This window comes from Amblyomma maculatum, chromosome 3 (assembly GCF_055883805.1).
Source record: "Amblyomma maculatum isolate TAMU_Amacu chromosome 3, ASM5588380v1, whole genome shotgun sequence".
Classification (NCBI taxonomy): Eukaryota; Metazoa; Arthropoda; class Arachnida; order Ixodida; family Ixodidae; genus Amblyomma; species Amblyomma maculatum.
In genome coordinates this window covers 108,083,597-108,227,775 of record NC_139346.1, presented here as the reverse complement: position 1 = coordinate 108,227,775, position 144,179 = coordinate 108,083,597, and the positions used below count along the sequence as shown (strand labels likewise).

At 45.6% G+C, this 144,179-nt stretch overlaps 2 protein-coding genes across 4 annotated transcripts; both read right to left on the bottom strand.

The window, feature by feature from the left end:
* Window positions 1-33,648: 33,648 nt before the first annotated feature.
* LOC146195517 (pancreatic alpha-amylase-like) lies at window positions 33,649-60,774 on the bottom strand. Its single transcript, XM_084596824.1, has 6 exons — window positions 60,735-60,774; window positions 59,225-59,409; window positions 44,571-44,728; window positions 38,168-38,357; window positions 36,924-37,245; window positions 33,649-34,028 (listed from the first exon to the last, which is right to left on the bottom strand). Exons 1-6 carry the CDS (start codon window positions 60,772-60,774, stop codon window positions 33,649-33,651), a joined length of 1,275 nt encoding a protein of 424 aa, XP_084452950.1.
* Window positions 60,775-90,922: 30,148 nt separating this feature from the next.
* On the bottom strand, window positions 90,923-126,302 carry LOC146195516 (alpha-amylase-like). Of its 3 annotated transcripts, none has more exons than XM_084597853.1 (8): window positions 126,165-126,302; window positions 114,048-114,272; window positions 113,740-113,897; window positions 112,490-112,679; window positions 107,523-107,844; window positions 106,120-106,495; window positions 103,003-103,321; window positions 90,923-91,027 (listed from the first exon to the last, which is right to left on the bottom strand). In XM_084597853.1, the coding sequence occupies exons 2-8, from the start codon at window positions 114,234-114,236 to the stop codon at window positions 91,016-91,018; spliced, it is 1,566 nt and encodes a 521-aa protein (XP_084453979.1). In that variant the 5' UTR covers window positions 114,237-114,272; window positions 126,165-126,302; the 3' UTR covers window positions 90,923-91,015. The 3 variants fall into 3 exon arrangements, with proteins under 3 accessions (XP_084453979.1, XP_084453978.1, XP_084453980.1); XM_084597852.1 differs by lacking the exon at window positions 126,165-126,302 and adding an exon at window positions 114,358-114,486; XM_084597854.1 differs by lacking the exon at window positions 126,165-126,302 and adding an exon at window positions 114,358-114,486 and having other exon boundaries at window positions 103,003-103,158.
* Between the last annotated feature and the right edge of the window lie 17,877 nt (window positions 126,303-144,179).

Sequence of the window (144,179 nt, the reverse complement as noted above, 5' to 3'; positions counted from 1 at the left end):
GCGTCTTGCGTCGTTGGCACTCAGGACACGTCTTCACGTAGTGGGCAACTTCGGCAGGCAGTCGCGGTCAGTAATACTTCTGGATTCGACGCAACGTGCGCGCAAATTCGAGGTGGCCTGCTGTGGGCTCATCGTGCAACGCCTGCTGAATTTCTTGCCGAAGGGTTTTAGGCACTACGAGAAGTTGCGCGGTTTTGTTGGGTGCGAAGTTCTTCACGAGAAGGCCATTGCTTAACGTGAAGGATGATAAATGTCGCCTGAACACCCCAGGAGGGGAAGCGGTCTTTCCTTCCGAGTAATCGGCTAGCGCTTTCAGCTCAGGGTCTGATCGCTGTTCTGCGAAACTGCTGGCGCTTACCGGTCCCAAAAAGACGTCGTCATCATCGTCCTTCGGGTGAGCATCGACGGGAGCGCGGGATAAGCAGTCTGCGTCGGAATGCTTCCGGCCCAACTTATAGACTACAGTCACGTCAAATTCTTGAAGTCGTAGGCTCCATCTGGCAAGGCGGCCGGAAGGATCTTTCAAATTAGCCAGCCAGCAGAGCGCGTGATGGTCGCTTACCACCTTGAATGGTCAGCTGTATAGGTATAAACGAAACATAGAAGTAGCCCAGATGATTGCAAGGCACTCCTTCTCGGTCGTCGAGTAATTGACTTCGGCTTTTGTGAGGGACCTGCTAGCGTAGGCGATTACGTTCTCCTGTCCGGCACTCTTCTGGACGAGAACGGCTCCTAGGCCCACACTGCTCGCGTCGGTGTGAATTTCGGTCTCGGCGTTTTCATCAAAGTGGCCAAGTACAGGAGGGCATTGCAGGCGGCGCTTAAGTTCGTCGAAGGCTTCTCCTTGCGGCGCTTCCCATTTAAAAGGTACGTCAGCCTTTGTAAGCTGCGTCAACGGTTCGGCGATCCGCGAAAAGTTTTTGACAAATCGTCGATAATAAGCGCACAGCCCAAGGAATCGGCGCACAGCTTTCTTGTCGGCAGGCGGTGGGAATTGTGCGATTGCAGCTGTTTTCTCCGGGTCTGGGCGAATACCGTCTTTGCTAACGATGTGACCTAGGAACCGGAGTTCTTTGTAGGCGAAGAGACACTTCTCCGCTTTCAGTGTTAGTCCCGATGACTTGATGGCTTCCAGCACTGTCTGTAGTAGTTTTAGGTGGTCTTCAAAGTTTGACGAGAAGACAACAACGTCGTCCAAATATACCAAACAAATCTGCCACTTCAAGCCTGCCAGGACTGTGTCCATTACTCGTTGAAACGTGGCTGGTGCGGAGCAGAGGCCAAATGGCATCACCTTGAACTCATAAAGGCCGTCCGGTGTGATGAATGCGGTCTTCTAGCGATCTCTTTCGTCGACCTCAATTTGCCAATATCCGCTCTTCAAGTCCATCGATGAGAAGTACCTTGCATTACAGAGCCGGTCGAGAGTGTCGTCGATGCGGGGAAGCGGGTAAACATCCTTCTTCGTTATGCTATTCAAGCGGCGGTAATCAACGCAGAAGCGAAGTGTGCTGTCTTTCTTCTTGACCAAAACGACTGGTGCCACCCAGGGGCTGTTCGATGGCTGGATTACGTCATCACGCACCATTTCCTCAACTTGATCGCGAATGGCTTGCCGTTCTCGCGGCGATACACGATAAGGGCTTTGGCGCAGAGGTCGGTCGTATTCGTCCGTTATAATGCGGTGCTTGGCCAGTGGTGTTTGTCGTACCTTCGATGATGACGAGAAGCACTCCCTGTAGTTTCGAAGAAGACTGCGAATCTGGTTTTTCCTGCTGTGGTTCAATACTGGGTTGATGTCAAATGTGGGCTGACGGAATTGGTCCGGTGCGTCTTCCAGTGGTTGGTCGTGGAGGGCGAATACGTCTTTGAGGTCCGCTAATTCGTCGAGAAAAGCGATGGTCGTGCCCTTGTTGAGATGCCGGTATTCTTCAGTGAAGTTTGTTACCAGCACTTGAGCTTGTCCTCTCCGGAATTTCGCGATGCCTCTTGCGATGCCGATACCTCGTTCCAAGAGCAATTGGATATTTCCTTCGACGATGCCTTCAGCGGTTTCGATGTCTGTGCTACCTACGCTGACGGCGACGCTTGATCGGGGCGGCACGGTCAATTCTCCGTCGAGGACGTTTAGAGCGACGTGTTGCGTCGAAGTCGTCGTAGCAGTTTTGGCTTTGTCTGCAGAGAGCTTGATGAGCTTGGATCGGAGGTCGATGATAGCCCTATTTTCATTTAGGATGTCCATGCCTAAAATAACGTCGCGGGAACACGGCTGCAAGACCACAAAGCTGGTGGGGTAAGGACGCCCATTTACGGTTATTCTTGCAGTACATCGTTCCGATGGAGTAATCAGGTTGCCACCTGCGGTGCGAATCAGCGGGCCATCCCAAGCGGTTGTAACTTTCCTGAGATGGGAGGCTAACGGTCCACTGATGACTGAATAGTCAGCTTCGGTGTCTACAAGGGCAGTGACTCTGCAACCGTCGATATCAAATTCAAGGTCACTTGTTCGCGTCCTCGCATTGCACGTGGGCCTTAGTGTCCGATCTCGGCTCCGTCGTTTTTTCAGGTCATGGCCGGGCAAACCGTTGTTACTTCGCTGGGCGGCGGTGTCTGCTTGCACTCTGGTCGTGTTGTCGTCGATGTAGTCGTGTGGAGCGGCGATGAAATGGTTGCGTCGTCGTTAGTGGTCGTCGGTGGCGGAGGATCTTCGTCTTTTCGCCGTTGAGCAACCTCACTTCCAAAGGTTGCTTTTTTAGTTTCCCCTACGGGGGCTAGGAGACCGTCTTTGCACGTAACCGCGGTCCGGCGACGCAAATCGGGCATTGTGCGGTGATGGGGAGCGTGACAGACTCCTTGGCGACGAGTGCTCTCCGCTGCGCAGGAAGTCGTTGATTTCCTGCGGTCGCTCGCCAGGACGGGGTCGTGGGGCTTCGACAGCGAAACCACAGAGGCCGATCCACGTGTACGGGCAGTGCCGAAGGATGTGTCCTGCCTCACCACAATGGAAGCAGAGCGGTCGGTTGTTTGCTGTCCTCCAGGCGTCGCACTTTCTGGGGCTTGGAGGTCGTTGGTAGGCTTGGCGGGCGGGGAGGGCTCGGAAAGTCATCACGTCGGGGCGGAGGGCGACGTAATGCACCAGCGTAGTTCATCGCTGTTGCCTCGTGTGCTGGAACAGTCGCAGCCGTCGCTTGAGGAACGCCCAGCGCCTGCTGGACTTCTTCACGGTCAACGTCCGCGAGCGTCGCCACCTGCGGTTGTTGCGATGATGGCATCAGTCGGCGGAGCTCCTCTCGCGCGATCTCCCGAATGAGGTCCCGAAGGTTCTCTCCTCTTGTAGATGCGCTGGGGTAGTGGATTGAGCAGTCCGGCTGAAGTGGTCGCTCGTAGTGGCACATCCGGGTGTCCAACGTCTTCTCGATGGTCGATGCTTCACTTTCAAATTCTTCACAGTTTTCGGCGGGTTCCGGACAAGCCCCGCAAAAAACGACTCTTTAACTCCTCGCATTAGGAATTTCATTCTATCACCTTCGGTCATATTAGGGTCGGCGCGGCGAAACAGGCGTTTCATCTCCTCTACGTAGACCAGGATGGGCTCGTTTGGTAGTTGAATTCTTGATTGGAGGAGGGCCTGAGCTCTTCCTTTTCGGACAGAGTTTGTAAAGGCCATCAAGAACTGTGCTTTGAATATCTCCCAATCCTTGAAAGAAGTCTCGTGATTTTCAAACCAAATTCGGGCATGTCCTTCAAGAACAAAGTAGACCTGCCTGAGTTTCGCAGCGTCGTTCCAACCGTTGAAATCTGCCACACGGTCGAAAAGGTGCATCCAATCTCCCGCATCTTCATCCGGTCGTCCATGGAAGCAGGGGGGCTCACGGGGTTGGACAAAAACAACCGGTGCTATAGGCTGGGCCATTGTCAGCGTCGATGCCTTCCGAGATCGAATGTGTTAAGGCAGCAGACCGTGTTCGGGTTGTAGGCCTTGGAGTCGGCGGCTGGCTCGGTGACCTGTAGGCTGGTTTTCCAGGGCGACAGGAATAAGGCTGAGGTGTTCGCTTGAAAGATCGAGGACAGCACTTCCACCAGATGTCACGTAGTGGTGACGAGGTCGACGACACAAATGAAAGGTCAATGATTGCATTAAAGAAACTCTTTATTTGGGCTGACTTGCGCCCGCAAAAGAACTAAGCAACTCGGCGGTGGCGATAGAAAGAAAAGTGCTCGTCGATCGTCGGACAAATAATGCTGGTCACACTCGTCAACGCTCAATTTAAAGGCTGCACAGAACAATCTAGATAACGTCGCTAACAGCTACCAGCACGGGCTGGAACGTTGTGGAAAGACACCCGAGTGGCCGGAACCTTCGAGACAGATCTCGGTGCATCTTGCGCTACAACAAAACTGATAAAGATGTGACTCGCGACATCGATCATTAACAAACAAAGATTACGGAACTGATACGCGGTCCAGAATCAGAGTGATAAGCCTGTATGCCGGCGGCTGTTAAAAAAACAACAAATACTGTTTTGAAGGTTTCGCGGCAATATTATGCAAAATACTGCATTGTTCACTGGAGGAGTTCTTAAAAAAAATAGAAAGAAAACACCGTCGCAGATTTCTCTAAAATTTTTACAGGAAGTGTTCAGAGTGTATGAGGTTACCTTGCAACGAAAATAAAAGTCATCGCCAGGTACAAAATTTGGAGAAGAAAAAAGGGGAAATCGACTTATGGAATCATCTTCGTGCTAGTTTCCTGCACAACGCAAGAAAAAGCCGATTAATTGCTGCCAAAGTCCGCCTTACCACCATTAGCTTCGGCTTATCATTCTGCAATGTCGGTCAAGAAAATTGCATCAGCTGGCGTCACATCGCATGCAGCTGCTGTGCACTTGCCATGTGACTCATTGCGACGTCTTCGAACGATAGCAAAATAAAATTATTTGCATGACATTTTTTATGAGACTCGTCATTTCCTTTTTGAATTTTACATGGTTACGTATATATATATAACTCAACTTACGAATTATCTGCTATTAATGCACTGCCTTGGAAGGATCTGGATGGGGCAATGAACAATTAACTTTCCCAATGAGCGACGCTATTACGCAGTGCAGCGGCCACACGTGTTCGGGATGAAACGATAGCCCGGAAGCAGGGATTGGTGCAATATAATTTTCTTCGTTCTTGTCATCCTTTTTGAAGGGACGATTTTTCAATATAGTAGTGATGTATGCGGTGTTCATTGTCGCTGTGGAAATAAGCAAGGAGAGCGCTTTGCAAACAGCGCTATAAGAAAAAGTAACGAAGCTAAGCTAGTTGCCAGCAAAAGTGGTTCGGAGCGGTTCCTCCTATTTGTTCCGGTTTGGGTTCAGTTCCAAGATGGCGGAAAAATTCGGGTTTGGTTTGGTTCCGGTTCCGGGCGAAAATTTAGGTTGACTTCCGGTTTTAGGTTCGGTTCCGGTTCTACACCTTGCACCTAAGTGTATTTTACAGACTCCTTAAGGGGCAAGTGGAACGATTTTACACACAGTCTGGGCGCCGAAGCTCCGGGCCAGGATGACCAAATATTACAGGGCGCAAGCCAAAGAACACGGAGGACAAAAAACAGAGAGATGATGTCCGATGGCAGCGAGATATCGTTAAATGAATCGTGGCGGGCATAGTGCGAACGCTTCTGCCCGCGCCACTACCCGTTTCCTTATCGTCCGTAACAATATCTTCTAATCAATGGAGGCTATTCTCAGGCGTAGCTCAAAAGACACGCAACACACTGCAATCGTGATTTGACGTTTTGCATTTGCAAAACAACTAAGTGATTGGGCTGCGGCGATAACAGGAATCGTGCTCGTCGGTTGTGAAACTACAAATGCCCGTTGCGTTCGTGAGCTGTCAATATGAAGAGGGCCGATGGCCATCTATATAGCTGGCCAAAGAAACCTGAAAATGTCTGGAACAATACGAAAATAGATGTACTTTGCTGCATCTACGTGTATATCAATGAAAAAATTGGCTATCAAAACCCTGATCGATAAGTACACGTGGTAACAGAAGTGAGGTCTATAGCATCAACGAGAGTCTGGCAGGCATCGTAATCAAGCTTACTGTTATTATAAATTGAAGTGTACAGGTCTACACGCCTACATATAGTCAGGGTGAGGAGGCATTAAAAGCTTTTGTGAAGACGCGCAATCGGCAATGAGTAAATTATATTTCAGTATACCGTACTGATGAGCGATTTCAATACCAGGGTAGGCAAGAAAGTGGATGGAGACAAGAGAATGGGTGAACATGCCATTGACTCTAGGAATAGCAGGGGAGAATTATTCGTAGAGGTAGAATAATACAATAACTAAATAATGCTAAATGCCTTTTTAATCATATAAGTTCAGGAATGGGGCATTAACACGATTAAATAGAAAGACTATATATAAAATTGACTTCAGACCTTGATGTAACACTGGCATTGTGCCGGATTTAGAGGTAATGAAGACGATGTGAAGCAGTAAAGATCAAATGGTAAGCTCTCGAAGAAGTCTAGATTCCAAGAGGGAATTGAAGAGGGAAAGCAAAGGAGTATCTCGCTGCCGAATTCCTATTCATATTTAGTGGAGGAAATCGACTTTAGAGTATAACCAAAGAACTATAATTTCAGAGATATAGTTAATGACTGCGGTGTATAGGAGAAGTCGGTAAGATATTTTGAAATGACACCGGCAAACTAACCAGAAGAAATATCTGATTAAGAAACGCCAACGTAAAAACCTCCAGCACGACAGGCAGAATAGAACTGGCAGACCTATACCTCGCTGTTTCTCATCTTCACGCATGTCGACAGTACACTGATTGGTCACACTCTGGGCTACAGAAATCTCTGGTCTTTATAAATCTTCCGTTGCCGTCTTCATATTACTGATATTAATATAGATTTGGATGTTGTAAAGAAAATAACTTATGCTCAAATGAGACTTCTTATTATGATTCGGCCTAACTTTGTTCGACTAAAATATTGACAGCTTTTCTAACATCTCCTTCATTAAGGTCTGTTAAAAAAACAGCATTGAAGCTTGACGTTTAATGCGTACTGCACAACGAAAAAAAACCCTAAAAACAAGCTTCTTTAACAGAACCCGGCTTACGTTATTGTGCTCGATTCGATGAGAACCACGTTAGCAAAGGCATTTTGTTGCGAAAGCAATCTTTACGAAACATTAGGCGCGATTAACTTCCGCTTTTTTAAATATTCGAACCAAACTGATCATGAAATGGAAATGGCGAAAATTCCTGAAACATTTTGAAACCCAGGTGCTTACAAAATGACCTTTAATACAAGAACGCACAGTAGCTTCAATCCTAATTACTCATTATTGGGCTCTTGAAAATGCAGGGAGCAACTGGATAATGACAAAAAACAACAACAACGTGGATGCGAGAGCAGTATTTGAAACCACAATTCACTGCAATTGGTAACCCATTGTTAATCACAGCCGTTAGCGATGACATTGAGACTTATCGTGATGAAAACCAGAATGAGAATGCCTTTCATATAACTCTTCACGTTTTCCAAATCATATTTACTGCCTTGATCGTTATACTCACTCATGTTTCACACATAGCACCTTATGATGAGTTTTTTTAAACTTATCAACAACAATAAGAAAGTAGCGCTAGGCTTGACGAAGATAACCGTAACCTCGTATATTGTAACATAACGTCACACAGGAGGCACTCTGGCACCGAGGAACACCAGCAACCTGTGAGGTCAGTACGAGATGAAGCACAGTTTCACTTCGTCGTCTTTTCCCAATCGCCCGTGTCATTCTCCGTCGTCTTGTATGAACGGCATGTGTCAATATAACGATTGGTCAATAACTGAAGATGGCGCTTTGGATAACACCCAACTCCTGAACCTAAGTGTAAATAGCAATAACTGCATTCATAGAAATTGATTTATTCAATTGTGATTGCTAGGTACTGCCTTCTAATGTACAAACTTCAATGGTAGTGGCTTGAGGGTAATCGTGGGTTTGATCATTTATATATGAAATATAAAATATAAATCGACAACTTCAGCCAGAACACCCATTTATTGTAAAATTCTCAAGAGGACAATAAGAAAACTAAATAAATGTGACAGAAAGCCCGCACCTAACCAGTTGTTATCGCAGGCAAAGCCAATTGAAAATAAAAGAAACTTGGAGACTCCTGAGAGAAAATTTAAGAAAGACCAGTTAGAAGAAAAAAAAACAATGGCACAAATGTCAGGCGGCAAATGTGGTTTTGAGGCCAAAAGGAGTCATTATAGAGACGAAACAAAAAGCACACTCAAGGCTGGATCCAGCATGCCAAGAAACTTCCAATGTGGTCGCAAGTGGCCACGATGAAGGAAGGTGCAGGGAACTGTGGGAATGAACAGAAGTTAAGAAATGAAGATGAGGGGAATAAAAAAACAGGGGGGAGGGGAGAGGGAGGCAGCTCAGTTGGCTAAAGTAAGCAGGTTCTAAGAACAAAAAAGAGGAAAAAAAAACGTGGGAGAGAGAATAGAAAACAAGGAGAAGAGAGAAGCAGGTAGGAACAAGGGAACTGATGCCTACCCTTTGAGAAAAAAACAAACAAACCCAAAAGGCCTTCGCGCAGTTTGTAGCATAACCAATATTCTGTAATAACGACGCAATGGAAACATATACCAAAGATACACGTTTTCAGACAACCTTAGAGTTTGAACAGCAATAAAAACAAAACGCACTGTATAAACTAATCATCATGCTCTTATGAGCACAAAAAATAGATGAAATCATCCATTTAGGCATATGACTTTTTTCTTAAGCAGTACTACAATTGTTACTTCATTATAGTCAGACACATCTCAAGAGCGTTGCATCAAACTGCACTCAAATGAGGCCCTCAAAAAATTATCTCACCGATACAGTCAAGATGTCCCGGAAAGCAACTTCAGAAGGCACGCTAGCAGGTGCATATGGTTAACTACGAAGAAATGGGCTCACCCGAATGGTTATTTACTCGCAGGCGACTACAACTGACCTTTGTCGACATACTTTTCAAAGTTAGGCAGATTTTAGATATACAAATATCTCAAAATACTGTATAATGTACATCGACGCATTTAAATTTTGTGTGGCTGGTATCTTGAAAAGGGCACATGCCACATTACGTGATCGAAGGAAAATCTAACATTGCCGGACATGATACAGCTCAACCACAAACAGTCTTCATTTGGCATAGCGCTAACGGCAAAAATCCGTCACGGCAAAACCGCATTTCCGCACTGATGCGGTGCATTAAATCTGGAAGCGACTGTTCCCAAGCGTGCTGGTTCAGAATGAAGAAATCGTTCGTTGCGCCAGCAGACCCACAGCGTTGAAAACGAAGCGCGCAGAGCTTTAAATAAGCCTAACTAGATTTTAAATACATCTTCACAATGACGCTGAAGTCGGGGTTACCTCGGTCTAGCGTCTATACTTAAAATTTCCGGAACGATGTGCTCATCTGGGTCAGGTTATCTGCGCACACAGTGAGCACGAATGACACTTAACCGTAAATATAATCTACCAGCCTGATAGCCAGTTATTCTTTAGTTAAGAACCCTGCGCATATTCTTTCCTCTTCCGTTGGAGAAGGGAGCGCTCTGTACTGTACTCAGCAACAATGAAGATATGTGGTCCGCAAAAGGAATAATTGGACTTATGTCACAGAAGTTTTGCTTCGTTGAAGGTTTGTATTTTGCTGCTCCCTTTGAAGTCCCGCGCCCTAGCTTCCCGACGTTTGCGTGTTCAGCCACTTCTGTTGTATTTCTTCTTGAGTTTTGGGGCTTGAGTTTGGCTTTTCTTCCCTTTCTTGCCTTTCTTGTGTTTATTGTACATCAAGTTTCGCCTGTTAAAAAGTAAACAAGAACGGAGAGAGAGTACTTTATATTTGTTTATCCGCTAATAAACTTGCAACAAAATGGTGGATGATTTAGCGTGGTTAGGCACAATAAAATCACCAGCTCTAGAACTTCGTATTGGTCTTCGGTTTCAGTTCAATTTCGGTAAAGCAGGCTTTAGACTAAAATATGTGAAACCGACGAGTGTTCACCACAGTAATTGAGAATGGTAACCTTTTAGGGACACATAACGCAGATAAACAGGACAATCCAGCTGTGATGCGTTCGGTATTCACTGGGCACGGGTTTTAGTTGACGAATATATACCCCATGCAGAGTACTGAGAGACTGGTAGTAGAACAGTCGTTAGGTTCGGATGAGGTAATCGCGTTGCAAGTGGTTAATGCAGTGGCCAGCGATACTGATCCATTAAAACGCTGTCATCTCTGTCAAGTGTTTTGTTTGCCGTGGTTAGGCCGCTCGACTTTTGTACCCAAGGATGCGGGATGGAATCCCGGCCGCGGAGGCCGCTTTTCTATGAAGGCGAAAAGCAAGGCCCCCGTCTGCTGTGCGATGTCAGTGCACGTTAAAGAAACCCAGGGGATCGAAATTTCTGGAGGCCTTCACTACGACGTCTCTCATAGCCTGAAGTGCTTAGGGACGGTAAACCCCACTAAACCAACACCTATTTTTGTTTATTTTAGCCTAAGTTATCTCTTTGAACTCCACCTGTCAGAGGCTAAAAAGCGCACGAACTCCAGAGAATGTGTATTCTAATTCTAGGGCACTAAACGTCTCATGAGAACATGTTTTTACGCGTTGTGACCCGGTGAGGACAGGTCGTGACGATAATGCTCTTGTAAATGTAAATTTATTCAGATAAATAATTTCAGCCACGGTAACGCGAGAATGAGTGTAGTATGTACATGTATATGCGGACTTAGAAAACGTAAGAGATGTCACATGGAATCTCGGGGGTGGGAAATTTTTTAATTAGTTGGACGGTCGCCTGTAAAGCCAAACTATCTACCCTGCAGAATATTACGGCAAAGCATACTGCAGAGCCTTTTCATCGCAACAAGCCTGAAGAACAATTTGTGTGATAAGAAGTTAAGCATAAAACGACATCATTGTACTGCTGAAGTTATGCGAGCTAACTGCGGTGTATCGCGGCATTGGAATGAAAACAAATTCTAAAACATTTACTACCTTCGAAAGTGCAGTCAACTTGTAGCTAGATTTCAGTAAACAGAGGGAGTTGAACTGCACGATGGTAGATGTCTGCTATCGAGGTTCAGAGGCCAAAACGACCATATGCGACTATATTACGTACAATACTCCTCACAAAGGGCGTTCGATATGTTAGGCTGCTTAGATTAAAGAAACTAGAATCCAGGAATAAACTATAACAGCCGGCACACGTAAATATTCACATTTCATGTGAATATTAACGCGTGCCTGCTGTTATGCTGACAGTTTTTTTCCCAGGTATGACAGTTGCCTGTAATTGACACGTGCCTAATGTACTGGCGTTTATAATCTCACGCAATTCAAGCTTGCCTGTTTCCTTTCTGGCACCAGGGCAGTATTTATACTGGCTGGTGGCTAATAAACGTTTCAGTTGTGAGTCAGCGCTCTGCGTTGTCGTCCTTTCTTCCACGTCCCGTCTGTCGTGCTGTTGTTATGGATCACCGTGCACACCAACTCGGCCAACAACTGGAATTGTCGAATATAGCAGACAAATGAAGCTTCCGCCGTTGCTTTCGCGATTCAAATAGGGTTAACCAGTGCTAAACCACAAATAATTTTTATGGTCCGTAATGTCCCAAAGCGTCTCGGGCTTTGAGAGACGCCGTAGTGGACGTCTGAGGAAGCATCGATCAACTGGGATAAATTGACGTGCACTGACATCGTGCACCACATGGGATCCTAGCTTTTCGCCCCTGTCGAAAAAGGCCGTGACCGCGGCCATGATTCGATCCCGTATCAATGAGTACGGGATCGCCATCGGCGGATGAACACATGGATAAATAAATAATGTATGGTTTGGTTTATGAGGTTTAGCGTCCCAAAACGATTCCGGCTATGAGCGACATCCTAGTGGAATTCCTCCAGAAATAATTTCGACCACCTGGGGTTCTTAAGGTGCATTGAGTATGCACAGCATACGAGGAGTATATATATATATATATATATATATATATATATATATATATATATATATATATATATATATATATATATATATATATATATATATATATATATATATATATATTATATATATCCATCATCCGCCATCATCCGCGAGGAGCTCCAGGCTCTCAAGCCTGTCTGTCGACACGGGTGCGATCACTCTTCCGCAACATCTAGTGACGCCGGTCTCCGCAGCGTCATCAAAGAAGAGCTGGAAACAATCACCCAACCTATGGCATCTGACCCTCCGGCACCCCGCCCAGTACCGACTTACGCGCACGTCGCAGCATCCCCCCCTCCTTTGGTTCCCCTGCCCCGACCGGCACCAACCTACAATCACGTCAATACAATAGCGACGGCTCAACCTGCACCACCCTATTACGCACCTTGGCGCCCCTCCCGACCAATCTGCTATTGCTCTGGCATTAGAGGACATATATCCCGCTTCTGTCGTCGCCGCTTCCAGAACGAGCGCCGTGGTTACGATACCTTCGAAAGTGACATGCCTTCAACGTCAATTATCAACGCCGGTTTATTCCAAGCCCACCTCGAAGATCATCCCCACCTCCAGAATCCTCGTCTGAGCCTCGTGGAACCCATGCATCGCGACGTCGGTCCCTATCCCCATATCGCCGCTCAGTTTCCCCTCTCCGACCCGCAACAACTCTCCCTGTCCGCCATCCGGAAAACTAAGCGTTGCAGTTTACGGAGGTCAAACTGCACTCTGCGAACTTACCAAAAGTCCTCCAGATCGCCCGTACAATGGGATTTCCGTTTTCGCTGAAGGATTACCGGTCGAAGCATTGATTGATACAGCAGCTGAAATTTCTGTCATTCACGCTGATTTGTGCTACCGTTTGCGAAAAGTGACGACACCATATGATGGGCCTGAACTCTGTGGAGCCAATGACGTCCCTTTGCGCCCTTTAGCAAAGTGCACCGTACGAGTTGTTATTGACGGCATCCGCCATCATGTGCAGTTTGCTGTGCTCTCACCATGTGCGCATCTGATGATTTTTGGATGGGATTTTTTGTCAACCGCTTCGACGTTAATTTCTTGTTGCGACCGTGTTATCCATATGACAGACAGCGATTTTTCATCTGAAGTTTCTTAACGACATCATCCCCTCGTCGCCGCCGCTGATACTGTTTTGCCTCCTCAGTGCGAAAAACTGCTTACCGTTTTTTCTGACCACATCACTGACGGTGACGTACTCATCGCACCATCTTATCCTCATCTAGCACGCGGTATCGTCTTCCCGTCTAGCCTTGTCAGGTTCTGCAACGGCTCAGCGACAGTAGCGGCCACTAACACTTCACGTGAATCCCTCGTGCTCCCAAAAGGAACTTCTCTCCCCTGCATGGTGGATGTTCAACCTTTCTCCTTGATGGTGCTCACCGCCCCTCTGCCTCAGCACTGTGTTTCGCCAGACGTCTCTTTCTGTTCTCACAAAGACTATTAATCCTAACCTCACGCCGAACCAACGCCAAGAACTGCTGACATTGCTTCGCCACCACCAATATATTTTTGATGCCACTTGCCCACCACTGGGATGGACTATTGTTGCGCACCATCGCATCATTACTGAAGGTAACTCTATCGTTCGCCGATGGCCTTATCGGGTTTCCCTCTCTAAACGAAAAGTAATTGAAAAAAAAATGTAAATGACATGCTCCATCGCAATATTATTCGTCCCTATACAAGCCCATGTTCCTCCCAAGTAGTGTTAGTTAAAAAAAAGGACGGCTCGGTACGCTTTTGTGTTGATTACCGCGCACTCAACAAAATTACCCACAAAGATGTATACCCAATGCCAAGAATTGATGACGCCCTTAACTCTCTCCAAGGCGCCGAATATTTCTCGACTTTGGACCTCCGCTCAGGTTATTGGCAAATACCTATGCATGAGGACGATAAAGAAAAAACCGCTTTCGCAACTCCCGATGGCCATTACGAATTTAATGTTATGCCTTTCGGACTTTGTAACGCACCAGCGACATTTGAAAGAATGATCGATACTGTGCTTCGTGGCTTAAAATGGAGAACCTGTTTATGTTACTTGGATGACATTGTCATCTTTTCGTCAACGTAACAACCATCTCACGCGCCTGAATGAGGTCCTCACGTGTCTCGCTTCAGCGGGCCTTCAGCTCAACACCAAGAAGTGCCGCTTTGCACAGAAGGAAATTAAAATATTGGGACATCTAGTCCGCCATGACGGCATTCGTTTAGACCCTGAAAAATTATCGTGGTCTTGAACTTTGCTCGTCCACAACGGATTACAGAATTTCGCAGTTTTCTCGGCCTGGCGTCTTATTTCCGGCGTTTTATAAGGCATTTTGCAAGTATTGCTGCTCCACTTCATGAACTACTTAAAGCACGCAGCACTTTCGTGTGGACTGAAGAGTGCGAAGCCGCTTTTAATAACCTAAAGCACGCCCTCACATCAGACCCTGTTCTTGGCCACTTCAGTGACAGCGCTCCAATCTGCCTGCACACTGATGCCAGTGGTCTCGGTCGTGGCGCTGTACTTCTGTAGCGCGATGCAACTTCGCGTGAGAAAGTGATTGCCTTCGCCAGTCGGACTATGACTCCAGCTGAGAAAAACTATACCATTACCGAGCAGGAGTGCCTTGCCACGGTCGGCACTTCACAGTTGTGACCGATCACCACGCTCTTTGCTGGTTGTCTTCGCTCAAAAATTTGACAGGCCGACTTGGCCGTTGGATTCTACGCTGGCAAGAATACAATTTCGACGTCACTTATAAATTGAGTCGCCAACACCAAGACGCCGACGCCCTTTCTCGCTGTCCACTTTCGGAATCGGCTTGCTGTTTTTCTTCCCAATGCATTTTCACCTATGACCACAGCCGACCATCTCTTTCCCCGACGTATATCACAACAGTTTCATTTGACGACTCTGAGAACAAACACGCTCTCCGCTCTCCGCTCACAGCAATTAGCCGATGCCTGCTGCCGTCCCATCATCGACCGCCTTATTGGCGCTTCGGAACCACCCAATGCTCGGCTTCGCCGACAAATTCGCAATTTTAAGCTCGAAGATGGCATCCTACTCCGCTTCGTGTATTGCCCTGATGGAACTCGCTGGACCCTTCTCGTGCCGTGTGTGCTTCGCCCACGTATACTGGCGGCTCTCCACGATGACGCTACTGCAGGTCACCTTGGTGTTGACAAAACCTACGACCGCGTAAAAAAAACGATTCTTTTGGCCTGGCCTATCTTCCAGCGTTGCCAAATACGTCGCATCCTGCCCTCTGTGCCAACGTCGCAAATGGCCGACGTCTTCGCCCCCTGGCCTTCTACAACCTGTTCCCTGTCCCGCCACGCCATTCGACGTAGTCGGCATCGACTTATATGGTCCCCTACCTCTCTCCGATGGGGGTGGGGTAACCATTGGATTATAACAGCTGTCGATCACCTTACACGCTACGCTGAGACAGCACCTGTACCGACTGGTTCCGCTCAAGAAGTAGCAAATTTCTTTTTGCGATCAATTGTATTGCGTAATGGCACTCCTCGGGTGCTCCTAAGTGACCGCGGGACGGCCTTCTTATCGACAGTCGTTGCCGAAGTTCTTTACGCGTCATCCACCCTTCATAAGACAACCTCAAGCTACCATCCCCAGACAAACGGGCTGACAGAGTGATTTCACCGCACCTTATCGGATATGATCTCTATGTACATCACACCGGATCATCGAAATTGGGACACTATTCTACCATTCGTCACTTTCGCCTATAACACAGCAGTACAGCGGACTACAGGTTATTCTCCATTTTTCCTCGTTTATGGCCGTTCTCCCACTACAATTCTCGACGCTTCCTTCTTCTCTACGCCCGACTACTCCACATTAGTACCTGCCCAGTTCTTATCTCGTGTGGCCAGATGCCGTCATCTTGCCCGCCTCAACACAGCAGCGTGCCAGGAAGACCGCAAGAGTCGCTACGATTCTACGCATCGCGTGGTCTCTTATCGTCCCGGTGACGAAGTACTGCTTTATACACCACTGCGCACCCCTGGCCTTAGTGACAAATTCCACCACCGCTACCTTGGTCCCTACGAGATCATCAGCCAAACTTCTCCAGTTAACTACAGTCACTCCTGTTGATCCCCCAGCCGATCGACGCCACCGTGGAACTAAAATTGTTCATGTGCCTCGCTTGAAACCGTTTGTGCGCCGCGGTACATCGGTTAGTTAGGAGCGGCCAGGCTGGCCGCTTCCGACCCCCCGGGCAGATTGTGTGAGCCTTCTGTGGACCTTCTTTCATTTATACATGCCATGATCTTCTTTCATTTGTACATACCATCATCATCGTCCCGCGGCGCCAGCTCCGGCGCGCGCCTGGGTTCGGGATCGGATTAAAATGCTAGACAAAGCTTCGCTGTCCTTGCCGTCACGACCTTGCCGTCTCGACCTAGCCTTCTTTTACAATTTATGTATATATATATATATATATATATATATATATATATATATATATATATATATATATATATAGCCTGACGTTACATGTGGTGGAGGTGCGCCTTGATTTCCTCGCTACTTCGTCGCCTGCATCTACCTGTAGCTCTGTTCCGGCCACCGTTTGACCCCGACCACCATCGTCATGACCCAAAAGGGCCACGCCGCTGTTCGGGGTTCTTCAAACTCCATTCCAGCTGCCCTTACCACTTGGACTGTGAGCAGCCGCCGGCGCGACCCGCAGATATTCGCCGGTCTCCGTGGTGTCGACGCTGATGACTGGCTCGACAGCTAGGACCGGGTCGCTTATTACCAAACCATATCCCGTAGGAGCACTCGAGCAGACGACGCTCTCGTGCATGATTTCTGTGAGCAACGCCACCTGGCGACAAATTGTGGATATATTGTGTTAACCCATAATAACGCATTTAAAGGCCGCTGATCCCGTCGCTTTTGTTGCACGCTGGATTGACGCCACCCACCTCTGCACTGATGCCACTGAAACATCTGTTCGACTCCTGCGTTGTTTCTGAATTTTTTTTCATTTCACTTACCGTCATTATTTCCTGCCTTCAGTGAGTGTATGTTACCTTTAGGTTGCGTTCACTGACACATTTCAGTAACAATCAGTATGAGAACGGTTACACTAAACAATTACGTTCACCGTAATTGTTTCCTTCCTTCAGTGAGTGCATGTTACCTTTAGGTTGCGTTGAGAGAGACCTTTCAGCAACAATCGTCGTTTAGCTCGCTGAGAGCGTCGTCTGATCCAGTGCGCCTACGGGGTATGGTTGGGCAATACGCGACCGGGTCAGTGCTTTCAATCGGTAGGACGATTCTCTTAAACTAATTAATGTGTCTTTTTATTTCACGGATGTGGCCAAAACGTGATTCCTAAACCATGAATCGACGATTCCGAACTGGGCTACCTTCAAACAAAAGTTACGCCAGATTTTCTGCGCTTCTACTGTTCGAACGGAATCCGCCGAGAACAAGCTAGATGCCCGAGTTCAGCAGTACAATGAGACCTATACCTCTTATATAGGAGACGTTGCCGCACCTTGTCGGCGCATAAATGACACCGTGCCAGAGGCTGAGCGGGTTCGGCACGTCTTTAAAGGTATTGGGCCACTCGCCTTTAACGCCCTGGCCGTGCGGAATTCTACCAGCATCGACGCCATCACATCGACTCGTCAACGCCTGGACGAACTACAGTCAATACGCCTGCACCCTGATCCCACTTCCTTCGATTCCACTGCCGACTCCTAACTACGTGCTCTTATCCGCGGATTAATTCGTGGAGAGCTCTTGGCTCAATGCCGCCCTGCATCTGAGCCACATCCTTCAAGTGCCGGCTTGCGCAGCATTGTGAAAAATTTGGCGTCTATGACTTCTTCCCCCTAACACCGGCCGCTCCTACCACCTGTCATGTGCCAACGTACGCCCAGTTCGCGTTCTTGCCGCCTGCATTTGGAGCGCCTACGCCCCCGGCGCCTACCAGTGCTCATATCGCCGCATTGGCACCACCTGCCGCGGCTCAGGCATACTACTCCACCTGGCGCCCAGCCCGCCCTGTTTGTTATTACTGCAGGTATACCGAGGCCATATTTCCCGTTTGCGTCGTCGCAGGCTCCAATACGAACGCCGCGGTTACGATTCATTTGAAACAGACTACCCTCCTCGCTTGATTCTCCGGCTCTAACCACCGTTCATTCCCTGATTTATCCCCGACGTTCATCACCCCTGACTAAAGGGACTTGTTTTCCTTGTACCCTGGGCATTCGACCAGTGTCCCTCACCGCCCTTGCCGCCCCCTCTTCCTCGCCAGCAGCTTCTTCCGATGCCTCTCTCTGTGTTCTCTTTGGCACCATCAATCCTGACCTTCCTGCGTCTCACCGCCAAGCTTTGCAGTAATTACTTCGCAAACACCAAGCCTCTATTGACGTCACTTCTCCGACTTTGGGCCGAACTTCTGCTGCACAGCACCGCATCATTACAGAAGGTACTTCTATTGTTAGCCGCCGCCTTTACCGTGTTTCCTTGCCAGAACGTAATATCATAGAAGATATTGTGAATGTCACTCGCAAAGATGAGGCTGCTGGGACCCAAGACCTCCCAGCCTTCATCTGAGGGGGCGGCACCCGCCCCCTGACCAGCACCTGCGTGTCGGGGGGTGGGTATAGATCACCTTAGTCGTTGGATATTAAAGTTTAGTCTATCTGTCTACCCTATACCACGGATTGACGACTCCCTCGACTGTCTTCAGGGCGCCGAATATTTCTCCACTGTGGATTAGCGTTCCGGTTACTAGCAGATTCCGATGCGCGAAGCCGACAGGGAAAAAACCGCAATCGCTACTCCCGATGGCCTTCACGAATTCAATGTCATGCCGTTTGGACTTTGTAACGCCCCCGCTACGTTTTAGCGTATGATTGACACTGTTCTCAAAGGACTTAAGTGAAATACGTGCTTGTGCTACCTGGACGACATAGCTATCTTCTTTGCGACCTTTTCGTATTATTTATGCCGTCTTGATCAAGTGTTAACGTGCATGGCATCTGCCGGTCTCCAGCTGAACACAAAAAAGTGTAATTTCGCAAAAAAGAAATCAAGATCCAGGGCCACTCCATTTTTCTGGTGCTTATACGTGTGTTTCCTTCTGATTATTCATTTGTGCTTGGAAAGTCTGGATTAGTAACTTCAGCCGAATTTTTTGTCTACGTGTTTTTATTAAATCCAGGTTACAGGAAGAGAGCATATCTGCAATGGAGTCGGTCCTTCGATATCGGTCGCAAATAAAGCGTACTGCGTACCTCTGAATTATAGCACCATGACGCAAACCTATACCTCTAACATTTTTTCTTTGCCGAAGAAAATATATAAGTGTTTGATTAGGAGTCGTCCCATGTACGGATACAAAAGCAATGTCTGTCTTCGCAAAACACTGGCCACGCAAGATTTATCAGTAACACTTATGAGACATTATTCATGCCTGGCTATGGTATCATGAGATCGTTGCAGGATATTGAATAGATGTGAATTTAACCCATTATTTGTCCCACATTGTAAAGCGCTATGATCTCCCCCGTCAGCCTTAACCTGTTAATGGCCCGCGGTTTAACAGTGTAATAATGCTCTCAAAGTTGGCTTTGTTGGTAACACAGCACCACTTTAATTTTGCAGATAAATATTGACTTATTTTTTTCCTGCTGCTCTGGTGTTTAAATAGGGCTAGATAATTTCATACATTTCATAAATACATGGAGGGTTTTGTAGTCTTTTAGATTTATCATAAAATGGTGATTGTGAGGAATGTGATAAATTAAACACATAAAAATGGTTCTTGTAATGGTACAGCCACGTAAGCAAGTTTTTTGTCAGTAACTTGGTAATTGCCAATGCTGGAATCGCTGATGTCTCTTGAGGAGGCATCAGTTGCTACAATTTCATGGGAGTACGTCCTTGTGTAACTTGATAACTGCCCTCGAGCCTCTCCCATGCAGCGTCAATGCTGGATTCGCTGATGTCTCCTGATGAGGCGTTAATTGCAATTTATTTCATTGGTGTACGCCCTTGTGTAACTTGGGAACTGCCCTCGGGCCTCTGACAATGAAGCGTCAGTGCTGGATTATCTGATATCTAATGAGGCGCTCGTTACTGCCATTTATTTCATGGCAGTATGCCCTTGTTAATCAAGAATGTTTACAGTAATATTTATAGCATTATCATCCCTGCCTGCCTGCCCTGCCTTGCCCAGCTCTGCCCTGCCCTGCTCGGCTGGGCTCTGCTCTGCTCTGTCTGTCTGTCTGTCTGTCTGTCTGTCTGTCTGTCTGTCTGTCTGTCTGTCTGTCTGTCCCTAGTGAAAAATCCCGTATCGCGACAAACGGGTTTGAACCGGTCCTGTGTTATCCCGTATGAATTTGATACCGGTGTGACCAGTACTGTATGAAGCTTTACGGGTTTATATCGGACAGGTCATGTCCGGTATGAATCAATCCGGACGGTCTAGTCCGGTATAGAGTTAATACAGGGCAGACCATTTCCAGTAGGCATCTTATACATGACATCCCAGTCCGGTATGGATATGAAACAGTCGGACCAGTCCTGTATGAAGCTTAATTAGGTTTATATCATACAGGTCATGTCCGGTAGGAATCTCAATTCGGGCGATCCAGACCGGTATCGAGTTATTACAGGGCAGACATTTTCCAGTACGCATTTTATACATGACATTCCAGTCCGGTATGAATATGAAACAGGGCGGACCAGTCCAATATTGATTTCGTAACAGGACAGGTCATGTCCGGTTTAACAGAAACCGGACAAATCCGTAATGAATGAAACTGATACGGGACAGAGTATTTCCGCTTCTCAGTACAACTCGGGCAGATCGTGAATTTCAGCCAGGATGACCACGTCGGAACATGCCTTCACGCTAAATAAGCATGAAACCACCCAGGTATCACAGAATGTGGGGCCCCAGTAGGTCCGATGTAGGCAAGTGGGGCTGGGGCAACCATCATAAAACCTGCATCGGTCCACGATGGGGCAAGGGTGGGCAAGCCCCATTTTGGCTTGCCCCTGCTCCTCCTGCATGGGTCCCATAGCAGCGTTTCTTGGGCTAATGCAGAGCACATTCCTGCATCCAGACCACAAGGGTCCCTTGCCGGATATTTGAGGGCAATCCAACCTAGATGTGGGCTTTTTATGGGAAAGCCCTCATAGATCAGAAGTGAGGCCGCCCCCATTAAATCTTTGTGGGACCAATATCGGCCGTAGTGGGGCAAGAAAACGGACATACCCACATGCTGCCCCAATCGGCCCCTTGTAGGTTACTTTGAGGGCAGGTGAAATATTAATAAGGGCTCAATTTGGGCAAGCCCTCGTGAAGCCCAAATGAGGCAGCCTTAGCTAAACCGCTTTAGGTCCCACATAGGCTGTAATGGGGCTGGAAGGCGGGCGTGCCCGCATGGTACCAAAATCGGTCCTTTGTGGGGACTTTGAAGGCCCGTGCAACAGCAGGTGGGCTTTAGGTTCAAAAGCAACGTCCAGCCCAATTTGGGCTGCCCACATAAAACTGCTTTATATCCCACATGGGCCGTAATGAGGCTGGAAGGCGGGAGGGCCCGCATGATACCAAAATTGGTCCCTCGTGGGGAATTTGAAGGCACGTGCAACAGCAAGTGGGCTTTAGGTTCAAAACCAACACCCAGACCAATTGGGGCTGCCCACACAAAACCGCTGTAGGTCCCACATCGGCCGTAATGGGGCTAGAAGGCGTGCGTGCAATTGCGTAATCATTGTTTCCAACCTTTCTTTGCATAAGATGTTGCCCTAAATTACTATTATAGATAATTTGTATAACAGTTGTTGCCATGTTTAGTCGATTAAAAATTTACATGGCTTTGGTTCTCGCGCTCATGCAAATTGCGCTACAAATACTAAAACAAACTGATTGCGAACTGTTGCCTCTTATGTGGTTGTGTTGGACAGCCTGCATCTCCCAGCACAATATTACTGTTCAGAACACACATCTCCATAGCCTGAGTAAGGTGTACACGAAGTCATTTAGGCTGGATTAATGTTAAAAATTATTGTAAAATTTATTATTGTGGCTGTTTAGAAAGGGCAGACATGCATAAAATAATTACCTAATTATGTGCATAAATAATGATTGGGAAAACTTGGACAAGGGCTTCCCATCAATTTCCTACGTCGTACCTTTATGAGAATAATGTGGGCAAGCCCAAGTGCGGCTTGCGCTATAGAGCCCGCATCGGTACTATGTCATTCTCTAAGGGGCTAACCGAAATTAAAAAATAAATATTCATCAAGAGCGGCTGCCCGAATCTGTCCAAAATAGGACCATCGCGGGGAGTTGGCGGGATGTGCCCTTTTAACAATGCCGGAAAAATGTGGGCAGCCACGCAAGGGCTGCCTGCATCGGCCCCTAGTGGGGCCAATTGGGGCTTTGTCGAGAGCCCCCTTCGGGCCTACGTCGGCCCCTCTTGCAGCACCCACATTGAGCCCACCGGGGCTGTCCTGCATTGCCTACATCGGGCCCACTGGAGCCCACCCTTCAGAGCCCACTTTGTGCTACCTGGGCATACATAATATACGTTAAAACTTTTCTGTATATGTGGAGTACGCGTTGTTTCGTACATACCTAGAAGATATGAAGCCGTGGATGTGCGCGCTAGCAAGTACATACATGCATCGCGTTTTGTTTTTGCGTGTGCAACAGTCGCTGCAGCTTGTACGAACTTGCGGTGCATCTTTATAACCTGCGACTGAAGATCTGCCACCTTCAACGTGAAAGTGCAAGCAAGAACGTAGCGTTTCGTTAGCGCGGATAAAATACGCTCGAGAATAAATGAAACATCGCTGACCACCGAAATATGCACAGGTCAGCCGGACATCGGGAGTCGCTTTCTCGAGTGTTTACGCATGCAAAACTCTTGGTCAGAAGTAAATTCATTGACGTCGCGGCTCCGCTGGCAGCAGGTGAAGCTAAAACAAGCAGTATTACAACTGTTGGTGCACCGCATATATCTATATATAGCAAAAATTGCATGCGTTCGAAGACGATGACAAAACACATCAGCACTAGTAAATTGTGACATTCGGAGGTTTGTCTGCAAGAAAGCGATACATTGTAGAGATGCGGGACACGGATAACCCTTCGTGATAGCCAGGAAAAAGATGCAGCGTGTTTAAAGGGCGATCGTTCAATTACGCCCACAAATTCTACACCCTACAAAAATACAAACTACAAAAGAGCAATCTCGACTACATAAGCAGATATATAACCACCGTGTCCGTGTGCTGCCGTGGTGTAGTGGTTAAAGTGTATGCTTGCTGGCTGAAAAGACCAAAGTTTGAATCACATGTAATTTTTTTTCTTTTCTATTTTCTTTTTCTTTTTTTCTTTTTCAAATGTAGTGGTGTTATGTAGTGTTCAGCCTGTATCAATTAACCAGAAACCGGACGAACGCGTCATTTCTGGAACTGATACCGGGCAGAGTATTCCGCTTCTGAACAGAAGTCGGGCCGATCGACGAAGCTCAACCAGAATGACCATGCCGGACACGCCAGCGCACTAAATAAGCATGATACCAAACATATTATACAACTGTTCTGTATATAAAGGGCACGCTTCGTTTCCCAAATACCTCGAAAATGCGAAGCCGTCGAAGTGTGCGCTAGCAAGCATATACGCGCGTTGCGTCGCTTTTGCGCGTACAACAGTCGCTGCAGCTCGTACGATCTTGCGGTGCGTCTTCATATCTGCGACTGAAGATCTGCCGCCTACAACACGAAAGTAGAAGCACGAACGTATCGTTTCGCTAGCGATGACAAAAAACTGTTCTAGAAAAAATAAACAAACATCGCTGACCATCGAAAGATGCGCAGATAGCCGCACACCAGGCGACGCGTTCTCGAATGTTTACATATCGAAACCGCTCAGTCGGAAGTGTATTCATTGACATCGATGCTCCGCTGGTAGCACGTGAAGCTAAAACGTCAAGTATTACAAGTATTAGTTGCACCAGATATCTCTGTATGTAGAAAAACTTACAAGCGTTCGTAGACTGTAAAAAACACATCAGCACTAGTAAATTATGATATCTTGAGGTTTGCCTTCAATAAAGCGACGCATTATAAAGATACGGCACATTTGTGAACCCTCGTGATAGCCTGCAAAGATATTCAGCGTTTTTAAAGGGCGATCGGTGAATTACGGCCACAAATTCGACTGCCAAGAAAAATATACAAGTACGAAAGAGCAAAAGTAGCTACATATACTGAATAATAACCAGTGTAAACATATTCCGCCGTAGAGGAGTGGAAGGAAGAAGAAGGGCGTTCTGGGCGGCTGAGCCTGAAAATGTTGCTTGCTGGAAACAGCGCATCGGCCGTTGGCCGAGGTCTTTCGACTCTTCAGGACACTACCGAAACGTACAAAGTTGTCCTTCCACGCCTGCCCACCGGTAATGTTGTCCTTAATACCGTTTTTCTGCATGCCGACCTTAAGGGTCGCCCGTACCGAGCACCTGACTTTCGAGACGCACTTGCACAGATTTTGGACCTCCGGGAAATTTTGTGCATCGGTCAATATCAAATGAGCCACGTGTGGATGGTTACCTGAGAGAGTAGTTCTTCAAAGCAGAAGCTAATTAACAAGCAGAGTTCCCTGTGAAAGGACTTCGGTGCATGGTGTTCGACCCGGTTACAAAGAATGTCAAGGTTAAGCTCCTTTGGCTTCCCCGCGATATGGAGCACCGGAGGATTGTGGAAGCTTTGGAGCCTTATGGAACGATTCAATCTGTGGAGCGTGAAAAGTGGCGGTGCCCAGGGATGGAGCACATGGAAACGGCGAACCGTGAAATCTCCCTCACGCTCAAGGACGGAGTGTCAGCAAGTACAATTCCTCACACTCTTAATGTTTATGGGGTGCAGGCATTAGTGCTTATCTCAGGGAGACCTCCACTGTGTCTTCGATGCAGACGGGTAGGTCATGTACGGCGTCAGTTCCGAACGCCTCGATGCACCCAGTGCCGGCGCTTTGGCCATATTGTGGAGAACTGTGTATTAAGTTACGCCGATAGATTGCGTCAAGGCCAGTGGTCACGAGAAGATGACGTGGCGACCGAACATATCATGGATGTGTCAGAGGTTGTTGATGTAACTGGTGAGTTCGGTCTTGAACCTCAAATTGATGGGGACCAGAAGCCTTCTGCACCTCACATCAACTCAGAAGAATCTGCAGTGACTGGCCATCAAGAACCAGCGTCTCCAGAGCCAAAATCGCTGTACCCGGGCCCGCCTGTGAGTGCCACTCAGAGTGCTGCGCCTGCTGCCCAAGAACCACCTGTCATTGAAGGACGTCTGGATATGCCTCCTGTGGAGTCAATGGAGAAGATACTGCCAGTGGATGCTCGCCTATCCTCCTTCGTCATTGATTCTCCTTCGTCGTTGGAGGGTAACAGTGAGCCGTCTGTGGCGTCGATCTCTGGTGCGTCCGGTTCTCTGTCGGCTGTCAGTGTGGCAGCGAGCGATGTGCTCCAATCAGGTTCGTGGGCCGAAGCCTTGAGTGTCTCAGAGGAGGACATGGACAGCACAGTGCTTTTGAAGCGTCCCGCAGATGATGAGGTGTGTATCGATGGTGCTGGCCAGAAGGCACACTGTGTAGAGGCCACAGGAAGGGTGACCTTAAAAAGGAGGGCGATGTCTGCCCGAAAGGCCGCCAATTTGCAGGCGGGCCACCCCATTCCAGGGGATGATGTTTAAAAGGACTAGTACCAAAAATGGCTAGCGTCGCAGCATATCAAGTCGCTACCCTTAACGTCAGGGGTATGCGTAATCGTCGGAGACAGCAGCAGTTAAAACATCTGTTAAAGAAATAGAGTGTGTCTGTAGCAGCAATTCAGGAAACAAAGTTGTCCTCCGATGAAGAGACGGAAGCTGCTCCTGAGCCGTTTTTGCCGGAATATAACATTATTGTTAGCCACGCTAGAGGCTTGTCCGGAGGGTGTATGCTATTCCTGGCCCAAACACTAGAGATGACAGCCATGTCTTATTGCATATATGGCGAGGGACGACTTATATGCTGTGACCTCACAATCTCAGGTGTGCAGTGGCGAATTATTTGTGTATACGCCCCTGTAAAACAGCGAGACAGAAGGCATTTTTTTCTTTCATTAGTTAATCATTTGTGCACAGATCGCAAAATTATGTTGTTGGGAGATTTTAATTGTGTTTGTAGGGATGAGGACCGATCAGCATTATGTAAGGGATATGACCCTAGTGCTGCATTACTTAACGATTTGGCTTGTGAATATAACCTTGTGGATGTGGGGCAGGAAAAAGCCGACAGTATTCATTTCACTCATTTTCAGTTCTCCTCTAATGCCCGCCTTGACAAAATTTATGTTTCTGCAGACACGTTAGCAAATGTGTTTGGTTACTGGGTGCGGCTCATCTTCTTCAGTGACCATTGTATGGTGTCTCTTCAGGTAGGGAGGTACAGTCGGTAGATACTTCACCCTCGGTGGGAACTGTGGAAAATTAATAACTGTCTGCTCTCAGATGAAATCTTTAAGCGTGCTGTACCTACTTGTTGGAAAGACATATTATCCCGCCATGATCTGTCTGTTTTCTAAAAATGGGACTTGTTTAAGCAGGAAACCAAAAACTTAGACATTGAAGCCTCTGCAAGAATCGCATTCCTAAAGAGACACCACCTTTGTGAGCTTGGGCGCACTCCAACTGAGCTGCATGAGCTACAGAGGGTTAGCCCGGGTGCGTATGTTGAAGAAATTAATAACGTAAAGGCAGAGCTTCAACAATTTGCGACGGAAAGATACAAGGGGGCCCTAATAAGATTTAGGACTCGAAGGTTTCTTGACGAGCAACCTGCACGTCGGGCCCTCAGGGATGAAAAAGAGAATGCTCTTACGAAGGAAATATTGGAAATTTAGCATGGTGATTGCACATATAGTGATGCTTCTAGTATTCTTGCTGCTTTCTATGATTATTATCGAAAGCCGTTCGGCAGTTGTAAAGATCCAAATCAGGGTTTAGATTATAATTCCTTACTTGAGAACTTTCCTCGACTAGACGATGAGAAGTGTGCTGTAGTATAGGGACCCATCACTTTGAAAGAAAATAAATCAGCCATTTCAGACCTTCAGAACCAGAAATCTCCTGGCCCAGATGGTATTACTAGCGAATTTTATAAAACATTTTCGCCTTGCCTAACGCCTGTTTTGATGGAAGTATTCCAAGCATCTTAAGATGTGGGTTTCCGGCCTCCCACTTTCTATTCAGGCCACACAATATTAATTCCCAAAAGTAAAGATACTCATCGGTTGAAAACTGTTGAAGGATATCGTCCAATTTCCCTTTGTGATGTTGATTACAAAATTTTTGCCAAGGTCCTTTGTTCTCGTTTGCAGCTGGTTATCATGGACTTGATAGGTTCGCATCAGGTGTGTGGCATCAGAGGGCGCAGTATTCAAACACACATCCATATTGCACGTTCAGTAATCGAGACAGTATCAGATGAGACAGGCCAAGTAGCTCTGATTCAAATTGACCTGGCGAAGGCGTTTGATAAAGTTCGGCACAATTTCTTGTTTGCGGTCTTGGAGAATGCAAACATTGGTGACGTTTTGCTCAAAGGCATAAGGCTGTGCTATATGAACTCGTATACAAGACTAATTGTTAATAAGGAGCTAACGAAACCAATACCACTGGAATCATCTGTTCGTCAAGGATATCCACTGTCTCCACCGTTGTTTGGCTTATATCTGGAACCCCTCTGTCTCAGTATAATTAACAGTGCAGCCATCCGTGGTTTCTCTCTGTCTGAATGTGAAGTTAAGATTTTAGCTTACGCGGACGATATCGCCCTCTTTTGTTCTGACAAAAAGAGTGTACTTGAGGCTTTACACTTGACTGAACAGTTCTGCGATGTATCAGGCGCGGCCCTTAATTTACATAAATCCAAAGATTTTTGGTTGGGACACTGGGGCACTAGACCAAGCCAGTTTGGAGGCATATGCTGGGACTGTAGTCCTCTTCAGTACCGAGTTCGTAACAGCGCAGCCTACTGGGATTCACAAATCGTACCTATGCGGCGACAAACGCAGGCTTGGATGGGTAGGGAACTCTCAGTGTTTGCTAGGGCAAAGGTCTGTAACATATTTCTGTTTGCAAAGCTTGCGTATGTCCTTCAAGTCCTGCATTGTGCGAGGAGCAAAGTACAAGTTATACACAAAATATTTGCAACATTTGTGTGGCGCTCTCAATGGGAGCTCATGCGGCGTGACAACTTGTTTCTTCCCTTAGAGTCTGGTGAAGCAGGTCTTGTTCACATGTTTGTGCATCAACTTGTTTCCCGTTTTTTCTTTTTCAAATCGGCAAACCATCCGTTTCTTGTAACTGTGCTCATTAGGCGTCTTAGTCCACATTTGCCTTACCTATTCGCACCAACTGGGCAGACTCGTGAGGGGCGTTTATGGGGATTCCTTAAAGAGGTTGCTGACACTTTAAATTTTCTCACTGTGCGTTTCTCTGTAGATTACCTGTATAGCCTCTCGAGAAAGCAGATGACCCAGGCTCTCACTGAGTCTTTGTTCCCTACACCGTTGTATCGGCAGCCTTATCCGGGGTTTTTGGACACCACTGTTCTAAAGCGTGTTAGGCAAATGTACGTTCTTTTTCAAATTACATACAGCGACGTTGCCTGTCAAGACATTTCTTCACAATAAGGAGATGTTTGTGCCTTGGTCGGTAAATTGTCGTCTCTGTAACGTGCCTGAGACAATTGATCATTGCTTTATTCTGTGCCGTGATGCTATGTTCTTTTTGGACATACTACAAAGAACTCTTAAAAAGGACACTGAAATTACGCCTTATACAATTAGATTCTTGCCTTCTGACAAAAACTCTGTCGTGCCTTACGATCTATTTGTGTTGATGGGACTTTTCAGCCTTTGGAAAAGCCGCATAATCGACAGGCATGCAGAGCCACCAAGATCGTCCAAATCCGTGTTTCGGGAGCAGTGTGCTTTGGTGAGAAGTGTATATGCTGCACGTGAAGAACCTCCAAACTGGATGCCGTATCTAGACGCATGTGTATGTGTCCCAGACTTTTGATGTTCTGATGATTGTGCATTGTCGGGCTGGGGATATGACGGGCTCGTATTAAGCAGCCCGGTAACTTTAGACATGGACATGTTTAAGTAAGTGGAGTTGTTCTTTTTTACGGAAGTTTTTCCATGCAATAAAGAAAAAAAAATTCCGCCGTAGAGTAGCGGTTAAGGTGTCCGTCTGAAGACCACAAGGACCGAGGTTCGATTCTACATTCGGTAGTGAAGTTTTTTTTTCTTATTTTATTTATTATTTTAAATGTAGAAGTTTTATTTTATATTGTTGCATGCTTTTTCCACCCTGGCGACGCGTTTCTTTCCGGAAACGAGGGCCATCAAACATACAGGCCATTCCGGTATCAGAGCTCCGCGCGGTTTCATTCCGGACTTTCCAAGCCAGTGCAGGAATTTGCTGAAATAGCCCCCAATCCTGCATCCCAGATCTTGTACAGTAAACCTGTATACAATTTCCTGTACGAATTTTATACAGGATTTTTCAGTAGGGGTTTGTCTGTCTGGTTGGTTTGGTTTGTGGGGTTTAACGTCCCAAAACAACTCAGGCTATGAGAGATGCCGTAGTGGAGGACTCCGTAAATTTCGACCACCTGGGGTTCTTTAACGTGCACTGACATCGCACAGCACACGGGCGCGTTGCTTTTCGGCTCCATCGAAAAGCTGCCGCCGAAGCCAGGATTCGATCCCGCGTCCTTGGGAACAGTAGTCGAGCGCCGTAACCACTGTCTGTCTGTCTGTCTGTCTGTCTGTCTGTCTGTCTGTCTGTCTGTCTGTCTGTCTGTCTGTCTGTCTGTCTGTCTGTCTGTCTGTCTGTCTGTCTGTCTGTCTGTCTGTCTGTCTGTCTGTCTGTCTGTCTGTCTGTCTGTCTGTGTCTGTCTGTCTGTCTGTCTGCCTGTTTGTCTGTCTGTCTGTCTGTCTGTCTGTCCGTCCGTCCGTCTGTCTGTCTGTCCGTCCGTCCGTCCGTCCGTCTGTCTGTCTGTCTGTCTGTCTGTCTGTCTGTCTGTCTGTCTGTCTGTCTGTCTGTCTGTCGGTCTCTCTGTCTGTCTGTTTGTCTGCCTGTCTGTCTGTCTGTGTCTGTCTGTGTCTGTCTGTCTGTGTCTGTCTGTCTGTCTGTCTGTCTGTCTGTCTGTCTGTCTGTCTGTCTGTCTGTCTGTCTGTCTGTCTGTCTGTCTGTCTGTCTTCTTATGATCAAATCTGAATGTGGTTTAACTGAGGTCAAAATTACTTCACAGATGTTGATAACTGTTTTATTCGGAAGCCACCCAGCGCTGTTAGGAAAAGTTATAGAGGTTCAACAAACCTTGGACAAAGGTTCGCGAGAGTTAGGTATTTGTGCACCCACAGTAGTTTCTACAGCTTCGATCGTGTCTCGTTTCCGCGCTTGGTAAGCTTCGCGGCAATGGGTACTACGGTTTCTCGTTTTTCGATAGTTTTGGAAAAATATCTGGCATGTCTTTGGTCTCTCTCTTAAGCGAGATGACGTATGTGCGAGGCATATTTATTTATGTTAAATGAAGGAGCGGCGCAGATATAACTTGATGAAGACGACGTTATTCAATGCAGATGAAGAGTATGTTGCAGTTTTACACGAGGGGTGACAAGCTCTAGCAATAGCGTAGCGGTCTCGTGCTTGGGCACGAAGATGACAAGGAGCATGTTTACAGAGGAATACGAGAGTTCAAGTACACATTTTTTCCATCCATTGAAATTGAGTGTAGTGCATGATAGTAGTTGGGCTAACGCTCTAGAACAGCGTCACACGCCGTACATCGATGTTTTCTTTGACCTATAGACCTCTTGAATATAGGGCAGGAAAGAGACCACGAAGCTTAGAGGAACTTTGATTATGTGTAAAGTTCTACACTTGTGCTTTAGGGCGAAAACTTGTCCAGGCTCATGGAACAAATTTCGTTCGCGATGGTTGTGCGCGGGATCTGGGCATGGTATCTGTACATCGGTTCTGTGTGCCGATGCGTCACTAGCTAATAACGGATGTATGAGGATGACAATTAGGAACGAAAACGATTGATGGTGATTGCTAATGAATGAAAGTAATATGATAGATATCGATAGAGTATAATAAAAGGATCATATATTGACTATGGAACGACCAATATGTCAAATAGCGTGTAATGGCCTCGACTGAGTGGAAATGGGTAAACATGCTTAGCTACGAGTGGTGATGACTACAATGACTCGGCATGATTACGAAACGACCACCTTCTTAACGACGACTTGTTAAGACCGCAGCGCACTGGAAATAAATATGCTCAGTTATGAGTGGTAAATACTACAGTGACTAGGCATGACAGCATGAATATGAAACGACCGACATGTCAAGCGACAACTTGAATGACCGCAACTGACTGGAAAGAAAGAAAGAGGCAAATGATGGGAGACGAAGGGGAGGCTTTCGCCGTTCTCCTCTAAAGACAGATCTAAGACACCTTCTAACATTTTATTGTGTTGCTGTGTCTTCTAGAGTTGGCGCCTGTCGGCGCTTGCGCGCCAGACTAACACGCTTCACTTGCAAATGGGCACTAGTTAACTTTCGAGATTAGTTAAAAGGCGTGTTTACGTTTGGTTTCATTTATGAGGTCCAGCATACCAAGGGGATTCACGCTATGAAGATAGCTGTGGTAGATTGCTATCAGTAGCAGAGGGATCTTACCAAATTTGGTTTTTGAACGAGCTTTATGTTGCACAGTAAAACGGTGATTTGCATTTTGCTTTCACCGAAATGCGACCGCCTTGTCGAGGTGAACAGGATATCCCGGCTCAGTTTACGAATGCCTAAAGCCATTTATCCCCAACGACGTGAACAATAAAGAGTCTTGGATATCAAATGCTGCGTGATGAAGTCACTCTGCTGGTATTCTCAAGTGATTTGTGTAACAGTGCTTTTTGCAGCAAGTTTCCTGTTTATTACTACCGCATTTTGAACCTTTGCGTAATATGTTTTCATACGACTTTGCTTTCCCGGAGGGAGGGGGGGGGAAGGGTTGACCACGTGAGCGCTCCGCTGCTGAACCCAAGGATGGGTGTTCGATACCAGCCGTGGAGGCCGCTTTTCAATAGAGGAGGCCAGCCGGGCCCTTCTGTGTTTTGCGACATCAGTGCACGTTACATACCTCCAGGTGTCGAAATTTTCAGAGCCCTCTACTACGACGTCCCTCATAACATGAGTCCCTTTGGGACGTCAAGCGCCATAAAGCGGACCAAAGCAATAGGTGGCGTTTTGAAACAGAACACGAGTCTGCGTAACTGTCTGTAGCTGCCATTTAAAAAAAATCCATTGTTGCACTGGAACTTGTATAATTGCAGTGTTGCGAAAGTATTTCTTTTAAGGCTACCGACTGCTTTGCTTAATACTTGGTTGCATGCTTTTGTTGTTTCTAAGCAGCGTTTTTGAAGTGGCCGTGGTTCTACCACATCCCCTCTGCGCCTGGCTGCAAACAGACTCAAAGGTTGTTGTTTCCAGAGTAGGAAGGAGGAAAATAAAATGCACGGCACTGTCAACTGGCTCTATAGAAGATCCAACAGTGCTATCTTGTGAAATGAGAGATGAGAAAAAAGAAAGGAAGAGAGAAAGAAAAAAAGTCGTCGTCCGTGATGGAAGAGGCGGCGAGTGCAATGACGGCATGCACAACGGATGCAGTGACGCCAGGTGGATTTTATTGGGAAGATGGCCGTAGTAAACGACATCCATAGCTTTTGTGTCGTCCAAGCCTTGTGTACACACGTCCGAAAGCACGCACGAGAAAACCTATTGTGAGAATTCTGAAGTAATGGAATGTAACAAATAAATAATTAGAATTCTTATTGCCTAGTTAGAAAGGCAGATTCTCGCCAGTGAGGCACTGAAACATCATGATATCACCGAGAATGCTGTGCAAAAACGCATTCGTCAGGAAATTGAGGTTCTTCTGAGATGCCTAAAGAGGAAATGAGGCAGCAGAGGAGATAAGTAGGGAAGAGACTGTGGCACACCAGTAATAATGATGCCTAACGTTTTCCCATTAGCCGCTTTCATGGCTCTGCACCAAGTGACGTCACAGTTGTCACGACAGCTGTGACCTTGTGCTCTTCGGGGCTCAAACCCACCACGTTTTCTGGCACTGTAACCCATAATTTCTGCGATTCGAAGCTTGACCCCACAACCGCTAATAAGACTCAAACGGAAAACCTGCGTTGAAACTTGAACTCATGACCTTTATGAAACTGGAACTCTTGACGATGTTTTGGGACGCGAACACTATACCTTTTCTCTGTGAAAAATATGCTTTCTTATTATTGATTGACAGTTCTTCCGGGAACTTTGCTGACAGGTCTGCCCGCATCTCTCCCAAGACCAGAAATGATTTTATATTTGCAGGTGAACTGTCCTAAAAGGAGACTAAAACCCCAAAATGCGCCATTCTCACCTGTGCTCGCAGACCCATCTGCCATCGCAGCTATTGTCTGGGAGGCGAATGACTTGCGAGATATTCCACTCGGCGTCGGATGGCGGCCCGTGCCAGGCGTTCTGGTCATCACCTTCCCTCAAGTCCCGAGGCCAGCGGTAGCTGCTCATGACGCGTGGCAAACCATACGGCCAGGCCAGAAGGAAGGCGGTGGCCATCTTGTAAAGGCGAGGCTCGAAAAAGGTTAAAATATCCACGCCACCAGTTCCATGCCCCCGCTGGTTGTCGTGGTTGTCCACAAAAGCCAATGCGTCGTTCCCAGGCAGGAATCCCCAGGCTTCACCGAAGTCTTTGAGATGCCGTAGCAGCATGCCCGGTCGCTTGCGAAAGACAGCTCCTGCATGAAAAGGGGCCACGATGACATGTTTTGGTATGCATTAAATAAGTGCAGCGGTCTAAAGAAAGGACTTGCCAACCGAACAAAGTAGAGCTATGAAAATTGCGTCATTGGCTACTGGTAAATGTGCTGACTTATCACCGTTAAGTTTTCATTCAAGAAGGCCCTAAGTATTTAAAGGATGAATGCAAGCACATTCTTACATTGTAATTATTTCAATGGACGGTAATGACAAATTCCGGGCGGACTGGCGTGAATTTGCGAGAACTGAATTGCAGTGTTTAAGGTACAGGGTAGCTTCGGAGCTTGACACTGACATTTTGCTTCAAACTGCTCGAGTTCGTCAACTACGAAGATGCGTAATTGAAGCCGCTCGCTGCTTCATACTGAATAATAATAAAGCTCTTGTAAAAATCTGAAATCTTTCACATCAAGCATTCTACCCCTGTTGGTGGCTGCTCACTTCCTCCGATTCTCTAGTGCTAAAACAATGACAGCTGCTCATACCATCGCCACTCAATCCCGCCCCGCATAAAGGCATTCACTAATGATCGCCTCAGCTTCCACTTTCATTTCCCACAGCTACGTTACCTACTCCGTATGACCCTCTATCGTGCACACTTTGCACCTCCAATTACTTGTATATGCGATTCACGCGGCAAAAAAGGAGCCGGTCACAATTGGGCTGGTAAGGGCTGGTCACAATTTCGGCTGGTAATACGTTGTTTTCATTTTTATTATCCACTGCAATATCATCAGCTATTTTTAATTTTCAATATACGCCATTTTTTTCTTCATCCTGATATAACATTTTTAATTTGTCTCTGTATGCTACAGCCTTTTTGCGTTCATTATTAGTGTTTTAGCTGGCCGCCAAGTTGCAGCTGAAGCACAGTAAGGTTAATAATATGCATCAATTGCGTTACTTGCCTTGAAGAACACCGGTTAAATTCTCAGCCGATAAATAAAGCTTCAGATCGTCCATGACTATATTAACGTGACGTTTTTGAAAGCCCATTTTTTCCAGATAATTCGGCATCCTACATGCCTCAGACAAATAATGTCTAGTAGACGACATGGCCGCACACTGAATAGTGGCTGAGTAGCGTGACGTCATGACACCACATGACATGACCAAGTGAGCACGCGCTGCGAACTCAGGCTTCTCCCTTGACAATGGAGAGTGAGAGGCAGCTTGGATTCTCTAACCTTGCAGATCCAGAACCTTTGGATGCCGAGCCAGACACGGTACCCCTAGGCATATTTGGCTCTTACATGCGGCCTGGGTAACGCGCGGCTTATTCTATATGCACAGCTTTTGGATCATTCCAGTGCAAAACTCTGCCTCAAAATGTGACTGGTTCTTTATGTATTTATCGGGTGCTTATGAATTGTCTCGCCATCTGAAAACGCTCAATAGAAGCGTTTTGCTGTTGCCGTCATTGACGTTCGGAAATCAGATTTTTCTCTTTTCCACTTTAATTACTATATGGGTGTTATCTTTCAGAATTTTTTCTACTGCAAGTATTCAACTAATATTATTTTCCATGGTGGTTGTGCATTTATCAACAGTCTGAACGTTTGCAATTTAGAACCAGTTTGCTTAAATGGCTGCGGGCGCCGCCACTATTCGTATACGCCTGAATTTTGACCAATCGAAACCGCCGTTTCTTGATACATGGGCCGTATGGTGAGTTTCGCAACTTGTAGTATTGAAAAGCGGTGGTCTGTATGAAGTGCGGTTGCATGTAACACAGTGCTTTTCAACTATATACGATGGGATGCTGCAGAAGGTAAAGGACTAAAAATATAGCAAAGGAAGAGGGATTAGGCGAGTATTAAAATGCATATTCACGAACCAGGATCAACAGACTGAAGAAACTGATGCGATCTTGTCTATACATAAAAGCACCGAGTGTGATCAGGTAATTCCTGTTGCATAATAATTTCACTACTTCACCTATTATGAGGGAGCGTTCTTTATTTATTCCCTAGGACATAGCCATATATCGCTGCCACCGTACGGCTTGCACGGCTAGCTGCGATATGCGTCGATGGCTGCAACGTTTTGAAGTCTTATTTTTTGGACGTGGCGCGAGAGTTCGATCATTCATAAGGTTTAATCTCTTGTTACTCCTGGTGTCCTTTTTATGATTTTTGTTCAGATTTTTTATGCTCTGCTGCGCAAATCGCTCGCCGTTTTAGGCAACGCTGAGTTTGATATCATGGAACTAACCTCAAGCTAGGGAAGTTATCTGTTTATCCTCGTCACTTTGGTATTGTGGCTGCTGTGACGCACCTGTTTTATTACTTTTCTTAAAAGGAGCAGCGCGAAATAGAAATGACGTGAAAGGGCAAAAGAGAGATGCTATCTCTCCAATAATATTTATTGAAGCAAACGTGAAATATATGGAGAATTCAGGCAACAACGCAAACTACTCAGTCATGGATAAGCAGACAGTATAACATCAGTCACTAAAACTCCCGAGCAGTTCCCGAATATAAAACAACCCCACTGCGTTTTAATGCTTGGGGTTAGTTTTAGTGATTGTTTTTATGAAGAATTTGGAGTATCAGTTGCTGCTCACTCGAGCTCGTTGAATTGCTTCTTTTATGTCTAGTATTGAAAGTACCGTAAAATATGTTTTGATTAAAAAAAAAAAGACATTCCCGAAACAGCGAAACACTAGTTCTTGAGAAAAGTGTTAACGGCATATTTCTCAAGAGTATTTTCAGCCTTTTACATCTGGGTGGACTACATTTTGCAGCAGTTTGGTAAACGCAAAATGATGAAAAGCGAAGCGTTATTAACAATGGCCATAGGCGGCGATCTACTGTCTACTTCGCAAGCAAAAGCAAATCATGACCCAGTCGTCTAATATATACTCTGAGTACCTAGCCTAGCGCCGTAGAGGAACTCGGTGACTCTGCCCAGGTGCCGGTACTGCCAGCGCGTCACGGGTTCGCCACTGTCCAGATCAACGACTTCTTGGTAAATAAAAGGCCTCGTGTGACGCCGAAAATACTCTGTGTTTAGGTGATCGAGACTGCCATATATGGCTTCCAGATCATCGGGCCACATATGCTTGGCAGCGTCGATTAGGAACCCTGCAACACCGAACCCAATGAGGCGATTCAAAAAGTCCACCACCTTGCGTCGGACATATTCTTCGTCTTGGTTCAAATCTCGCATTCCCAGAAGTTCACAGTTGCGAACCTGCATGAGAGAACAAAGCTGCCAAAAAGTGCTTGCTTTTAACCACGTGTAGAACTTAGATGGGTGATTCGCGTGGGGGTCGGGTCATGCACACATATGTAACCAGCAGCGATCACCACTGGTGTTATCATAGCTTCAACGCAGGCAGACAGAAAAGCTTGCTTCGGTAAGCTCTACGAGAACAGGTATTGAACCTCTGTATTTGTGCACCATCCAGAAATATCAAACCTACGATTGAGTTGATCCCGAACTGTTGCCATCCCCATGGTGAGTTAAACTCGTGTGCAAATTGGTTTACTTTAACCACGTTTATCAACTAGACAATATCTTCCGCCCTATGCGTGTGCTTTTGGTGTACCTGTCTTTGTAAAGGAGGCTTTATTTCGTACTTTTTACGATAGGTAATTACCAATATTGTAAAATGTACACAGAGGTTAGCAAGACGCTTTCCGAGCATGATATGTTCATTTTAGGAATGTCTCTTTATTCTCCCGTCCGATGGAACATTTGGAAGGTGGCGGAATGGATAAAAATTTACGGACATTCACGCAGAGTGAAGAGATGGATTCATGGCAGAGAAGACAAAGAAATGGTAAATGGCGACGCGTGGCAGAGATTGAAGAGGCGGTGCTGCATGTTATCTTTTTATTTCTGGCTTCGATCGGGAACTTAGAACCGTCACCGGTGTTTCACCTGGTGTTGGACAGACCGGATGACGCAGCCACCCATGCCATATACACACGACTGCGACATCAGCTGCTTCTTCTGTTGGGAACAATATTTCTAGCGGATACTTCACTGAATTTGTAGCAATAATCGCCTGCACTTTTTATAATTATTCTTATTTGGGAGAAACTCTTAAGTCCTTGGCCTCTCCTACACCATGCAACGAGGAGAGGCGTTTTTAGGGATTACTTCTTGCCTGGGGCAGGTTGCTGTAGTTTTCGATGACACCGGACTGACTGCTGCAGTGTTGTTTCGAGTGGAAACTGTCTTGGCCATACGGCACGGCTGGATACCAGAGGTCTTCATAATTGAACGCACTACCGCCAGAGCCTCTATTTATCTGCAAGGGTCCAGTCATATGGTTGAGCACAACATCGACGTACACTCTGCAAAAATGAAAAAAAAAAGCAGAGTATTTACATGAGCACCGTCGAGGACATCCTCAAAATATCGAACATGAATTGTGCTTTAGGTTTAGGTTTTGTTGTGTAATGCTACCAGGGAAGTTCCTGTTGCTAGCGAAGCCACTTCTGAAAATTCAATCGCATATGACGTTTAGGCTTGCACTGACACTGTACAGTAAAAGAAACAGCCTTTGTAAAAAGTTTAGAACCCAGGGGGTCTACTTCTGAAAAAAAAAAATCTTGAATTCAGCAAGTTTGAAAAACTGAGAATGCATTACGAGCCATACAGTATGGCTCGTAATGCATTCTCAGTTTTTCAAACTTGCTGAGGTCAAGATTTTTTTTCTAACGCCTGCAATGGCTAGGAATTCCACGATTGTTAAAGATGTCATAATAAACGGCTTCAAATCAAACCCTGTGAGCTTAAAACTTTTGACAAAGGTTGTACCTTTGCTTTTCTTTCCACCGAGAAGCGACCATCGGGGCTCATATTGAACCCGCGTCGTTAGTGGTGCTTATATGGATATGCAAAGTTCTGTAGATACCATAGACTGTGCCTTCTATTTTCTGTCGTATTTAGGCCCTCATTGCAAACCTATTCTGTCTTCTAAAATTGAACGTGCCCAAAAACTATCCTTTCTTCCGTTTTAAAGGACAATATGAGTTTCTTTCGGTGCAGCTGTGAAGAAAGTTACTTGTCCATGTGCTGGGCCATCGCGATCAATAAAATATTTTTAAAGCAACTACCAAACAAAATGTGTTATTTAATGGTAGTAAATTGAAAAAAGTGTTACGTTCATTTAAGAGGATTGATCCCTTGATTATTTATGAACTATTGCCTAAATTTTATTTTATAATTTAGAGGCCGCTGCTCCTATGATGACCAGATGTCGGGCTGGAATCACGCACAAGGACGAATTTTTAATAATCCACGGAGCTTGTCTAAAAGCCGCAGCTTCTCTTCGGCGATAGTATGGCTTCTATTAAGAAATGCTATGGATAGTTTGTGTTTTTAACTCAACAGACGTAGGTGTTTTAGAGTTGGAAACTGTTACACGAAAAATGAATTAGTTTTGCCTGGTGGTAATAGCTTTTGATGTGGTTACTTACGTCGAATGTACTGTAAGTAAATGGGATGGTATACTAGCTCTCGCGGTTTGAAACTTTCTGTGGAAATTAGATAAGACTCATCAAAAATACAAAGACCTTTACTAAGATTACATATCGTGCGAAAGGTATGCTAAAAGGGTTACGCTCTTCAGTACTTGGTTGCAATGAGACCCACATTGCTCACCAATGAAATCCTAGTTCTATCATGAGCTCCATCTCAAGTCGAGCTGTTTTTCGTAGCGCTCCTAGGCAGCTATTCCACAAGCAAGCAAGGCAGGATTTTGTTGGGTGTGGTGACATCCGGACCAGTAATTTGAGCACTAAAAGCATATCTGTACTCTTTTCATAAGAATGTTGAATGTGAAAGCTTTGTTGCCCGACGGAAAGTGCCTCCAACGCCCCATCCTCCGCAAAATCGCCCCATATTTCACCGGACTTTAAATTTGCTATAAATGAATAAAGCCGGAGAAAAACCAACCGTCATAAACTAAAGGTTGTATTGAAATAAATCCCTGAACTTCAGCTTTATCTGTCAATAGTGCATCGTAGATGCCTCATCGAAACTTGCTTTGACATTGTAACTGATAATGAACACCACGCCGCACATCCCCTCGGAGGCCAATGTTGTGCGAATTTATACAGTAACATCCAATGTCCTCAGCCATGTCCTTTTTCTTTACTTCATCCTCACAGATATGAATTGAGTGAAGGCCTTCTCCATCCTTGCATATGACATTGGGCATGAAAGACAGACCAGTGCATAGAATGACAAAGCCTTGTAGGGCTTTTGATCTATTGCATCGCATGCGGTTTTGTGGCCGAAATCTCTGACACATGATGCTCCAGAATTATCAAGATGTTTCTCTTTGTTGACGGCCTCATGACTCCAAAGATGCATAAAAATCTCCTGTACTCCACTTTAGTAACGTCCATGTCTTCATATTCACGTGTTGTCTTGACAAATACGAAAGTCTTACTGTTGCGACAATGCTCGTGAAGGAGGAATTTCACTCACCCTTTGTAAATTTGCTAGTGTGGCAGGAATACGCTCCTTTACTTCATTTTACAAGCCGTTCAGAAAATCTGGACAGCATTGATTCAACCCTTGCATGGTAGCTCCCTGCGATTTGGTGAAGTAGGGCTCGCAACATAGAATATATCAGGAAAACTGCGCTCCACTGTTCGTCGTTCGCAAGAAATGCCCCTGAATTTGTATGTTGAGAATTCTGGATTTTATCCTTCTGTGAAGCGAGACAATCTCTTTGAACATATTTTCTCCAGCAATGTTTTTTAATTAAAACAAGGCATTGAACTTTTCAAAATCTGATATGATGGAATACGAAAACGCAACAAAGATAGAACGTATCATCGTAGTTGACATGAAACAATCAGGTTTTGTACCTCCCTTCCTGCGTTCCTTTTTGCGCAGCTGACATGAAGCAAGCCTCCAGACCGTTTAAAAGTACGAGGATTCGCCTAATGACATGCACCTCTAAAAAGCCATTGTGTGGTAAACAGCTTCAAAACGCATATGACATGTCTTCTTGTCACTTTGTGTTTCCTGTTGTTGTTCGTACCTTGCAATAATTCAATGAAAATATGGTGTCAGAGTGTAAACTTTGAAAACCACCCTGGAACATTAGTTACGAGGTAGTCTTGACCATGCAATGCAAAGGTTCAGTCGCCTTTTCGCACTGAGTGCCAACGAATGGCTGATGCATTTGCCCAATGTGCAAATAGAGGACCCTGTTGCTTCCTGACCTGCCAATGCTTTGTTCTAACACTGTAGAAGCTGCATCACAGGCGATGCCAACATACTGCGAAAAACAAACCCGTTCCTCAGAAAGAGAACAATTCACAATCGCGAGAAGTGCCTTACCCAGTGGCTTGAATCGCCGGATAAACCATAAGATGGCAGGTGCAACGTCGCCATGTATCTCGATAAATATTGGGTCCCAATCAAAAGGGCCTTCTCCACCATAACGTCCATAGTCTGATCCAGCATCAGATATTTATTGTGTCTTCTATACAAGTTGCAACGTTTTCTCGATGAAACGTGGATAAGACAGAGTTGACCAATTCAGATCATTAATATTAGGACGAAGGTTCCTAAGGTATTAATTTCCAATTTTTTATCACTTCCTCTAAATGGTTATTCGTCAATATAGAGCAGTCGAAACACGTCGCATGAGCGAAGTCCAGCGTTATACGTTTCAGCTCGTCTGACAGGTATGGGTTCTACTTCGGAAAACTCATCCATCACACTTATTGGTCATACATTCCAGGATCGAGGTGAATGAAAGCGGGTACGCGTACTTGTAGAAAGTATCTCCGTAAAAACTTCACTTAACCGGTTCTGCCAAAACCCTTTTGGAATCGAGCACCTTGGAAAGTACACTTTCTATCGCACTAAAATAATTGTCGCTTTAAATCTAGTAGTCATCGCTTTATCAAATATTCACTGTGTATACAATTGAAGATGTTGAACAATACATTAACGCAAACCATTCAATGTTTTATTTGTTGTTTTTCAACAGCCACCAGCATCTGGCCTTGTAGTAATTTTAGCGCACTGAACGATGTGTTTTCTCATGTTTATTGTCGCGTGACGCGGCGTTATCATTTGCTTTGTCCTGCAGGAGTAGGAGGATGTATCTAGAATGATTCCAGGCACTGGCTTCCGCATTATCAATATTCTAGGTTGTTCTGGTTATCATGCGCGTCCTTATACAGATGCTTCCTCACAAGCTATAAACTGAGCACTGCCGGATTTGCAGTTCGACGACCATCAAAGACATTGCGCTTATAGCCGCCGCCGAATTAATTAGTTCGTTTGCTGGACGGAGACTGATAAAGAGTTATTTCAATAAAATCTAAGTTCCTTCGAGTGCTGCCTAGGGCCCTGCCACTGGCACATGGCAGTGATGGAGGTTACCATAACTAATGAGAATCGCTTCTTATTTGTCAGTTAGCAAAGCAACGTCTTATGATAGGCTCAGACCTTAAGTCATAGAGGCAGATTGAAGTTCTCAGTGAGGTTAATTATTCAAGAAAGCCTGAAGGATCAGCGGAACTCAAGTTAAGGCAGAATCTCAGATACCTTGGGACATCTGCAAAACCACAGTGTAAATGTAATTTCCAATTTTAGCATCTGAAGAGAATGTCGAATTAGACCCCAGTCTGGTGTCGATATACTTGATGCGTTAACACAAATGTCCATGCCACTTGCTCCCGCTCTGAAAATACCATGCGTAGTGGCAGCGATTTATTAGCGTCAGGCCCGGCGCATACATCGCTGCAGCCACAGGTCTATGAAGCCGCTGGGGGTTGCACAGTTTATTTCATAGGCTGCTAACAAGTAGCTCAAAGCGTAAAAAGACAGTAATAAAGAGCCAGAACGCTTTTGGGGAGAGAGATTCACTGTTCGTCTCCACAATGGTAAAAAATATACGACTAATTTCTAGTTCGACTCAAGATGCTAACGCCGCTCAAAGAATTCTTCCAACCACCGCAATGAATCTATGATACCACTGAATCTCCTTGTGAGTATTGTACGGCATCTTCAGTCAATGGCAGGTCTGGAGCGATGGTAGCATATACTTGATGGCGCAGACTAATGAAGCCGTAAATATAAGAACCTGTTTAATGATCGTGATTTATCAAGTGCAGCTTCTAAAAGCTTTCTATTTCACCTACCGATTCTATGGAGTTCCTCTACTGGAAACGATTCTATTCTGATAGGTAATGTCCCTGGGCCAAGATACGAAATGAATACCCTCGAAGTTAAGCAACCAGTATGCAGTCCTAACTTTCATGGCAGTTCTTGTTGACAACATGTGGAACACCAGCGCGGAGTGTATCACTTGCTGAAATGATAGTCAAAATTAAGGATCTGGTGTAGATGCGTGCAAGGACCTCGTCGTTATCCTATTGGGAGCGTGGCTTGGAGCCAAACAGAATTTCATCAAAAGGAACGTCGTGAAGTCCCTTTCTTTGAGTTATATACATGCGCTGCACTGCAGTCGATTTACTTGCCAGTCGCATGGGCTTGGCTCGGAATAGTGCGCCTTTCATCCCAAGTGTTCTTTCCCCTAAGTGCTGATCCCTTAGGTGCCTCGAGAGTTTTCTGGTCTCACTGATATTCTCACATACCATGATGGCCCAGGCATGGGTATCTGCAAATGATACGTAGACACTTTGTACACTGCAGCGAACATTTAATTTCATTGAATTATTCCAAGGATAAACTTAAGTAGGAGGAGGTATATTTTGAAACCGCTGGGTTTATTGCAGTCAGCAATCTGATGCTAGACCTGAGGCTAAAATCTGTACAAACTGTCGTACAAGGACTCGACCTTGCAGGTTCTGTAAGCTACAGGAGTTTCATAAGAAAAAAAAAAAAAGACCGGCGTGATTTTGAAACGCCTCTCTAAACAATCAAGGGTTAGCAATACTCCTGATCAGTTGGCTTTCTGGCCAATTTTAGTAGGCTGTAAACCGTTAACTACGGTTTAAACGTAATGGCAAAGCTCAAAAATCTGGGTTCCATAAGAGTTAAGCGTTCACTTCGAGAAAAATAATCGTTCTAGGATAAAGAAGACGGTACTTAGGAGTGGTTTTAGTTTTACCATGCACGTTCAGCTTGAAAACAAGTGTCTCTAGACGCAGCGCTCAGCCGCATAAAGAAAGGCAAGGTTGCGCCACTATAACTCGAACCGTCTTCAGTAAACAGCCCTAAAATATGTAGAAGATAGAGAATTTATAGCGAAGTGACATAAATAAGTTTGTCGTGCTTGGCGCGCAGAAACGAAAAAAAAAAACGTATACATTCTTTATGCAGTGCAAGAAATATTAATTTCGCTGTCTATCTTTCTCCTTGCCGCTTCTATATACCTACCCTTGTGTAGGGTCGAGGGTTGCCACATTAAACGGCATGCCATTCCTTAGTTCTCTTTGTCCTTCGAATGCGTAAACCTTTTATTCTTTTGTTGCCTATCAATGGCCCGCGACTCGTAATAGTACCAAATTACACTCACTGCGCAGGTACACTTCAGAGGTTTTCTTATTAGCGTCAAAAACATTCACCTGATTCCGGCATGATTGCAGCGACGCACCATATCCCGGAACTGGGCTTCGTTGCCGCTTCGGGTGTCGATCTTGTAGCTGACGGGTTGGTAACGCTCGTACCAGGGTCTTCTCACCTTGTCTCCAAAAATTACGGCGTGTTCGTTAATTGGCGACGTCTTGTCGCCCCAGAAATGCAGGCAAAGTTTCAATAAATTGTGCTGAAGACTAAAAAAGGAAGTACTTCGACAGCTCATCGCACTTTTCATCGCGTAATGTTATTTGGCATTTAAACATGCTGCAGGAAAAGTAACAGCCTCGCAAGACGATCAGTGATGTGGTACGATATTCCTGCGGACGCAGACGAGTTCACCCTACGTAATTGCATTGGTGCCTCTATGTAACTGCCAATTCACTCTAAGGCTAGCCTTCACAGACGCGACAAGTTTCCTATGTTGAATGAAGGCGGATACAAGTACGTGAAGTTTGCGGCTAAATAGTTTCCATGCTAGAATGGCAAAGGATTGGAAGAGAAGGATTGGACAACGGTGTTTCGCAAGGGCAGCTCTGTTTCCTAAAACGCTGCTTATTAAAGTAGAATTCTTCACTCGGAATGATTGCGCTTCTGTTCGCTATAGGCTTACTAATGATTAGAGTTAGGTGGTTTGATAACAGGGTACTCGTCTTTATGTTAATGCGTAGATGCTTTGTTGATAGCACTTGCAAAGGATGCATATTGGCGGCTAATCTAAGGTAATTGAAGATAGATTGGCTGTCTCTTAGCTAAAGAGGGCTGCAAAAGACGGTTGGTGGTGCTTTTTGAAGGCAAAGGTACAAATTTGGGCTAGAGCGCTTATTTGAACACGCGTCAAATTTCAAGCGTTGGGAGTACAGTGGCGCGTTTTGAACCGTAGACTAAATGTAGCACTGAAGAGTGAGGGGCTGGCTGTATTAGTCGTACCATGCACCAGTGGACCTCGACCGCAACCGGGTAAATGGCGTATTTACCTAGGGTAAATGAAGGAGCGGTGTATATGAAACTTTACGAAAACGGCAATGTTTACTGCGAAGTGCAAGAGATTGTTGCAATTCGAACTTAAGGAAGACGATGAACTTTATAATCTTCACAGTTCGAGATTGTCTTTTAGTTTAACATAACGCGTAATCGCCTGCGGCGATAGTATAAAATTGTCGCCGCAGGCGATTACGCCTTCTTTTTGTGTATAACCTCGTGCAATAAATATTACGCATAAACATGCGGCGATGGTATAGCTTTCTTGCGTGTGCCAAGCATGTTGATGAGTTCGTTCTGGGGTGGGTTCGAAACCCACTGGCGACAATGCTTTGTTCACTATTGGCAGTTCGTGAGGATATGCTCTGTCACAGTTCCTGTCCACACATCATGCACACAATTCCTATCCACGCCACCATTGAGCTAAGAAATAATTTCACGTTACAAATTCAGTTTTCTAAATGCCTCACTATTTGGTAGCATGGCTCAAGTTTGTGCTAGCTCTTTTAAAGCATGCTGCTGGTGTTGAGCGGTAAGTACAAATATATTTGTTACCACTGTGAATACTTCACAATAGCCGATATATCGGCATCTTTACAAAAAGATATTGTTGCAATGCAGGGGCCAAGCGACTTTGTCTCAGGCTCTGTGTAAAGCGCGTATATTTAACAAAACTACAGTTTAAGTTTCAATATAAGCACAGCTTTGAAAGTATCGTCAGGTGACTGCACACATGAACACCGGCCTCTTCGGCAAGCATCCCTTGCATCATAAGTATTTAGCCCCGGAGAAGATGGTATGGAGTAAGCGAATAAATTTGTATAAAAACAGGACTGCAGGAGCGCATCAAATAATCGTTTCAATCCTGGAGGAATGTTGAAATTGTCTTGAAACAAAATCACTGATGCAACAATATAGGTCCGTCTTTCATGTGCTGGGGCCCTAAAGAACGAGCCTTAAATTCGTGACTTCACCAACGTTTTCAGTCTTCCTTGGTTTCTGGCAGTTGGTAGATGGCAGTCAGCAGTTGATGTTATAACAAAATAAAATAAAACAATTTTAGTTCGTTACCTGCTTTCAACCTACGACGAGGTGAACAATCAGGTTTCCTTGCCGCTGCATTTTAATCTTACGCCATCGCCAATTTTTCGTATTGCCTACTTCGACACAGTACACACAACAGGAAATAACATATATAACGATCTACTGCACGTGGGGATTTTATTGCCAAGCAGTCACATCTGGTTTCGTCATATTGATACGTGGCAAGAAGGTTAGCTCGAGAACGCAACGGCTGATGACTTGAGTGAATGTTCGGGTAGGCGCCAACCGTCTCGTAGCACCAGCTACCGTTGCTAGAGCTTCGTCTTCCTTCCGTGTCACTACTGTTGATCCTCGTCTTCTTCAACGTCCAGCGACGCAGGGCATATGTGTAACATTACCCCCCCAGAAAAGCACAGTCCCGGTGCGCATTAGGTCGAATTACTGCAGGTGTAGTACGGCTTCATTCGGGTGACATGAACGATCTCGGTACGTGGCATAGCAGACTGTTTCGTCGGATGCGTAGGGGTGATCTCGTATGTCACGGAAGTGACTGGCCGTAAAACATGGTAGGGTCCTGCGTAGCGTGGCAAGAGCTTCTCACACAGCCCAACTGCACGAGTGGGAGTCCAGAGCAAGACAAGAGAGCCCGAAGAGTAGCGGACGTTCCGGTGATGAGAATCATGGCGGCGTTTCTGGGAATTTTGGGAGGAAGCTAGTCGGCGGCGAGCAATAACACGGGCGGCGTCAGCTTGAGAGATGGCGTCACGAACATAGGAGCTGGCATTAACGGTGGGAGACAGTACGCTGTCAAACGGAAGTGGAGGGTCGCGGCCGTATAGAAGATATAAGGGTGAGTAGCCCATTGTGTCGTGACGGGAGGAATTATATGCGAACGTTACAAACGGCAAACTAACATCCCAGTCACGGTGATCATCCGATACATATGTACATTGACAACATGTCCGTGAGCGTGCGGTTGAGGCGTTCGGTGAGGCTGTTCGTTTGTGGATGGTAAGCGGTGGTGAAATAGTGCCTAATGGAGCAGAGCCGGGGAATTTCGTCGGCTACTCGAGCAAGAAAGCAACGGCTACGGTCAGTGAGCAGCTCGCGTGGAGCACGATGGAGCATGATGACGTCGTGGAGAAGAAACGCAGACACGTCAGTTGCACAGCTTGTGGGTATCGCTCGGGTGACAGCGTAGCGCGTAGTATAATTGGTAGCCACCGCAATCCATTTATTACCTTACGCAGAGAGTCGGAAAGGCCCAAGAAATCAAGGCCAACTCGGGAAAAACGGGTTTACTGGAATGTCGTTCGGCTGCAGGTATCCAGCAGGCACCACCGAGGGCTTCTTCCGTCGCTGACACCGGTCACAAGAAGCCACGTAACGACGAATAGAGCGGTAGAGGCCTGGCCAAAAGAAGCGGCGGCGGACGCTGTCGTACGTACGAGATAAACTAAGATGACCCGCAGTGGGAGCGTAGTGAGGTTGCTGTAGAACGTTGGCACGCAGGTGTTCGGGGACTACTAGCAGAAGCTGGGCGCTATCTGGTCGCAAATTCCGCCAGTATAAGGTGCCGTTGTAGGGCACAAACAAAGCAAGGGTAGCATCAAGGTGATTAGTGCTGAGGCGATTGATAATGCTGCCAAGCTTGGGACCTAAGCGCTCTTCATGGCGAATGTTTAAAAGGTCCGAGATGGCCAACACACATGTGTCATCCTCACTCTCGCTTGTAGGTGGTTGATCTAACGGGTTGCGGGACAGGCAGTCGGTGTCAGTGTGCAGCCGGCCAGACTTGTGGACGACAGAAAAAGTGTATTCCTGAAGGCGGAGGGCCCAACGCCCCAGGCGACCAGTAGGGTCCTTCAGCGTAGAAAGCCAACATAAGGCGTGGTGGTCGGTGATAACGGAGAAAGGGCAGCCAAACAAGTAAGGGCTAAACTTTGTAATGGCCCACACGAGGGCTAAGTACTCACGTTCTGTGATCGAGTAATTTCGCTCAGCCGCAGAAAGGAGGCGACTGGCATAAGCATTGACGCGAGTGCGACCCATCTGCTGTTGGGCGAGAATGGTACCAATACCGTGACCACTGGCGTCGGTGCGTACCTCCGTTGGTGCCGAGGGATTAAACTGTGCCAGGATGGGTGGGTTGGTGGCGGCCGCAATCAGCGCAGAAACGGCTTGAGATTGTTCTTGGTCCTAGCAAAATGGAGCGTCGTTCTTCAGAATATTGGTGAGTGGACGAGCCGTCTCCGCAAAGTTGGGGACAAACCGCCGAAAATAAGAGCATATGCCTAGAAAACTACGCACCTCACTGGTACAGTGGGGTGTAGGAAATGCACTTACAGCACGTATTTTGTCTGGGTCGGGTGGCTAGAACGCCACGGGCGTCGGCCACGTGACCGAGCACCTTGAGTTCACGTCGGCCGAAGCTGCACTTCTTCGAGTTAAGCTGAGGCCAGCTCTTCGGATGACTCCAAGAATGGCATCAAGGTGATGGAGATGGCTCTCGAAGGTCGAAGAAAAGACAAGAACGTCATCTAGATAACATAAACACGTCGTCCATTTCAAACTGCGCAAAAGAGAGTCCATCATGCGCTCGAATGTTGCGTGCGAATTACAGAGACAAAAAGGCATCACCTTGAATTGGTACAGGCCATCGGGTGTGACGAAGGCGGTCTTTTTTCGGTCCCGTTCGTCGACAGCGATCTGCCAATAACCGGAACGAAGATCAATCGAAGAAAACTAGCTGGAACTGTGCAAGCAGTCAAGGGCATCATCTATCCTGGGAAGCGGGTAAACGTCCTACTTTGAAATTTTGTTGAGGTTTCGGTAATCAGCGCAGAACCTCCAAGTAGTGTCCTTCTTTTTAACAAGCACGACAGGTGATGCTCAGGGACTGCTAGAAGGCTCTATAATGTTCCTTGCCAACATCTTTTCCACTTCATCCTGTATGAGGCAACGTTTAGAAATGACGACTCGGTAAGGTCGTCTGTGAAGCGGGTTGGCGTCTCCGGTATCGATGCGATGTGTAATGAGGGACGTTTGACCCAAGGGTCGGTCACCAAAATAAAAAGAATATCACTTTGCAATGTCAGAAGGGTCGTAAGTGCTTTAGCACGATCAGGGCGCAAGTCAGGAACAACCATGCCGGCTATACGGACCTCCTGAGGTGGGAATGGGGCAGTTCGTGTCGGTACTCCAGCAAAAGGGTCACTTAAAAGAGCAGCCACATTAAACTACGACAATGGGGTCCGTTCGGCGAGAGGAATGCCTTCAGGAAGAACTTGCACAAAACAGCTGAAGTTCAGTACTCGAATACAAGTGCTGTTATTCGCTACATGCACTATATTGTGAGGGACAGCGATGCTACGATGAAGAGCCATGTCGGGTATGGGGCAAACAACGTAGCCGCCATCCGGAACGGAGGGAAAAGGCGACATGAGCACATACACTGCGGCTTCTGATAGTGGGTGACTAAATGTAGCGGAGTGGAGACGGAGAGTTGAAGTTTCAGGAGCTTTGTTGTCATGGCAGAGCGGCCGGTCTAGATGAATCAGTCCAGAAGAACAGTCAATGAGAGCTGAGTGTTCTGTTAAAAAGTCTATTCCTAATATAACGTCTTCAGGACAACTGGTGAGGACTGTAAAAAGCACAGGGATGTGGCGGTCGGCAATGGTAACTCTCGCAGTACACATACCAATGACAGTAGCGGTGTTGCCATCAGCAACACGAACGGTAGACGAGGAAGCGGGTGTGAGGACTTTGTTGAGGCGTCGACGGAGCGAGGGTCTGAGAACAGAAATGTGGGCGCCAGTGTCAATAATGGCAGAAACTGAGACTCCGTCCACAAGAATATCAATGAGGTTACGTCTGGATGCGGGGGTCAGTTCCGAGTTGACAGTCCGGGTCGGTAATGTACCGTCACTCCAGGGCACTGCACTCGCTAGTTTCCCGAGTAGGTGCCGGCGTATGATGGGGAGGAGTTGCGCTGATGTACCGGTGAACGGGATCGACGAGCCAGTGGGGATGGACATTGGCTGGAGCGACGGGCATTGGGGACGGTTTCGTAGCGAGGCTCATCTTGTTGAGGAAGATAAGGTCCAAGTCCATCGTAGGCGGGGTGGAGCTCCTCTGGTTGGGCAGAGAAGCGTCGAGGTCCTTGGTAGTATCGGCGGTCGGCGTTGTAATAAGCGCAAGGAACGAAGAAGGTACGGCTACGCCAATAACGCGATGTGTGACCGGCGCGATAGCAAATGAAGCAAATTGGCCTGCCGTCTGAGGTGCGCCTCTCTGCAGGATTGCGACTAAAGTAGCGACGTGGGAAAGGTGGGCTGGCAGTAGCAGCAGCCACTACAGGAACAGGGTGGGATGGTGGCGTGGGCGGCTCGGGGCTGGAGGAGAGGCCAATGTTCGCAAGTTCTTGGCGAACTACGACCTGTATTATGGCCACGGAGTTGGGTAGCGTTGACATGAGTGGTGTAGGAGCTAGGGCCTCGAGCGAGTCATGTTCGTGAGATGAGATGTTCGCGGTTGCAAAGGGGCCAGATCATCGCAGGATGATGTAGCTGCCGTGTTTGTAAGGCGCTGAAAGCGATGTACGAGGCGTCGTTGTTTTGCCTGCTCGAATTTTCGAAAGACTTGAAACACCGAGTCGACGGTGGAGAAATTCATGCAGAACAGGTTGTTCAACGCATCATCCGCAATGCCCTTGAGGATATGGCCTACGTTGTAATCTTCCGCCATAGAGCAGTTGAACTTGCGACACAACGCAAGCACGTCCTCATAACTTACTTATATGCTGACGTATACCACATGGTGTGGGCCTGCCAGAAAAATACAAAACTAAAGCAATAAAACAGCCAACTAGGGAGGGCTGGGAGGCGGCCCTGTCCAGTGCGGACCCGGAGGCCCAGCGTGTCGTGGTCCAGAGAGCTCGGGCAGCGGCAGCGGCCAATGGCGTCCCTGAATAGGGTCTGCCACTCAGCTCCACAACGAAATGCAGCTCCCTTCCCAAATCATATAATCGTAAATTAATGTTTTCTCCTCCTCCTCCTCCTTGGATGTAGGCAAAGCAGGACACCGTGGAGGATTGGATGCGAGACGAAAGTTCTGTTTTTGCTGCGAAAGCCGGACCAATGGGCTTTCCGAACAGGTCCTGAAGCTTTTGCGTACAGATTGCCCACGTCACCAGCTCTTGTTCGCGATTTTGGGATCACGTGCGAGCTGTTCTCGCCAAACAGAAAATGATGTTGGACAGCATAATTGTCGCGTCCCAGTGATTGTTCTTGCTGCAGCACTCGTACTCATCCAGCCAACCCAATCTTCCGCGTCTGTATTGTCTTCGCCCTTAAAGATGGGAGGCTGGCGGGCCTTCGTGAGCACGACTGGCTGAGTCGAAGTTGCCGCGGTGGTAGGGACTGCCTCGTAGGTCATAGTGGTAGTTGTCGACGTCGTTGAGAGCCCATGTAGATGACGGCCACTGCGCAAATCCAGCTTTTGGCCGTGCAAGGGGTAATCTGTGCGCACGGGGACCTTTGGTCACCTCCACCAAAATGATACGTGATAAGCAGGTTAGCTCGAGAACGCAATGGCTGATGACTTGAGTGAATGTTTGGGTAGGCGCCAACCTTCTCGTAGCACCAGTTACCGTTGCTGCAGCTTCGTCTTTCTTCCGTGTCACTACTGTTGGTCGTCGTCTTCAACGTCCAGCGACGCTGGGCATATATGTAACAATATTATTATTATCTCAGGAACAGCAAAGGTTCCACCTTGGAAAGCATTGCAGTACTTGGGAGAAAGTACTAAGTCATCGCCGCACCCGAATGTTCCGCGTGTTTACCTGTCAGTTGTCCGCACCGACATTCTAGTGGAAATTAAGAAGAAATGGACATGGGCAGGACATGTAGTGCGAAGAGAGGATAACCGATGGTCGCTGAGGGTAACAAACTGGACTCCAAGGGAAGGAAAGCGTAGCAGGGGGCGGCAGAAAGTCAGGTGGGCGGATGAGGCTAAGAAGTTCGCAGGGGTCAAGTGGATGCAGCTAGCACAGAACTGGGTTAAGTGGAGAAATATGGGAGAGGCCTTCGCCCTGCAGTGGGTATAATCAGGCTGATGATGATGATGATGATGTCTGCACTGTGCTTTCGCAATGATACTTCATTCGAAATGGTACTTGAATATGGCGAATCCTCATTGTCGTCATTTTCTAGGTGTTTGCACGAAGTCTGGTGGACCTTGAAAAAATTGTGCGGGTTTAAGCATAGCTTGAACCTAGTGATAGACCGAAATCTGTACCTCTTGCAATGATAGTCTCTTGAACACCCTCTTTTTAATACGCTGTTTTTTCGTAATGTATATTTAAATTATGTTTCAGGGAAAGGAAGGAATTGTGGATACCTACATCTAACTAGGCCGAGATCATGTTTTCATATTTTTTCTTGCATGTTGTACGTCGGTTTATAAGAAAGGAAAGGCGCTATATATACCAGACTTGAGAGAAGGAATATGGGATTGGAAGCGGAGAGAAAGAGGTCCCTTTGTCGAAGGATACAGCCACCTCTGGTAATTTAGGGTGAGAATACAGCGCACCAACCCAGTGCTGCTTCTCCGTTTAAGTTAGGCTGCTACCCAGGGCTGCCTCTCCGTTTAAGTTAGGTTTCGGGAAAAGGAATGCGCAGTATATACTTGGGTGAGCACTACGAAATCGTGGACACCCACACCTAATTAGGTCAAGGTCACTTGAAGGGCAAATTTACTATTACACGAAGACCTGCTATAAATAGCGTAGTGAGGCTTTCTCTTGAAAACAGGAATCGAATGAACTGAAGAGAACGTCGACGTGTTAGCGCACTTTAAGCAGCTAGCGCCTCAGATTGATTGATTTATAGGAAGGGAAAGGCGCGGTAACTGTCTCACTTGCTTTTTGTGGAAACCTCAACCGCACCGTAAGGGAAAAGAGGAAGGTGGGAGTGAAAGTGGGAAGAGAGAACGAGGAGCGAGGAGCGAGGAGAGAACGTCCACATAAAAAACGCCGGGTTTAGAACCATAATGGCGTGCCAGGGCTTCCGCCCGCGCCAGGCGTCTGCCATCATGGTCTTCGCGTGCCATTTTGGCGGGAAGAGGGAGTACGCGGAGGGAGCATCTCCACGGCGCTGGAATGCGTGCCCGTTCTTCCATAAGTGTCGTATGTTTGATGTGGAGCCGGGCAAGAAGGCGGCGGCCCGACTGCGTCTGCGACAAACGCGTATATTGATTTGTGAGGTGCGCTTCCCTCAATTCCCTGAAGGTGTTCACCATTCCCAACGCCATGAGGCGCTGGTTTAAGGTATTCACCGGAATATCGAGGACCCGCTTAATGATTTTGCGGAGAATGACCTCGAGGGCATCCTCATCTTGCTTCCGCAGGTGGAGATATGGAGCCGAATAAAGGATTCGACTGGTTACGAAGGCGTTTGCCAGCCGCAAGACATTCTTGCTTCGTAACCCCCCGCGTTTGTTGGAAACCCGGCGGACCATGCGGCCCACCTGGTCCCCAACCTTGCGGAGTTTAGCCAATGTGGTGTCTGGCTTGTGGTGTTGGTGAATGAAGAGTCCCAGTACTCGGACTTCTAGTGTTTCTGGAATTGGACCTGATTGAAGATTAAGTTGAATTTTAGTAGTGCATTTTGGAGAGGGGCGGATGTGCACAAATTCCGATTTCTGTGGGGAGCATTGAAGGCCGCAGCGGCTAGCATAGCGGTCTACTATAGTCGCCGCCTGCTGCAGGCTGGCCTCAATGTCTCCAAGTGAGCCCTGTGTAGCCCACAGGGTGATGTCGTCGGCGTACAGAGCATGCTGCACGCGCTCGACAGCACTCAGCTGGGCCGGCAGGCGCATCATGGCCAATTTGAATAGCAGGGGAGAAAGCACTGCGCATTGCGGCGTTCCCCTGGTACCTAGGGGGATAGGGGCCGTGTTCGTTATCCTGAATGCGGATGTAAGATTGGCGGTCTGTGAGGAATTGGCGGATATATTGGAAGGCACGGTGGCCACAGTTGGTTTGACTTAAATGAGTGAGAATAATATCATGCGTTACATTGTCGAAAGCCCCCTTAAGATCCAGGGCGAGTACGACCCTGTTGTTATGAGGGCACTCGAGGGGGTCAAGGACTTCCCGATGTAGTTGAAGCAAGACATCCTGTGCGGATCTGTGTAGGCGAAATCCGTACATGGTGTCCGCGAAGACATGTTGTGTCTCAAGGTACTCAGACAACCGGTCCCGCACTATCGTCTTCATAAGTTTGCCCACACAAGAGGTAAGAGAGATGGGGCGAAGGTTGTCCGTGTTTATTGCTTTGCCGGCCTTTGGTATGAATGTGACCACAGCGGTTTTCCAATCAATGGGGAGTGGCGTATCTCCTCGCCATATTGCATTGATGTAGTCCAATAAAGTGGTATAAGCTGAGTCGGGAAGGTTAGCTAGTAATTTAACAGTGATTTTGTCCCGGCCGGGTGCAGTACCACGTTTCATTTTGACCAGGGCTGCCCGTAAGTCGTGGAGCTTAAACGGCTGATCAAGCTCAGCGTTCTCAGAGCCTGCATAAGAGTACGCCTGCCCACGGGTGTCCTGTATGTTGCACAAATATCGGTCCCTGAGTTTGTGCGCGAGTTGTGTAGTATTACCAGAGAAGGTGTGGATTACACGCTGAAGATGTTTTTTCGCTGCCGTGTTGCACCTATCCACCCAGTTAGAGTCGGCGAGCTGGGCCGCATACTCAGCCGCTCGCTGGGTGAGCTCGGCAATTCGAGCTTTAAGGTTTCTGTTATGTTTCTGCCGGCGCCATCGGCGGACGAGGGAGTGCCGAGCTTCCCAGAGGTGGAGTAGGTGGTTGTCCACATCTGATACCACCTCTGAAAGCTGAATGTGAGTTTCGGTGGAGCGAAGGTGTGAAACCAAATGCTGGGACCATGAGGTGTACCCTTGCTCTGTAATGGATGTTGTGTTGTCGAAAGTTTGTCTGAATTTCGTCCAATCTGGGAGACGGGCTTGTGTTGTGGGTTTAGAGAGTGGACGAGTTCTCATTGTGGTATTGATAATGCAGTGGTCGCTGCCGAAGGTTTCCTCGGTGTTGACCAAGTCTGCATGTTGAATGTTATAAGTAAAGGTGAGGTCCGGACATGTGTCCCTTGTCACGGAGTTACCAAGTCGGGTTGGGTGGACGGGGTCAGTGTGAAGAGTGAGGCCCAGCGTGGACGCAAGCTCCGCCAACCTGCGCCCTCGCTTTTCTTCACGGTGGTAGCCCCAAAGCCGACTGGGGGCGTTAAAGTCGCCTACAATCAGGAGGGGGTCTCGACCCGCGACTCTCAGTGCTCGGCTGAAAAGGTCTGCAAAAGAAATGTGTTGCAGTTTAGGAGGACAGTATACATTGAGAATGTAAAGTGGTGGGTCCTGCTTGCGGAGAGGGAGGAGAGTCACCATCACGTAGGAATATACAATTTGGAGGTCGAGGTCGACAAGATTAGCTGTATAATTTTTGTGGACACAAAGACAAGTCGAGGGGTCTTGTTGAAATGTCGTATAGCTTGTGAGTGCGGCGCCCATCCCTGGCTCTTGGAGGGCTACCACGGCTGGTAAGCATTCAAAAGTTGCGAGGTAAAGACGGAAGTTGGCCCGCTTACAGCGAGCACGGAAACCTCTGCACTTCCATTGTGTTATTGTAAATGGGGAAGCCGAGTTTGAAGGTGGAAAGCGCCTACTTTTAGGGGGCCCCGCCATCATTAGGATTGAATATAAATTTGGAGGGAGCGACTACCTCAGAGCCAGCACCCAAAGGCTGGGCATGGAGCTCAGTCCCCGGGTGAGGGGCAGCTTCCTCGGAGTCCGAATCTATGACTCGACGGCTTGTTTTGGGAAGTCGAGAGGACACAACCCGAAGGAGTCCCGATCGTCGGAGAAGGCAGGCATTTTCACTGACATGTTTTGAAATCATAGCCGGAACAGTCTCCATGACCTTGGTCAGGACCTGCTCCATTGCTGCACTGATCATTGAGGTCAGTTTCATAGTCAGGCGGGCCTCAATCTCAGCAAGGACCGCCGGGAGGGCTGGTGATGATGCCACCGGCTTGCTCTCCATGTTCTCTGGGCTAGGAGGGCAGGGAGGATTAGAAGCCAATCTGCTTTCTAAAGCTTGAATTTTGGTAATTTTGGTAAGCAGCATCTCATTTTGGGCCCGGATGGCTGCCATCTGTTTTTGGAGCTCGATATCAACGTGAGAATGGGAGGGAGGGGGAGGAGAGGAGGCAACCCCACCCATGCCACTCACCTGTTTGTCATTTTTCACGGCACGGGCCCAAGCGTCAGCTGTGCCATCCGTCTTGTTAGTATGGGCTTTGTGGCCTTTTCCCCCATTCGGTGGTGGCGGAGGCGTCTGTCCCTTGGCGCCACCTCCGTCAGGGGACTCTTGCTGCTTTTTCGCTGTGATGTTGGTCTGACGTTTTGCGATGCCTTTGGTTGTGGCATCGGAGTGTTTTGGCTTCCCGTCAGAATGCCGTGTTGCTGCAGGCCCCGAGCGCTTGGCCGTAGAGGGCGAGCGGAATTTCCTCGCGCACTCAGGAGAGTTTGTTGGGTGCCCGAACCCACAAGTGGCACATTTCGGCTGACAGTCGTGAGGAGCCCGCACCCCCTCCACTGCAGGCACTTTTTGGCCACACAGACCGCAGTTTTCACCATTCGGGTTGGGACATGTGTCCGCCCGGTGTCCAACTGTGCCGCACTTCACACATGCCGGAATTGTTCTTTTGTATGCCCGGACCAGGGCAATTTCTGAGTTGTAATGCACATAGCGAGGCACAGTCTTCCCGGCGAAGGTGAGCTGGGCCGCGTTGGAGGTGCCGTATTTTCGGATGTCGACGATCTCTCCGGCTCGCCACTGAATTTTTTGTTGCAGGGACGCAGTGGTCTCGCAGCTCGCTACGGTGATGACACCTTTAGAAACATTGTCGGTTTGCTTAAGTTGGCCCCGCATGGCAATGGAGCCTTTTGGAGAGGCAAGTTGAAATTCGCCAATGAGGCGATCTGCCACATCGGCCACCGGGGTGCCCGTGACAACGAGGTGGTGGCGAGCGAGCCACCACCTCTCCAGCTACGTGTACCTGCCCTCCGAAACGCGCCGGGGTGGTGCAGTGGTAAGATGCCCGACTACTGTGCCGGAGTATCCGGGTTCGAACCCGACCTCGGCGGCTGTGTTTCGATGGAGGCGAAATGAAGAGGCGTCCATGGGCTGTGCGATGTCAGCTCACGTTAAAGATCCCCAGGTGGTCGAAATTACTCCGCAGGCCTCCACTACGGCTCCTTTCTCCCTTTCCACTTTCACTCCCACCTTCCTCCCTTCCCTTACGGTGCGGTTGAGGTGTCCACAGAAAAACAAGTGAGACAGTTTCCGCGCCTTCCCTTCCCATAAATCAATCATCGTATATTTGCTGCACCGATATTAGTGGAAGGAGAGAACACAGAGAGTGATCGGAGACGTAATATTATTCCGGCTCTCCGAGTTTCCAGACTTGAGCCTCTGACGCAGACGTCTGGGCCTCCAGAACCGGGCCGACCATCATCCTGAGCCTCCAGACACGTCGGCCAGCGCCGCCACATCCCGCCGCAGTTGTTGTCTTGGGCCTCCCGTGGATTGCAGCTGTGGATACGTGGCCACCACTCTGGTGACAGAAAGCAGGCTGTCTGCGTCTATGCCTGCGCTGCACGGCCTACCTGAATTACGTGAACGAGTGGCGTAACCAGCGGGCCAAGACTACAGTGGCCTCCTGCACACGCTGCCAGACCCCAGTTTGTTGCTGCTGCGGAGGCTGCAGTTGGCCCGGCGCCTCCATTCTGGCTGCGGCCAGAATTATCGGCTCCGCCCGACGCCCAGCTACACCTCTCCGCCGGATATATCTCCATTCAGAACTCTAAACAAATCTGAGTGGAAATTTTCTTTTTTTTTTACTATATTCTTGGGCCTGATTTGTATCCCTTTTCTTGCTTGTACCTGTTGCATTCGAATTGTCAGTGTTAAATTTTTTTTTTTGCTTTTTACGAGCTGCCACCTCGTATGTGGATCTTGCCCGAAGTTCCTCACACCTCGCACGCACCTAATTCACATTTCGACTAAAACGGTAAAATGCCTGGCATTTTTTAATGGGGACAAAAAGCGCTTTATTCACCCGCTAAGCTCTAAGAGGAAGTCCGCATGGACATGACACTGCGACCTTGCAACAATACACCTGGCCTTGAGGAAAATCGCGCGCTCCTTCTTACGGCCTCCGCATTCGCCATGGCAACATTGGGAGCTTTTCCCCTTGGGTTAAGGTCTCCGACACCGCTAGGGGCGCACCGACCCCACTGTTCCTAGAATCACCTTGGCACCTGCCTGGATTCGATCTGTCACCTCAGCGCTTGTCGCTGAGCTCCGCGATGAAATTAAATAAAACAGTATTTTCTACTGTTACATCCACCAAAAGAACAAATATTCTTATTACCGCAAAAATATGCAAGCCTATGGCAGGTGTTTGGATATTAAATGCTGCAGTTGATGTACTGGCGCGTTCTGCGCATAATGATGCATTTCAAAACAGTCAAAAACCTCACCTGAACGCCACCGAAACCACGAGGTCCGAGAAAGGTTTCGCACTCCTCTGCGATGTCTTCGAATGTCCACTCAAACAGTTGTACCATCACGCTCCGACCGGGAAGCATATTTGGGTTTTTCGGAGTGCTGAGCTCTGGTTGAGGCTTGCAGGACGACGTCGAGAGCCACAGCAACAGAGTCGTTGCTGTGAGGAATGCCGAATGTGAGAGCCGCCGGTGAGGAAGCTACCTGGTTGCCTCATTTACTCTTAAATCAGAAATACAGATATGGATCCTGTTAGTGATCGCTCAGAGAGGTTTTGGAGAATTTTACTAGCTATTTGGACTTACAAAAACAAACTATAGCTATATGAAGAATTGAAGCAACGTTTTCCAAAGCATGGTGTCTTGCAGTGGGTGCAAAAGCCACCTGAAAAATTCGCAGTATTAGTATGGCGAAATACTTATATGACTCACAAGGTGCGAAATTTGAGGTCGGAAGTTATTTACAGAAGCTTTTCGCAAAATGTGCCCACAAAGCATGGTCAGGTGAATACGAGTGAGTCATGTCCACGCAATGACTCAAACTCCCCCAACAAGGCGCGCTAGCCACCGCTCCGTGCTGACGACCGAAGAAAGAGCTCACAAGGCTCCTGTATTTGTATAATGATGTGTAAGGCGCCGAGGGAAAGAAAAAAGGCGATGCTGAAGAGGAAGTCGAAAATGTCTGTGGGTATGCGACAACTGGAAGGATATGCCTACGGTGACAGGACGCTCGCCCTCCTTGTAAAAGTCGCCGTGCGAACTCAAAGCATGGTGTTGAAATATTTCTCAGAGCTACATTTCACATCGCTGTGGGTGACGATGTACAAGGTGACCGTCGCGGGCGGTGAATACCTGGAAAGTGCTTTACGGCAAAAGAGGCTGGGGCTGCTTCGCTTTTTGTATGCGGATGCGGAAGATATGTTCTGTGGCGACTGAAGTGTGTATTGAAAGTTTGATGTCGTGGACTGCGAATAAAAGATGTGAAACGCTTAACGAAGCGTCCAAGCATGGCTTATCTTTGGCATTCGAAGAAATGTCCAACATGTTTGTTTGTTTACGCGAACATATTAGAGACAATGTGAACTGCAAGGGAGTGAACCTGTGAGGGTGGAGGAGAGCTTTACGCCTTTTAAGAAACAGTTTTTAAAGCTGTGAATTTTGTTGTTGAAATAGCACTTGCGCACATTTGTTCAGAAGCAGCTTTCTCTGGTTTCTGTACAAAAATAACATTGCTTTGGAAAGAAATGTCTGGGTCTCTAAAATATGTTGTATTCCCGGTATGGTTGTTAGTTGATGTGCAGGTTTCGATTAGTGCCTTTTATGTAGAACATTGAAGCAAAATTGTTATGGTTTATCGGACACATTTCACTGCGTCATGTCAATGCTTAGGTTGATTCTCCACATTATTCAGCGTAATATAAAGAAGAAATGTTAGCATTTTATGGGGAAGATAATCCTGCACAGGAAATGTCTTGAAGAGAGTTACCAATGAAACGCAGGTCAAAAAATGTGCCAAAGAGCGTCATTGTGGTATAGCCTAAATGAGGATAGCATTGTGATCTCTTCCAATAACCCATGTTTCAAATTGTTGCCACAAAGTAATAAAGCAAGTGTTTCGGAGTTCGTTGTTGTCCTGCCTTTTGGACAAGGCGTCTCCCCTTAACAGGCTGCAGAGCACCAGGAAATAAGCGAAACAATTTAGCTGCTGCTGTAAACATTGACATATTTCAGTATAAAAGTTGTTTTTTGACAATTCTCTATATAAGGAGCACCTTGAGCACGTGAACGTCGCAGCCCATTACACAGTGAGTAAATATGAAGGAAATGAAATTTTAAGGATGCTTTGAGGACAACATAAACAACGGTAGAAGTATTTTTCTCTGCCTATCTTCAATAAACTATCTCTGTATATTTAAGGAATCATACAACTGCATATTTCTCTGTGATATATTTGGAATTTTTTCATTTATTCTCCTATATCTTCAACCCTGGTCTTCGGACTATGTTCATAGTTTCCAAGTATGCTGGTATACGTTATCAGCAGTCTCGTTATCGCACAGCGCTCACAGTTCTACATTACAAGTAAAGACAAACTGTTTTTAGGCTCAGCTAGCGGTTAACATCCTTATTCAAATGAAAATTAGTACAGGCGTACTAGCCTGTGTTATGAAAAAGATAAATAAAAAAAAGACAGGCTGTCTTCAGAGTTCGGCTGATATTTGTTTTTTCATTACCGAAAGACGAATGAATTCTGCAGTGAACACACGATTATTTGAAAGTCACAAGAGTAACTAATGACACAATATACATATGAAATGGGTTTTAGACACTAAAGCAACGAGAAATACCCATTTGTCCCCATACTCCTTAGGTTCAGCTGTAAGGCATAATGTAAGTGACGATATGTTCTAAAATTGTAGTTCTTTTGCAAATGTGGTATTAAACGATTAAGGGTAAGTTTCGATAGGAAGCTAAAGCTGTTAAGGCTCTTGATTTTTTCGTGATCCATTCAAGCCATATCTTTCGTAAAAGGCAATACTTCTATTTTGATTCTGTTCTGAATTCGAGCCTGATTGCTCTCAGAACAAAGCTGCAGGTATGGAACGAAAATAGTAGAGGTAAAGTCAAGATGCACGAATAACGAACAGTTGGTCAGGGAAGAAACTCGATTTAATGATATTCTAGTAAACATCAGGGCAGACTGGCATGGACAGGGCATGTAATGCCAGCGCAAAACGACCTAACGGTCTCTAACGGCGAGAGAATAGATTGCAAGGTTAACAGAGGTAGCAGGGGATGGCACAGAGTTAGAGGGCGAAGGCGAATATAAAATTTGTGGGGACAGAATGGTTACAGCTAGCGCAAAACCGGGTTCACTGGAGGGATATGAGAGATCTCACCATGCAGTGGGGGTAGTCAGGCTAGTGGTGATGATGATGCTGCGGCCTTCATGGGCATTTTATTTTTGTAGCGAAAGCTACATTGGCCGCGATGCAGCGATTTCGCCGCAGCAGCTACTTCCACCGCGGTTGCACCGCTCTCATCTCCGCTGCCCAGCAATGACCCCCTTGTCATCTAGCGCGTATACTAAAAGACCGTTTCGTCGCGTGTAAGACAAGCCACTAGTGCGCAAATGCGGAGACCAGGGAGGAGCAACAGGTACGCTTCGCATAACGTCAGAGCGCATAGCAGCAGCAAAGAGAGAATGAGCGTAAGGAGGCGAAGATAACAGCGGAGACGCTCGAAAGGAGAAGCCGTGCGCCGTGCCTGTTGGCGTGCAGCCGTGGAGGTAGAGGGGAGATAGCAGCTGGCACGCGTAGCGGCGCTGTGTAAAAAGCGGTTGGTTCGTCGGCGCCGCCGTGTTTGGAGCCATGGAAAACGAGACAGAAAGGCTTAAACAAGCTAGGCTTATGCGTTTAAATGAAAATAGCTGAAGGCGACGAGCCGAAAACACCTAGCCAGGCAACCACAATACCCAGGACCTACAATCAAGATTAACCAAGAATAATAAAGCTATGCCTCAGCTTTCACTACGTATATCATGGCATAGCTGAGCTAGCTAAGCCGCCGCTAATTTTTCAAAATCTTTTCATCTGCCTAGAAATCCCTCGCCCCTTCTGCAAAGCATGTGAGCTTTCATTTTTTCCAAAGTAGAGTTTCTATTGCACTGCGCCTGTTCTTATGGGTAGAATTTGTGTATTCGTTTCCACAGCAACATCGCTCCTAACTCTTTTCTAATCAGTAAGAATAACGGAAACTTAAAAGAGTTGGCAAAAACGCTGAAAAGTGTGCTCCGAAAAGACCTGCGTGGAAGCTTCAAGTGCCTGCCTGCAGGCCGATGGTAGGTTAAAAAATATACCTGGCAAGCACTGCGCTTATATTTCAAGGCAGGATAAGTTCAGCAAACAATTTTCTACAAGATATGGATGCCGCAAACTTCAGTACGTAAGAGAAAGCAGGCGTCAGGCAAGTCGCAGCTAAGCACGAATTATGCGCAGGCATTCGCGGCGTGAACCGTGAACCGAGGGAAGGGCATGTACACGGACATTCATCCTGGAGATCAGGGTAGACACCACGAGCTGGTGTAGGAGGGCTGCCGTGACATACATGTTAGACTTCAAAACAGCAGAAAGAACTTCATTACAAGAATCAAACAAAATAGTAGCCTTGTATGGAAACACTCTCGACAACAGCATGTGGAGCACCCATGTGCAATACGCTAATCTGTAGCTCGAACATAGCCTGTGAAGTGATGCCCTCAAGGCGTTTCTCTCTTCTACAAAGTGCACACTGTCCGCTGGCCCTTTGCTCTACATGTGATCGTGCTGAATAGATTCCTAATGGGGTACTTACTTCGCATGCTGTCAAGACAATGTTTATCCGCAGCCGCTTGCAACCCTGTCGTGCAGAGTCTACATCTCGTCGCCAGACCTCCCAAAACCATCTGTTGAATTGTATCTTCATAAAGAATTCTCAAACAAATCTATTTCGCTTCTTGGGGTGACTGCATGGCTTATTCTGGCCACTCGCAAACCTGACAAAAAGTGTTTTTGCCTTTGTGGCCATACCTGGAGTACTGTCCGAATCGATGCAGAGAGAAGTAAGAGGAATAGACGTGGATTCATAAGTATTCTTAAGAGAACACATATTTAACGAGATGGCTCAGCTGATCAATTAGCTTCTAGGAATACGGTGCATCACCAACACAATACGGATATATGATAGGCAGAATGCTATAGAAGGTTTCAGACCCTCTGAGGGGCATTGACTGCCATTCACACACCTGGCGGTGTATGGGGGGTTGCCTTAGTGCAATGGGTGGAGCATTCTCCTAAAGGATAAAAGCCCACGTGAGAGGAGTTCGTGTAGCCTAATCTGTCTCAAGAAGGCGCTTTTAAATCAACGAAACCCCAACAGAGCATATAGAGTATCTGATACGGCGCCATTACTGACACAGTATGGTTATATGATAAACAGAGTGCTATGAAATGTTTGAAAAGCCTCTGAGAGGCTGCCGATTGCCACTCACAAACCTGGCGGTGCACTTAGGGTTGCTTTTTGTGGAATGGGTGGAGTATTGTCCCAAATGACGAAGGCCCAAGTGAGAGAAGCTGATCTACCTAATCTGTCTCAAAACGAGGATTTGAAATCAACGCATCCGCATCGAGATAGCATCTACCGCAGCTGGCGCGAATCTGAGCCATTGGCTGCATGGCACGAGTGCTCGGCATAGAAACGCTGCAAAAGTTTCTCAAAGTCTTCAAGTAGGCATTATTACACCACTCGAAAACCCTGCAGTGAATACACTGTTGCATTTCTGGATGTCCTAGAGCCCTGATTACTGCGGCTCAGACCCACGAGAGGAAATTAGATATGTATCCTTGCGACTCTAATAGAGGATGACAATTTAAGGAGAATGACTATCAGCAGAGAATTTGCTACGGCAACATAGCCCAGAGGATAAGGGTGCGCTGCAGAAACTAATGATGATGCCGGGTCTAAAACGCGTCCAGATGTATCCCAAGAGTGGACAAAATTAGGATCCTAAGATGTGGCTACAGGAAAGCAATAACGAACCTCAAAGTCAGCGCTCAACAAACGACACGTCCGATTAGGCGCGTCGCTAACCTCAAGTTGAGGTGAGGGAAGCTTCTATGTCCCGTAAAAGCATTTTTTTATCAGTGGGATCGCGTAATCTGTCTTGTATTTACACCTAGCATTTTGTGAAGGGGAAACGGTTGAAGGTACAACCAATCAGGAAGAGTATAAAACCAGCACTTTGACTTCCCATGTGCATGCATACGGATAGGCTACTGAAGCAATGGGTGCCCGATACGTTACCAGAGGTGGTAGAGGCCAACCAAATGTTTCACTATAAACGTCTGGCAACATCCCCGAAATGACGAAGCATGCTTCTTAGACTAGGCATCTGAAATCAAAGTCAATGTGTCCACAAGACTGATGCCCGATGGAAGTAAAGAGGTGACTAAAATATTCCTGCTGCCCCGAAAGAGAATTTAAATCCTCACCTTCAAGGTCATGATCTGGATGCATGTTCCATGAGAAAGAACAAAATGTTAGAAATGCCACAAAAGTTATATCAAGGAAGACAGGACGTGGACTATGTCGAATTCGCCGAGTACTAGGACAGACGTTATGGTCGCATCTGTGCTCTGCTGTGTGCTTATCCTGGGGAACCATCACTCTCGTTGTTCTGAGAAACTCTTACAATTTTTCAGATGTCAGAAACGAAGGAGGGGACGACTAGCTGAATAGTCTTTTGCAACGCCCATGCAAAACCATCTTTCGTTTCGATATTCACAAATGGCCCTTTTCCGAACTCTTCTTCTGGTCTCTAGAACAAGGCCCACTAAGAGACCCCTTCAAGCCAGTACAAAGGAAATTTCAGATCTGTCTCCGCTTTCGAAGATGCCGAATTGCCTTACGGAAGGCTTCTACTGAATATCCGCAAAATCTCTGACGGGGTCCCCCATGATTCCAGTATTTACCTATATATTGACGTTTCCGTCCCGCACTCAAGTAATTCCCTCTTTAAAGCTTCCTTTCTAGTTTATGATGACGTCTAATGCTTGAAGTTACGGCATTATGCCTAAATTGTCAGAGCCCACCCATTCTCCATGCGCAGCTCTTAACATTTGATGCATGCACAATTCTTTTAGACCACTTTCCGGATCACAAACACGGTGGTGCACATTAGATCAGTTTCCTAGTTTCCAGGAAGAGCTGGCTACTGCTTCAGTTAATTTAGGTGTAAATTTTGTTTAAGCATTTTCATGTTTGTTCTTTTTCGCTATATTTATTGAATAACAATAGTGTTACTAATCACATCGTACAGAAAGCACTAAAAAGGGGTAGACTTGATACCAATTGGACTGTACTAGCTCATACAACCCTTAAGGACTAAGCACAGCCAAAATTGTCTTTACAAGGTAATAAACGGTAACCAAGGCAAGGCAACGCTCCGTATCATAAACTCAGAAATGTTGGTCAGTTTTAGAAACTTTTGGATGTTTTACATCCTTGTCACAGGAGTGTGTCAGGTCAAGATGGGCAGCAGCGAAAGAACAGGCAGTCACAGCACCACAGCGCAGTTACACCGGAGGTTGGACTAAAGACGAACGCAACGAGGAAGAATGGCAGCCAGGCTGGAAACCACAACAAGGTTTAGCCCCCCTTTCACAACTTCCAAAGGGTGCAATGTAGTCTGAGTCAAGCTTTACTATATGGAAACCAGATATGCGTTCATGAACACTGACCGAACTATGAAACGGTCAGAGGGTAGCGAAAGCGAGACTCCCTTCTGCCGCGAAAGCTATTAGAGTTCCAGCACAGACAACGAAATCAGGACAAGTGGAGGGTACAGCTGGGATATAGCAACCATGCCTCCCACTGAGAGGGAAAACTGCACTTTTGATGTAGAATTAGCTGAAGAACGGCAAATGCTCCTGAGCTTGAGTTTAATTTGGATCAAATGCGCTCAAACGTTGGTGTTTCTGCTAGTGACGCCGCCGGCGATGTGGAAGCCAGCGCCCGTCCTTTGAACTGCAGTACTAGAATCCAAATTGTTAGCTGGAGCATTGACAAAATTTGCAGCGGGAGGGGAAGTTCATATCCAATTCGGGTCGGCGGAAAGCATTGAAAGTGCCCGAAACGTTTTGGTGTCAAATTGTGTGTTCCACATTAGCCAGGGTGCCCTATCTCTCGACCCTCTTAGCTCGCAAGAGCGTTGCGATTACGACAAGCTGAAATCTGTCGTACTCAGCGAGCACAGACAGTCAGCGGCCGAATATCATAGGCGAGTTTTAACCTCAAGGCACTGAGACTTGGAGATCGTTTTATTACGCGCTTGCATAGCTACGTGGATTTCTTTCTAGAAGCGTGCAAAGTCACAACTTTTGGCAAATTTATCACGCTACGTGTCTCTGACGAACTAAAAGCAGGCTTCAGCGAAGAGGCTGCAAGATGATTAAAGCAAGTGCTCTATAAGTGCGCAAGGGAGAGAGCGGGTTCGGGACGGACAAACTGGCTCGTCTTATTCAGCCGTTTGTGGAGACCGCCGGCGAACGAATCAAGAGCAGAAACCATCGAGGAACTGTCAATAAAAAGAGAGCCAAAAGTCCTTGCACTGTGGGGCTCCCCCTCTTCGCATAGAAAAAAGATAAAACAGCCGAGCGACACTCGAGACTTTAAAAACAATTACAGTGCAAAGGACACTGTTTCCAAAGTGGGAATGCTAGTCATTACTCGCCTCAATTTCCGTTCTCAAGCGGCAACACCACAGAGTAGACACGGGTCTTTAGGAGAGGGTGACGATGCAGATCACAACGACCGAGTTAGACACCTCAAGAAGCAATCTGCAAACAGTACAACGTAGCTGTTAATGCTTTTAGAACTGAGGAGGATGCAAATGTATTATAGTGCATGTTTAAAACATATGCCTTGATTTCTGGACGATCCATGTTCCTAATGTTGCGAAGAAGAAAATATAATCCCGGGATTACGTGAGACATAATCTGCACTAAATGTTAATTAAAGCAGATGCGGTGCTCTAGTGAACGGAATGAGGCAAATGCGAGCATATTAGACAACAAATTAACGAAGCATATCACGCAGGCTAAAGGCTTCTTTTTACTGGTATGCTTGGTCGTTTTCACAGCGAAGCTCCAGAAAAGTTCTGGCGATATATAAACGTCGACGAAAATTGCAATGTGCCAGTAATAGTTAGTAGTTCAGCTATCACGAGGTATAAGATATTGATGACGTATTGATCCAGCATTTTCTACCTGTGTATGCTAATAAGAACTCCAGCCTCCTTTCCAAGCCGTAGGGCTTCAACTTTTTAATGCCAGATGTTGTTTGCCGCGAAGGTATTTTGAACTTGCTTTTGAAGCTTGATGGTGAAAAGTCTATTGGAACTGATAATACTCCTCCAGCTTTTATACGCCATTATGCAGAGTGACTACCACAATCTCGGTTTTCAATGCTTTTTTGTATTAGTGTGCGGTCCCATCAGACTGAAAAACGTTACGTGTCAACTGCAGGCGTGTTGATAGCCAATTCTCCTTTCTCTCAACCAGTGCAAAATGATTGCGCACGTGATTTGCCAAGCCTTGACTGAATGTTGGAACAGAAGCATTTCTGTTTTATGAGGAACTTTGATTTCCGCGTGTTTTATCTACTTTCTCACAACTGGTCACGACTTGCAATGATAATTTTATTACAGTTAAAGCAAACATCAAATGGACACAATTTTTTCCAGACTTCACCAAAGCCTTTGACAGGGTTTCAAACACTAAACTGATAGAACTTTTTATGTTGCCTGGATTGATTATTTATTATTGGCCTTATTAAACATTACTTACAACATAGATTTCAATCAGTCCATCTTGATAATTTATGCTCCAATGCACCTCCTGTTTCATATTGTGCCCAGAAAAAATCTGCTCTTGGGTTTATATTATATGTGATGTAAACCTCATAGGTAATGTGGTTGATTCCGAAGTTGTAGTTAAACTACGTGCAGATGACTGCATTCCAGACTCGACCGTCCACTCCACAGGGAACCAGACTAGGCTTAACTAGAATATGCAGAATATATTTAATTGGTGTATCCAATGGGGCATGTTTTTTTAACAATAATAATTGTTAGGGGCTTAGAATTTGTAAAAACATTTCTGATGCATCCATGTTGTATGTCTGGGGTAGAACTCTCAGAATTCAGACCTAAATATTTTGGCATAGAGACGAATAATGAACTAAATTTTATGAACACATTGATACTTTGCGGAAAGATTTAATACTTTCGTCTTTTAGGCCTAAACTGTCAAAGGCACCAAAACACGTGAAGCTGGTAGCGTATAAGGCTTTGGCGGGTCCTTGTCTCGAATATGCATGCTGCTTAAAGGGCCCATTCCGAGCCAAATATATTTCTAAATTAGAAAGAATGCAAAAGATCCTACGCCATTTCATTTGCAACTATTCAAGCCCACCGATGGTGCAGCAGATATCAATTCTGTAGCATTAGTATCTCTTTAGGCAAGGCGCACTGACGCGAGACTGTGATTTGTGTACTAATAAATAACAATGTAAATAAAATAAACACAAAAGAGTACATTACTACTGTATCTTGTGCAAGCTAGCGCGCGTTTTAAAAATATGAAAATGCTCCAAGAATTTCCAGCATACTCCATTAGAGTTAACTCATTCCTGTTAGAACAATTACAGAGTGGAATGAATTTTTGATGTGTTGTGAATAGCCGGGATGGAAAAAAGAAGTTTACTGATAATTTCTGACCCTTTAGAATGTGAAACCCTGGTCTCTTTTCTGTATGAGCAGTTCGCTCTTACATGATATGCGTGTATATTCTGCTGATATTTTTTACTTGAATATGTGCTGACCTCTACTTGAAGTGAAATGACTCCGCAGTATCACAAAATTTATTAATAAATACAGTTCCACTGGCCGGGAATGGGTCAGACATATTCGTCTACTGTGACTATTATCACTCCTGTCAAGTAAGGGCGGTGAAGCGTAAGGCAGATAGGGTAGCGATAATACCGCTCGCATGGACGAAATTTCCGTTCAGGAAAATGAATATGGCTGTATTTGGTCCAATTTTCCTGCTGTCAGCTAGTGGACAGTCCTAAGCTCTGTGCGTAATTGATTTATGCACCGGACTCATGTCATTTGTCTGAAGTATGTAAGCAAAAGCAACATGCGGAGCTCTGCTCTCTATATTCGTACACATGCGTCCAAGGGGTTAGTTGCTCCAACTGCGACACAAATATAACGACCGCATAGAGTTTCTACTGAGGCTGGGCTGCGCGCTGCGGTTCTCTTCCTCTAACCGGCCTGAACGTAATAGAGCGCTCGAGAGGTGGAACAGAATTTTTAACGATATGCTGCTCCGTGCAATAAAAACCGATGCTGGAGACTGGAAAAACCTATTCCTTTCCTTCTATAGGCGTACAGAGAAGTGTCGCACGACACCACATGTGTATCTCCCTTCGGGATGCTCTACGGAAGAGACCGCGCCGGCCATATCGGGATGCTCAAACAAAGGCGGGCTGTGGTGATCTCGAAATACCGGCACAGTGTAGGGACGCTCCGACTGACTACCTTAGGAAGCTGAAAACAGCTAGCAGAAAACGCCTCGTTAACTTTGACTAAACGACAAGCACACGCGTCGCATTAGAACAAACGCGCTGCAGTCAAAATCACGAGGGAGACTCAGTGCTGGTTTTCGATGACAACTGGACAGGTAAAGTGTGCCCGCGGTGGCTGGGGCTGTAAAAAATGACCGGAAGGTACAAGGAACAAACTTCCCACGTAGAGTAGAGACAAATGGGAATCGTCGTAGTGTGGCGCAGGTCCTGGTGCGTAGGGAAGCCTCGGTAGGCCTCATTTTTCATAACGGTGGTGACTCTGAGGAAGTTGAATATACTCTGCGCTCGGCTTAGCCCCAACCAACACCTGTGCCATTGAAATTCAAAAAAAAAATGTTTCCCTTTTTCTTTTGAAAAAACATCTCCCCTGACACCTTAAAGCAGCGCGAAACACAAGACTAAAAGAACAGGACACGACAAAGCGCTTGTGTCGTGTCCTGAAGCGTTTAAGATGAATCCAATCCAACTCGCCCAGTTTTCCATTCCCCTGACACTGCTGAGAAAATTAGTGTTCACCAAAAATTGGAAGCTTTTCTTTTAACTGACCAGGAATGACCCGTGTGCGAAAGCATCATGTGAAACTGGTCTAGGACGAGTGCCAAAGCGTTTTATGCCTATTAGGAGGCTCTAAAGACCGAAGTTATCTAGTAACTCGATGAGCTCTAGCTGGAGCTAATATGCCTGTGCAAGAGCCTGTTTGCGCACACCAAAGAAATACGAATTTGTGCCACTATGCCTAGCTTACCTCGCTCTAAACGCCGTGTCCGAGAAATGTGCTCATCAGATCGAATGCTGGCAGGAATGTATGCGCAAATGAACCGCCATGTTTATTGCGCTTACTGGTCTCCGTCCAGGACGCTCACAAATTCCCCTCAGGCTGAACTGGCAGCCTTGAACGGCATTCGTGTCACACTCCGGACAATATACATGGCAGGTGATGTGTTTCGCACTAAAGAACACTATACCGATGTTCTAAAGGAACAAATAACCTGCTTACGCGATATGACGGACGAGCATGCGCGTATTTGGATGACATAGCAGTTTCAAGCGAATCCTTGAAAAAGCATGCCAACCGCCTACACAGAGTATTTACCCCATTCACCAAGGCAGGCTTAAGCGCTAGCCCCGAGGAAGGTCTGGTGGCACAGACGTCAATCAAGTATCTGAGACACGTGGTGGACAGTGGAAAACATAGTCCTGACCAAGTGAAATTCAAGGTTCTCGAAGAGCTCCAGGTCCCACAAAAGAAGCTCTTGAGGAGCGTTCACGGACTTTGTAATTACTACCTTAGTTATATGTCCCTTATTTCGCCACCATAGCCCGGCCGCTGACGCAGCTCACCAGCAAGAGTATCGAATATCATCGTGCACAGAGGCCGATGAAGATTTTCAAGGTCTCAAGCGAGCTTTACGCATGGTCTATCGTGGGCGACACCTCGTCGCTGAAAACCGTATGTCCTCTACACTGACACATCACCAGTCGTCGTAGGTGCTTGCTTGGATCTACTGAGGACGGCCCGAAAACGCCGATCCCCTCCGCGAGTCATCGTTTCACACCGACGCAAATGAGATAGCCTGAGACTGAGCGCGAGGCATTCCGAATGATTGAGGATCTGAAGAACTCTGAAACATGGGTTCCGTCGCCCAGGAAACAGTAATCACTGACCACAATCCTCTATCGTGCCTTACAAGCGCAGTTCGTTCGTTCGTTCGTTCACAGAAAGGAAAAGGCGCAGATCACTTTAGATTTATTTAGATCACTGCAAAAACGCAATTCCAATCTTATTAGACAGAATCCGAGAGACTAATTTTGATTTCGCACTTCTCTCGGATCCCTATACGAGGGGAAGCGACATTCCGGGCATTCCGGAAAACTACTTAGTCTTCAAGGCGCCGTCTGTTCCCAGAACAGCCATCGTCGTTGCCACAAATCGTTTCGACATCTTCCCATCGTTCATCTCTTCTCGCGTAACATCGATCACTTGCTCGTCAACAACGGCATCATTTACACTCATATCAGCATACGCTCCACCCCACACTCCAATGACACCTACCCTGAACGACATACGACGAACACTCATCACAACGGAGGGGACACCTGCGGTGGTCGCTGGCGATTTCAACGCCAAGCACACCGCATGGGGTCCGGAACTCTGCTATGCGAGGGGCGGAGAATTCCTAAGCTTCGCAATGAGTTCCGGACTAATAATATTGAACGATCCGTCTTCCCCTCCAACTTATACAACACCATACACAGACAACTGGATAGATATTTCACTAGCTACACCCACATTGGTTAGGGCAGGTTACACATGGACAGTCACAGATACCAGAACATTTTCGGAACATAAACACATTGAAATCCGATTCGGCCATTCACCGCATGTAAAAGAGCGTCGCTTAACATACAGAGACACAACAAGATTAATACATTCACTCTCTGCCACACGATTCATGGATGCCGTTGTAGGGGCAAATTTGGCTTCATCGGCAGCATTAGATTTAATTCTTCAAAAATTTCAATCTTTATTCGATCACTTTAGAAAACGAAATTTATCAACCACCCGTCAGGATTCTCGACATACAATGGACAATTCGAAACAGTGGTGGACCAGCGATCTGACCGTCGAGCGCTTCAGGGTGCGCGCCATGAGAAGGCGCTACCAAAGAACACGAGATCTGGAAATGCGAAAATTTTACGGTGACATTTATTACACCGCATTGGCAAACTTTCGTTCAAAAGTATCGGACCCCCGTAATTCGTTCCTCCGCGAATTGGCCATACGATCCTTACAATCAGGCATATTCGGGCGCCCGTATAAATTAGCTTTCAAGAAAATACACAGCACCCATTATTCTTCCTTCGGTGGAGCGGCCTGATGGCACCATGACATCGTCTGTGCTGGAAACAGCGCAGACGTTGTTGGACGGTCAGGTCGCATCGGATTCAAACGAAAACGATAGCGACGCTCACAGACGGATACGTATCGCTGCGGCATCTCCGTCCCTCGGAGGACCGGACGACGCCCCATTCACGCACGACGAAGTGGGCATGGCGGTGTCCCGCGTCGTGCCGGGAACGGCGTCGGGTCTGGACGGGATAACGCCGCGTGTGGTGCGCGAACTCTGGGAGCGTCACCCGAATTTTTACCTATTTATATTTAACGCTTCCCTCAAGCTTGGCCATTTCCCAGTGGCCTGGCGAAATGGACGCATAATTTTCTTGCCTAAGCCACGTCGCCCTCCGGAGATGACCACTTATCGGCCAATAGTAATGAATTCAACTTTCGGCAAGGTGTTAGAGCGTCTGTTGTACGGACGCTTGTACCACTTTCTATCGCGATGCAAATTACTACATTCTAACCAATTCGGATTTACCAGACAGCGCGGAGCCGTACAGGCTCTACACGCGCTCGTCTCTAAATTACGAGATATAAGGAATAGCGGCCAATACGCACTTCTTATATCCATACATTTCCGTGGCGCATTTGACAGTGTGTGGCACCCCTTGGTCCTGGCTTCGCTCGGTGACTGGGGGTGTCCGAGGAACCTCTGTGCACTGCTGCGGTCCTTTTTATCGGACCGAGAGGTGGTATTCCGCTCAAAGGCGGGAGACGCGGTCGCGCGTCCCACCTTGGGCAGCCCACAGGGTTCCCCACTGTCGCCACTCCTATGAAATATAGTCGTGCGCGGTCTGCTCGAGTTGCCCATGCCAGAGGGTGTGTCGGTGCAGGCGTATGCGGATGACGTCGTAATCCTTGTGCCTGCATCCGAAAGAAAGCTGTTGACGCAATTGGCGGAGAATGCTCTCACCAAAGTTGCGACATGGGCGGAGGAGGCGAGAGTTAACATCTCACGAGAGAAGACAGTGTGCGTCCTTATTGCTCCCCCCAGGGATGGAATGGGGCGCACACTTCCCACCGTAAGGCTGGACGGCGTAAGATTACAATTCAAGCCGTCCGTAAGAATTCTCGGTGTGGTCTTCGATCGCACTCTCTCCTTCATACCTCATGGCGACAAGCTCAAGGAGAAGGCCGAGATGCTTGCCGCGCGCCTCAACACTTTCATGCGGCTCAGCGGTACACCGGCACCGGATCAACGAAGAGCACTTTACCGCCAGGTCGTTCTTCCTTCACTCGCATATGCGTCACCCGTTTGGTGGACGGAATCGCCCCATTCGGGACTTCGTGCTCGGCTGCTCTCACTGCAGCGTGCTCCTTTATTAACACTCACGGGAGCTTATTCTACAACGAGCACCAGGGCGCTTCAAATTTTGCTGCATGCGCCGCCACTCGCTTTGGATCTAGACAGATTCAACGCGGAGTTCGCGCTATTTACGCAGCGATCTGACGTCACATTTGGACGAAATACATACACAACTGGACTGCACTCCTTCTTTTAACTTTCTATCTGCTGCATCCCATTCCCCCTTTCTCAACTTATGCCTTGTGGCAAACTCTTCGAAAAAAAAAGGCGCAGTATCTGTCACACTTGCTCGGTGGACACCTGAACCGCGCCGTAAGGGAAGAGAGGAAGGTGAGAGTGAAAGTGGAAAGAGAGAAAGGGGAGCCATAGTGGAGGGCTACGAAGTAATTTCGACCACCTGGGGATCTTTAACGTGCGCTGACATCGCACAGCACACGGACGCCACTTCGTTTCGCCTCCATCGAAACGCAGCCGCCGTGGTCGGGTTCGAACCCGGGAACTCCGGCACAGTAGTCGGGCGTCTTACCACTGCGCCACCCCGGCGGGGCGTGCGCAGTGCCGCAGGGTAGTAAAATTGACGCACTGCGGTTTACCGCTTCAATGCTAAAATAGGACCATTTAACATCGCCAAGGCAGCAGCCACACAATGACGATGCGCTGTCTTGTCTTTCTAATTCGTTTTGGGTGAAAGCTCCGCCATGATACCATAGTACCACTGATCTCCACTAGTGAAGATCAGTGCATAGTACCTGCTCTGTAGGTGTGATGAGCTCGATCGTGCCTTGTTAACGAGTGGACATTGAAGGACACTATGCGCCAGGCACTCCAAAGTGCTCTCTTTCTCTCTCTCTCATTATGCACTTATGAACGTTCGCATGTTCATAGTTTGTACATGGTGGTTGGTTGGTTGGTTCATAGGAAAGGAAAGGCGCAGTATCTGTCACACTTGCTCTGTGGACACCTGAACCGCGCCGTAACGGAAGGGATGAAGGTGGGAGTTCCTAAATAAGTGCGAACAACGCGAAGCGTGGCCGCGCTCCGCGGAGCGTCAGCGCATCCGGTGCGGTCGCGCATCGAAGCAAAGCGACGCAGGCGCACAGGGGCCTAAAGGCGGTGCTTCGTGTCTCCTGCAGCGCAAAAGCGCACATGTCCTTACACTGCTAGTGCTTTTAGCATTGGGACAGCATAATTAATAAGCATCAAAGGAAAACGTGGCTTTCGTACTTTTAAAATTGATAGCGGAGACAATGAACATAAAGATGTCATGGAACGAGCTTTGTCAAATGACCCGAGCACCACTTACTAAGGCAGACTAGCGGCTTAGCTTAGCACTCATTTGCAAGAGCTTATCAGCCTCGCCGCCGGATAAGAAATTGCCATGCTCAAGCTAGTATGATAGGCCAATTGATAGCTCTCCGTAGGACTGAGCAAACGCTGTAGTGAGTGAATCGCGATAACGCCATCTCGGCGCGTTTGGCCGCTGCCAGTACTGTACACAGTTAGGTGCGCTTCCCAGTAAAGAAACATGGTGCGATTCCGTGCTGTAGCAGACGACACGAAGCACCTCCTTCAAACCCCTGCGCGCTTGCGCCACTTTGCTCGCGATTCGCGGCCGCACCGGATGCGCTGACGCTCCGCGGAGTGCGGCCACGCTTCGCGGTGTTAGCACATGTTTAGGACCACCCTGTATATCTACGCGCTTCTGGACGCATACCTACAGAACCGTTTCTGTGTTGAACTAAGTTCATGTTTAAATTGCCTAATCGAGTCTAGGAGGCGACGTGTAAGGTTCGGCGCGTGATTTTCTTTTTGTGTGTGCGTCTTGTCATTCATTGTGGAATTGTCCCAGGGTATGACAGCAAAATGGACCTCGTTTGTCGTTGCACGGAAATGTAGAGCGCCCTCCTTGCGTGTCCAGTAAACGGCTGCGGCATGCTAACTGAACGACTGCTTCGGCAAGCGAGCGCGGTAGTGGTTTTAAATTCTCTGGCGTTCACGTCTGGTATCCTATCTGTTTATGTCACTCATCTGCGGCCTGTCCGCCTTGTGCATGAATGCCGATTACTCAATGTTTTCCAATCCAGGGGTGAACGGTCAAAGCTGTTCTCACCGTCGGTATTGTGCTTGCGTTACGCGATGTTGCGCAATCGGATGCCAAATTCGAAGGGGAATGAAAGAGTCCCGGCATTATTTTGGACTAATAGAAATCTCCAAACTGATTCACGGATAATTACTCTAGTTTATATCTTTTACTTTTGTGAGCTGAGAGGGTGGGGAATAGTTTCACAATGAAGCGCCACTGCTCTCGTCTTATTATCAACCCGTCTGGAGCCGGGTGGACTGGGCACACGCTAAAGTAACCACGTAGAGTTGTCGGGCCAGCTAGAAAGTTTGTGTATTACAAGTAGTTGGGAATGTCCTGTCAATATTTCTGGCCCAGAAATAGTTTGCGATTGATCTGTCAAGTTTTCGCATACCCAGAAGTCTAGAGAAACAAGACAATGGGGAGAAAAGACCTATATGTGCGTGTGTATGTAACACATCCACAAATCACTCAATTTCTAGTTTTCTGAATAAAAATACTTAGTCGGCGTTTTTGCAGAAGAGAGAACGAAAAGACAACAGAAAAAAGTCTAAATGTCCCTGAGTGGAAATAATTCCAGCGGTTGTTGTATAGCATAAAAGCTACTAATTTTATTAGAAAGTTTATATCTTCAAATGAAATCAATTTGTATAAATAGTCATTATATCGGCATGTGAAATTTTGATGTGCTGACAACAATTTTTGAAAAAGCTGTGGGAAACAAGTAAGGGCAGGGGGAATCAGTTTGGTAAAGTTTAAAGCATTTAAATAAATGATGGATGCCTCATGCGAAGGCCTTGCTGTACTGCGATTTGAGCTAAAACTGGTAAACTCTGACAAAAACTCTGAAAAAGCCTCCTAAACACCCAACCGTACCACTGATTTGAGTTATACAACATCAATAACCAACAATGTGTACAAGGCAGGAAACAGAGTTTTCTTTTCATCCTGTGATTTCGTGAATGAAATACTCACAAAGCTGTACATCTACGGCTGCGGGCTTTGAACACATAGTCTCGTTGGGAGATGCCGGAGAAAACATTGCTTCGAAAGAGTGCGTCCGCGCTGACACTGGTTGTTTGCTGGCGAAGGGATGGTCGACAAATGTCCTTCAGACAGCGCGCCGGCATATGTAACGAATTGAAAAAAAAAAAAAAAAACAATGTATCAGTGTTCAACATTGTTTGTTCCTGTTTTTCTCATCCGCTGCTGATAGGCAGGTTTTTCTTGCAGTGACAGGATGAATATCAAATGTGGAGCGAATGCCTCGTTGAAACGTCCCCCCTGTCCTTTAGTATAGGTACTTAATTTCCACGGAAAAGCGTCCTTCTGTTAACTACGGCACTTGCATCCGTGTAATAACTGCTGCTGGATTTTTTTATTCCATGACGGTTTCTGAAACACTTTCGCGTGGTCGCACTGGCCGTTTCAGTAATTGAAGGAGTATAGGGATCGAGCACATCCCTACTCCTTCGCAGCGCTGTGTGCTGTCCCTCCTTCATCTCTGTCCTGTCGTTTGCGCTGTAGTTATGGATCATCAAAAACACCAACTCGCCCAACAAATGCTTTTGATCGAGTACATGCCGTGCTGCAGTTATTGGCGTACAGGATTTCCTGGTTCCCAGACAAAAGTAACGTTCTTGATTACTTGTATACACACACCTAGGCCACTTTTCAGGACGCACGCTAAGCTTAATCACCATTACTAGATGTATAGATAACAAAAGGGTACAATCAAATGAGTCTGAGCACTAGGAATTGGGTTAAGAACTGACAAAATAGTTATGGTGTCATAAATTTGATAAACATATGCAAATAACTAATAAAAAAACCACGAGCCACGTGGTCTGGTTTCAGACCATTTGTTGAACTTTATGCCGCATCCGATGCTCCGGATCCTGTAATATGAAGAAATGGGGTCTCATCCAAATCACAGGAGACCTTAGCAGGTCGCTACGTTGGTGCCATAAACGCACAAAATTGTTCAAACAGGAACGTAGCGACCCAACGGCTTTTTTTCCCACACAATGCGCGTAGAGCTTTCTGGCTGAGCAGTAGCTTAAGCACCATTTGACCATCGTCGCACGTTTATTGCTTAAGTCTTCTTACTGGTCGTATTGGCGCACAGTGCTTCAATGATCATAGGGAGTGCTCTGTAGGCCTTCAATACGTTTGCGCAGCGCGTACGTATTTTGGGCGACATTGTTACTTATCCCTGACGTAGAAGATGGAGGCTTTCAAAATGAGCAAAATGAGTTGTCCTTTAGGGAGGACGACAGAGAAATACACGAACAGAAAATCGTTGATTTAACTTAAAGAAATGAAGAATAGCAGCGTTAAAGAGGAGACAAAGGCAAAAAGATTCTGCTCTATCAAGCAGAAGGAATGGTTATGGGCAGGGCCTGTAATGTGAAAGCAAGGCAGCCAGTGTCTGTTATCTGTAATGGAATTGGTTTGAATACAAGGTATGCGCTCCAACTGGCGGCAGAAACATAGGCAACCGGATAAAATTAGAAATTTAGGAGGGTCTCAAGGGGTGCTATAAGAGAGTCCTTTTTCCTTCATTGATTCTGGTTGCACTGGTTGTGACTGTGCATCAACCATACCATACCAAAAAATTCCTACATAGTTTAACAACGAGATATATCATGCAGGCACCTTGCGACCATACATTGTTCGGATTCAACAATTGTACGGCAATAAATATTTCTCCATCACCGCAGATAAACTACTCCGATTAGAGCGTTTTCTGATTTGGGCAAGCTGCTTGGCCAGTGCGCTATGTTATTTAGTGTGGAACACACGTAGGAATAATCAAAAGTCTTGCTTCCTAACTGGGTTGCGTTGGCAAATTTTGAGTCACCTAGGGCTGCCACCGCTAATGTTAATATTTAGGGCACACAAAAACAATACGCTGTTATGGAAGCTGAGTTGACTGCGAGAGAGCATAGAGACATTCTCCTTGGCTTATACGGCTTCATTACACCGAATGAGGGCGCCTTCACACCTCTTTTATTTCAAGGTACATGTGAAGGCACCTATATACATTCGAATCGCCCTTAGTCACACCTTCCTGCAAGAAGCACTCAGACCCACCAGGAGGCGGTTGTAAGCGTCTAGTTTCGACAGTATGCGCCTAATAATAGAAATTGATTTAACATAAGTTGTAAACAAGGCCATGCACTCTTATTCGACAGCGGCGGTACTGCGGCGCCAAATGCTCCACATTTCATCAAATTTCTAATTATACTACATGCAACTGAAAAATCGCAATTGCTTTTGTCTGAAAATGCGCCGATATATTATACAAATTTAGCGAGAGTGATACTAAAGCTGACGCTCTTCTATGTTAGTGGTGCGCTCATTCGCACACAGGATCAAATTAAGTTGCAACTGGTATGTAGAAACTTCAAAACGTTTGTGAATAAAATATGCTGCTCGCATTGAGTCGTGCCGAACGTTTTCCGTACCAAGGGGTGAAAGAATGTCCGAAGGCCACCAACATCCCGCTCCATTAAAGTAGTACCAATAACATCAGCGTTTCGAAACGGCGCTCACTAGCTTGACTTAGATTTTTAACTTTTGACGCTGCTAACTAGTGCACGTGGTAGTGTTAGCTGTGCCTTAACGAGATGTGTTAAAAGCCGTCGAGAAGTGCAGCGGCCGCTACCCGCTTAAGGGTCTTGGAGCGGTCGCTATAGAAACGTGCTTGCAGGGAAGCTGCCACCACACACTTCAGCGAGGTGTTTACCACGGCCGCCTTTATCGTGCTCATTTTTCGACTATTGGAATAGCGCTTTAGGCCACTTTTGCTTAAGAATATATATTGACTGCTGGAACATCGGGAATACATAACGAGCCACACCTCAGGTGTGGCTCAGAAGCAACTCTCTTGGGCTCTTAACTGTTGACAAAGACGTTTCATCTATTGGAGGGCTGCGTGTATGCTCTCTCGCTCGGTATAGTTTCATTTTTGCACATTCATCTGCTCGCTGGCTTCATTTTAACATTGGAAGTGTATCGCCAGCAGCAATAAATTTCAATACACATGTAAGACCTCAGCAATCTTATGCAAGTAAAACTGCAGCTCCCTGCCATTTCGCAAAATTAAAGCACGCTTCCGACATCTTAATGTTTTCTATGACCGGTAGCCTTGTGGGCGAATTCTTGAAGGATGCAATATTTGATGTGCAATTCCTACTGCCAAGGTAAGGCTCAAATCAGGTAGTGTTAACGAGCCGCGGCCAAAATTATCGATCTCAATATCTGGTATCTGACTATAGTTAAAATACGACATAAATGAGCCTATTCGAATCATGAAATGGGCGCGGTACATATATTGAGATAAATACATGGAGGTGTGGAGCGGGCTATATCTCGCCAAGGAATTAGCATTTCGACGGAATTCCTACGCACGGCCTTCCCTCTGATCATTGCAGCGAAAGGCAAAACCGTTATGCTGCTCCCGTTGTAGCGCGCAGTACCATTTCCTGTTTCGTTATGTCGGCGATGCAACACTTTGTTAGCCACCCTAACTTAATGCTTTCTTCGGTGGAATTTACTCATAGAGGGTACTGCAGGCTGCCATTCTTGCATTTTGAGTGCAATTTTAGTATTTCTTTATTTTCACCTCAACAAAATTTTTATCCATTGGCAGAAAATATATCTTAAAAATACTTGAATAATGACGCAGGTGTTTTAGTTGCGATATTTTTATCGCAGCCTTAATGCACTCCTTACCTTGAAGTCTATAGAAAACAAAAACATTTAATACAACCTACCTTGTTCTCTATAGGCAGGGACATCTTAGAGGTTGCTGCAAGCCTACAACATTGAGTTCACCAAAAGATCCAAAACGTGTGTTTCAGGTAATCGCGGGCTTGTTTCTGCTTTTCAGACCGCTGTCTTGAATGCTACTTGTACTTTCGCAGGAACATACCTGTGTGACAAAATCGCATCGTTTATGGCATGGTTACTGTGTTGGTAGAGGCAGTGATTCTTCACTCTGCCGTTGTGAAGGTAACTTCGCAAGAACTGACGTTGACGCACTACAGCTCAGGTGCTGAGTACGTGGCTGTGCAGTGAAGCATACACTCATATAAGGATCGTGATAAGAAAACATCAAGGAATCAATTTTTCTACTTTAAGGACGCTCCAAAGGAAGCTTATCTGGTGGCTAGTGACGTGGATTTGAAAACTGGCCGAATATAGTGGGGAAACTTTTAAGGATTCGTCAGGAACGATAGAATTCACAAATTTGTCGCGTAAAATAAAACAGAATATAGAAATGGGAAGAGGTGACCTAGGAAATTTTGCAGCATTGTAATGCTTGCGAGTGGCGCATGATAGCGGAATAATATGAAAGTGGTATATTGACTCCAACGTCATGGAGCGAAATTCCAGGAATATATGTTACTGTCGGATCGGATTAGGTTGTGCAGTGTCCGCTGACATTGTATGTCACAATGAGCTCTCCGCATTTCTGTTGATTGTTGCCTTAGTGCTAAAACCGAATGCAAAAGCCTCTGACCAAGAGTGACAGGTAAGACGACTTGCAGGTCGATGTTAGCGCTTTTTTGTCTCACACGTAAAAAGCTCACCGGTGGCAACAATGATATAGGTCGGCTTTGCGGTAAAATTTTCGGGTATTTTGTAACCTCAATTGCAAACCCAGCATTTGTGAGCTAGAGTATGGCACCTGTTGATAAAAGTTACAGGGAATTTTAAAAATGAAGGCTTACAATTTAACTTCACAAAACAAAAAGGCATCATTATTCTATGACTTTATTGTAAACAAAGATAACAAACGTCTTTGCAATAACACCTTTATAAAAAGAAGAGACCACGTACCGGCGCTCGTAACATGTTTACACGTTCACACAAAGTCGCAACCGTGTGCCTCCAAGTACCTGGATTCGAATCTTAAGCTGTGAAATCCGCTCCACTTCGATAGATTTTTAAATACCGAAACGCTACACGATGACTACCTTAATCCCCAGAAAAACATGCAAGTTTCACTATGATGCAGAGCTGCTTAGAAGGCCAGCTTATTTCTACTCAGAGGTGTACGGAGACGTGGTGGGGACTGGTAAGAAAAATATCCGTAGCAGAAGAATACGATGGGGGCGGGGGGGGGGGGGGGGGGGATCGGGAGTTGCATCCTGGAGAGTAGAGCTTTCTCTCTGACAAAATGAAGGAAACTACGTCATGGTGCCCTAGCAGTGTGCCTGTACCATTCCAAATTTGGGGTTAGTGCTCCGAACATGGGGCTCGAAAGGTTCCTTTGAATCGTTCCTGTGACATTCACTTCCGTAGTACCGAAGCATTTGTGGGTTCTGTTCTGTTTCCGGCGAAACCACGGATTGAACGGAATCGCTTCGCATTTAAAGCGAGTTAAAAAAGGCAGGTGCCGCCAAGGACTGCCCTTTCTCTTTAAATTGCATACTGGAACGGTACCACTAAAGAAGTTTGCGCTTTTTTTTTTGCCCCAGGGAATGCACTGTGAAATCATTTTACATGGTTATAAATGTTACTGGTAAATAAGGATATAGCTGGTAATATAGACTAATTATATCGCAATTATAAGAGGGTGGCAGGTATCGTAAGTAAGCTTAATAAGCGATATAAATTGAAGATTGTACAGGCCTGCGCGTCTACATGTAGTCATGATGACCAGGCAGTAGAAAGCTTCTAGGGAGATGTAGAATCAGCAATGGGGAAGGTAAAGAAACAGTGTACTGTACTAATGGGTAACTGCAATGCCATGGTGGGGAAAAAGCGGGCTGGAGACCAGGCAGTGGGTGACTATGGCATTGGCTCTAGGAATAGCAGCGGGGAGTTACTAGCTCAGTGTGCAGAGCCGAGTAACATGAATTATGGATACCTTCTTCAGCAAACGGAGGAACCAGAAGTGGACATAGAAAAGTCCTAAAGGGAAGACTAAAATGAAATTGACTTCATACTGGGCTTTCAACCTTACATTATGCAGGATGCAGAGGTAATCGGAAAGATGAGACGCAGTGATTACAGGATCGTAAGGTCTCAAATTAGTCTAGATTTGAAGTGAGAGCGAAATAGTTTATTAAGAAAGAAGTCCATAAATTATTTAGCGCTGAGGAGGAAAGCAGAATTCAGGATCTCGCTACAAAATAGATATTCTGCGTTAACCGAGGATGCTGACCTTAGTGTAGAAGCGATCAAAAATGCCTTCAAAGATATCATTACTGAGTGCCTGTTAGAAGTAGAAGGTAGTATAGCTAGAGAGGATATCCGTAAATTTCCTAAGCACACGAAAGATTTGATTAGAAAAAGCAAAGCATGAAATTCTCCAAGCCAACAGACCGGATAGAATTGGCAGAGTTATCAAAGGTAATAAATAGGTGCAAAGTGTCATGGAATTGAGACTCGGTTTCCCCGTCTGTCACTAAAGCCGTCCCTACGCTCATACTTCTCGATTTCAATTACAATATCGTTACCTTATTATTAAGCCGAAGATACTGAATAATAATAGGCTTGAAAAACCTTCATTTCACGAAAGCAGCCAGAGGCCATGTGCGTCGCTAAACTTGCACATAAAAATCGGGTTGGAGAAGAGCATGTTCAGCAGGCCAATGACCTCGCTGATACCATTGTCGGATGACATCAACTGTGCAGCTGAACTACGCCGTTGATGAGCTACATTCCTTGAATGCATTTAATGAATGCACCTGTTATCAATGAGTGGATGCACTAAAATATTCTTTTTTGTTTCTGTTGCGAGTATTTCAACCCTGAATATTACTAAGTCAGCTAATTTATTTTGCAAATCTAATCTGTTGCTGCGCGTGCTTTTCAAAACTCCGTCGGGCTGTGGGGTTAGCGTCCTGTCTAAGGTTTGTAATATTTCCCGATCACTCTCACGCATAACTTGTAAGGAAGGTGAAATAAGCAAATCAGAGAATATTATTGTAATTCTGTTATGCGCCGTATCGGAAGGATTAGTATAATTTAGCATGTTTGCTTATTTTCCGGCGCTTGTAGTCACCATGCACTTCATACGCAGAACATGGTCTGCATTTTAAATCTGCAATTAATATGGCAGAATTATATGTGCATAATTCGAGTCTTCCTTCGAATACAAGGAATTCATGTCGAGATTACTTCAAGTTTGCCAGTTCGTTATGTATTCTATGGTAGAATACATAAGAAACTGGCACAAGAGTTTGTTTTTTGCCTTCGCATAAGACATTATAGAACCAGGATGAACAAAACTGATTTAAAATTTTCTTTCATTGTGTTTTTGCCATGAACACGCTTAAAGCTTCGGAAACGCTTCCATCCGCTTCTGACTCTAACAGAATTTGGCTGGAGAGCCGAGACTGGAAGTGCATAAAAAAAAAAAAAAAAAAAACGGCAACCCCTGCTTTTTATTTTTATTATGCCTTTTACATCGTATATATTTTGAAGCCCCGCCTGATTGTGCGCTTAGCCTTAATATGCTGTAAATAAATAAATAAAATAATCTCGAACACGACACAAATACAAGGACATAGAAGTTCTTCACCCTGGCGTAGAGTAATTTCCATCTTCTGGTGACCGCTGAAGTAAATGGCATTCTTCACGTGGAGTGTGGCGTGATTATTAAAAGATCTTTTCAAATGATAACCTCCCTGCCTTTTCTCCTCATCTTCCTCCTCCTCCTTTTCAAATGACGTCATTCGAGATAGAAACAGGGCCAGCTGAAAACTTCCTTTAGTGGCGCCTACCTTATATGAAAGAAAATTAAAGGATTATCATTTTTATGAAGGAGCTAAAGACATTAACTTTACTAACACATAGTGACTGATTGGATGCGCAGAACAAAATCAGTGCCTTCTTTATTGTTCATGCCAGGCACAATGCTTGTCTTGAAATGGGTATACGCTTGTACACTTTAGTTCATTCGGTTACCATTGCAGGCCGCTACATAGATAGAGTGCCCTAAGTTACGGATCGTACGGGCACTGCGGACCGGTGTTCATATATGGCGCTACTCATGTCGTGCTCTCCTCCTAAACGTTGAGCAAGCGCGAAGGCTAGTCGTTAGGCGCGAATATGAAAGGCATCTAAGGGAGGGTTCTCGGCGGTCATGTTTGCCGTAGCCTGCTAGCACTGACGAAAGAGAACGCGCCGCCGCAACAAAACGTGGCTGCTAACGAATAAATTAGAATAACTCTTGAGCGAACATCACTTGAAAGAAGCATTAAATTGTACGAACTTATTAAATCTCTCCATTGAAGCTCCACTGAGCGCTATGTTAACGCTCTTCATTTTAACTAAATTCAGTTTTCGCTCATTTCAGTTGTACGAACATTTTCCGCTGCGCCATTCGGTGTCTCCAACGTCATACGAAGAACTTCGGCAAGTACAAACCTCACTTTTTATTGCACATTTTTACATTAGCAATCAAGTTTTAAAGTCGCCTGGCGAAAAGTGGCCATCTTTTCGCTTTAAACTAGGTTGTCTATCAAAACAAGTCTGTAGCCGGCAGAATCCATACCTGGCTTTGTACGCTCAGTTGGCTTCAGAGTCATAGCCAGCCATAGCTATAGCTTAGCACTACTAGGCCGTTAACTTCAAGATAGATATACACCCTTTATCAAGAATTTAGAACCCAGGGCGTCTAATTCTGAGCCATATTATGGGCTCGTAATGCGATCCGAGGTTTCCAAACTTGCTGAAGGCAGGAAGATTTTTCGTCCTACCCTCTCCAATGGTCAGGAATTCCACGATTGTTAAAAAAGGCATAATATACGGCTTAAAAGCAAATCCTCGGGACTCTAAACTTTTGATAAAGGTTCTGTCTATGTATGCTGATTAACCATTAACTACTTGAGCAGTGATCCGTTGGAGACAATGAAGGCCTTTGCTGCCGAGCAGACTGTTGCAGTGGACAAGATTCTGGGAGCTTCGACACAATGACTAAATCTAAGGCAACTGAGTTTTTGAGTTCAAAAGTGCTGAAAAAAAAAAACGACACTGCATTCGTAACTTGCAAATGAGCGCCGTGACAAATAAATGGGTTGGTATATTTCAGCGCTCGATGTTTGTTGGAGCTTACGGAAACAAGCTTCCACGCACGTATTGCAGTTGACCGAATTTTAATTTTAGCAAACTGAGTTCTCCAAGTTCCCTAGAAGCTCGTTCAAGTAAAGTTTAACTGTAACAACTATTACAAGTGCGCTGACGCCGAATAATGGACGATTGTACTAAGCAACAATATCGATGTCATTAAAATAAGCTTGGCGTTTGAACACATCTGTACTCGATCCAGTTGTTCATGCCGAACAAGGAATAAGTTCCCGAGATCAGTTCTGTATCATCACGGTTAGGAAGCTTCCATATAATTGATTTTGCAGTTAATGCAACGTTAGTGTCACTTCATCCGACTGCGACTAACGAAGCTGGCTCTTGCACGGCGCGCTTATGCTGGAATAAGTTACTTTTTGATTCAGTTTACTCCCTCTCCAGATAGGGTGAAGTAATGTAAATTAAAACGTTTCATACTCCCTAAATTGCGTAACCGACGGTAGTCCTGTTGCCTAGCCATATTTAAGATGGAAGCTATAAAATGCGATGAAATCGCAGATCTTCCTGGAGCTACTTGCATCCAGCTCACTGACTTTGGAGCTCATCAGCCAATAATTGATGAATTGGACTTTCAGAAATGAATACAGAAACTCTTAAGTACTTCAGTACGTTACCGTAACGATTGGAACTGCTTAAAAGCTGCACAGTAGTTTCTGTCACGTGCTCCTAAATCAATGTGCTTCAAAGCACAAAGAGTAAAACGCGGGCCGATTTTCAAGAAATTAAGATTGAGCTTCTATCCAGGCCTGAATGTAAGTCTTTCTGCTTTCTGAAAGGAGCGTGGGAGCTGGCGAGGTGCTTGGGATCTGACACACATATTTCTATTGAAGACAGATTTTAGGCCTAAGTAATAATTGGTTTACAGGAAAGGAAAGGCACACTATCTCTCATACTTGTTTCTGTGGACACCTTCACCGTGTCGTAAGGAAAGGGACGAAGGTAGGAGTGAAAGTGGAAAGAGAGAAAGAGGGGCTGTAGTGGAGGGCTACGGAGTAATTTCGACCAACTGGGGATCTTTAACGTGCGCTGGCATCGCATAACACACGGACGCTTCTTCGTTTCGCCTCCATCGAAACGCAGCCGCCGAGGTCGGGATCAAACCCGGGTACTCCGGCACAGTAGTCGGGCGACGTACCACTGCACCACCCCGGCGGGGCGGCCTAAATGGTCTCTTCGCTGTTCGTTTTTTTTTTTTTTTGGTGCTGGGATAATGTGCTCAAGTGTCATTATATTTTTGCGGATTGCGACGCAGCTGTTGAGTATGAGATGGCCGTAACGAGACTCTGTCCTCGAATCATTGGAAAAGAATAGATGGGGAAGTAGCATCCAGTCCAGCTATAGTTTCCGAAGTGTAATCTTGTGAAGCCTCAGCTACACAATGCTGCTGATTTCAAGGCGCCGCTATGTCAGCAAATATAGGTGTCGTGCGCAGCATTCAGAGAGCATGTGACTAAGCGTCGCCAATGGCAAAGCTGTAAATGGTTGCAAAATAGTAGCGAACACTGCCCTTCATGCATGGCCATGCTCCTTAGTTGCGAAGCTCATACCCTCTTGTGTAACCAATAGATGACAAACACACGGTCACAATCTTCTGTACCCTTTTAGAACACGATGCATAACGTGCTGAACCGTAGCGTAGGCAAGGGGAGACGTGGCATACGGGAGGCCATCGAGTAATTCTGACCAGATGGAGTTTCAACGCAGCGGCAATAAAATCGCCGTTGGAGAAAAAACTCGCCTTCTGACGGTAGCCAAGCCTATCGCATTTTCAGGTAGTATTGAAAATGCCGTTCGCGAGAAGTGTGACTGGAGCTGCGCTCACGTTTTACAGGGCTGACTTGGGACTGCAAAAGGGCTAAGCAATTGGCGGTGGCGATAGCAGCAAGCGTGCTCGCCCAACACTATTGGCTCGGCGCTAGTCGAGCCAAAAATGGCCAGTGGTCACAGAAATATGTAGATAAAGGCGGAAAAGGTGACTAGCACCACCGAGAACAGAGTAGAAACATACGCGACTGGCTGAAACCATTCGCGATTTCTCTCGGCGGATCTTTCTCAACAAGGAAAATGACAACATCGCGTCTAGTGACAACGAGCACGAAGAAACATGGAGCGCAAAATCCTACTTTGCGCTAAGTGATCGTCACGAAATCGACGCACATTTTCGCTGATCCAGCGCAGAGTGAAGGAAGCACGCGCGGGTCGCGTAGAGGGTTTCAGAATGTTGGTGAAATGTCTCCTTTTCCTCGCGAGGAGAGTGCGTAGGCTTGCGCGCATCGACGTCACCCCCTCCTCATCACTCAGCGACGGCGAGGACTCACCCGGCAGGAAATGCATCCGGATTGCCTCAGAAGCTTCGGCCGAAGCTGACCAAGCTACGTGTATACGTGCGCGCCTGTCTTGGCGCGTTGTGACAGACACGGAGCGCTCCATTTATTGAGGTTGCGTCGCTTCGGCAGGTTAACCTACCAGCCAGCGAGTGTTGGAGCCAGTGTTGCATGATTGTTGCAGTGTTACTGGTCGCCTCCCTGGATTAACACCCGCTGCTCGGCAAGCCCACTCATCTGCAAGGGAGCGGCGCTCGTGTACGGGACAGCCGCATCCTGACTCTCCAGATGTCGGTCTGCGACTGTGTCCGGTGAACAATTTGGGGTTTATTTATTTTGGCACTCTTGTGCATTGTTCATTGATGTGAAGCCTCGGTGCTATATGAAGCCCTGTTTAGTTGCATGCTTTGAATTGCCTATCTGCCAACCTTTTGTCTTTGTATTCTAAGTCTTTGTGTGAATTACTCTGTATCGTCTCTTTCTGTATAAAGTTCGCTTAGCTTTTTAATCCTGACTCCGATCCATGCTCTGGCTTAAAGAGGCGAAAGCTGGACACCAATTACCCATCCCCTTCTGTCACTACTGGTAGCTGACTTTCGGCTAAGCTTGCCACGCAAGTAGAATAATACATCTTTGAAACCAGAGAAGCTGCTCCCACATACTAAGGTTGTCTGCCAGTGTGCGCGCCAATAGTGGCGCATCGAAAATATATTATGATTAATGAGTGACATGATAAGGCCGCATACAGGCAGCTGTACAACGTTTTGAATAATTAACGGCAATATTATCTTGTTCCTTGTGTCTGTGTCCCCCAAAGAAAGCTTAACATAACATCTAAAAAACAGTTGGATGAATTTGTATGGATGCTGGAAGACGAGAAGAGGCTCGCAGACAAAGCCGTGAGAGAAAGACACCAATTTCAAGCTTAAAACATGAAGGTTATAATGCTATCGCATACCTACCATATATTGTAATAATTGTATTATATATTTTAATAATACCATATATTGTTATAGTGTAAATAATTGTGATTATGTACACCCACTTTTTACTGGCTTCGAGTTCTGACTAGTCCTAAACCATGGAGATTATCTGCACTTCTCGTTCAAAAAAGTCTCACAGCGGTTTGATTCCACAGGAATCAGGAGAAGCCTTCTGTGCTCATTGAAGCACCGGGTCGGACCTCCGGAGTAATGCAAGGAACTGCTCAGAAGGCACAACCCGAACCACACCAACCACGGCAGAACGGCCCACTCTCACGATATTGCTGTACATAAGTCTTACCTTTCGATGAGCTGATATCAGAAGCCTGGACGCATCAGGTACGCTCTGGTAATGCAGAATATAGTGGCGGACTAGGCTTAGATACGCTCGTCCTTCTCAAGATACTTTGTTGGGCGAGTTGGTACTTATTCATTATTAATTTAAACAGCGCGAACACGAAGACAAAGGACAAGATAAAAGAAAGCCACAGTACAAGCGCTGACTCACAACTATGCCTAGGCCCTTTACTCCAGGCCCAGAAAATACAAACATGAAGAAAACAAAACAATCACGGGAAGCAGGTGAACCCAGGGGCGGTTTCACGTGATTGTTTCGTTTTCTTCATGTTTGCTTTTTCTGGGCCTTGGAGTAAAGGGCTTAGGCATAGTTGTGAGTCAGCGCTTGTACTGTGGCTTTCTTTTATCTTGTCCTTTGTCTTCGTGCTCGCGCTGTTTAAATTAATAATTAATAAGCTTGTCCTTCTACAACTTCACAGCCAAAAAGTAAAAAAAATCGGGTTTATTCTGCGAGTGGCAACAAACATTCACCTTGACGTTGAGCTTGAAAGCATTTTTCAACTTGCGAATCCCGAACTGCTTCAAAGTTTTGCCTGAAAAATGTACATATTGCGAAGAAATAAGGTTAAAGCGTTTTCACACAATATGCAGGTAATATCCGCAGTTAATGCGCGCCGCAGACAGCAAAAAGCCGAATACCACAATGTGGATAACATCATCAATCATCTGCAAATGTTCTTCTTAGACAGAAACACGTGCACTATACATTTAACCCGACAATCACTAATCCGTTGTGGTACAAAGCTTACTATTGATTCTCAAAAAACACCGAACCGCTGCGTTGCTTGAAATCAGGCTTACATTGACCAATAACTCACAGTACATACTAGTATATTCTTGTTTGACATTGCTGTACACATTGCTAGCTAGACCTAGCAATGCGCAGACAATGCATTGTACAATTTTTCAAATTGGAAACAACTAAGCCACAAGGAAAAAATTGCCATAATCAGGATTACTAAAATCAGAGCGGGAGATATCCCTCTCATATTTCTTTAACTGACGTGGTGTTATGGCAGACTGTGCCCACTTCGTACTTGCATCTGTTAATTACCTTAGCGGCCAGCAGTTATTTCCCCTTTATATTACATGGCATGTAATAGATGAATATTTATTGACTTCGACTAAATATCAATGGCATGGGTTCCTATCTTGGTGCACACTGTCTTCTTTCTGTCTCTGAACGTTATATCAATATTTTTTTCTTTCCGTAGACGACTGCGTTCTCCTCGATCTACGTTTATACCTTTTCCTTGGCCTCTACGTTTCTGCCTCATAGGCGAGTACCGGTGAGATGCAGGAGTTATTTACCTGCCTCTTGAGCGATACTAGGAAAAGAAAATTTAATATCAGATTTTCCATACGCGCTCCTCCAATTCTCTTCGTTCTAGTTATTTATCGCCACAATCCTGATTTGTGACTGCCTGCCAACATTACGTTTCCTTGTGCATAATACTTTCCGGACCATTGTACAATTTTGCCTCTACAGATAAATTATCGTGCTTTGTGCCTGTATTACTTAGGCATCAGATAATCAGCAAAGAGTGAATAGCAAGGACTTAGTTTTTAGAGCAACAGATATCTGATGCGAACCTTTGCATTACAATGCAGCCCTTCATGGGGATAGCTTTATCCTCTCGTAGCAACTGCATTCTACGAATGTGAAAACGTATAGGAATGAAATTCACATCAGCAACCGAATGTCCATAATTTTTTCAACAGATCGTTTTTTTTAATAAACGTGAATAGTTTTTTAGAACAGTCTAGTAAGTTCTTTTATCACACGTCGCTAGCCTCTTTGGACTGCATGTAAACTTTTTGGTATCCCGCATATTAAGTAAATATCAGGACGTTCAATGTGACGTTACTACTTGTAATGAGAGGCAGCAGCATGCAGTATGTTGGAAAGTTGGGCAAACTGAGAATACGAGAAAATGTTGATCTGCTTTTATCTATACGAGCCCGCGAACCAGTGACATCAAGCAGTAAACCCCATGCGGCGACAACAAGGCGTCGGTAACCAAGGAAACGACCAGTCAAGAAAGAGCACGCAATCGCAGTAGGTAGTAGTAAGTTTTTCTTATGGGAGTGCGTTACAAAATATGGCCTTCGGTTAAAATTTGTCTAGCGCTCGCTACTCACAATCATGACCCTTGATGAAAATGTTGTGATGAGAGAAGCGTAAAGTTATCAAGCCCATGACGTCAGTAATAAACTGAAACTAGGGACATTTGGTTCATAAAAACTAAATGCGATCATGCTTTTAACTTGTTTCTAAGGAGTTAATAATGTTTACTAACAAAGTAGCAATAATACTTGCGTGTTTCACCGTGTCAGCAGACCAATTAGCTCAACATTCCACTCTATAACTATACCTTAAGATAGTAAGTGAAAATTGAGGCAGTGGCAATTTGCTGATACTTTTTTCTTCTGAGACAGAAAATAATTTGAATGTAGATAGTATCAAGAAATAATAATTAGTAAGAGCTTGAGGCATCGTACGACTTAATTTCTTTTTTTGTGTGTGTGCGTCTGCCGCTCGTTGGCATCTGAGCGAAACGTTTTTAGTTTGTTTCTGTCGTTTTGCACTGTACAGGTTTTCAGGAAAATGAGCAACATTTTAAGAATCATACATGCACAAACATTTATTCCTTATGAAACCTAAATACTGTTTTTCTCCCATGTTCCCGCCGATATTTAGCGACCTCATTTGAAATGACCTTGAATTAAAAAAAATCGCGGTGCACTATTTGCTCGGTATGGCTTTGAGAGAAGTGTCATTTATATTACCTGAACGGAAGTTGTGATGTTTTCAGAAAAGAATAAAGCAGTGCCATGCTAGGTGAACTGAAGTCTTTTCCTCTTTTGAACTACCTCGGCATGCCTGATATAGGCAGGAGAGCGAATTTTAAAAAATTGACTCAAGTAATGATGTTGACATGGACTAAATGTGTAATGTAAACACACACACACACACACACACACACACACACACACACACACACACACACACACACACACACACACACACACACACACACACACACACACACACACACACACACACACACACACACACACACACACACACACACACACACACACACACACACACACACACACACACACACACACACACACACACACACACACACACACACACACACACACACACACACACACACACACACACACACACACACACACACACACACACACACACACACACACACACACACACACACACACACACACACACACACACACACACACACACACACACACACACACACACACACACACACACACACACACACACACACACACACACACACACACACACACACACACACACACACAAACACACACACACACACATACTGAGATGCCACGTTGATTAGAGTAAAAGCATAACATTAGAGTGAAGCATAAACGATTGAATTGAACTTAATTAATCAACGGCGGTTGATACAGATGCTTCCGCAGCGTTGTAGATGCCGATGTGAGAGTGTTACAGGCAAAATAATGCAGTTTTCTCTTTTAAAGTCACGCTTATGGCATGAGTTAATAAAAAAGTATGTTATGACGGGAATTGAAGGCCCTTGAAGGGCACGTGCGATAATATTCTAATATGCAACGAAGTCATGCGGATGCTCTTTGTGAGTACTCGATTAATATATAAAGCCTTTCCGCAGAACCAATTCTTCACAAATTAATTTTGAAACATGTCCCTGGCGACCACTTCCAACCAATTACAGTGATACCTCCTGCATGCTCTCTCCTCAATGAGGTAATCCTGGCTTGGGGGATGTACTCGCTCATTAGACGCTCCCAATTGACACGCGCGGGGCGGTGCATGGTAGGGCGCCTACGCAACTTCTTTTCTTGTTGTTTTTTCCTTCCGCGCTTTCATGTACTGAGGTGAGTGGGGATAGGAAAGGCATTATTTTCAGACGCCAATATGTTTGGGTTTTAATGATATGAGCTAGCTCAAAAATCTATGCGCGCCGAGAGCGCTGCATGGTAACTATACTCCTTGTGCGCGCTTTATATATTTGGTAAATAGCTTCTCATGGACCCGATAAGGTTCTCGGTCACGTGGCTGTTTACAGCAGTCTGAAGACCTTCCGCTCACATGTAACACGGACCAGAAAACACTTTAAATAAAGCGGGTACTTGTGGTATATTGTAGCCAACATACTTACAACCTATTTCATGCATTAAATCGATCCTTCGGTATAGTTAAGCCCCCCGAACGCCAAGCATACCGAATAAGTTCGTCTCCTTCATGTTTTGCTACCAGTGTCCTACGTTGCCGACGTACCGCGACAACGGCTGGCTTCCTGTTAGCAAATGCGTTGTTTTCAGACAATGGCGAATAGCTGATGGCCCAGTAAAGAGAACATTTCGCTTTATCCGTTTTCGACTTTACCCTTTTTTACTTCAAATTATGTCTTGTTTATTTTCATTATTCACATATATTACTAAGATTTAAAGCTATATTCAATTTACGCACCAGGGATAGCAAATAAGAGGAGGCCGCCCACGCAGTACCCACAACTTAAAATTTTGGTCGAGACAAGCTCCGTCGTTAAGGGTATGACGCGATAGCCTAGGCTGCCACCCAGCACTACTTCGCCATAAGAACGTGCCTGCTTTGCCTAAGGGTAACGTTAATACAAAGGTCCTGGCAGGCTGACTGTAATATCATCCTCGCGTGTGGAAGGAGAGACCAGAATTGAAAGCTTGTGATATCATCCTCCCGTGTGGAAGGAGACCAGAATTGGAAGCTCCGGCCAAACAAACCATCAGAGACCCCACGTCCTGTCAGTGCGCGCTCATGCTCCTTGCTAGCTACCGCCTTACAGCATTATGCTGGTGATGTTTGGCTCACAAAATCGGCGCCGACATTGCCTTATGAAGGATTTTGTGATGAGCGACAAGGCCTTTAAGGCTATTGCATTAAAATGCAAATAGAGAATATTTGCACAAGAAAGAAAAGCGGAATCAAAATAAGGAGGCATCATACAAAGCTATTTAAGGGCTCGTTAATGTGACTGAAAAGGTGCTGACGCCCGTGTCAATTAATTTTGCGAAGTAATACATTTCCATAAGTTCGTGCATGCATTCACTTTGGTGTGTAGAAAGAACAATAGCAATAGTGTTCTCAAATTTTGGCTAGGTTCGTTTGCGTTTTCGTAATCGTTAGAAACCGGGCATTAGTGAGCCAAGTTCGAGAGAGAGAGAGAGAAAGAGATATTTTAATGGCAACAGGAGATGTCTGCCTGGTGGTAAGCCTGGCATGCTACTCCTGATGAGGGTTGAGGGATGAGGGTGACAGAGTGTGAGAGGAGAAGGGGAAATAAATGAGAAAAAACGAGAATCGGTGTCGCACACTTTCGCACGCACATAAGCACACACAGATGAGTTTTAAAGGGTATTGATCAACCCTGTGTCCTTCAGAAACGTTAGTAAGGCCTTGATAGCTCGCGCAGCAGACGATCCGTCGCACCAAAGACCCAGGACATGTTCAAGGCGCAAGGTTGTTTCTTTAGGTAAGCTTAAATTATTGCGCAGTGTCCTGTGATGTGCAGTAAACCGTTGACAGGAGGTTACTAAATGTTCAAAATTTTCACACACATCACATGTAGAGCACAGAGGCCTGCTCGCTATGCCTATTTTATGTAGGAAGTAGTTTGTGTATGACACATTCAAGTGGATTCTGTGTAGACAGTTTCGATGCCACCTGTTCAAATTGTGAGGAATCCGAAAGACGCAAGTGGGATCTATTTGGTGTAGAGGTCGATATTGATGGTTCGGGTCACACCACAGAGAGCGTTGCAATCGCCATGATTCAGTTGATACAAGCCTTGCTGCAAGTCTGATGTCTTAAATAAAATAATTATCGCCCACCATGAAGCGTATATTGAAGCATCGGCCGATTTGTCCAATATAGGCGTGGCCGCAGGTCGTCGAAATTTTGTACATATTTTTTGAGCCTTCGACATATCTGTCAACTTGAATAAGGATCCATTTCGACGGTGCCACACAGACGGGTAAGCTTCCCAGGGGCGGAGAAAACTGTTTCAACAGAACAATGTTCACCTACCATTTTTGAGCAAATGAGAAGCTCTTCTAAATTGTACGGCGTTACGGCGACTCTACGTTTTTCACGTTAGCGCTGGTTAGCAGCCTTGCGGTACATGGCGGAACTTCCGAGCCTGTTACGCAAATTTTGAGAGGACGTTGCCGGGAACTCCAACACTCTGAAACTAGCAACTTGTCCACGAAAATCTTTTTGAGTGGTATGCAGACTTGGGTTTACGATGGCCGATCTCAGACAAGAAACGACTACCTCATGTTGAGCAGTTTTAGATGCAGTGGAAGCATAATTTATTAGCTTTTTACAGCTTCTGGAAGCAAAACACCAGCAGACATGATTAGACAAAGAGTGCCAAATGATGTATAAAAACTGGAAATGTTGATGCGCTGAAAGTTCAATAGTGGTGGACGATCTAGAAATACTTTCCTTGAACACATTTCAAATTTCTGTGCAAACTGCCAATTTTTGAGAAACCTAAACATTCATCCGTGTACTTAAATACGCACTGTTAAAGCTGCTTGACGTTCGATTTTATTTTTATTTATATACGGCTCAGCAAAATGTCGAAATGTGTGCACCAGGGCTTTGAACATTCAATTTATTACTCCATCCGACGAAGGTTCACTGCAAATAAGAAGAGAGCAGCTGAAGGAAATATCCAACCGACGTTCGATCATTAGATGCGAGTTGTTCCCGCAGTTATTCTCAGCAGTTCAGCGCTGAACAGATTGTAGCAGGGCGTTGTGTGGGAGAAAATAGAATATATCTTCAATGTCATACTACGTCCCTGGCCTTCATCCTTGAAAAACTGCACGACATACACAAGAAAGGCGTAAGTAAGTTGCCACGAGCGGGATACGATGTGATGCCACGGTTCGCGCTCCGAGACAGTTACAAAAGAAAGGAATAATAAATTTACGAGTTTTCATCGGGAGAATAAATTTGCAAATAGAAACCTCCTGATCTGAAAACGGCACGCGATAACGAAGGCAAATTTAAATATTTAGGAGTTATACGGCACATAAAGCTGCTAAGACGTTTTGTCGGTGTTCTATACGCTTTGGTATGTGCATTTCTTGCTTTGAGTCACTCTGATTTGATTTGTGTTTTTCGTCTTGCACTTGCCACCCCGTCTTGATTAGGATCCCTGATGCAGCATTATTCTTTTTGCCGTTAGGGTTTCATTGTGTCTTTTTTTCTTGTTCTCTCAATGCTGTTTTTTTTTTTTTCGAATAAACCATTCACTTGTGAGTGAGTGTTACAGTGCTGTTCCGATCTTTTTGACTCCCGCTTTCGGCTTTTTAGCGCTCGTTTACTATGAATACATAAAGACTAGCCCAACTTCGCATATTAACTCAATGTATTTCTGCTGCAATGGAATCGCAGCTTCTTCATCAGAATATAAACAACCCAGCCGTGTTGGTTTTTCTAATTGCCATCACCGTCTCCAGGGCCTGAACAGCGTCATGGCACATCAGGTTCGGCCGCTGTTCTCCTGGTCTTCAACTCTTGTGCGGCCCACAACTGCCTTCAACAGGCCGCATACGAAGTATTTGTAAGCTCCTTGTTCTGAGCGGTGGCGCCGAGTGCGTTTCTGGAGCCTCTGCCTTCACTCTACCCGCCGAGCGTTCATCTGTAACGAACCAGCACTACAAGCCTTCTCCATCTGAAAGGCCACATGGCAAGAAATGGCTGATTTTCGTTGGAACACTGTGAGCCCAACGCTGCCCAAGCGGAGAAGAGAAACCGCCCCTGAGAGGAAGGTCATTCAATTGGAGGTTGTGAAGTGCCGACTCTGCGTTTGTACGTCCTGAAAAAAGGGTAAAAATTTCTCTTAAACACTCGCTTCTGTCCTTGATAAGATTCATGTGGCCAGAAGTATTGTACGTTTGGACGCTGAAGGAAAAAGAGAGACGCACCTATCGAAATGGGTCTGCATTCTGCGTACGACTTGACGTATAGACACCGCATTACAGGTGACTGGGGTCGGTCATTAATTATCTCGTTCCCTACAATCTTTAAGTGACATCTTCTGGCATAGAAAGGTTCTTTCCCTTTATGCCAGCTGGGTGTTTTTCCTGATAAGCCCTGCACAGTTGCTAAAACCACTTAAGGCTGTGCCTCTTTTCCTCAGAAGGTTTTTTCCTGATAAGCCCTGCACAGTTGCTAAAACCACTTAAGGATGTGCCTGTTCTCCTGAGAAGGTGGTAGAGCGTGCCATACGTAGAATGTCTAAAAAGTTTAAATTTGCTTACGTTGTGACATGCCGTTAACAAATCAGAAGGTTTCCATTTGCAATTTTTTGTAACTATAAAGACAGATAAATCTATATGCCTTTTTATGCCACCGTCTTTCAAAAACGGAACGTGCACAGTGTCCAACTACCCTCAGTGGCATATTTCGTCTCTGCAAGTGATTCAACTCTTTTTTTGCGGAACTCAAAGCGTGTCGGGCAGTAGGGGAAACCGAGAATGATGTATCGCATATTATATAGATATTGCGAATGCAATTTGTTTTGTCCCACACATCGCCCTGCTGCAATCCGTCTTTCGAAGTGTCGTTGAGGATAATGATGTAATTAACTTCAGATTTAATTGTAGCACCTAGACGGAGCATTTTCTTAAATTCCAGTCTTTATTTCGCAGTCAACCTTTGTGGGTTGGTATAATAACTAGGATATTCAAACTATTGTGCAAGCATTCCTTCAAGGGCTGCGCCTCCATTTTGTGTTATTTTTGTGAGTCATATAGACTGAAACAAAAGCAACCTTCATCGAACTTCACCCACAGATATGAAGCGAAAGCCTTTAAGCTCTCATACTCGTGGTGACCGTCCGTCCGTTACGTCCAAAGGCTTGACGAAGATGAAGAAAAAGCCTCTAGTGATAATAACAACACGGCAGTTTCTATCCTGGTAGAGAGTAACGACAATAGCGAGTTGTTAGGCAAACGGCGCAGAACCTTCTGACAGGTGGCGGTGCCGAAGCGCATGCGCAGATGCGCATAGCAACAATGACGTCACCTGCACCGGCAGGCTGACCGAATACGCGCTGCGACGGCGCTCCTTCGCTAGATGTGTCGTTGCACTCGAGTGGGTAATTCGGATGGCTTCTAAGCGGCCTAGTGATTCCGCACCAAGCGGTTCGGATAACTGCGGGAAGGCGTATTCCCCCAACATCAAACGGCGGAAGGCCAATGAACGAATGCATCAACGGCGGCTCCAGGCTTCTCCTGGAACTAAAGAAAGAGATGCGAAACGAAAGCGTTTGCGACGGCGCAATGCTTCACCTGGGACGAAAGCAAGGGAGGCAGAAAGGAAGCGCCAACCGTGGCAAATTGACAGTCATTGGCAGTCGAAGTGGCGCTGCCAAGGCATTCGTCTAATGCACTTTAGCTCGAAAAGTTCCCCATAGTATTTTAGGCATGTGGATGATTTTTTCTTTATCTCAAAATAGTGTGCTCGAATCAAGACGTTTTGTTGAATAAATGTGTTAAACAAGTAGTGTATGAAGGAGCACTGAACAAGGATAAATGGGGAGGGGGGGGGGGCACATCAATTCTCAGGTCGAGCCAACGTTTGGACAAGTGGACTTGAGTGGTTTGACATTTACTTTCGAGCTTCGTAACGAAAGCGCCAACTTTTCTCAACTTGCGCTTTCTGCCTGATACTGTCGCCAGGGTTTCGCTCCTAGAAGAGCCGCTGATGAATTAGCCTCTACTTCGGCTGAATCCAAACGCGTTAAACATGGGGTAGCCGTTTCTTGTACTGAGATTGGCCCTTGTGAGCTCACGTAGGCATAACGTTCAAAAAGCTTTTCTTGAATAGGTTACTAGTCTGACAGTGCGGGGGTTCCCGAAAAGTGCGTCTCTGTGAGATGTCCGCAAATTCCGTTACGTCCCACACATCCAGGAACCAGCGAAAACGTGCAAGACTGAATAGCACCGTAATCCTGAACATACATGCGTAGCAACCTCTCATTAGTTCAGAAAAGTGGGTGGACGTTGTGATGTTGACATAATGTTCTCCGTCCATGCCAAGATTCCCATCTGTGCGCGGCCGTCAATAAAACGGGTGGAAGCTACACACTGTTCCGTCAGTAAAGCATTGGTCCCCAGGCATGTTGACATATATGTTGAATGCTCCATAACTGTTGTGTGCAAAATTGCGACGACCTGCGGCCATGCTTACATCGGACAAACCGGCTGATGCCTAATATACGCCTCATGGAGTACAAGAATTCTCTTAGCCTATCCAAATTTGCTTACCCCTCCTTTGATTCTTACTCAAAAAACGCAAGCGATGGGCTGCCAAAATTTGTTAGCACCACTATTCTTTTTATACACCCAAATGAATTTTCCCGCGAGCTTAAGGAAGCGTATTATATTGCAAAATCAATTACCATGTGCATCTGCGCCCCGTGATGTTACTTAACAAGTCCTGAAATAGTTTTCCTTGATGACAGATGATTCTGCCTCGTGCGTTTCTTGCTCTGATGTCTTGTCCTTAGCCTTGTTGTTTTTTTTTTTTTTGTCACTCGTGTTCTCCAATGGAGAGGACAAGTGATGGCTAGCACAACCTGTTTTAATACCTTCCTACTGTGAGAGCGCTAGTGACTGATTTGTGATTGTAAAGGTAATATATTTCGCCAGTAATAGTGCGCGCCACTCTCGATATCCAACAATGATTGCGCCTGCAACTCTGCATCTATTACATTGCATAATGTACAGTTTGATCTCACCTACTCTAGCTGTTCAGAGCGAAGAACCACTTCAGTAACATCTCTTAGAGAAAGCGTGTAGTAATCAGGTATACATGTCTTCTTGCAGCTGTTAAGCTGTAATATTATCTTTCTGGCGATCACACCCTCCCCCCCTGCCGAAAAAAAAACAAAAAAAAATCTACATGTTATTCACAACTGCTAAGGCGCTATTTTTCCGGCCTCTATTAGTAATATGCGGAGCTCGCTGAATGAAGTAATTTTGATTCCCGGGGATAATTTCCGGCTGAGCTGTTATTGAGGCGGTAGGCTTCGTACTGCACTCTTAATCTGGTTTAACATACGCGTGAAAGAAGTACCAGTTAAAAGTGGAAGGTCCACTTAATAATGGGAAGTTTCACTTCGCGACATCTTGTTCAACTTCCCCGTAATAGGGGAGGCCCCGGAATACCATGTGTCCAAACGATTGCGCGGACTGTGACGACCAAGCTAGTCGCGAGCCCTTTGGACAAAGCGGACTACCCAGGACGGCCCCCACTCCTATACTGGCCGAGCACTGCGAGGAGGGCCTTCACTCCTCAAAGACATTTGGGACTGCGAGCGGAAACGCCGCACCCCTTCTACCCAGCGGCCGCCAGGTTCCAGGAAACAATTTCCGGCTGAGCTTTTATTGAGGCGGTAGGCTTTGTACTGCACTCTTAATCTGGTTTAACATACGCGTGAAAGAAGTACCAGTTAAAAGTGGAAGGTCCACTTATATAATGGGAAGTTTCACTTATAATTGGAAAATGTTTTACACGTATGTTGAACCAGAATAACAGTTTCGGGACCGCGCTTAGAATTTTTGACGCGATGCGATTGTCGCCACATTAATGCAGAAATGATGTGAATACAAGTGAAATAAATAATAATGAAAGCTCAAGAGCGTGCAACCAGAGATATTTTTTCATTCTTTTGTGATGGTGCATGCGGGGTAAATGTCTTCCTTTCATGCAAAGAGCGGTAGTGGAGCGGCGCATATGTTTAGTTATATTATTGCCGACAAAATCACTAACGGCTTCTGTGCCTCGCTACTGCATTTACACTTACTTTGCACTGTTCACTGCATCCCCCGATGCATTTACGTATGAGAAAGAATAAACTACCGAGCGATTACGCATACCTAACTCAATGAGCTTCTCTGTGGGGAAGACCTTTAAGCATTTTTTAAATAAAAGCTTTGAACAAAGGAAATTTTGTGCTGAAGAAACTTTTGTATGTTGCGGTGGTGGTAAGTTATACAGAAGCATGATTATTAATAGCTGCTTTGAACTGATATTATATTCATCATAGTAGCCTCGCAATGGTGGTAGCCGAATAGGCGCGTTTCAGAATTAGAGTAAACAAGAGATACGACATACTTTGAGGCGAACGCATGCACTGAAAGTTTCTTCCGTGAAGAGCAATACACGATTTCTTTGGATGTTGAGTTAATCCGATTGGTCCTGCATGCGTGAAATCACAGGGAGTGCAAGGCGATGGCGACAAGGCGGCTATTACTGACAAGGGGCCATTACTGGCGAATGTCCTTGAAGGACATTCGCGCACCGTTCTTGGCTTGCATGTGACCATCATAACCAATTCAAAGTAAGCAGCCAACTTGCCGGCGCGCGAAAAGCTCAAACCGCATGTAAAAAAGCGACCCTTACTCCTATATGCAGGGCAACCATCGGATCTTCCCAGGAGTTGTCCACGGTGAGATCAACTTTGCCATCTGCGCGAACAGTGAACACCCTGCCGCTGCAGCCGGTGGACGTCTTGCTGCCAGAAATGACGTCGCAGTACGTTCCCGGTGGCAAGGACGTCTGCAGAACCGCGTCCAAGCGGAAGTCCTCATTGTTGATGGCGAGGAACGTGGCGTTACCGCGACTGAAAGCTATCGCGTGGTAACCATTGTCCCACCAGTTGCTAACAGGCATAAAACCTGCGATGTTGTGCAGCTCGACTAGGTTGTAGATCTGGCGCCACCTGGGAGAAGAGCCAAGGTGACAAACAAAGCAATTTCAAAGTGCCGGCATGTGTTTACATGCGCAATGCCAGAAACTCCGCACTAATAACAGGTACAAATTTACTATGCGATGAATGATTTTACATAAATTTCTAAGTCCGTCCACATACCGCTTAAGGAACTACAGCACATGAATTGATTTTAATTGGCAAAAACAAATGCTATTTAAAACGATGCTATGAAGCTCACTACCAAGACACGCCAAACTCAGCGGAAAACTTCCTTAATATCTGGCGATGTCTTGATACAATAGAGTATAGCGCCGTCAAACAATCATTTATTCTTTGCTGGACAAACTGGAAAGTGAAAACTGTTCGTCCCCTAGGATATAATGCGCTAAAGTTACCCCCGTGAGTAGTATTTGAAGAAAAATCGAATTGAGGCCTCATTTTGGCTTAATTCACCGCAATATATAGGGTTTCCGAAAGCTCTGATCACACTCTGAACAATGAAGGATGCAGTAACAAACACACTGGAATACACCCTAGGTACTAGATGCGGTAACATGCATATAATGAAGCGGAATTTTACAGCTGAAAGAGGTAATAAATCTCTTCTGTAGGAAAAAAACAAACATATGTGACTACGTTCTTTTCACGTCACGAAAAATAACGAAACGGACATACAGACATACACAGCTAAGTTTCTCGTTTGTTGTCTTAGTACACTGACATCGGTATTACTTAGCGCCTGAAGGTTACGACAAACAAGGATATTTAAGCTGATATTAACAAAACAAGGCATCGACGCGTACTTTTTATCCTAGGTAAATACTAATTGCGTTGATGCTGCATGCGAGACGTGATAGGCTATTGGCATTTATCTAATAGGCAAGTTCCGAAGCGCGCAAAATTTGCTTGATCTCTATTTAATTTTGTGTTTCTAGAAATCGCTTCTCCAGAAATGCGGTGTTCGCGAAAGCTTTGCCACTTTTTAGAGACTGCTTCGCTGATTCTTATTTTATTTCATCAGCGCTTGAGAAAATAACACCAGCATGACTTTGCTTTCTCTGCACGCACAAGAACGTATACCTGCCCTCAGGGACTGTCTTTATGCAACGCATACGCTGAAAATCCGAGCACTTCTTGTCTTCTATAGCAGCGGCCTCGTTAGAAACAATATTTAAGTTTTGGAGGACACTTCGCGTTATTGTCAAATCTGTCAATGACGCTGCAATTATTTGAGACATCGCACCGAACACCAGTTGCGGTTGTAAGCGCTCTCTATCGCAACATTACCGCCAATAACCCTTTAATCACCGTTTTAACCAGCAAGGCTTCCAATGGGTGTCAGCACGCGGTGAAACCGTCTTCCTTCGCGCAACCATGCTTAGAGTCCTGCTCCGGGCGCGATGAGGTTCAGGTGATGTTTGGTTTCATTTTCGCATCATTGGAGGATTCGAGTGGCCCTTGCCTCATCATTCAAGTGTCTAGAAAGCCCTCAATACGACATTGATTTTCTTGAGGGCTTTGAAGCGACCCACCACCTGTCCAGATTGCTCCACAACGGCTCTAAGGGTGGATGGTCGCGATCTTCTGGGGACTTGTGCAGGACAAAGGCTTTAAAGGGCACGAATTTTACTGGAACTGGCACTGACGGCCACGAGAGAAGAGAATTTCTCTAAGTGGCTAGCCAACAACACCAAAAAAAAAAAAAAAAAGCCTGAGCCTTTTCCGCTTCCTACAAGAAAATACTTTAGATGATTTCCTATTTTATAAAGCGTACCGAAGTTATGCCTTGTGGCAAGTGTGCCAAATAAAACAAGAATTACAAAATGGCGCAAAGATCTAGAAAGTACGCTCAGGTGCACAGGACAAAGTTTTTGAAGGACGAACTAGCTAGCATAACAAAAGATGTCCACAGTTCGCCGATAAATATCATGCACCACCTTCCGTAGGGCACTCATAACTGTAAGGGAGCCCAACCAAAGCGCAAAATTGGCCAAAATTGCAAATGTTGTGGAACATGCAGTGCGGTCAATTTGTTCTAAACATGAAAGGTGAGATTCCATGAAAAAAAGATGTTTATACTCCATCGCTGTTCAGTTATTACGCTTGTGGTTTAAAAAGCAACAATAAAATGCACAATTTGAAAATATTTAAGGCAAAAAAAAAAAAAAAAAACTCACAAGGATTTTTATTGAAAACCTGACGTCAGACTAGACACCTGCTGAAATCATTTTGAAGCCATCAAACCGCACACGTAGCAAACTAACCACTTTCATTACTAATTCTTTCTGAAGGCAATAACTCTATGAAAGAATTAACCGGACATATAGTACAAACTGAAATTTGGTGCGCTTGCAAGAGAAAATAACGAGTATTACTGAAACTGGAACCGTGCTGGAGCAGTTGTAATGCATTATAAACTGCAGGTCAGTCCTGCTGATAGATAGTTTGATATTTACATATGTTGTCCTGTCTCCTATAGAGCAGTGAAATCCATGAGTTGGTAACTTTACGATCACTGTCTTTTCTGTATACTTTTATTTTCCCTCCTTGCAATCGCTCCGAAGGTTGGGCAAACGGAAGTGGAAATAGGTCGTCTAGGTTCTTGGTCTTTGCATCACTTGTCAATAGGCCACACGATGGCACCGCCACTGAGCTGCTAGGCGGACCAAAAACATTTCAGGTCTGCTAACATGACTTAGCTCGTGGCTGGGATATCTGTTCTGGTCATTTGTTATGTGCCCTTCATCATATCTATTATTAGTTTATTGTATTCATTCTAACGAAAAACACAGACAAACGATTCCCACCTGTGTTCGCAGACCCATCCGCCACCACAGCTGTTGTCACGGTTGCGAATGACGTGCTCGATGTTCCATTCGGCGTCGGATGGCGGCCCGTACCAGGCGTTCCGGTCCTCGCCGTGACGGAAGTCCCGAGGCCAGCGGTAGCTGCTCATAACGCGTGGCAACCCGTACGGCCAGGCTAGTAGAAAAGCGGTGGCCATCTTGTACAGGCGAGGATCGAAGAAAGTCAAAATATCTGCACCGCCTGCTCCATGTCCCCTCTGGTTGTCGTGGTTGTCAACGAAAACTACTGCATCACCGCCGGGCAGGAAGCCCCAGGACTCGCCGAAATTTGTGAGGTACTTTAGCAGCATGTTCGGCTTTTTCCTCAAAACAGCACCTTGAAAAACAAGCAAATGTTTACGCTTGAACGTCCATATGTGTAGAGGTATAAAAAACGAAACGAAGACTAGGATTCAAAAATTGTGTAGTTTCGTTCATGGGTTTTATCACCCCAAAGCGACTCAGGCTCTGAGAGGCGTCGTAGTAGAGGGCTTCGAAAATTTAGACCAACTTGGCTTCTTTGACATGCGCTCACATCACATAGCACAATGGAACTCAGAAAAAGATAGACGTAATACCTGCGTAAAATGCCTGTGGACGTCACAGTTGCGCCGCGTGAGAGGGGAAAAAGGAACGAGGTTAATAATAAAGGAAGCGTAATGGGCGCTGTTAATTTCGTCCTCGAAAATATTTATACAGCGTGGTCTCAAAGCGCACAATCTCCACCTAAACATGGCCGCCACGATTAGGATTTGATCTCGTGACCATGAACTCACCACTGAGCCTACATAGTTGAAGGTTCGTATAAACTTTTATTTGTCTCAGTTTTTTGCTTTCCTAGCAACAGACAAACTTTGGCTAGGAATTTCGATGTTTTTAGTTGACTCCCGACACAGCTTAAATAGTGAGCGAAAATACTTAGTGGCCTGTTTTCTCACATTTTTTTGTCCAGGGACGGGCATGTATTTTTTTTTTTTTGCTATTTCTAGAGTCCCTTGATGAATCAAGCATAAATGAAACCAGAATAAAACGGCTACCTGGACAATTTATCACAATTCAGTCACTTGCAGTTCCGACTCATCTGCTGACAAGCTTCACAACTGTAGCAGGGATTTACTTACCATTTGTAAGTGTCTTATGATTGTCGGCAAGCTGGCTCTGTATGCAGTTGCTACGCGTCGCCTTAAGGGAATACACCAAGCCAGAACAAAGAAGTGGCCACAAAATATGGGTAAAGAGAGAAAGCTGCAAACAATGCCTAAATTATCGTGTGGCGTCTAAATTGTGTACTACAAGAATGCACTTCGATTGTTCCTCGACTCATGAAAAAGGCTGAAAATAAAGGCATGTTACAATTCCAGTACCTAGTTTGGCTCCGTACATGAGCTCCGTGATCCTTCCCAGGTGTCGGTAATGCCAGCGAGTCACCGCCTCTCCGTGGCCCAGGTCAATGACCTCTTGGTAAATGAATGGTCTGGTGTTCGCAGGAAAGTATTCCGTGCTGAGGTCCTTGAGCCTGGCGTAAATGGCTTCCAGGTCAGCCGGCCACATGTGCTTGACGGCGTCGACACGGAATCCGGCGACGCCGAACCCGATGAGCCGGTTCAAATAGTCTGCTACCTTGGTTCGAACGTGCTGTCGACCCAGGTTCAAGTCTCGGAGCCCGACTAGTTCGCAGTTGCGGACCTGCGTGAAGCTCTTGTGATATTTGCAGTGCACCATGCTGTGCACAGGCCACTTCTACGTTTGAAAGCGCGCAAGGATTCACCTCGAAAATGTTCTTCGCAAAGAAAGGGGTTTGAGTGACCCATAAACGCTTTCGTGGCCCTGAACATCTGGGGACGAATGACAGTGTAATCATGCACTATGTGTCACAATGCATGCTGCTCAAAAGCCACCACAAACCTCCGCTTCGCAGCTATACCTGACTTAGTAAGACGATAGCATTAAAGTGCCGGTTGTTTAGAAAATCCGGCGATGGTGCTGGCGTTGGTGCCTACGTTGGGGGCGCGAAACATGTGCGTTCCTTTTACAGGCAGTAGCAGTCAATGAGCTTGGCAAGGCGCTGAGCAGTCGGCGGATTTTGTGCCGAACACGAGATCTCGTGACATGGCTGAGTTGGTCGTAGTTGACAACTCGGGATTTTTGTTTTGAGATTGAAGTGCGAAATGGGCATCCAACATGCGCTGCTCTTAGTCAGACGCGCTTCTCCTGGGCCGCGCAGCCAGTTTGGTACGGCTTTCGTTAAGAAAAGATTTAATATATCTCGGCTCGTAATTCACATTATTCGCAAGCTTAGGACTGCATGCTAATAAGTGTATGGGAGATAATAGACGCACAAATTGAGTCATCAGTGATTTAATTATAAGCGCAGTGGACGTACGGGAAACAGGAGCAGCTATGAGAGCCGGCAGACAACGGCAATTACCATTTTCGTGTCATACCATTCAAAGCGGAGCTTACGTGGGTCTTAGATTTGTCATAACTGTTAGAGCTGTATGCCAATAATTATAAGTAAATGATGAATTCTAGTCGCTTACATATTTATTATGCCTTAAAAAAGATTTTTTTTCAGCCGGTATTTCGCAGGTAATTCCTGACTGTTTGTGCAATCAGTTATTTCTAACAAATTAATCTATCGAAAGCATGTAAGCGAGGTACAAACTTCAATTTAGCGGAAATCAGTGCGGCTAGCGGAGACGTTTATTTCCTTCGTGATAGTTTAGCAACGGATCAGCTGCGGAGAAGCATCGTGCGCCACCGTGCAGCCAACGACCGGATCACCTGAAAAGAAATTTTGCGCGCCTTCCATGTAAAGATAACCGTTTTCTCTGTTTACATCACTCCGTGCCTTTTATTGCACAGTGTAGAATGCGTACGCAGGTATTTGCAAGCACTGAAAAAAAAGTGGCTTTCCTATTTTTTGCGCCTACGATACGGCATTGGCCAGCTCCTCGACGAACGCGAACCTACGACGGTGCCAATTGCGGCTGCTCTATTTAGGGCTGAATGACTACTTGTGAAGGCCGACTTCATTACCTCCACTAGATTTTACCAACGAAATGGACCATCCATGACAACATGCCATCAAGAAATTCCCTTCAGACAAGCTCACTTCAACAGTTTTCAGGCTCCCGATCAGCTGAGAGCGCCCTGTTTCTACGTTATAGTTAAGCGCCTTCGCAAGAAACGCCTGATATGACGTATTGGCGCCTGTCAATACTTCATAGCTGCATGCTCCCGCGCCCGGATGTCAAGCACCCTCCCTATACTGATGTGAAATTAGATATAAAGAGCGGGACGACAGTTAAATCTAGGTTATATACAATGCAAAATAAGCCGCCCATGTGTAAGATATGATTTAACATGAAAATGAAAATAATTCAGTAATTGCGGTCCAAGGAAATTGAAAATAATTTTGGACATCCGATGGTATATGAACTCACGATTTTAATCCTGTTTCACATGCAAGCGAAAAGGCTAGCGATCTCTTCCGCGGCGACGCAAAACCTGTTTTTAGCTGTCGCGGCGACTCGAACGGCCACAACGACGCAGTTGGAACGTGTTGGAAATTTTCCGCGGTGTAGTTGCGGCTCGCCGCTGAGTTCGCACAATCTCTTGCATGTGAACTAGTTTTTCACTGCTATGAAGAGCTCGCTTGAGCAGATTGGAAGCGAGCAGAGGTTTATATATATGTCCTGTAGTCACATCAATTAGTAAGACACGACTGTGCGGAAAATGGCATGTCTGTAATCAGAGAGTGTGTTAAGTCTTTATCGCGTCATAACCTTAAGTCCGCGCAATTCTCCACCGGATGACAAAAAAAAAATCCGCGTGTCGATGGAATTGCATATACAGGTTTGGGGTGCGACCTGATGCCGGTGAACATTTCCGGCAACGCACTCCCTCACCAGAACAGGAGTTGGCCACCCTGGTGCAGTAATTGGCCACAACCTCCTATAATAAGCTCCATAAAACCCCTGCCCTCAGTCACCAGCGGCTGCGGAACAACTGGCCACGGCGGCGGTCAGACCTGTGACGCAGCAGGGGGTGCTAAGAAAGCCTGACTCCGCTGGACAGGCCGCCATTGGAAACTGACCCTGGCAACGTTTAATGCTAGAACCCTAGCTAGTGAAGCTAGTTTAGCAGTGCTGTTAGAGGAACTAGAGGGCATGAAATGGGATGTCATAGGGCTTAGTGAGGTTAGGAGGCCGAATGAGGCATATACTGTACTGAAGGATGGGCATGTACTGTGTTATCGAGGTTTACCAGAGAGGCGACAACTAGGAGTAGGTTTCCTTGTCAATAAGTATATAGCGGGCAATATAGATGAATTCTATAGTATTAATGAGAGGGTTGCAGGCATCGTAATTAGGCTTAATAAGCGGTATAAACTGAAGGTTGTACAGGCCTATGCACCTACATGTAGTTATGATGACCAGGCAGTTGAAAGCTTCTATGAAGATGTAGAATCGGCAATGCGAAAAGTAAAGACGCAGTATACTGTACTAATGGGCGACTTCAATGCCAAGGTATTGAAAAAACAGGCAGGAGACAAGGCAGTAGGTGACTATGGCATTGGTTCTAGGAATAGCAGGGGGGAGTTACTAGTTGAGTTTTCAGAGCGCAATAACTTACGAATCATGAATACCTTCTTCAGCAAACGGAAGAACCGAAAATGGACATGGAAAAGTCCTAACGGAGAGACTAAAAATGAAATCGACTTCATAATGTGTTCAACCCCCGCCATTTTGCAGGATGTAGAGGTAATCGGGAAAGTTCGATGTAGTGACCACAGGATGATGAGGTCCCGAATTAGCCTAAATCTGAAGAAGGAACGCAATAGATTAGTAAGAAAGAAACCCATCAACGAATTAGCGGTGAGGGGGAGGGCAGAAGAGTTCAGGATCTCGCTACAGAATAGGTATTCAGCTCTAACTGAGGATGGCGACATTACCCTAGAGGCAAGGAACAATAATTTCAGAGATATCATTACTGAGTGCGCGGTAGAAGTAGGCGGTAGGATAGTTAGAGAGGATACCGGTAAGCTGTCTAAGGAGACGAAAGATTTGATTAAGAAACGGCAGAGTATGAAAGCTTCCAATCCAACAGACCAGATCGAATTGGCCGAGATATCAAAGCTAATCAATAAGCGCAAGGTGGCCGATATAAGGAAGTATAACATGGAGAAAGTTGAGCATGCTGTAAAGAACGGGGGAAGCCTTAAAGCGGTAAAGATGAAATTGGGCATAGGCAAACACCAGATGTATGCGATAAGGGACAAGGAGGGCAACGTCATAAGAAATATGGACAAGATAGTCAGAGTAGCCGAGGAGTTCTATACAGATCTCTACAGTAGCCAAAGTAGTCAGGACCGTAAGGAGATTGGCGGTAGGGAAAAACAGTCAGACGTTCCACCAGTTACGAAGGACGAGGTCAAGAAAGCGTTAGAAACTATGAAAAGGGGGAAATCAGCTGGAGAGGATCATATAACTACAGATTTGCTGAAGGACGGGGGGAGGGAATCGTGTTATAAACGCTGGCCACCCTGTATACGCAGTGCCTGGGGTCATCGACGGTACCGGAACCATGGAAGAATGCAAACATTATCCTCATTCATAAGAAAGGGGTCTGACTCTAAGGACCTTAAAAATTACAGACCGATCAGCTTACTGTCTGTTACGTATAAGGTATTTACTAAGGTAATCGCTAATAGAATCAGGACAATTTTAAACTGCAATCAAGCAAAGTATCAAGTAGGTTTTCGGAAACGGTACTTTACTGTCGATCATATCCATAGCATCAATCAGGTGATAGAAAAATGCTCGGAATATCACCAGCCCTTATACATAGCATTCATTGATTGCGAAAAAGCATTTGACTCAGTTGAAAGCTCGGCGGTGATGCAGGCATTGCGAAATCAGGGGGTAGACGAGCCGTACGTGAAAGTGCTGGAAGATATATATAGTGGCTGCACAGCAACCATAGTTCTACATAAAGAAAGCAACAAAATTCCCATAAAGAAAGGTGTTAGGCAAGTAGACACAATCTCCCCAGTACTATTCACGGCTTGTTTAGAGGAAGTATTCAGAGACTTGGAATGGGAGCAGTTAGGGATAAGGGAAATATGCAGCTGAAATATATACCACACCTTAGCTCATGGACAGCTGGAGTGTTACATTCTGCTTTTGGTTCCAACCTTCCTTGCCAGAACATTAGTGCATTTTAATCTCAAAGCATCTAGAAAAATTATGTTTTTGAACAGTAAAACCGCCAAAAAATGGCGTGAAAATGAAGACATTTCATGCGGAACGCTGAAGTTCATCCTTGCCTGGTGGGCGTCGTCATAGTTCTCGATGCCACCTGACGAGGTTCCGCAGTGTTCCTTTCTGTTGAAGTCCTCCGGACCGTACGGCACGGCGGGATAGCTGAGCTCCAAATAATTGAAGCTGGAGCCAGCCGTACCTTTGCTGATCTCCAAGCCGCCTGTCATGTGGTTGATGACGACGTCGACGTACACCCTGGAGCACCGAAGAAAAGTTATGAATGAAATGCTAAAAATGACCCTGTGAAGCGCCATTGGTATTCAGAAAGTACGCTGTCAAGTTCCGTACGGACAAGACGCAAAACGTCAGTACGGGACGACCAGCGCAGGTTACATGACGCGTCCGAGCTTCGATAACGACTTTAAACACAGCCAATTCCCACTGTAGCCAACGCTTTCTCAATTTCAATACCAGTCAAACCGATGGTTCTTTAAGAAAGTAGAGCCCTCTCTTACTCTTTTGCTTAGCCTCTGTTTTTTTGCGGCAGTACGATGAGGGGAGTGCCTCAGGACTAGGTACGTGGCACAAGAAATGGGAGTTCTAAACTTTCGTGAACTTATCTTCACTCAAAATACAAACATATCTTGTCATGACGTAGAAGGCTACATTTTGAGAGTGCAGCTGTACATAAGACGAGTAAACAAACACAAGCTTATAAAAAAGAGTGATTCTGCTATGCGAGCGTAGTTGCTGGCGTTAAAAACAGGAGCGTTGAACGCATACATTACTCAAGCGAAAAACTGAACGGCGTAGCAGAGACGCCAAATTTCGTGTGGGCTAGCTCTAATACACGCTAAAGCATAGTGAGCTATTTATCTGAACAATGATAACAGAACACCAATTTTAGCAAAAAAATTCTTTAATTTTTTTTTTATTTTAAACAGCGAGAAAATGGAACTAGTTACCCCCAATCGTTTTGCAGTTCAAGAACTTCTGAATAAATTTGGAATATTTATTTGGTCAAGTCGACTTGAGTTTCGCTAGAACCCTCACCTTGTGTCTTTTTTTTTACCGAAACCGAATATATATTGATGTTCAATATTTTTATATCGTAGGTTTTTACTGTGTGTACCTGGCGCAGTTTGCAGCCTGCTACGATCAAACTTTTTTCTAAACTACGGTTGAATAAAGAGCAATGAGGCATTATTTGTCTTATGGACAAAATGCACGATAATTGCCACATACAGGTCACAACAACAGAATACGCAGAGTGCTAGTCTTGGTCCTTTCAGAACGCGTGACGCACAGCACTCACCTCACTCCGACCTGGGTGCAGCGACGGACCATATCCCGAAACTCAGACTCGTTGCCACTCCGGTTTTTTATTATATAACTTACCGGCTGGTAGCGCTCGTACCAAGGCCTTCTCACCGTGTCTCCGAAAATGATGCCATGTTCGTTGACTGGCGATGTCTTCTCGGCGCAAATGGAAAAATAGCGGTATCCGCGTTAGAGAGAGATAATGATACGAGGAGGCAAAAAAATGAATGCAATTTACCAACCAAAACTTATCGTGAGCATGTGAGATAATAAATTGCAGAAAAGATGTTTAGACAAACCAACCTGAACACCGCCGAAGCCACGTGGTCCGAGGAACGTTTCGCATTCTTCAGCGATGTCGTCGAATCGCCATTCGAAAAGGTGGACGATCACACTGCGTCCAGGCACCGTATTCGGTTCCTTGTTCGAGTCAGTGCAGAGACAAAGGGGCAGTGACGATACCACAAAGCACAGCAACCAGAATATCTCCATTGCAAGAGCAACCTCTCGTCACTACGCAGAACAGACCTATGGAAGGAAAGAAAGAGCATCTGAAGGGAACCCTGCCCCCAGCGTTCCTCCCGGCACGTTCAGGTTAAATCTGCGTGCTTACTTAGAGGCATACAATGAGGGCGACTCGTATTACAACCCTCTCAACTTTCCGCGTGATTCAAGCAGCGATGCGCGCCGCAAGTGAATACGAAACGAATTCTTTTTGTAGGTGGGCGGTTGGGCAGCAGGGGCTCCCGTTTCCTGTTTGATTGCATAGCTCCAAGGCTCGTCAAAGCTCATTCGTTATTATCTTCTGTAAACTCAGCAAAGAGCGTGTTTTCGCAGTGAACAATGTTCATCGTGGTGTTGGACAAGCATGATATATAAATGCACTAGGCTTTCCTTGAGCGCAGTTGCGGGAGGATACTTCACTCTATCTTTTGTTCGATGTAGGAATGTCATCATTGTTGATAGCAAAGGACAATTCAGCAATTCGTGCGACATACGTATAGCCTCTATTCCTGCTGTCAATGTTTCGAGTTCAGCGACACTGAAATTATGCAGATTACGCAGAATAGTGATTCATTGCGAGAACAAACAGAAATGGGAAGGAACCTTTGGTCGTTCCAACTTATAAAATTTTAAAATTGTCTTTTTATTAAACTAAGTGAGTCTTCCAGCTTCTGACGTTAACATCCGCCGGCAGACCTGCAGAAACCGGCAGAAATCGTCCAGGTGAGAAATGTGTACACATTGTTTTCAAAAAAGCGCAGCGTTTTGTATTCGGTCTGTCATGTGAGTGAATAAAGGCTGCTGCCGAGGAGCGTTATTAACACACGGGGAAAAACAGTATACATGCGAATCAAAGCTTGAGTTTTGTAAGGGCTCGTTACGAACGCCTTATTGTTTACTAATCTTATTTACGTACACCTGCTTATTATTATTTTTTTGCAGCTTGCGCTTATCAATCAATACATGACAGAACGTTTTTCTTAAATCGCCTATAATGTCTAATATATCTCCTTAATCGCTTTTCTTTCTGCGCTCTCATCACTGCTTATACAAATGACAAACACAATATGCGAGCAAAACATATTTATTCATAACCATACTAATTTTAAGCTCTGCGGCAGTTAACGGCAAAAAAAAATGAATGTGTACGCGACTAATGAATTCATTCCTTGTTAATTAGTGATTAAAAAGTATATCAATCGCGGACATTTGTTTACGTACCGCTCATCAAAGAATCAAGAAAAAAAAAAGTCAATACAGCTGGGGTAATGCTTCAGGTAAAATATTAAAAATAAACCAGTCACATACGAAGGAATACGTTCAAAGTGGGCATTCAAGGCGGATCCTTTATTAGCACGAAATACTAGATGTACTTAAAAATAAAAACACACACTTATAATTGCGGGTCATCTTGGCAAATATGATGCAGTTCTTGGCGCGCACCGAGAGAGAACAGAAAAATGCGAAAAAAATTACAAGCACCTAATACACAAGCAATTGGTATAAGGTCGAATTGAAATGCAGACACTAATGCGTGTTTAGTCTTTGCGTGTGGGCTACGAAGTATGAGTAATCGACTTGATAAACTTGCCAACTACTCCTTAGAAAGCTATAATCGGTCTACTTGCTGACTACTCTGCAGAACTAATCAGGTTATAATTGTTCCCCCAGTTAAACTATAAAAAGCTTGATCCCAGTCGGAAAAAACTACAGAAAATTTTCTGATGCTACGACAGAATTTCTGTGCGGTTTGTTTTTGACGGGAAATCTGTTGTGACAACAGATCATTCTGTAGTAACATCAGACATTTCTGTAGCTACAACAGAAAAGTGCTACAGAACTACAGAAAACAGAAATATACTACAGAAAAGTACTACAGAACTACAGAAATATCTGATGGTTACGTCAGAACTACAGGATATTTTGTCGTATTTTTGACACAGTTCTGTAGTTTTTTTCGACTGGGATATTACACGTGAAATAAGGAGATTTAATTACCGTTCCCTTTGGGGACTCTTGCCGCGGTTCGCTGATTTTGCGAAAAGCGAAGCCGAAAAAGGACCTGAAATTTCATTACTTCAAACATGAGCTCTTTCTCGTGCTGCAAGCAACTAAACGTTTGAAACGTCCACACTTGCCAAGGAGGTTGCAAAATCCGAAGTGCAAAGACGTCCAGAAGGATAACCCGAGTCAAATCGTTGGATAAATTGTAATGTAGTTTCGAGCCTATGGCGCAGTTTTTTTTTCGTGGTGAGAATCGAGTGCTGACCTCACAACCTCTCTTTCGCAGCACGTTAAGAACTGCATATCGCGCCATAAAGTAAACTAAACTTTATGACGTTTTAATGATGATCTAGCGGAAGCGAATTAAGCGTATACCTATGTGTCCTCTATCTTTCCGTCATTCCTGTTTCAAATCTATCATTTTTTATTTCATTTTGTGCGTGCACCAAAATAGGACTAAAAAGATTTTCTGGAGGCAAATATGACTTGTATATTACCGGTTCCGTCAGCATTACGAATAAAAACTACCTAGAGTGAAAACATTTCTCGGGAACAAACAAGTTGTAGTCAAACTATAATTCATTGAGATTAAATTCTCTATCCGTCACAACTTTACTACCTACAGCCAAAATTGTCATCCGCACCGACGATCTACAAGCAATAGGTCTGCTCCAACCTGTCAGTCGCTGCCCAGAAATACGTCACCTACTCAGTTCTCAAACCTCTGTAGATTCTGCAACCCGCCAGGCGACTCTGTCTTCATCAATGACACGCTTCCTCACTATGGATGATGCCACTATGCTTCTCACAAGAAAGGAGCACCTCCGGCGAAGTACACGTGCTTTTGTCCCACCGTGTGCGGTAACCCTCCCCGGCGTTGTTAACCACTCAGAGGAGGTTGCGCTACGTAGGATCCTGGTCGGAGTTGCCCTCATACCTGCTGTAACACGTCCATGGTCTCAATATCGTTATTTATATCAACGTCCAAGATGTCCTGTCTGCAAGTCACGAAATCATGATGAATATATTCACCACTTATTCTGGGTTTGCCCGGCACTGAAGCCGACGAGAATTCGGCACCTAACGGCAGTGGGCCTTTCGCCGAATAACTCATCATCGTACATTGCTTGGACGGAAGGACCTTATAATCGCCCTCTCTTGAACTTTGATAGAGCAGCCAACCTTTTTCCTTTCATTTAATGCCCCTTAAAAATTTTGTTTTGCTTATTTCATTTCCCCTGAGGCAATAAACAACGTTATTAAAAAAAAATGTCTCAAGTGGGCGCTCAGCTCTGGATGTTTAAAGCTGCCCGTTACAAGAAATTCTACTTACCGAAAGAAAAAAGAAAAGGTTTGTTCTTACATTAGTGCACAGTTCACAAAGTTGTTGATTCCTAAATTTCGACACATATATTTATGCACGTTAGATTGCACGCCCGCTTGTAGCTGTTTGTGCACTGCTTTCCTCTTCCCAGTCCTTCATTTCGTTCTTAGGCTCAGCTATGTCTGTTTTTTTTTTTATTGCCTTTAATATATTGCCATTTTTCTTCTTTTTTAGCTGCCTGCTTTTGTCACCGTTCACCTTCGCGATCGCTTTTTTCGCGGCACCGCGTTTCTCCCACCAACCCCTTTCTCCCTCCCTGCTAGGCGGCACGTTTTCTTTTCTTCTTGTGCAAACTAATCCTGCTACGGCTTCCACCTTTCCTGTCACACTGTTTTCTGTTATCCAGTAGCCAGTTTACATGGTGTGTCGTTCGTTTTTCATGTCCTATACTACGTCTACCTACAGTAGGGTAGCCCACATTTCATTCGAATTCAGTGCCGACTTTATTCGTGGCTTCAGGTGACGCACCGTAGTCGACATGGTTTACGAGTGAAACGACGGAATATATCATTCTGGAATGTTTGCATTATAGGGTTACTTAGGCTACAACGGAATATACTATATTGGGTGGGTTAAGCCTCTAAATGGTAATTATAAGGCAGCCTATAATGCATCAGAGTGACTTAAACTGTTGCAGCGTTGCCGCCTATTCAGTTATGTTCTCTCTCCAGCGAGCATAACCGCTCGACCACCTTCTTAGTGCAGCGTAAATAGGCTATACAGTGAACCCCACTCGTTACGGTGGCGCAGCATTCGTTCGATATATCTAAATTTTTGTTTAGTGGACTTCCACAGTCGCAGCCAAAATGCAGTGACCAAAAAAAGACGTTTATGTTTACAAAGGTGTTTTCTTCGTCAAAGCGTGGAACGGCGCTATAATTCACTAGAACGTGAGTGCGGTCATTTTTATGCATGACGAGGCCATTGATGCCAAGGAGGACGCAGCAGAGTGCATGTAGGGCATGATGTAATACTATGTATACTCCCGCCTAGTACACTTATTTATATTTGCCCTTAATCCGTTTTCAACACTCACCCACATACAAGTGCGAGCACGCACACACAAAAGCGCGCACGCGCACTTATTTACACTTGGCGCGTCGTCATGAAATCAGCGCACATTTTCGATGAGTCAGCGCAGCGCGAAGGGTAGTGCGTGCATACGTCGCGTATGGGGTTCCAGAAGATTGGAGAAACGACTACTTTTCCGCGCGAGGAATGTTCGTACCCTTGGGCGGACAGCGTCACCCTCATCTCAATACTTGGCGGCGACGATGACACCCGGCCGGAGCGGCCAGATGTCTCCAGAAGATTCGGCTGAAGCTGACCAATGACGACGCGCATCTCAGCGGGAGAAAGAGAGAACGCTTCTAGAGTGAATGTTACATTGCTTCCTGCTCTGGCGCGTTGTAGCAGACAGATGCTGCGCGCCGTATTTACTGAGGTCGCGTCGATTTGGCAAGTTAGCCAGCCAGCCAGTTTTAGAGCCAGTGTTGCAGCGAATGTTGCAGTGCTACTGTTCGGCTCCCGGGATCAACCCGCTGTTCGGCACGCCTACTGATCTGCGAGGGACCGGCGCACGTCTGTAGTGCGGCCACGTTGTGACTCTTCAGGCGTCGGCCTACGACAGTGCCCGATGAAAAATTCGGTGTTTATTTCTTCTGACTCAAGCGCGCATCGTTCAGCGTTGTGAAGCCTCTGTTTATTGAAAGCATCTATAGTGCGTGCTTTGTTTTGCCTTTGTGAGCCTCTTGTCGTGTATTTAAAGCGTTAGTGTGAATTCCTTTGTATCCTCTCTCTGTATATATTTGGTTTGGCTTGTAATTCCATAGCCTCCTTTATACACTCCGTGCCTGGCAACTCCGCGCTCTGTGGCCGTCGCCGCCGCTCCTCCTCCGTTGACAAGTTACGCGGCAGGCTGCCAAGAGATGGCGACATTGACGTAGGGTCCTCCTCGCCAGGGGAGAGCCGGGTGCGCCGTGTTGCAAAGCGGTCTGGATAGCCACGCGCTGCCGCTTTCTCGCTGTTTCGTTGATTGTTTTGCAGTGTGCGATGTCATGCTTCTACTTTTCTGTGCCTTCGGGTGCTGCAGGAATACAGCATTGCACCAAATGGTAAGTGCCAGCTTTGCTTTGTCCTTCCGGCGATAGCTGTGAAGTGTTCAGCTGAGTTGAGGCTTGTAAAAAATAGTGACAGCACTAAACACTGTTTATTAGGCGTCAGTACTGCAATATTAATGTTAGATGTACATCTGTGCTTTCTGGACTGCAATGCTAATTGCTTCCCTGCCTAGCTCGTCTGCGTAGTGTGTTAGATGTGCTCCTGCGGAGTTTTTTTTTGCAGTATACGCTAATTCCCTAGCAAAAAAACCCTATCGCAATAACCTCATACAGATTTCTCATACTAAACTCATACTAAGCTCGTATAAATCTGATACAATCAACGTATGAGAAATATAAGACTTTGTATGAGATCTGTATGAGTTGAGTATGAGGTTTTATGAGAAATCTGTGTGAGGTTATTGTGACTAATACGGCTTTGTCGCTAGGGTTAAGAACTTTTGTGATAAAGTGGAAACACAAGATGACTACTTTAAAGTGAGTTAACTCGAATGTGAAGGTGGCTACTCTAAAGGGAGTTAGACCGAATCGTGCAAAGCCTATATTAGTTTTCGTTGTCAACTAAATCGCTGTCCCTCTCTAGCATCGGAAACCGCTAAACTCGTACTCAACCGCATTAAGGCTTGTGAAAAATAATGACAGCACCAGAAGTGTGTATATTACGCGTCAGTAAGGTAATAATAATATTAAATGTGCACGTGCATTTTTTGGACTGCGATGCTAACTTCCTCCCTGGTTAGCTCGTTTGTGTGGTCTGTTACATGTGCTCCAGCGAAGTATTTTTTTGTTTCGCTAACTGCGCAATTCTGTAAAAAAATAAAAACACCAGCTTCGCCTATTGTGACAATTATTTTGGAGTGAAGGAAACAGAAAGATGCAACGCGTATATGTGTATTTCCTTGTTTTTCAAATTAAAGAAAAAAACGTTTGTACGACGCGCTGAATCATTGAAAGCAACAGCTGATACCAAAGTTCTTCTCCTTACAGATCTCAATGGCATACTGCGATGCAGTTGTTCCAGTCATCTGTAAATCAAGCTGTCTTCTGAAGTGCTATCAGTGACAACAGTCACCGTGAACACTTTTCCCTACTTGTGGCAACTATTCATCACACCACTTCTACCTGGTACTCTTGTAGCACTATTGCTGTTGTGAAATGAGTAAATAAATGCTGGTGCCTTTCTTCGTCAATTTTGCTTTATTGCAGCGTAGACTAGCATTGTAAATTTTCTATTAACATTGTAGCTAGCGGAGGAGTCATGCAGTTTTTCGAGTCATGCGCAATTTCTTGAAACTGCCTGACATAAAATGTCATATAGCGTTGGTGTTATTGCCTAAGAAGTATCACGCTCACTTGTTATGCTTAGTGGATGTCGGCCTTAAAAGTAAATACGCTGAATATGCACGATTCATGCTCAGGAACAGTCATCACGCTAGCGAATAACAGCATTCCCGCCCCGCGCCGACGTTCGTACCCGTGCGACCCGTGCGCCGCCGCCGCCCCTTCGTCAGTGGCGTCCTCAGCGAGGGGAGCGGCAGCGCCGCGCGACTTTACCCGACGGCGCCGCTCTATTGTTCGCGCGGCGCGTTGACAGGCACAGAGAGTATAAAGGAGGCTATGGTAATTCTTACTCCAGCCTTTACCCTGGCTTGAACAAGCGAAAGCAGGGCACCAAACGGGCGTCCCATTCTTTCACTCCAGGTAGCTGAGTTCCGGCTGAGCTTAAGTCGAAGGCGTCACCTTTGGAACTGATGACCTGTCCCCAAACTCTCTAAGGGTGTCTGGGAGTATGAGCACCTGTAGTTGCGCTCGTTAATAAATTATAATTAATAACAGGTGACACTCGTCGGTTTAGACTCAGTCTCGATTATATTATGAATTGTCCCAGTACCTAATGGTAAGCCGACCTCCTCTTTATCGTATTAAACAGATGACTGCTACTTGGAAGTCACTGCACTGTGCGAGCAGTTGCGTCTGCAGTTCATGAATCTGCAAGGTAGGCGTAATTATCCGCTCCAGTGAATTTATTGTAGTGACATGACGTTCTGTCAGCAGTATTTTAACGCCGTATTACGAAAAATCTAGAATCGTGTGGTGTCGCCGATTTAAGTAGGTGTGATACGTCCTTCCTGGGTTCTTGCACTGTCGAATCTAGCGCAGTGCAATCCCTGCGCGTGGCAGCGACGCCCTAGATAGGGCTGGCGACGATAGCGAAAAAGTGTACAAATAGCGCAAAACAGTACACAGCTGCCCTTACTTGACTACTGACTGTGCGCATTGTTCGCGGCTTTACCTTTCATCTTGAATCCTTCCAAGCACGCTTCTGTTTCCGTTAAAAGACTAGCCGGGCCACAGCCAAGAAAATATATCAGCTTTGGCCAGTGACTGTGCCCGCGGCAGGTAATCGCATGCGTTTAGAATGCCGTCTTTCCCTGCGAATTTTGTTGGTCTCCAAGTCGTTTACGTGCATATGATTTCAGGGGAGCGGGACACGCTCTTTTGATGTCCATGCTTAAAGGAAGCTTTGGTGTTTCTACTCCGTCAGTAAGCTTGCACGCTTCATCGTTCGCTCTAATCTATATTGATGCGGCAAGAGTCATTCACTGAATGTAATGGTGCTGCACTATTACCTTGGTATTTGAAGGGTTGCTTTCACTTCATTTATAAAATGATGGCGTCAGTTCGGAGTGTACCTGCTATACCTTGGCTTGTGTACATCTTTAGGGGTTCACGGCCACACCTTAAAAGTAACTTGTACTATGCTATGTAGCATCGCACACGATTCCAAGCGACGAGATAGTGGTTCAATTCTCACCGCGAGCAAGAAAACATTTTTTGTTCAACATTTAATCTTTCACGATGAACGGCTGCTCCTATTAATCTCTGTCTTCATACAAACACTATTGATTCCTTTCATGTTTAGTAACATACCAAGGGTCAACCTCTTTCCATTTAATTTGGTGAAGGCCTAATAGTCTTTCCAGGCGGCTCGTCTTCTAACGAGAGTTTAATCTGGGTGATCGAAAATCGCTCGGTACGTACCCCTGTTGCCGTTTTCGATGTAATCAAGTACATAATCAAGTAGATACGCGTTAGTAAAGCGCCAATGAAGGTCGTTTTAGAACGTCCTAAACTCAGCATGCCAGAAACACGTTCTATGAATAAGCAAAGAACACAACAGGATGGTCTGCTCTTGGAGGACACAACTTCTGGGGCTGATCCTTCAATGTAAACGTTGAGGACGGCGGATACTGATGAAGACCTTTGCAACTATAGGGATGTAAAGCGCAATAAACCCTGTCCTGCGTCACTTACACCAACAATCCTAGACAAAATACCTTCGATAAGATCACTTTTCAGCGGTATTATATCCTGCAACCTTCCCCACAGCAGCCGAGCACCGAAGCAGTTGATCCATTGTGCTCAAGAACATCATATAACTAAACTGGAATAATTACGCCAAATAAACGTTTACGCTACGGAATGTTCAACTTCGCAATGACCTTTTCATTGTGGAAAATATTTAGCTCGACATCTTCTTCTGGGCCTTACTTTAAAATATAGAACACAGCGAAGAGTTCCTGCTTTTTGAGTGGTGTATTAAACTTTCGGCCAATTTTTAGCCAGCAAATATGCCACACATAATTGTCCCCAAGTGTAATGGTTTCATACTATGACAACGCGCAAGATTTGTCTTGTAGTCACTCGGACGTGACATCAGTTTTTGATGTTATTATTCCCACCAAAGTTATGTTATCTGGAAGTTTAATACACGGAGACAGGTATTTACAACTTGCAGGTTTGTCCAGCATTGAAGCCAATTAAAATTAGAGGTCTCGCAGCAGCGCGTCTACCGCCGAAAAACCAGTCCTGACATACTTCGTGTACACAAGGGCCGTATCATCACTTCGTCAACTTCATGAGCATGAGATCCATCCACTTGTTTTATTGATTTAATACCCCCTCCCCTTAACACTTCGTGTATGCCTTGGGGAAATAAAGAATGTTGCAAGGAAATAAGTTTTGTTTGCATTTCTTGCAATAAACGTTGTAGTCATTGTAGTCAATGCGCTCAAATCTGCTTCTTGGCTTCGCAGATATTTGCAGCGCTTGCTATGCACACACGACGCACAAAATTGAATACATTCCCCGATAGCCTCGCAAAGAATACATTTAGAACCTCTGGAAATGGTGCTAGCGGGCGGGCGCGTTCTTACAATAAACATTTAGAGTTACTGATCAAATAAAGCGGTGTACAAAACGTTGAGGTCTAGAGTTTTATTTTCAGCATTCTCCTTCTTGGTCGGCTTTACGTATCTCCAGTGTCCTAAAGCCAGATATACTGTTTTTCCCTCCGATTCCAAACCATTTTTCAAACCAAAATTCGGCTTTTGTCGTTCTGCTGACATTCAATTTTGGGCCCCAGTAGTGCATAGGATGTAACGTCATTTATCTGCTTTCGTTTTCAGGTATATAAGCAGGCAACTGCTAATATTGTGGGATGCTTCCTCACACCCAATGTTCTTCAGAACGGATCGATATAATCCAGATCGATTCCAAATGAAGGAAGAAACGCAAAGCAAGCGCATATGATTTTGTTTGTATTAGGCGTACGGGCATCGTAAACGTTCCATTAAAACTAGCACGAATTGATTATAAATAATTCTTGATTCAAAACATCTTTATTCGCAGAATCTTGAGGGATCATGCGGGTGTGGTACACTTAGTGCACAGCTTATCGCTGCCGCGTTGGCCCTCCCCAACAGGCAATGCTCATGGTCACGATCACCGCTGAGCTAGACGGCCTCCTTTCGCTCTTCTGAGGTGTTCTGCATAGGGTAAACTAAAGGACTGAGTCTGCATGGTTAGCTAGCTCGCCATAGTGCGGGCACTGCGGAGAATATAGTGTAGGGTACATCTGGTGTAACCTAGATGGTATAGGATAATCTCCTAAGGATGTTTGTGTGCCACATAAATGCCACATAAACGCCAAATTATTAAGGCGTTTATGTGGCGTTCGCTAAAAGTTTTTGGCTGTTGAGATTGTTGGCATACACTGTTGACGCAATTTGGTTTCAGCACCCTTCGTTGTCAACAGGGGGAGAGGCCTAGTGTATAGGAGAACTCGATTTGGCCTTCCATTGAGCAGCTTCGTTTCCTCCTGCTGATTATAGGCGAACTGGTTTCCGAAATTCTACGCCAACTGCAAAACATATGACCATAGGATTACATAATACCCTCAAAGAAGCAGGATAGCTCTCGCAACTCAAGACTCGCCCTCACAAAACGAGCAGAGAACTGCTCAGAAAGTGCATATTAATCTGCTTTATACAGTAGATCAGAGGGAAGATACCACGCGATATGAGGAGATGCATGAACGTGCTGCCCATTCAGCTGAATATGTATGCTGCATATACTCAGCACAGATAACAATAAACTCCAACGATAGTTTGAAATTAACTACAAATGGGGACAAATTTAGTGCGCAGAGTATTTTGAGTGTACGCGATGGTCTTTATTAAACAGCAAGCGTGCGCTAGTGGATGTGTCTGGAAGGATTACAAATGTAAGCTGTTTGCAAAAAAGATAAAAAAATTAAACGTGGTACTTTGCGTGTGCTTACCGAAGATGGCACATAGGAAAACGCGTCCTGTATTCATATGTTGCCAGCCTCACTCGCTTTGCAGTACGAAAAGAGGACTCCATGGTTCAATCAGTGCCAGTGTGTAGCACCGCTTTTATGGGCTGCCTTCTTAGATCATATTGTGCCATCTGCTAACGCGCCTGCCCAATGCTTCTCTGTAAAGCATCGACACGTGAAGAAAGCGGACAAATACTTCACGCAAGGTTGGTGCGGCATGGCCAGGGGAAGCCATCTCTACCAATGAAAGTGCAGAGGAGACGCGAAAGCTAAAACGGGCGAGGGCAAAAAGAGACGGCTTGATGCGCTGAGACTAGATTATAGAGACGGCATAGATTTATATGGACCTTGCTTCCATAGGGCAGGAACACGAATATGTATCTTTGCAGTGACTAGGCTATGGAAACGAAACGTGGGGACATACGAAGAGGTTTTAATTTAGACTCAATCTATGAGACGCACCGTAGTGGAGGGCTGCGGATCTTTAGAACACCGGGGGTGTCTAACGCACACTCATATCGCACAGTACACGGGCGCCTCACTCTTCGCCTACAACGATATGCGGCCACAGTGGCCGGTATTTGATCCAGCATCCTTGGGTAGTCGAGCGCCCTAACAAGTGCACCACCACAGTGGGCTTTCCACGTTTGTGTTACTTCCGTGTTCAGCAGATGTCAGTTGAGACGTGCTGGGCCCTGCTAAGGAACTGCAGGGACACACATCCATCTTGGTGGAAGCAGAGTTTAAATGCGGATTGAGTTACATACCTTTATCGTCTTTATGCGTTGTTCCAATTTCTGGAAAAGGAGGGTCCCAAAACTCTCGCGGCGTGCGAGTATCGCAAAAGAAAGGGCATCAGGAGGATCAGAATAAGAGAGGACCCCTACTCAAGCCGGATGTATGGACAGATGAGCTGCCTTAGTCACACGACAGCCGTAAGGGTGCACCCCTTATATATATCTCGCGATACGTAATCTCTCAGCCGTCATCCACTACGCCGTTCTCAGATTTCCGCGTGATTAAACTCGAGAGGGGCAACGAAAGGGAGATTATATTATCGCACTTTGGCACCTGTAACAAGCAGCTTGGAGACTTTCAAAACGGGGACTATAAAGCATTTATACCTCCCTGAAAGCAGTGCCTTTTTTCATTCTCTACAAAGCCTTTCAAGGTTGTACCATAAAATAGATTTCACCGAATAACGTTACAAATTTCATACATCATATGTATGCTGCATTTATTATGTTTCTTGTCAGCAAATTCTCACAAGCGCTAGTTTCTACTGTTCACCAAAAATGGTATCTATACGTGTGGAAATGATTTTATTCAGGTGCTTCGTTTAGGTGGCTGGGGACTGAATGATTATGCAAAGCTTGACGTAAAACATTATTCCTATGATAAAGGTTATTGTAGCCTTATTTTGCTGGCTTTAAAAATTACCCACGGGAAATGCGTGGTAATGTGCTTAAAATAGGTACCGTCTTTGCCAAAAGTAACCAGGCTGCCTGTTCTGTTTCCGAGTAAGGTAGTAGAGAATTCACTCCACTTCTGAAGCTGTAAACCTGTGCAAAGTAAAGGCGAACCCGTGTCCCCACTGCTTAACATGTTGTGATCCCCTGGGAACCTATGTCGGCTTTAAGATACAAACGAGAAACGAAACATGCTGCCTTGTTGGTTTTGGCAAAGACGGTACATGAAATATTGTGCCTAAATTTTTCCTTGCTTCGAAATAATCCTCCGAGAATAAAATTTAAGCATACAAAATGGCATAATGGCCTAATAACTTAGATGGACCTATTTCGGCAAAAAGAAAGCTCTTTATTATTATTACTTCTTCCTTGCAATTTGAAGCGGCGAATCGCGAAGAAAGCATGGACTACCTCCTTGAGCAATTTTCATCGCGGGCGACAATTACTGGTTTCATACAGCACGCATATATATATATATATATATATATATATATATATATATATATATATATATATATATATATATATATATATATATATATATATATATATATGTATATATATTACGATGTAATAAGAAGGGGTGTTTATTTACAGTGCTGATGTAGCGGAAGAAGATGTAGCCTACTAGCGCCCAGAAACCAAAGCTTTGGTGAAGGTGCAGGGTACGATCCCTACCTACAGCGCTGCAAGACCAACTGGAGCTTTGACGTAGTCGCCGCATCGCTGGACTGCCACCGCTCACGACCATCATGGACCACACCGACTCAAAGAGTGCAAGCCGCGACGCTGCAAGCCAGGCTGGCGGCATGCCTGCCTACTCCAACCCTATTCCGTCCCAGCCTTACTGGGAACCACGACATTTTGCCGGAGAAAAAGGTGAGGACGTTGAATGTGGCTACTTGATTATCAACGAGTTAGTCGGTACAACCGGTGGGACCCTCTTACCATGCTTACAAACGTCGTTTTCTTTCTCACTCACACGGCAATGACCTGGTTTCAGAATAACGAGGACAACTTGATGACTTGGGAACGGTTCCCCACCGAGTTAAAACTGCGTTTTGAAGACTCTGTTCCCAGCAAAAAGCGGGCTGAGCAGACCCTTGCTCAAAGAGCTCAATTGCCCGATGAAACTTGTACAACTTACACAGAAGAGATCCTCAAGGTATGCAAATGTGTCAATTCCAACATTCCCGAGGAAGACAGATTCGGTCACATTTTGAAGGGTATCGCGGCGGACGTGTACAACTTCTTATTCGCCAAAGACAACCTTGACACTGTCTCCGATGTCATTAGACACATCCGCGCGTTTCAAGCATTCAAAATACGTCGTATTGCGCCAAAATATGGGCGGCTGGCCAACGTGCCTACCGCGGCCAGTCTTGATGACCATGCCCAACTAGATCTTCAGTCAACTATCCGGCAAATCATGCGCGAAGAACTTCTACGGATCAACACACTTCTCCTGCATGAATCTGCTGAGGTTTCTGTCCAGAGGGTCTCTAGAAGGCCGGCTTCACCATCACAAGCGGTTCAAGTGCAGCCTTTCTGCCAAGCTCCTGAAATTGCAGCTTCTATTGACTACCCTCCAATGCATTTTGCCAACCCGACTGCGTCGATGCGTAAAGCCCCAAGGTATGACGTCACTTCAAGTGCACCTAGATCTTCTATTCGATGTACAAGGATTCCTGTGCAGTGTGAGCATTCAGCCGGACCTACGATGCGCCCTGCTGTGCCTGGCTCTTATCCACAACAGCATTTAATACCTTCCCCACCGATATGCTACCGCTGCGGCGTCGAAGGTCACATTGCCAGGTATTGCCGCAGTAGGTTCCCGCCATGCTATAACCGCCCGGTGCCTCCAGCAGTACCCAAAAATCGGCAATACAGCCCCGTTTTCCGCAATCCAATACTCACCGTGGGTACTTCGGCAACATCCAGAACGGGAATCTTTGCGACCATTCCCCAGCATATGAGCGAAGTGTTACTCCTCCACCCGTCTTCCGTGCGCGTCGTTCTCCATCACCGCGGCGGTGCCCCATGTCGCCCCATCAGGAAAACTAACCAGCGCGACCGATGGGGGTGAGGCCACTGGAAATGTGCTGTGTGCCAACATCCCTCCAACTGCAATGCTCAAAAACAAAATTCGTGTGTTCATTGATGGTGTGTGTACATTAGCTTTGGTAGATACGGGTGCGACTGTGTCTGTGATGAGTAATCAGCTTAGGCGCTTGTTGGGACGCAAAGTGATGTTTGAATATGACCGTGCTTCAACGTTTTGTGGTGCGAGTGGAGAGGCGTTGCGGCCACTGGGTGTGTGTAGTGCGCAAGTGTCTGTGGGTGGTGCAATTGTTCAAGCTGAATTCGTAGTCTTACCGCACTCTACGCATGGCATCAGTTTAGGAATGGACTTCTTGAAGTTTTGTGGCGCTACCGTGGACTGCCGAAGTCAAGAGGTTCATTTTGATGGCTCGCATCTGCCGACTCTTTTTGAAAGTGGCCGTGATGAAGAAACAGTTTTTAGTATTACCGAAGACACAGTAGTTCCACCCTTGTCTGCCATGTTCGTCCCCGTGTCCTTTCCACTTCTTGAGCAGGTTTCATTCCTGGCCGTGGTGCACCCAGTTCACTCAGCATTCCTGAAGAAAAATGTAATTATCCCTCACTGTATGATCTCCGTGCATCACGGTAGTGCCTCGTTATGGACAATCAATCCATCGTCCGAGCCCGCAGTTTTACCTGCGGTATTGAAGCTTGCCTTCTGTGGACCTGATGCGCCCCACGTCATTGCTTTGGCCTCAGATGCTACAAGTGCCACCGTACCTCTGCCTGCGGATGAAACTTCGATCTTCCGCATGATCAGCGCCGATGTCAGCTCACCTCACCGCCGTACTCTAGTGGATATTTTTCTACATTTTTCGCCTATGTTTGACTTTTCTCAAACAGATTGACCAACCTCTCGCCCTGTACATCGGACCCATCATAGCATCGACACTGGTTCGGCTCGTCCCATTCGTCAAAAGCCATATCGCGTGTCCCCATCTGAGCGCGAAGTCATTCATGAGCAAGTGGAGGACATGCTATGGAAGAAGGTGATACAGAAGTCATCTAGCCCCTGGGCTGCACCTGTTATTCTTGTACGGAAGAAAGGCGGTTCGTGGCGATTCTGCGTCGATTATCGACGTCTAAATTTTGTTACGAAAAAGGACGTCTATTCTCTTCCTCGCATAGACGATGCCCTCGACTGCCTCTCTGGTGTGTCCTATTTTTCTTGTCTTGATCTCTGATCTGGCTACTGGCAAATTCCAATGGACCCTGCGGATAAGAAAAAAATAGCCTTCGTAACGCCAGATGGCCTTTATAAGTTTAATGTTATGCCATTCGGGCTGTGTAATGCACCAGCCACATTTGAACGCTTTATAGACACAGTTTTGCGCGGCTTAAAATGGGACATTTGTCTTTGCTATCTGGACGATGTCGTCATATTTGGGAAATCCTTCCAAGAACACAATGACCGTCTAGTACGTGTCTTGAATTATCTGCACAACGCCGCCCTAATTATGAACTCGAAAAAGTACCGCTTTGGAGAGCGCCAAGCGCTGGTGCTAGGACACCTTGTCAATGGTGATGGTGTAATGCCGGATCCGCAGAAAACTGCCGCTGTTGAGTCTTTTAAACCCCCGCAGACAGTGAAGGAGTTGCGCAGTTTTCTAGGGTTGTGTTGGTATTTTAGACGCTTTATACATCGCTTTGCTGACGTTGCTTACCCATTTACGTGGCTTCTCCATAAAAACTCTACTTTTGACTGGACACCCGACTGCGACGCGTCATTCCGTCAACTGAAGTTTCTTGTAACATCGAAACCCATCCTACGTAACTTCGATCCTACTGCAATGACAGAAGTACACACGGACGCTAGTGGAATCGGTTTCGGTGCAGTCCTTGTCCAACGGCACGATGAACGAGAGCATGTTATCGCGTACGCAAGTCGTACCCTGAGCAAGCCGGAGCGAAACTACGCAGTCACTGAACAGGAATGCCTGGCTGTAGTTTTCGCTGTGCAGCGTTTCCGTTCATATTTGTACTGATGTTCGTTTACTATCGTAACTTATCATCATTCACTCTGTTGGCTGCGGAACCTTCGAGACCCATGTGGTCGCCTCGCATGCTGGGCCCTCCGGTTACAGGAATATGACTTTGCCGTGGTGTACAAAAGCGGGAGGCGTCATGCAGACGCAGATTGTCTTTCTAGGATGCCAATGGCCACGACTGGACCTGAAAGCGACGATTTCGACAATTATGTATCGACCCTCGAGCCAGCGTTCTCCGGCATGAATGTTTTCAAAACGGAACAGCGAAATGATAGCAGTCTGCAGCCTCTCTTTGCCTAAGCCAGCGTACCTACAAGCGGTTTTTGTGTGCATGATGGCCTCCTATGGAAAAAGAGTTATTCGCCTGTCGGCCAGCGATACCTACTCGTAGTTCCCAAGACGTTGTGCACGGACGTATTGTGTGTTATGCATGATGATCCAACTTCTGGGCATTTGGGATCGGTTCGAACACTCCACCGTGCTCAAGAAAGATTTTATTGCCCCTGGATGCGCTCGACGATTGAACAATACGTTGCCAGTTGCAAGCAATGTCAACGTCACAAACGTCCAACTGCAACTCCATCTGGCTTGCTGCAACCTGTGAAGACCCCGACAGCTCCGTTTGATCAAGTAGGCATTGACCTCGTAGGTCTGTTTCCAAAGTAAGTGGATGGAAATCGCTGGATTGTAATCTGCGTGGACTATCTCACACGTTACTGTGAAACCGCCGCTTTTTCATCTGCTACGGCGCATCAGGTGTCGCTTTTCTTGCTGCACTCAGTCATCTTACGACAGGGGCCGCCACGAATTGTCATCACTGATCGGGGCCGTCAATTCACTGCTGATGTTGTTGAAGAGTTTATGCGTTTATGCGCCGTAACTTCCCGACACTCGACGCCATACCATCCCCAGACAAATGGCTTGACTGAGAACGTCAACAGAACGTTTATCAACATGCTAGCCATGTATGTGGACGCAGGGCATAAGAACTGGGACACCATACTACCCTTCATCACGTAAGCGTTTAATACCGCCATGCATGAGACGACTGGGTACAGTTCACAGACCGCCACGCTACTCCCTGGATACTATCCTGCCCTTCACAAGCCGTGAAGACCCCTGCCTGGCTGAGACCCTCTGTCTCGCCGAAGAAGCTCAGAGAATCGCCCAATTACGGCCTGGTGCTTCACAAGAAAGTTCTAAAGTACGATACGATGCCAGTCACCGGCGGGTCACGTACTCTGTAGGTGATTTAGTCTGGCTATGGCGTCCAATTCGGCGCCGTGGCCTACATCAAATACTCTTGGCCCACTATGACAGCCCATATGTGGTTGTCAAACGCATTAGTGATTTAACTTATGCAATAGCCCGCCTGACAGCATCGGGTCGCCGGTCTGCCAAAACCGAACTAAATCATGTTGCCCGCTTGAAGCCGTGTCAGACTCGCACGCCTCACGAACACGCCCAGAGGGCTTCGTCTAAGTAGGGGGGAATGTCACGCTACTGACGACGATGAAGGATTGCGATTGTGTGGCAGAAGAGGAGGAAGAAGCGTTGGTTTCTGGAGGCTAGTAGGCTTCATCTTGTTCCGCTACATCAGCACTGTAAATAAACACCCCTTCTTATTACATCGTAACAATATATATATATATATATATATATATATATATATATATATATATATATATATATATATATATATATATATATATATATATATATATTATCATCATCATCAGCCTGATTATACCCACTGCAGGGCGAAGGCCTCTCCAATATTTCTCCACTTAACCCGGTTCTGTGCTAGCTGCATCCACTTGACCCCTGCGAACTTCTTAATCTCATCCGCCCACCTAACTTTCTGCCACCCCTGCTACGCTTTCCTTCCCTTGGAATCCAGTTTGTTACCCTCAGCGACCATCGGTTATCCTCTCTTCGCACTACATGTCCTGCCCATGTCCATTTCTTCTTCTTAATTTGCACTAGAATGTCGGTAACTTGAGTTATTTCTCTGACTCACTCTGCAGGATTCCTATCTCTTAATGTTACCCCTACCATTTTTCGTTCCATAGCCCTCTGGGTTGTCCTCAACTTAAGTAGAACTCTCTTGGTTAGCCTCCACGTTTCAGCCCCATAGGTGAGTACAGGCAAGATGCAACTGTTGTATACTTTCCTCTTGAGCGATACCGGTAAGCTGCTAGTCATAATCTGCGCGTGCTTGCCAAATGCGCTCCATCCCAATCTTATTCTTCTTGTTATTTCCTTTTCATGGTCCGGATCTGCGGTTACTACCTGTCCTAAGTAGACATACTCGCCTACTACTTCCAGTATTTCGCTACCTAATGTAAACTGCTGTTCCTTTCCGAGGCTGTTGAACATTACCGTAGTCTTCTGCATATTGATTTATGTAAATTTGTATATATGTAAATATATATATATATATATATTGTTACGCCGCGTAGCGGCGCACTGAGAAGCAGAAGAAGAAGCGGGGGAAGCGAGGCGCGCACAGACTGTTCCGGGATTTTCTGAAAACAACGACTCTTATATCCCCCACCTCACACCTCTCCGTTATATCACATACTTCGATATGGCTGTTCTGGGAGCAAGACAATAGAATTTTGATAAGTTTGTACTGCGCCGTGACGTACCATTGTTCTGTGAACTTATAAATAAGGTAAAATATTACTGAGCTACGCAATGTGTGAAAGAACGACATCTGCCCTAATCCCTTTCATTAAACGCAAGAGACGACATGATAACAAGCGGTCTCGTGGCGATGTTTTGCAAAGTTTAGAGAATGGAATAACATGGCAATATTTTTCAATTGGTTGCTACTCCATGTGATGTATGTCATGCAGTATGTACGACCTCACATTTCGTGAAACAAAAACCAATTAATTGTGCTATTTACTTGTATAAACGCCGTTAACGCGCATACCATATGGATTCAGGTACTGGCGCCGAGAAATGACTATCTACGGCAACATGTTTTAACGAAGCTGATGTTGCCTAGTGGAAAGAAACATGCGACCTGTTGTAATCTTTATTTCTTACTGCTAAGAATCGCTGACATTGAGCATTATTTTCCTTGTGACGCTCAGGTGGATCGAGTGCTGTTCGCGTTCAGATGCGCAGGGACTAATCTCGAATGATTGCAGCCACTAACGCGTGCTTCCTCATTATCCCGACGATCGTTCTAATCATCTTCGCGACTTTTCGTAACCGACTTTAGACTGAACGCTGGTGAGTGGAACGGGCATTCGCATTTCGACGACAATCCGAGCGCGGTCGCCGCTATCGCCTCTTCTGAGTTGCTTAGTTTTTTGGCTGGCGTAAATCGCACCAATTAAAAGGTAATTAAGGCACAACGACGGTCTTTTCCTTTTCTGAACTTCTCATTTCCAGGTAAAGAAATTAAGCGACCACCAGAATCTCCGTGCTTTTCATGCATAGCAACACCAACAACAAAATCCAGTGTCTGTTCAAAATACTTATTTCTAAAAGACAAATTCGTGATGCATAACTGCCATAATTAGAAATTATAATCTTTCAGTCGCGTTTCGCAAAACATTTTATTTATTTGCTAGCGAGCGTTTGCACGAGAACGTCTCTTCTGTCACGACGGGTAATTAGGAAGCAATGCTCCACTTTAGCTCATGTAACAACGCCTGGAGCTGATCAGGTGTAAAAGGCGTAAAATACAGATACATTATATCACTGCGAAACGGTAAGATGTAGATAAGAGATTGCATTGAGAAATGATATTTTTGACCTTCGTAGCATTGGGAACTAATCCAGTTGCAAACAGGAACCGTGACCGAGCATGTTTGCAACGCTTTATGCGAAAAAAGCTTTTTGCCTGATAAATCCTCGTTTTATTTTAACTGACAAAGATCAATACAAATAGCCTGGTGCTTCCAGTAAGAGCCAACTTTGAGGGACGCTCATCCAAGGGCTCCCGCATGGCCGAACTTGCCATCTATGCTCGATGACCGAGCAGGCAGAGAATGTCGAATCGGCACAGAGCCTCGTCTTATCAGCTTCGATTGCTCATTACCGGAGCCGCCGGGGTTCTTTGTTTCTGGGGCTAATATATTCATGGCAAATATTTGTAGCCACACGAAATTAGCTCTGTGGTGTTCAAGATTGTCCGGAATAGTTGTAGTCCGGTAATTCTAATGTTCGTCGCGCGGCTCAGATCAGAGGCCATTCTGTTCGATGTTCACTAGATGCGCTTGGTGCTGCCACGGCCCATATTCCGTCTCTCACGCTGTTTGCAGAATTATGAAAGGTAAGGAGTGCCTGGCCAATCAGAATGACGCCGTCTAATAGGTGCAGAGTCGTGTAGTGCGCTCTATCATCATTTTCTTACGTAGTCTATACTTTTCTTTGCTCTCTGAACCATTTGCGAAACATGCTATAGTTGTTTGTGCATTTGTGAGCCGGAAGTCGGCCAGATATTAAGTTTCCTTTAGAAGCCTCCTGCCGCTTTTGACAAAATACCTCTGCGAGACTTTCACCGTAAATCCATGTTAGCAAGGTTGCAAAGAAAGCGTATACTAACATTAACATGCTTTACGAAATCAAGTATCTATGTAGCGAAATTTCAAGCTAATTTTAGACAGCCTACTTGCAATAATGCGTTCTGCGCAGTTCAAACCTGCAACAAAAAAACAAAAACACAAAAATGTGACTTGAAGTGCTGTTTTTTCACAACAGATATACTGACATGGTGTGGTCGAAATCATCGCTGTAAACTTTAGATCACGTTAACCTGAACGACACTTCGTAGTGAGAAGTTTACAAGTACCGACCGTTTGTTTCATTCGCTAAAACATGATCAGACATGAAGCAGTCCACGCTCTCACAATATTGCTGCTATTACGTCTCCACACGTAAAAAAAAAAGAAAATCACCAGTTTTTCGAAATTTTATTTCTGTAGACTGTAGATGTAAATGAAGTTTCATTATCTTCCCCCCATCCCTTGCCGGAGGGATGCTAATAGAACGTCGTGATAGATTTGGTAGCCACGTGCCGACTTCAGGTTGGTATTGCAGTTGACATGTCATTGCCATTTTTTCTTGTACATACCGCGTGTCTTTGCCTCCAAACTCCAAGCACTCTGTGTGTTCTCAGCTGCAGAACCTTAGCAAAGAATTAAGCTATATAGAGGAGTTTAACGCGCTTAAGGCAATCGGGGGTTTATTAGTGCAATATGGGTATTCAAAACGTTTTAAGCTGCGGATATAACATAGATCTATTTGATTATTGGGAACAATCTGAGTGCATGGTCAAATTCCTTCAAAACAATTGGTGTATAAACGCTTCGAGTATTACTGAAATTTCTTTTTGAATTTGGATTTTTGAATTTTGATTTGAATTAGGATGAACACCGAATGTAATCACCAGTGCATTAGGTACTATAACATATATCTGGACAGTGGCCGATGGATGGATGGAATATAGGAGCGTCCCCTTTGAAACGGGGTAGTAGCAGTAGCTATCATGCTCATTTTTCTCCCTATATCTTAATTATTGATTTTGATTGGTTACCTAAACCATCATTCTATTTATTAAATTTTTGTTTCTAAATTACTAACATTATGTCATTTCTCTGCTTTTAAGCCGCCAATCTTCCAGTCTTTTTTTGCTAGTTTCCACCGCCGGTTTATTCACCCGGTCACTGGTATCTCTAAACCTCAGAGCTTCAGGAATAGTTACTGCGCCTGCATCAAATTCCGGGTGGATACCATTACATTCGAGTATAATATAATCAATTGTTTCACTGGAGTTACCACATACAGCAGAAATCTTTAATGCCGCGCCACCTGGTGTCGTGTATATATACCGCGTGTTTCAGCGAATAATTTGAAAAATGCCATGAAATAGTGAGTTCAAAATAGAATTTAAAAGCATTTTCAGGAACTAACTTTTAGCCGTGGCGGACAGAATAACCTGCAAAACTCTTTTCCTTTTCCAGTTAAGCAAGAAAACTCCGAAAATTGACATTTTGATCATCGCGCTATTGTGGCAAGTCTCAATGGGGAGTTCAAAGTTGTGAGTAAGGCGATGAGATATTATTATTCAAAACAAAGAAAAACCCATTCTTAAAGCCTCGAACAGAGAGAAAATTACGTTACTTTTTCATAGGAAACCGAAATGAGTGGAAGCGACGCGCAGTAAGCAAGATACGGACGCTACTTTCGATGATTAGTGAGCAGTGACTTCGCCGCTGATCTCTAACTGTCTGCCTGCTGTCAGGCGCCATGACTTTATTTCGTTCCGGTACTGTCAAAAATAACGATGACCAGTTTAGAAATGCAACTTACATTGTCGCACGTCACGTACATTTTTTTCTATTGCGGTTTGTCTTGGGATAAAGGCCAGCGGTTGCTAAATGCGTAATCGCGTTTTCCGACAGCGACGGAGCTAAATTAAGCAGAAGAAACGTCATGGTGGGGTGCCAAGATTTCAGCACGGCTCTAGCGCTCAGTTCCGAATTTGGACCAAAAAGAAAAAAAATGCGCTGGTTTCCCTGCGCCGCAGGACTGTAGAAAGTGTCTTTTTCTTCGTTTCCAAAACTTTTCTCACTGCTCAAATACGCTCGTTGAGAATAACCAAGCTACCATAACTAAATATATTATTGCTGTAATTAGCTGGATAATTAGAAATGATTTGCAGCAAGTTTGACCGCTGCTGCTGAGAGGTTCTTCCTGCAGATCAATGCATTTTCTATTTTGAACTAATTTATTTCTGGAATTTCTGAGACGTGCGTATATGTCGCGGGATGATGATGATGATATGAACACTGCATCCCTTTGTCAGGCTATTTGAAGACTCGGGGGACAGAGAACAGCAAACAGCATACAGTGTAAGAAACTTAAACTTCATATTCCAACTTCATCGAAGTTGAACAGTATTGACATCACCGGATGCAATGCTTGTAGTAAACTTAGAACTATTTAAGACAAACCTTTCGGAGGTCAGCGTCCTCTCTCCCGCATTAAGTTCAAAAAGGATTCAGCTGTGGTACAAGTAACGTTTCTCGAGTGCGCTATGTTCTTATAATGATCACGATCATCGGCCTGACTATATCCACTGCATAACGAACGACTCTCCCATATTCCTCTAGTTAACACGGTCCTTTGCTTGCTACATCCACTTGACCCCTGCGACGCCCCCTGCTACGCTTTCCTTTCATTGGAATCCAGTTTGTTACCTTAAGCGACCATCGGTTTTCGCACTACATTCTCTGCCTATGCACATCTCGTCCTATAGATTGCCATTAGAATATTATTAGGTCGAGTTATTTCTTTGACCCAGTCTGCAATATGTTGTATGTGCCGTGTTGTTTAAGCTAAGCAAACTGAAACTCCGACTGAAAATAAATAAAAACAGACCAATACAACATATTGATACATCAGTCGCTCTCAAAACAATAAACAGAATAGACGGTCATTAATTTCCATTCTGGTTTCCAGACGCGTTTAGTAGGAAGCTTGTGAGCCATGCTTAATATAAATATAAACACATAAGGTAAACAAAATTAAGATTTTTTCGTTCGCGACGTTTATTCAGCGCGTGTCTGGTAAGCACAGAAAAGGATTTACGAGCACGCTCATACCACGAAGGTTGCTTTCAAAATTCGTTTTGACAAACTGGTAATGTACTATAAGCAATACACTTACGACGCTGTGTCTGATTCTATGATAGAACTTAAAACATAGCCATCACTATACACCTCGTGTCCCCCACTTGTTTCCCGCCGCCAAAGCTTCCTAGCTCCCACGAAAGCGCCTAATTATCAGACCATTACCTATCTTTTAACAAATATCAGCAGTTGTCTTCCCAAAAAGGAAGCCTTAGAAGTGGTACCAGAAGATACTTCAACTGATATTGCTGTTTTTACTGAGTCATGGTGGACGTCAAACATCCTGAATGACGAACTTTGCGGCACATGTTTTACGGTTTACTTGTGTGACAGAGTGGGTTGGAAGCGCGGAAGTATTTTGGCTCTTGCTAAAGAATGCTTGCATCCATAACTCTTAGAAATTAATTGTCAGCATGAGACTTTTTGGCTCAAGATATGCTCCTCGTTAGTACGAACAATATTCTCACTTGTTACCGGCTGCTTAAAATTAGCATTTTTTTTTCAGGAACTGTACTCTCGCTTTCCTCACGCTAACTACTTCTTCTGCGGTGACGTTTAACCTTCCTGACATTGGCTGGAAAACCTTATCGGTGTCTTCCTGTCAGCTCAATGATTTCCTTGGTTTGGCCCTCACGTTTAAACTGACTCGAACCGTTAAAATGCCTACTCGCCATGATAACATTCTTGATTTCGTTCTTTCTTCAAATCTAGACTTCAAGCACCAGCATGCAATAATTGTTTAAGTGATCAAGAAATATTAACCTTCAGCCTCGCTGTTCCTATTTCTATTCGCCAGCCTAACACCAAATACATTCGCGATTATAACAAAGCCGGTTTCCAGTCTATTAGCACCCTCCAGATTTAGAAAAAAAATTCTTCCTCTTCTTCTACCAGTCAGCATCTACCAGGTCCATAGAACAAAACTGGCTACTCTACAAGCACCAACTCCGCTCGCTCATTGAAAGATATTTCCCCTTGTCCGTGTTCGGAGCGATTCGAACAAACCCTGGGATAAAAAATCTTTTAAACGCTTAGCACGTCTTCCGTGCCGCCAAAATTTGGTTTTCTGTTAAAAAGTGCCAAAGCTAAAGCAAGTGTCTGAAGGTATTACAAGGCTGTTACGAAGCTCAAAAGGGAATTTTTTTTTCACGATGACCTCGAAAATGTCATTTGCGATAACCCAACAAAGTTTTGGAACTTGGTCACTTCTGGCAAAAACCGTTTACAAAATATTTCCTTGGTAAACCAAGATGGCTTGCATGTCATAGAAGATAAATGAACGTAAGTGTTAACCAAGAATCAACACACATTATTCCTGTATTACGCGACGAATGTTTTGCTTGAATGCATGCTTTCAATATCAAATCCAAAGGTATTAGCCAAGTTATTAAAGGCTGAAATTTTCGAGTTCGCCTGAACCAGATAACATAAATGCAAAGATACTGAAGGGAACCAAATTCATTTCTAGCCGCAATATTTCAAATCATTTTCGAGCTGTCACTACGCAACCGAAAAATTCTGAAAGACTGGATAGTAAGTACAGTTACCCTGTGTGAAAAGGAGGCGATCTTTCCGATCCCTGTAATTTTTATCCTATCTCAGTGACGTCCATTCCATGCAAGCTTCTTGGGCATACACTATATTCTCAGATCGCATCACTCCTCGACACAAACTCTTTTCTTTACGACAAACAGCACAGTTTCCGGTCCCTGTGATTCCCAAGTTTACGAATTTACAACAGACTATCACGTTAATCTCGATTCTTGTTTCAAAACTGACGTGACCCTTCTTGATTTTTCTAAGGCTTTCGATCGTGTTGTACATCTGCGATTATTGCCTTAACTTTCATGCCTTCGAACTGATGCCTCAATATTATCATGGATTCTTTGTGTTCTTTTAGACCGCTCACATTATACTGTTATAGGCAATCAAGAATCCGGAATAACGAAAGTCATCTCAGGCGTTCCCTAAGGTTCGGTGCTGGGACCACTGCGCTTCCTAATATTTATAAACGATCTTCCTAACGGCATACCATCGAGCTTACGTCTCTTTGCTGACAACTGCGTTGTTTATCGCCGTATTTCCACTAACTCTGACCAGTCTTTGCTTCAGCACGATTTAAGTCTCATTGAAATATGGTGTTCAAAATGGCTCACGAAACTTAATGTTTCAAAATGCAAGTTTCTACATGTCTCTCGAAAGCATAAAACCCTCAGCTACCCGTATTCATTAAATTCAACAGCCCCATCTGAAAATGTGTCCTATCGTTAGCTCAGCGTCACTATAAACAAGAAACTAAAAATCACTCGATTTCATCAGAAGATCCCTCTCCGCTTCCACTCCTTTCGTTCGAGAGCTCGATTATGAAACTTTCATCCGTACTAAACTCGAATACGCATTGGCAATCAGGAGCTCCCACCAAGCATATTTCATTAATACTTAATTTCATTAATTTCATCCCAGTACGACACCCGCCTCAGCATGACTGGTATCAAAGCCTCTCTTTACCTTCAGCCATTGGAACTCCGACGAAAAATTGTACAACTTTGTCTGTTTCATAAACCATACTATTATTTTTATCACTGACGAAACTGTCTCTTACAGCCGCCACTACGCACTTCTCGCCGCCATTTTAATTCAATGAGTGTTCATCGTCTTCACGGTCGTACTGATGCTTTCAACAGGTCTTCTTTCACCAGCACAATTTCAGCATGGAATGAATTACCTGAATCAATATCTTCCGAGCACAGCGCTCTTAAATTTAGGACTATACTTGATGCCTATCTAAACAAATGACTATAACAATTTCCTTTTGGCGCAATTTTTATTCCTTCGAGTTTATGTGATAGTAGTTCGTGTTGAGTTTTTTTATAATATTGCTCTGATATTGCTTATAATTGGTTTTAGTTTTAGGAGTCTTAATTTTGCTTTGTTACAATTTATGGTATCCCCCCACAAAACAAACAAACAACAAACAAACCTTGTATTGGGATTGTATTACTGTATTACAGTGCCTGTTCTCGTGTTTGATTTACGGACCATAGATACATATGTTATCGCTCTCCCCCTCCCCCTTATGTAATACCCCACATAGGGACTTTTAAGGAAAAATAAATGATGATGATGATAATGATGATGAAGTTATTTTATGGTATTAACTACAGAGCTCATGAGCTCCACTATTTTCTCTAACATTTACTCCACCCACGTTATTCTTTCTTTTACTTGCCATATCTGTCAACCCATCTTTTGGTGTCATTGCTCCCATGCATGATAACATGAGTAAATTGCCCATATAAAGATAAAAACTGACTCATTGTGTAATATTACAACTTTCTGTATCCATCCTGGACACTCTGTTATGGGCTGACATTCGCTTTGATGATAAGGTCGGGTCTACCTTGAAGTCATTCCAGTTATTTTTCTTTCACATCAAAAGCGTGGTCGATGCGCAATGTCTGCGTCTTTGTCTCCCTTTCTTCGTGTTTCGTCCCGTTCGTTGCGCTGTTTTATTTCATTATGCAGTACCCACTAGCCCGGCATCTTGCACTTCTGAACTTCATGATGCGCAATAATTTCGCACGAAAGCGATACTGCACAGAAATAAAAACAAGGAACAAGGAAAACAAGGAAAAAACAACGCCGCAGTGCCGCATTAAGATTTGATCTGTAGCACGCCGCTAAGCCTGTGAATAATATTCTAAGAAATATACGCATAAAGACATTACTTGCTCAAAAGTGAACCAATGAGGCACTATCCAATAATCCTCCAAATAACACGGTCTTGTGCTAGCTGCATCCGTTTCAGCTGCGGTGTTCATATCATTATATAGATAAATGTAATTTATTGATTCTGGTTCCACTGTATATAGCTGCTGTTTGTGCGAACGATTTGAATAGAAGATATATGTATCTACCGGAACAAGCTCTCAGCATCGGTGGTCAAACGTGCTGCAAATTGTTTCTAATTATGCAGCCAATTGCAAAACTTAATAGTGCTTTAGTTACGGCAGCTTGATGAATAGGGTCAACGATGATATTTGAACAGCGAGCAATACTGTCATATCAATTTTTGAAACAAAGAAGTCCTTTTCTACAGGCCTGCAGAGCAGAGAAATCGGCGCCTTTATTACGAAACTTGAAATGAGCGCTAGAGCCTCGCAGGAAGCTCGGTACCCACGCGACCTCCGATGATTACATGCATGTGCAGTGGCGACGCCGCCGTTTCAAACTTCCCACCCTACCCCGACGATTCTGGTGTTTCTTCAGCTTTATCGCTGTGTCCTGCGCGTCCTGCACTCAACTGCTTTTCCTTATGAAAAAAAAAAAAAGTCGGACTTTTCTCGCGCTGCAAGGCTTTATTGAAATCTCTCTTCTTCGTTTTAAATAATGATATGGCATGGTGTTATTCATCGTTTTGAACTCAACTTTGGGACTAACCCAAAAAATTGCGATCGAAGAGTCAATTCTCGAAGTTTTGTTAGTTTGGTACTCAAAACAGTTTTGCAGCCGTTGTGTCTACCGCGGCTTAGAGTTTGTTCCTCCCATTACTTCTAATTGCTTTTCTGAACTCACTTTATATGGCATTTTTAAAATTGTTCGCTGAAACACAGTGTTATATACACGACACCAGGGGGGCCGGGCAGTAGAGGTTACATTTCGTCACTCTCCAGGTGTCCGTTACAGTCCTTGATGAGAACGGCGCTTGCAATGGGTTTTAATTTCACGCTGATGAATACAAGATCATCTTGGAATGAACACTGCGCACTGTGAATTCAAAACGAATTTTAATATTACTCGCAGAGATCAAACCCAAACGTTTTGAAGAAATTCGAGCATGTAGTCAGATTCATTTGAACAGTCGAATAGATCAACCTTATATACACAGCTGAAAACGTTTCAATACTTACATTGTGCTATTCAGCTGGCAAGTGTCTTTGGGGCGTTAAACATCGCTATATAGGTTTATTCTTTTCAAAGTTGTGCAGCTGAGAACACTCATTGGTGCTTAGTGAACGGAGGCAAAGAAACGCAGTGTGTACAAGAAAATGGCAATGACTCTTCAACTACAATGCAAACTTGAAGCCGGCACATGGCTACCAAATCCATCACGGCGTTCTATTTACTTGTCTCGGGCACCGACTTCACAGGGTCAAAACTTTGCTGTTGTCTTAGCTGCTGCATACTGATCGACAGCCTCAGGGGCACTGAAAGCTTATTATACTGCACGCATTTCACACTACGGTTATGGCGCTTAAGACGCTGATCGCTATCATTTTGGCGCTACTGGGTGCGACGACTTCTTCAGGGCCCGGTGTTGATATGAAGAGGATTTTAGATTTGGCTACTATGTTCGAGCCGGGTTCTCTCCAGCCATCGTGCAACGCAGGTACTGCACCATCTGGGGCTCATCCTTCGACTTGTATGAGACGTCGTATTGGGGCCTCAGCTTCCGCTTCTACAAGGAAAATATGCAACCGATCGACTGCGCAGGTTTTCATTCTATACTCAGTCACTTTGCTGGAATTAACAATTGGAAACATTGAAGTTGTTAGGCTTCTACGAAT

What these genes read in the sequence shown, in the direction of transcription:
- LOC146195517 (XM_084596824.1), bottom strand. Translation starts at nt 60,774, where the DNA reads ATGACGCTCTTTGGCACATTTTTTGACCTGCGTTTCATTG. An exon ending in TTTTGACCTGCGTTTCATTG is followed by an intron (nt 59,410 to 60,734) that starts GTAACTCTCTTC and finishes CATTCCTCACAG; the next exon opens with CAACGACTCTGTTGCTGTGG. An exon ending in ACTACAGCAACCTGCCCCAG is followed by an intron (nt 37,246 to 38,167) that starts GCAAGAAGTAAT and finishes TCTCTCATGCAG; the next exon opens with GTTCGCAACTGTGAACTTCT.
- LOC146195516 (XM_084597853.1), bottom strand. Translation starts at nt 114,236, where the DNA reads ATGGAGATATTCTGGTTGCTGTGCTTTGTGGTATCGTCACTGCCCCTT. An exon ending in GTGGCTTCGGCGGTGTTCAG is followed by an intron (nt 113,898 to 114,047) that starts GTTGGTTTGTCT and finishes TGCGCCGAGAAG; the next exon opens with ACATCGCCAGTCAACGAACA. An exon ending in ACTATGACGACGCCCACCAG is followed by an intron (nt 107,845 to 112,489) that starts GCAAGGATGAAC and finishes AGCTTCACGCAG; the next exon opens with GTCCGCAACTGCGAACTAGT.